Source organism: Carex rostrata, chromosome 1, assembly GCF_964058835.1.
Source record: "Carex rostrata chromosome 1, lpCarRost1.2, whole genome shotgun sequence".
Classification (NCBI taxonomy): domain Eukaryota; kingdom Viridiplantae; phylum Streptophyta; class Magnoliopsida; order Poales; family Cyperaceae; genus Carex; species Carex rostrata.
In genome coordinates, this window is record NC_135918.1 from 12,110,893 (window position 1) to 12,224,824 (window position 113,932).

The 113,932-nt window shown below is 34.0% G+C and overlaps 11 protein-coding genes and 1 pseudogene across 13 annotated transcripts; 4 read left to right on the top strand and 8 right to left on the bottom strand.

The window, feature by feature from the left end:
* The first annotated feature begins 1,703 nt into the window (after nt 1-1,703).
* LOC144558937 (histone H3.2) lies at nt 1,704-2,437 on the top strand. Its single transcript, XM_078307814.1, has one exon. The coding sequence runs from the start codon at nt 1,813-1,815 to the stop codon at nt 2,221-2,223; it is 411 nt and encodes a 136-aa protein (XP_078163940.1). The 5' UTR covers nt 1,704-1,812; the 3' UTR covers nt 2,224-2,437.
* A 3,258-nt stretch (nt 2,438-5,695) lies between these two features.
* On the bottom strand, nt 5,696-6,449 carry LOC144566404 (17.4 kDa class I heat shock protein-like). Its single transcript, XM_078316423.1, has one exon. The coding sequence runs from the start codon at nt 6,388-6,390 to the stop codon at nt 5,932-5,934; it is 459 nt and encodes a 152-aa protein (XP_078172549.1). The 5' UTR covers nt 6,391-6,449; the 3' UTR covers nt 5,696-5,931.
* Nucleotides 6,450-12,046: 5,597 nt separating this feature from the next.
* Nucleotides 12,047-12,622, bottom strand: LOC144566413 (18.1 kDa class I heat shock protein-like). The gene has a single exon (XM_078316432.1). The coding sequence runs from the start codon at nt 12,605-12,607 to the stop codon at nt 12,146-12,148; it is 462 nt and encodes a 153-aa protein (XP_078172558.1). The 5' UTR covers nt 12,608-12,622; the 3' UTR covers nt 12,047-12,145.
* A 1,598-nt stretch (nt 12,623-14,220) lies between these two features.
* LOC144558944 (uncharacterized) lies at nt 14,221-19,454 on the top strand. 2 transcript variants are annotated; one of them, XM_078307832.1, is made up of 9 exons: nt 14,221-14,372; nt 14,528-17,137; nt 17,570-17,696; nt 17,802-17,887; nt 18,017-18,258; nt 18,497-18,583; nt 18,666-18,765; nt 18,854-19,049; nt 19,140-19,454. In XM_078307832.1, exons 2-9 carry the CDS (start codon nt 14,549-14,551, stop codon nt 19,241-19,243), a joined length of 3,531 nt encoding a protein of 1,176 aa, XP_078163958.1. In that variant the 5' UTR covers nt 14,221-14,372; nt 14,528-14,548; the 3' UTR covers nt 19,244-19,454. The 2 variants fall into 2 exon arrangements, with proteins under 2 accessions (XP_078163958.1, XP_078163950.1); XM_078307824.1 differs by lacking the exon at nt 14,221-14,372 and having other exon boundaries at nt 14,383-17,137.
* Nucleotides 19,455-21,359: 1,905 nt separating this feature from the next.
* LOC144559393 (uncharacterized) lies at nt 21,360-30,820 on the bottom strand (annotated as a pseudogene). The gene is made up of 16 exons (XR_013513136.1): nt 30,601-30,820; nt 29,441-29,888; nt 29,069-29,194; nt 28,594-28,665; nt 28,214-28,336; nt 27,470-27,706; nt 26,923-27,033; nt 25,613-25,726; nt 25,369-25,479; nt 24,109-24,183; nt 23,648-23,754; nt 23,430-23,513; nt 23,252-23,342; nt 23,026-23,154; nt 22,134-22,315; nt 21,360-21,897 (listed from the first exon to the last, which is right to left on the bottom strand). The product of XR_013513136.1 is annotated as an uncharacterized LOC144559393 (transcript).
* A 7,999-nt stretch (nt 30,821-38,819) lies between these two features.
* On the bottom strand, nt 38,820-39,640 carry LOC144558958 (18.1 kDa class I heat shock protein-like). The gene has a single exon (XM_078307843.1). It carries the CDS (start codon nt 39,480-39,482, stop codon nt 39,003-39,005), a length of 480 nt encoding a protein of 159 aa, XP_078163969.1. The 5' UTR covers nt 39,483-39,640; the 3' UTR covers nt 38,820-39,002.
* A 3,561-nt stretch (nt 39,641-43,201) lies between these two features.
* On the top strand, nt 43,202-47,556 carry LOC144558967 (riboflavin biosynthesis protein PYRD, chloroplastic-like). The gene is made up of 5 exons (XM_078307856.1): nt 43,202-43,401; nt 44,772-44,817; nt 45,089-45,425; nt 46,345-46,643; nt 46,892-47,556. Exons 3-5 carry the CDS (start codon nt 45,141-45,143, stop codon nt 47,505-47,507), a joined length of 1,200 nt encoding a protein of 399 aa, XP_078163982.1. The 5' UTR covers nt 43,202-43,401; nt 44,772-44,817; nt 45,089-45,140; the 3' UTR covers nt 47,508-47,556.
* Nucleotides 47,557-62,436: 14,880 nt separating this feature from the next.
* On the bottom strand, nt 62,437-63,608 carry LOC144559481 (peroxidase 2-like). Its single transcript, XM_078308542.1, has 2 exons — nt 63,378-63,608; nt 62,437-63,198 (listed from the first exon to the last, which is right to left on the bottom strand). The coding sequence occupies exons 1-2, from the start codon at nt 63,597-63,599 to the stop codon at nt 62,437-62,439; spliced, it is 984 nt and encodes a 327-aa protein (XP_078164668.1). The 5' UTR covers nt 63,600-63,608.
* Nucleotides 63,609-76,114: 12,506 nt separating this feature from the next.
* On the bottom strand, nt 76,115-77,348 carry LOC144566423 (peroxidase 2-like). The gene is made up of 2 exons (XM_078316440.1): nt 77,118-77,348; nt 76,115-76,934 (listed from the first exon to the last, which is right to left on the bottom strand). Exons 1-2 carry the CDS (start codon nt 77,337-77,339, stop codon nt 76,173-76,175), a joined length of 984 nt encoding a protein of 327 aa, XP_078172566.1. The 5' UTR covers nt 77,340-77,348; the 3' UTR covers nt 76,115-76,172.
* Nucleotides 77,349-81,260: 3,912 nt separating this feature from the next.
* LOC144559559 (uncharacterized) lies at nt 81,261-81,914 on the top strand. Its single transcript, XM_078308653.1, has one exon. It carries the CDS (start codon nt 81,261-81,263, stop codon nt 81,912-81,914), a length of 654 nt encoding a protein of 217 aa, XP_078164779.1.
* Nucleotides 81,915-89,339: 7,425 nt separating this feature from the next.
* LOC144566434 (peroxidase 2-like) lies at nt 89,340-90,715 on the bottom strand. Its single transcript, XM_078316452.1, has 2 exons — nt 90,406-90,715; nt 89,340-90,225 (listed from the first exon to the last, which is right to left on the bottom strand). Exons 1-2 carry the CDS (start codon nt 90,625-90,627, stop codon nt 89,464-89,466), a joined length of 984 nt encoding a protein of 327 aa, XP_078172578.1. The 5' UTR covers nt 90,628-90,715; the 3' UTR covers nt 89,340-89,463.
* Nucleotides 90,716-103,206: 12,491 nt separating this feature from the next.
* Nucleotides 103,207-104,374, bottom strand: LOC144559642 (peroxidase 2-like). Its single transcript, XM_078308768.1, has 2 exons — nt 104,144-104,374; nt 103,207-103,968 (listed from the first exon to the last, which is right to left on the bottom strand). Exons 1-2 carry the CDS (start codon nt 104,363-104,365, stop codon nt 103,207-103,209), a joined length of 984 nt encoding a protein of 327 aa, XP_078164894.1. The 5' UTR covers nt 104,366-104,374.
* Nucleotides 104,375-113,932: the final 9,558 nt, after the last annotated feature.

Here is a 113,932-nt window from a genome sequence, read left to right on the forward strand (position 1 = left end):
AGAAAACTAATGCATAAACTATCGGTATAACTAGGGTTGCCAAAAAAATTGTAGTTCATAATACGATTGACTTCAATTCTAAAAATTTATAGTTCGCAATTAATTTGATTTGAAATTAGTTTGTTCTGAAACAAATCAAACTAGTTAAGTTCGAATCTTATTCAAACTCAAACTCAAACTCAAACTCAAACTAGGATAAATTCAATTCAGTTCGATTTGTTTGCAACCCTACTCACAAAGTTGAAATGTAAACTTTATTTTTCAAGGCCGTAAAAAATTTCAAAATGAATGACCGTTAGGTGATCCCTCCTCTTCCTAATTATCTACTCCATCTTTCATGGATATAAATTATTTAAAAAAAAAAGATCTATATTGTTCCTGTTCAAAATGTCGAAGACAAAAAACACACATAATTATATAATTACATTCTTTAGGGAGGGTTTCATATATATCACTAAAAATACTACAAAATTGCACATTTAACATCCTAAATTCTATAATTACATTTTAAACATAATTAATCTCAGTTTTTGATTAATTGAATATATATGCGAGTTATAAAAATTTAATATGATAAATACATAATTATAGAATTTGAGATGATAAATACGATATTTCATAATTTTTGAGTGATATATATATATATATATATATATATATATATATATATATATATATATATATATATATATATATATTGAAATTCTTCCTACTTTCTAAATTGAAAATGGTCATAATCGATCCAAGAGAAATTTGCTATGCAAAACTCTGATTCAAAGCTTAATAACTAAAAAAGAAAATCGGCAGGACTCAGGAGGCCCGGGGCACAAGTGTCGAGTCCAGCGCCGAGCCTGGACCTGGAGGCCTGAAGGCCCTGAATTCTGATCCAGTGCAATACCTAACCATGTAGAATGAGATCTGAGTCGTCCGTTTCAATCTGACACCAATCTCGAAACGGATCCCTTTAGTCGGTGACTCGGCTGGAGTACTAGAGAGAGAATAATGAATATAGAATCATTATAGATAGATTCTGGAGAGTCCGTATCCCCCCGAAAATATATCCTCTCCAATACCTGATAAGGGAATCTTTTACAATTACTAGATCTGAACCGTACTTTTTAACTTGGCACGAATCTCAAAGCCCAAAAATGGGGCCCCCTACAGTGACCCGAATCCCAAGCCGGTTGAGATTTAATCTCAAACCGTTAAGTAAGTCATCCTCTGCAATAATTGTGCAATACCTGAGAGGATACGGGTTCGTATCCCCCCCAGGTATCTGAGGTGCAATTAATAAAAATGGACGGACCAGATTAATTCCATTCAGGTTAAACTCAATCCGGTAGCTGTTGAGGCTAGGGGTCTGATTTGAGATTCGTGCCAAGTGAAATGAATGGTCCAGATTCACCACTTGCACCTCAGGTACCTGGGGTGATGAGGATTCGATTCTGGAGGCCTGAGGCCTCGAATAAAAGAAAGCAAACAAGTGGGTCCGGCTGTGTTTGGGGTGATCCTAATTGAGAACAACCAACCAATGAGCTAATGGCATTTAACACCCACGGATCGATACCAATCCTCAATCCCGCCGTTCGTTCATCCCAATCTAACGCTCCAAAAATCACCTACACAACAACCAAAAATTTCGTAATCTCTTCCCAATTTCGCAAAATTTGCCAATTCTCCTCTCTCCCGCGTTTTAACAAACAAAATCAATCTCTCTATTTAAATCCCCCATCTCCTCTTCTCAGTCTATCCCAACTCCAATCTATTCTCCTCCTTCACTCTACCTTCGTGTTCCTACTTTACCCTTCTGAAATGGCTCGTACAAAGCAAACCGCTCGTAAGTCCACCGGTGGCAAGGCCCCACGTAAGCAACTCGCCACCAAGGCCGCCCGCAAGTCGGCCCCTGCAACTGGTGGGGTCAAGAAGCCTCACCGCTTCAGGCCAGGCACAGTGGCACTTCGTGAGATCAGAAAGTACCAGAAGAGCACTGAGCTTCTGATCAGGAAGCTCCCCTTTCAGAGACTGGTAAGAGAGATAGCTCAGGACTTCAAAACCGATCTCAGGTTCCAGAGCTCTGCTGTAGCAGCGTTACAAGAGGCGGCTGAGGCGTATTTGGTTGGGTTGTTTGAAGATACGAATCTGTGTGCGATTCATGCAAAGAGGGTTACAATTATGCCCAAGGATATACAGCTTGCTCGTAGGATTCGTGGTGAGAGGGCTTAGTTAGTTAATTAGTTGGTTAATTGGCCTTGTTGATGACTACTTATGGTTTGTATTGTATGGGTTTTAGATTTCAAATTTCCGTTTATGATGTACAAGAAAATATTAGAGGTTTTGTATGAGCTATTGATTGATGGCTTAGTTAATCTTGTTAATCTATCTTCATCTGATGTTTAATGGTTTCAACAATTATATATGCAATAGATTTGTTATTAAAGTGGGATTATTCTAGTGGCAAGTGTTTGATGAAATGTCTCAAGAAATGGTGGCATTATTACAGGGGCAACTGTGTAATAAATTCAGAGGCAATGCTTTATGCTTGTACAACAAATGTTTAAATTCCAAAATATAATTCGGTATAAATTGGGAGTTTTAAGACCTGATGTATGATTTGCTTTCAATTCCTTTGCTTGACTAATTTTAAATCAAAAGATAAAAAAACTGAAAGGAAGTATAGGATGATATGATTTGCGTATTTTTTATAATTGGTAAATTTGGATATAAATATTTTTTTTTGAAATTTTGGCAGTGGCTGCCAAGAATTTTGGATATAAAGATACTTAAAGCGATTGGGGTTAATGGATTGCTTGACAAGGCGAGATAAATATAGTATTTTATTACAATGGGATAATTCTTTGCGGAGCCTAATTGCTGGTGTAAAGCCGTTTTAAGTATTTACAGTTGGTGGACAAGATATATTGTGCCAAAATGACTAGGCCAATTACCACTGAATGAATGTCTTGATATATTATTGTTTATTAATATTGTATTTGTCCTTTTTTGAGGGGCATTGATGGTATAAATTGTACATTTTTTTTAATAGATTTAAATTTGAAATTATAAGTCAAACTATCGATATTAACATTTTAAATTTATTTTGTAATATCAAGAGAGAAATAATGAAAAGAAATGAATCCGGTATTACACCAAACTTGATCTGTTAATTTAGGGACTCGACATTATGCAAAATGCCCCTGTCAAATAGTCTTAAAAAAAAGAGAGAATAATGCAAAATCAAATAAATCATTTTTATAAATACATCATCATTGAGAACTAGTCTTTGATCTAGTGGCAAAGGCACATAGTCTCTATGTGAGAGGTCATGAGTTCGAAACTCGGATGGAAAAAATCATTTGTTATAATAACAATGGTATTAAATAGTTGGGTGACTTGACCTCCAACCTTTACTAAAAAAAAGTGACCAATTAAAATACTGAACATTTCTCTTAAACATGATATTTGTGAGGTTACGGTGCTATGGGTTGCATAGAGGGCTACGGTGTTACGGCTACCTGAACATTTCTTTGAAATGAAAAATTCGACATCCGTATTTCCCGATTGGGCCAATCTCCCTCTGGCTGTGGTGTATTTGATTTCAGAAAAAGTGAAATCCATCACCGATTATGTTCGATTTCGTGCCGTTTGCTCTCCATGGCGCTTGGCATCACTTCCGAAGCCACGCCACCTCCCTTACCACCTCCCGTGGCTGATTATTCCGTACTTAGACCGCATAGAGGATGACGGGATCCGGCTGTTCTACGACCTATGGCAATCTAAGATGCACAAAATTCACCTCCCGGAGACTATTGGCAAGACGTGCTGCATCTCCTACCGTGGCTGGCTCCCACTTGTAGCCCCTAAAGGCACGGAGCTTTTCTTGCTAAACCCGGTAACCCAGGCTTGTGTTCAGCTCCCTTCGTTTACTACTCCGGTCGGACATATAAGGGACCAGGGGGTCATTCCGCCCTGCAAGTTCACTTCCTGTTTAATTCAATAATGGGAAATATGGTGATCACTAAGATCACTTTCTCGGCAGATCTGTCCGATCCTAATTGCATCATAATGGTGTTCTTTCCTAGTTCCCGAGGGATCTTCTTCTGTAAGGTCGGGGACTGTTGCTGGACAGAGGTCTTCCTTGATCTGCGTCCGAGTCCGGGGATGGTAGATGCGGCGTACAACAATGGAAGATTCTATTTGCTCCATAAGGGAGAAATTTCCATTTATGATAGAAACCCAAACAAGGTGCAGAGTATATACCTGAATTCATGTTTTTTTTGGAATGGAACTCTGGGCTCTGTATTGTTGCTGTCCATCACATTGAAGAAGGTGAGGAACCGGTGGGTGGTTGGAAGACTTATAAGCAAAAACGTGAGTTGTACCAGGTCCAAGAGCAGAGGATGGAGGTCAAACGGATTGCTGACACAAGCAACATTATTATTTTCAATGGAGAACACTTCCACTACCTGGTTGTATGTACTGATGACTGGGACTCACTTAGTGGGGATTGTATGTACAACGTGTTTGCATCATATGTTGGGATTGGGAATTATGAAAGTAAATTATGTTATAACATATATTTTGTCAAGCTGGATGGTGGTAGCCATAGGCTGGTGGTGCTTGGCCTTGCCCATAATCCGCGACCGTCCTCACTGGCTATGTGGTTTCAGCCTAGCTTTGTTTAACCATCAGGAAAGGACACTGTGGTTTGAGGAAATAGATCATTAGATGAGCACCTTGGAGTCGCTTGAGCTGCTTTGTTTCGGTGCTGTGATATTAGAATTTAGGCTAATTGTAGTGTCAGTGTTTTGCTTTTATGTATGTTATATGTTTAATATGGTATCATCACGAGTTATATATAACCTATGTTACTACTGAATGTTGGCGTTTATACTTTTGTGCTGTGCTCAATCTGGGATATTTTAGTCATTAATTAGCTTGGATTGTTGCCTCATGCTTTCAGTTCTGATGTATTGTTTGACCAGAAACCACCCATATTGTTGAGCATGTTTTTATTATTTTGTGCATGGATTAATTAGTGCCATACAAATTGCATCAGTATATCCGTATTATGTCTAAGAGACTTAACCTGCACTTCAAAAAGATTCATAATTTCGTTTTGCTTAAATCTTATATATTTTCGTTTGGTTAGCTTACTTGGTGGTTTAGCTAAATGGTGGAATAGCTATCTTGATTTGTCCTAGAGATTGATTTTCATTTAATCATCAGATTGGTGTTTAAATGGCCAAAGATTATCTTAAGATTATATTTTTTAGCTTGTAAAACCTAAATGAAATATTCCCAAGTATTGAGACAAGATTATCTGATTATGTCATATGCTCTCTAATTATCACTCTCAAGAAACTATTTAAGGATCTTAGATGCAAATTCAGGTCAGGTAGTGTATCAAAGTAGTGGTAGAAGACAGACAATAAATTATAGATATGCAAGTATATTAATTAGTTCATAATTACCTATTACGATGTTACAAACTCTTATATTCTAACATTCCATTCAGAATTTGGAGAAGTTTTCTAAAATCAACTAATCAAGCAATTTTACAATTGCATCTCGATTGATTGAATAAATTACATATAGCAAGTCCAAATACAAGTTTCCGACTCCGTCAATTTTATCATGCACCTTAAATGCATCACATAGATAAGAGTGAGATACGATTAGAGAATGGTAGATAAAATTTGATCACACAATTAAATTATAAGATAATTGGTAACTGCAAAAAGTAAACTTCAATGAATTAAAGAAAACAAAATGATTTATGAAATTCCACTGAGAAATTTATACATCAAACATAGCACAATTTTTTTTATCAAGTCAAACACAGCACATACACGCCATTACCAAAATTTACAAACACACAAATACTACACCTTCGTTCAATTAGTATCCAACTTATCATATACCAAAGCAAAATTAACCAGAAATCTCGATAGATTTGACTTCAGGTTTCTTGACCTCCTCCTTTGGCACAGTGACAGTCAACACTCCATTCTCCATGGCAGCCTTGATCTGATCCATCTTAGCATTCTCAGGCAGCCTGAAACGCCTCAAGAACTTCCCACTGCTCCGCTCGACATGGTGCCACATGTCAGTCTTCTCCTCGTTTTCTCTGCAGCGCTCCCCGCTGATCTGAAGCACGTTACCTTCTTCCACCTCCACCTTGATTTCTTCTTTCTTGATTCCTGGAAGATCCGCCTTAAACACGTGTGCCTCAGGTGTTTCTTTCCAGTCAATACGAGCCGTGGCGAAGGCGGCTGTGTCCGACGGTACGGAGAGGGAGGAAGAGGGGCGAGAGAAAGGGAAGCCATCGAATGGGTCCCATAGGTTGAGGGAGAATGGATCAAAGATGTTGCTCCTCCTGCTGATCGACATTGTTGTGCTTGTTTTTGTTTGATTAGAAGGTGAGAAGATAGCAGTCTAGTACTTGTGATGATTTGTGTTTGCTGAGGCGATCGATTATCTGTCCCCAGAATTTATAGTAGAATGGAATGTGGCTGTGTAGAAGGGTCTGATATTTTCTGGAAAGTTCGCAGGTCCTGAATGCAACGAACAACGGGGTAGAAGTAGAACTATGGGCTGATTTTTTCTGCCCATAGTTTTTTTTTTTTTTTTTTTTCACCTTAAAAAAAAAAAAAAACTATGGGCAGAGCTATTTTGACGTGAACAACGCACTTTCAATATAGAAATAGAAAACATATATGATTAGTGGGCTACGTGACGCAAAAATAGCTATGTTCATTGTTTTATCCTGAATATGATAATTCGAGTTGAGTCTGGAAGCAGCTAGTTCTTGTATTATCGATTTTTGGGCTTCCGGGTTGTCAATTGTTATTGCAAATTTGTAATTCGGCCTCCTGGCTGAAGTGGATTATATCATTATACGAGGGACGGATTACAAATTTTCATCACGCGAGATAAAAATAAATCTAAAATTCAGGAACTCCATGTTTTCATAGAGGATCATAAAATAAAGCTACAGTTAACAACTAGAAGTTCTAGAAGCAATGAGCATAGAAAGCAAGGATAAATATATAAAAAAGCTAATAATTTTGTTTAATAAAGTTTCCATGACACAAGAGTCATTGACTCTCTCTTTTTTTTTTTTTTGAAAAGCCATTGGGGGGGAACCATTTTTATTCTTCACTTTAATTTTAAAAAAAAAACTTTATGAGTAAATTGATGTTATCAATGTTCTAAAATAGATAGATAGCAACTTAATTTACTAATATAAGCTTGAATTATTTAATAATAAATTATAATTGAAACAAAAACAATGATTTCGTTCTTTAATTAACTAGTATAGGAAGTACAACTTAATAAAGGACATCAAACAATTTTTTTTTTTAGTTCTTTTGAAGAAGTTTAAATATAGTGTCCTTCTCTCTAAAAAAATTTAACAACTGAGGATGCATCAGGCACCATTTATTTTCTTTCCAAAAACTATGTGACATGGTGTATAGAAGTTATTAAGCAAGTTGTTATATATCAGATCTGATATATAACAACTTGCTTAATAACTTCTATACACCATGCAAATAACATTTTTAACAATTTAATAAAAAAAATTTGGTGTTACTTAGACGTGATTGTGCCTTGTTACACTGTAAATTGATATTTTCAGCACTAATGTGCAAGGAAAAATAGAAAAAAAGGAAGGGTCAGTATGGAAAGTGGCCAATTTGCTTCTAAATTCTAATTGGCTGCTTGCTTCTACCAATGTATTGGACCCAGTATTTGGTACTGAAACTGTCTCAGTATTGGACCTAACTGGTACAAAACCGAGCTCTCACTGTAATGCTTGCTTCTAAGTGTGTTCACTTTTTGAAACATTTGAGAACATCTATTTTGAGGAGAACACATGCCTTGAACAAATAAAACGATCAACAGCTCTCAAGTAATGAAGCAGCTGAATTCAGAGAACTATATTTGAATTTGTAGTATGGTCCATAAAATTTTGTAATATTTATATGTATTAATATGTTTTAGCCCTCTTTATAAAATAAAATTAAACTATATTTGATTTTTCAGCTCCTTATTTTTATTTTCTAGTTCCGTCCCTCAAAAAGAGCAAGGGAAGGGGAGAAGTCCCTGGTTGAAAGAGAAGCCATCGAATGGGTCCCACAGGTCGAGGGAGAATGCGTCAGTGATCAACATTGTTTTTTTTTTTTTTAAATCAAAGGCAGAGGATGCCTGATCAACATTGTTGTAAATGTAATTGTTGTTGTTTGCTTAATTAGAAGGTGAGAATGATAAGAGATCGATGATGAAACAAGTTTCTAGTAGTAGTGTAGTACATGACAAATCAATAATGTCATTAAAAAGCAATATAAATTGTTGATAATAATTTATTGTAAAATACTTAATTAAAAATATATAAAATATTGTATAAATTAATTTAATATAATAACAAAAAAGTTAAATGTATAGTTATATGTATAAATAATCAATTATCCTATGAGTTATAACAAGAGGTATGAAATATCTCTTATTCAAACTCTTGTCCGATAATCAAACGAGATTTTTTTTATTTCCCATACCTATAATTTAACGAAATTTTTTCTAATGCGTACCTACTTTATCGAATACAATATAAAAGAATTTTGTTAACATCCCTATATAGCTTTTTCTTTTAATAATGTAATCTTGTGCTCTCACGAGTAACATTTAATTCACGCAGGTACAAACTCACAATATAGTAATATTATAAAGAGTAGGGTTAAAATGCCCCATTATTTTTTGCCCCATCTCTATATCTTAATTTACAAAGTTCAAATAGTCGATCCGAACCGTTCATCTTGTTCTACATATTAAAATGTGCTTAGAGACCAAATTTTATATTTTTTGGAATTTTTTTACTGTTTTTTTAGATAGGTACAAAATCACTACATCTGGACCATAAAAAAACGGTGATTTTGTACCTATCTAAAAAAATAGTAAAAAAATTCCAAAAAATATAAAATTTGGTCTCTAAGCACATTTTAATATGTCGAACAAGATGAACGGTTCGGATCGACTATTTGAACTTTGTAAACGAAGATATAGAGATGGGGCATGGTTGGGGCAAAAAACAATGGGCATTTTAACCCTACTCTATTATAAATGGCATTTTAATTATCGCGTACAACGTGGTCAATTTTTCTCCTGTTCATAAAACCCCTTGCCTTGTTAACAAAATTTAAACAAGCTTAGAGCTAGGGGTGTCAATGGGTACGAGACGGGTAGGGTGGAACTATTTTCATACCCATACCCATTAAGAGTGATCTTACTCATATCCAATTCATACCCGTTAAAATTAGCGGATAACGAAATGGTAGTGGGCGAATAACGAATAATTCAAATATAATGGTTTTAAATTTTTTACAAATAAATCATAAAAACTTATCATGACATACATATCCAACAACAATTAATAATATAAAATTAAAATACAAATATGTAATCCATTCTAACTAATAGTTTTTATGAAGCAAAAAAAAAAAATCAAAATAACAAATTCAATTCGTTAACTAAATAACAAAACATTCAAATAAAAAAGTAAAATGTTTAGCATATATTCTTTCTTAAAATAAAATGCATACATTTTTATAGTATAATTTATTTTATATAATTACCCGTTATCCAATGGGTACGATATAACATTTACCCGTATCCATACCCGTTTATCTAATGAAAAAAATTTCTTACCCATATTCATACCCATACCCATACTCAATAAACTAACGAAAAAATAATCTTACCCATACCCGTCTTATCGAATACGATACAAACAGGTGTACACCCCTACTTAGAGCCACGTCCACGTGTTTATTTGATGGTGCGGGAATTTTTTGAGTAAAAATAACTTTTATGTTAAAAAATGGTAGACCAAATTTTATGAGATCATTCAGGGACCAAAGAGAAAAATTGCATGCCCGGGTAGAGCCGGTAGAGGTAGATCTAGGAATAAATTAACTGATCGAATAAAATATGACTGCTATGGATAATATCAACCATTCAGTGTGGGCCTAGTCCACAAATACAATCAAATCATTATCAAATAATTACCGTGTACATACAAATTAAATAAACATGTGGTTAAGTGTTTGGTGTGGAACTAAAGCAACTTGATTACGTGTGACGAAAGCTGATCCCGGCAACTAAATAATGGGCTCATGTCATGTAATTCACTAACTGCATATATTGATTCGCAGCATAATATGAGGTAAATTAATTCTCCCCGCCTCAGAAAATCCATGATCATTAACATTTCTTTATAATTCTTGGTATAAAACTATAAATCTAAGATAAAAAAAACACGTTTAGTTCATTAGTTCATGCATCTATGAAACTACTTGGTCAGTAACATGGGTGTGAGGTCTTATTTTATTTGAAATAAGCATTGGACCTTATTCAATTAGGTCAATTAAAAATGAACTTGACAGGCCTTGACCCTGTTTAGTTCAAACTTCTTGTGTCTGGGAGAAATGAAAACTATAATACAGCTAGCACACACGTGTGTGTGTATATATATATATATATACCTATCCTGCTTATAACTTGCTACCTAATTAAATCACCTCAATTGCATAATTTGCATTGCATTCATATATCTGTCATAATGGTTGTCGCTTATCCTTCTCTTGAGACCGGATATATATCTTGCCCTATACAAGGGCCAACACAGATGCCTATGCTGGACATTATCTCGGATGCGAGCCTTACCGTTCATGCGGGTAATGAACTTATATATATGTTACAGCTCTATCAGCAATTTTTTTTTTTCTGGCTTTTTTCCATCTAGTAAAAACTATATATGCGGTGGTGGAGCCACATAGAAGGAGAGTATATAATTCAAAAAACATCACTGAATTTTGTAGTACCTTAATTTACTTAATTGTCAAGCAAACTTTGAAGCTTACAACACTGGGGAAATTAAGATTCTCCTCTCCACTGTGTACAAATAGAGTATCTCTATTTTCATTCGTTTCTTTTGATAATTGCTGACGTTTCTTTTAATTAAGTTTTAAAATGAAAAGTTTGACATCCGTATTCCCTGATTGGGCCTATCTGCCAGTGGTGGTAGTGGTGCTGTTCTACGACCTATGACAATCCAACATGCACAAGATTCACCTCCCAGAGACCATCTGTAGAAGGTGTTGCGCCTCCTACCACGGCTGGCTCCTACTTGTGGCCCCTAAAGGTATGGAGTTTTAATTTCTTGTCGTGTCGAGCTCTCTCCGTTTACTACTCTGGTGAGACATATATGGGATCACAGGGTCCTCCCCCTCGCAAGGTTGACTTCCTGTTTAATTCGTTTGTGGGAAATTCTGTGATCACTTTCTTGGCGGATCTGGCAATCTCGGGTAAATCTTCTTCTGTCAGGTCAGGGACTGTTGCTGGACAGAGGTCGTCATTGATCTGCAGCCGAGTCCGGAGCGGGCAGATGTGGCGTACAACAATGGAAGGTTGTATTTGCTCCATGAGGGAGCAATTTCCACTAATATATTGGCCTGATCATGCCTCATGGTACGACACACCACCGCGAGGCGCAACATGGTTTTTTCCCAACAATATTTCTTTATTTTACAATTTTTTATAATTTCCCCACATTTTTTTGATATATTTTTTTTTACTTTCTAATAAACCAATTTAAAATATGTAAGTGACAAGGCCTTGTCAGTCGGGCATGGGATCGATTGATTAATCATATAATTACATATAGCAAGTTTGAAGAAGTTTTCACAATTACATCATGAATGAAAAATTATATACATATAGCCAGTTAAAAGACAGTTTTTGACTCCGTCGTTTTATCAAGCACCTTAATTGCATCAATAGATCGAGTGAGATACGAATATAGAATGGTACAGAATTAGCTTTCAATTTTAAGGAATTTGTTCACACAATTAATTACCTAATTATTAGAAGCTGCTAAAAGTAAACTCTAATGAATTACAAAAACCAAAATGATTTACGAAATTCACAGAGAAATTTATACATCAACCATAGTACAGACTACAGAGTACAGACTGTTCTTTCAAGTCAAGCACAACACAAACACCGCCATCAGCAAATTTTACAAACACACAGCAATTAAACTTTCGTTCAAGTATCCGCGCGACTTCACTTCTCATATACTAAAGCAAAATTAACCAGATATTTCGATAGATTTGACATCAGGTTTCTTGACATCCTCCTTTGGCACAGTGACAGTCAACACGCCGTTCTCCATAGCAGCCTTGATCTGATCCATCTTGGCATTCTCAGGCAGCCTGAAGCGCCTCAAGAACTTCCCACTGCTCCGCTCGACACGGTGCCACATGTCAGTCTTCTCCTCGTTTTCTCTGGAGCGCTCCCCGCTGATCTGAAGTACCTTACCTTCCTCCACCTCCACCTTGATCTCTTCTTTCTTGATTCCTGGAAGATCCGCCTTAAACACGTGTGCCTCAGGTGTTTCTTTCCAGTCAATACGAGCCATGGCGAAGACGGAGGTGTCAGACGGTACGGAGAAGAAGGAAGAGGGTAGAGAGAAAGGGAGAAGACTCTGGTTGAAAGGGAAGCCATCGAATGGGTCCGGATCAAAAATGTTGCTCTTCCTGCTGATCGACATTGTTGTACTTGTTTTTGTTTGATTAGAATGTGAGAAGAGATCAATGATCAAGCTTCCAGTAGACCAGCAGTAGTGTAATACTTGTGATGATTTGTTTTTACTGAAGGGCGCGATGCCTGTGCTGGTGAATTTATAAAGACAGGAGACTCGGGAGGAGGAGAAAGTTCGGCAGTAGATGAGTCTCACGCTTTCTAGAGAGTTCGAAAGTCCGGAACGCAGTAAAGAATGAGAAAAAATGTCAACATAGCTATTTTACTTCATGCAGCGCAGCGCATTCACAACAGAATTAAAATGTCACTGAATATGATTGTTGCGCTGCATGAAGAATAATCTGCTCTGTTAAAGTATTGACCCTGAATAATGATGGTTCGAGTTTAGTCTGGAAGCAGCTAGCTGTATCTTCAATTCTTGACATTGGGCTTTTCTCTTCTAAAACAGAATAGAAAAACACACTGGGCTTCCCGGTTTGTCAATTGTTATTGCGATTCGGACTTTGGGCTGCAGTGGATTGTAGCATTGTACTATCATCGGATTCAATAAGAATGAAAAATCTATAATTCATGAAGAATTCAACGGATTCAAGTTCCAAATCCAAGTTCTCATTCTACAAGGTACTTAGCGCTTGCATTTATTATCCTGATAAGAAACAGGCAAGATAGTTGTTCTAAAAAAATATTCATAATTTGGACCAGATAACGCTACAGCTGTCTTTTTTTTTAGGACGACATGGACAATAATGAATTTACAAGTTTAATTTATCTCAAAAATAAAATTTCAAGCTTAATTGCTTTAGTTATTGTGCGAATTTCATGTATACACCGCAAAAACTAGGAATGTTATGTATTTCTTCCACTTAAATTCATATCATCATACTTACTTTTCTTAATTGTAAAAGCTCAAAAATTTTACCCATTTTAATGTCTTTCTATTAAAACTCATTTTAAATTTATGAAGTACCCATTTTTATACTTTATTGAAAAAAATGTAGCATGTTTTAGAATAACGTCATTCTAATTTGACAGTTTTTGAGAGCAAATGAGTAATTTCTCCACTTCTGACGCTTACATGGTATATTATGCTTATGTAAGTATTAGAAGTTGAGAAATGACCTATTTGTCTTTGGAAACTGATCAAAAGACTAATATTTTTTTTTAAACATGCTACTAGTTTTTATTTTTTAATGAAGGGTAAATGAATATTTTATAAATTTAGAATGAGTTTTAACTTTTAATAGAAAAGACAATAAAATGGGTAAATTGTGATTTCTTGAAGTTTATAAGGATAAATATGATATTATGAAATTTTTTTTTTTAAAGATGCCAAAGCCCATTTCATTAATATGAAATTTGTTTTAAATGATATTATGAAATTTAGAGGGGAAAATACATAATTTTGAAGTTTTTGAGGGTATACGTGAAATTTCCTCATTTATTTTTTTTGAAAACTTGGTAGTAGCTACCAAATTTCGTGAGGGAGAATCGAACTCTCAATTTTTTGATATAACAACTTTAGAACATTTTTCTAGCTAATTGTGCTACCTCCCCTTTCTCGAAATTCCCCCATTTATATTTGACAAAATCTGATACATAAATCAAGTTTTCTTTCCTTAATGAGAAATTTAAGTCCAGTGACGGACTTCCCTAGGAGTGACCTTTACTTAGAGAAATATCAATGATAGAACGGAGAGAGAGAGAGAGATTGCCACAATGCGGTGAACACTGATCAAGAAGCACTGACCGTCTGACCCTAGTCGGCGATTTCTCAGGTGCGGTTTTGATGCTATCATTTTCATGTTTTATTGGTATTTAGCTTAATAAATCCTCCAATGTATCTTTTGGGTGCGACCCAAGCCACTTTGCTATCCCTCGTAATTAAATATAATTAAATATGACAAAATTTTCTTTTAATTCTCCAATGCAGGTTTATACTCTGGTTAAGAAAATGACATTACCAGATGAAAGTGTAAAAATGTGCTTGAAGGAAGAAGAGATAATGCGCATGCTATTTAAAGAAGAGTTGCAAGATTTACAAAGAGATGATTTTGACGGATCAGAAGAGGAAACTAAAATCTTTCAAGGATTTTTCTGCTACAATGGAGTAGAATCCTTGTCTGAGTCGGGTTACCTACCTGGTACTGGTACAGCAGAGTCCGGTCGACGCATATCCTGCCGCATAGTTGAGTCATCTGGACACGGCGACCTCTCTACTTACAGCGTTTGGTGTGTCTTGCCTTGTTCTGGACTGGAATCTCAAGATAATACTGGTAAACTACCGCTACCTGTACCAACCATGATAACTTCTGAACTTGAACCTAGTGCTGTGAATCCAACTAACGAAACAGAACTTACTGTACCTCTACCAACAACACCCCCTTCTACTATTCTTTGTTCAGGTACATTGGATATATCAAAAATAGAGAACTCATCCCTTACAGACCTCTGCACACATCTCTATGCACATGCAAACCGACTCTTGACCGACTTTGGGTACAAATTGGAGTTGCAAGGGAGAAAAGGTGACCCAGAAAGATTCAAGTACTTGTATCGACCGCCTAATGGTGGGCCTGCACTTTCTCATCTATCTGAAACTTGGGTTTCTTTAGGTAAATTATTACAATCATCATTAACGGGTTCAGCTTTGGACAAAACCCGTTTGCCTGGCCGGCAATGGTTCAATGTTAATGAATTTGCATCTGATTTGCAAAATACCTTGACTTATGTCGAAAAGTTGCTCCGAGATCCAGACTGTGGGTTGCCCTTATCAGATCAGTGGTTTCTACTAGACCCATTTATGGCCGTGGCTTCAATAGATCACAAAATTGAGGCTTGGAGGAAAGCTGTACCGGTACAGGCAGTACAGAGTACAACGAGTGTTCTTGAAGAAAATGATATTATGATTTTCAAAAGGAATGATGTTGCTGATCCACTAACCTATTCACGCCGTCGGTGTAAAAAGACTCTTCTACCCCAACTTGCACTGCAACCTGAACCATGGAAGACAAGGGATGGTGCAAAAATGCCCATAGTAGAAGGTCAAGTTGTTCCAACTGGAGGTATAATGACACTATCAGGCAAAAAGGATATAATAAGCCCAATTACAACTGAAGAGGGAGTACTGAGTGCCTCAGACTTGCACAAGGGTCCGTGTATAACTGGAGAGGAGGTGCGAAGCACTACCAGATTGCATGCAAGTACAGTTACAATTGAAGAGGAAATATCATGTGCTCCAGTCTTTCATGTAATTACAACTGGAGAGGAAGTGCAAGGTGCCACCGAGTTGCATGTAAGCCAAGTTACAAATGGAGAGGAACTACTGCATGCGGCAGACTTTAGTGTAACTCCAGTGACAGTTGGAGAAGAATTGACGTGTCCTGCAGAATTGCATGTGAATCCAGTGACCATTGGAGAAGAAGTGTATCCAGTTACACCACCTGATAACGTACCTGTCAAAGAGACACTAATTGTTAATCAAACATCTCAAACCATTATTCAGAGCTCCATCAACTCGACAATAGAACAAGTACCATTTAATACAGTAAAACCAGTTTCCGGCTATGATAACATACCAATCGGAGCCACATTCACAATAAAACCGGTATCTGGAAGCATGGTATCGCAGCAGCTTGAGTTAATTCTGTATCCATCTGACGTTCCTTTTCCTTTTGAATCATCGATTAGTGGAGTGAACCCAGTCCATCCAAGTTTTCAAGCAAGTATGTTTCAAGGATCTTTATCTTTTGACGCAAATAGTGGGTTTCAGAATCCAGAATATCCTGTTACTGTGGTTATGAATAAATTCCTTCAATCAAAATCAAAGAGAAAGCATAAATCCACCTCTGAGACCAAGGAAAATAAACCACGAAAGAGATCAAAGAAAAACGAGGAGAAGAGTGGATTTGACACAAAAACTGAAACCCGTAAGAGAAAAAGGCAGGGAAGAAAGCGGATGTGCCGGTTTCATGACCATGATCTCCTTATCTCAGCAATAATTACAAAGAAATACTTGAAGTACCCTAAAAAAGCCTCAAAAAAGAAGCCCATTCATTTGAAGCAGTCCACTGAGAAACCGGTTCAACTGGGTCAAATCAACTCTGACAACAAGAAGCATTTCACGCAAGGTGCAAGAACAATCTTAAGTCTGTTAATTAATACAGCCATGATATCTGCTAACAGGAAGATCCAATATCGAAATTATAAGGGCCAGAAAGTAAAAGAAGGGAAATTGACTAAACATGGTGTTTTGTGCCAGTGTTGTGATGAGAGTTTTACAATGTCAGGTTTTCAGATTCATGCAAGCAGTGAATCAGGGAACCCAGGTTTGAATTTGTTTCTTGGATCTGGTAAGCCGTATGTGATGTGTTTGTTCAACGCATGGTCAGTGGAGTACAAGGGGAGGAAAGAGAGAATGAGGATTACAGACGGAGATATTGAGAGGAATAATGATATGTGTGCACTATGCGGAGATGGTGGTGAGCTGGTGTGCTGTGACACCTGTCCTTCTAGCTTTCATGAGTCCTGCTTGCCTTCCCAGGTTATGTTTTGGAACTGGTTCAGGTTTTCTGGTGATGATGTACAATACGGAACAATCAGGTCTGGTAGTGGTACTGTACCATCAGATCAAATTAGTTTTGGCTACTTATGAGTACTTATATTACCTATCTGGTCTGATAAAGGTACAGGCATTGCCAAGTTTAGTACTGGTATGTATGATCAGTCAGGTTTTGTACTTGTACTAGTACCAGTTGCATTCATTTTGGTTTTAAATTGTTATATTCTGCTATTGCACAACTGTCTAGCTTCGGTACTTGGGTTGTGTGATATAATTACCTGTATATGTCCAAGTTTAGAGAGGCAACTGAACCTGTGGTATTCATGTAAAAACAACCAGAATTGATATGAAGTATAACCATGCTAAGTTTTAAGAATTGTTGATTTGATGAATTGGTTTTCATTTTATCTTCAGGAAATTCCAGAAGATTGTTGGCACTGTCCGAGTTGCAGATGCGGTGCTTGTGAACAGATGATTTGTAATTCATTGGAATTCTCCAGTTCCACTAATTACTTGCAGTGCTCCCAGTGTGAACGACGATGTAATCTCTCCCTCTCTCTCATTTCCCTCGCGTTTAAAATTGGAGTATAAAAACATGCTTTAAAGCCTTCAACTAATTTTAGTTTACTTAAATCTTATTTTACAGTTCATGAAAAATGCATGAAGGATAAGAATGCGATCAGGAGTGAATCACCACCAGGATCCTGGTTTTGTGGAAATCAGTGCCAACAGGTATTATCAAAATTGTTGAAGTTCTTTTCTTCTCTTTAAACTATGCTTGCCTACACCATTTTGTTATACTATTAATGTTTGACGTGGTTTATTTGTTTAATTTTTTGTGTAATTTTTGCAAACGATCAGGTCTACGTTTACATGCGGTCACAAGTTGGGTTGGCGAATAATATTGGGGATGGATTTTCTTTGAGCATACTAAGATGCGACCATGGCCAAACAAAAATATTTAATTCAGAGAAGTTGGTGCAGCTGGCCGAAAATAACATGAAGTTGGCACTTGCACTCAGAATAAATGAAGAATGTTTTTTCCCGATCTTAGATCACCGTACAGGCCTTGACCTCATCCCCCTTCTTCTTTATAATTGGAGGTCAGATCTCTCTCTCTCTCTCTCACACACACACACACACACACACACAAACATGCATAGCTATACAAATGTTGTTGTTTCTTTTTTTCTGCAAAATAATCTCCGTCCCTGCCATAAAAGAGCACCTTCACAAGAGACCATTGTTTTCATAAAATTCATTACTGAAGATCATGCACATTATGTGAGTTCTATCAATTGATCATTTGTCCGTGGTATATATTTTTCTTGGATTAATCAGGGTCAACATCTTAAGCTTGGACTACAAAGGTTTCTACACTGTGGTGCTGGAGAAAGATGAAAGAATCATCTCCGTGGCTTCCATCAGGTAAATTAAATGTCACAAATCACAATTGATCTTTTATTGGCTTTGTTATCATTATATTAATTCTACAATATGTATTTGTCAGGTTGCTTGGAACAACGGTAGCGGAGATGCCTCTCATTGCAACAAGCATTGAAAATCGCAAACAAGGGATGTGTCGGCGTCTCGTCTCTGCCATAGAGGAGGTTTATTACAACTTCTAATCTTTGCGCGCAGCTGTGAAATTATCTCATTTTGTTTCTTTAAATCATTCTTTTTTTCTGATTGAGGCAGCTGTTGAAGTTGCTAAAGGTTAAGATGCTGCTCTTGTGTGCAATACCAAGCCTCGTAGACACATGGACTTCCCGCTTCGGGTTTGTACCCATTGACAATGAAGATAAAGAGATGCTCTCTAAGCTCAGCTTGATCAATCTCCCAGATACTGTTTTACTGAAAAAAGACTTGACCACAATTTTAGTGGAACCACAAGGTGTGTGACTACAGTTTAATAAATGATCACCACTTTAAATGAAAAACTGTTACATCAGATGACATGATTTCTCTTTTCTTGGAACAATAGGAGATGGTTGCCACCATGCTTCATGGGGAAACGAGTTCTATGGAGCTGGGGAGGGAGAAGAAACCTTTCCATTGGATGAAATAACAAACCCTCTTGAATTATGAGAATAGTACAAAGGTTAAGTTTTGTGCAGATATATTGAACAAAAGTGAGCGTTTGTTCACCACTAGCTTTGACAATTGACCCGTTGGCCACGTACCTTTTTGTGTACAGTTTATAAATTACATATTAGCCAAACGTATATATATGTAGTACGTATGTATTGTCAGTGTATGTCCGTTGTAAATATGAACTTATAAATCTGGTTTAATATAAGGTCTGTTCTCTACTCTAGAATTAATTTAACTAGCATGTTATTTTTTTATTAAATTGTTTTCTGCAATATATTATATGACATTTTGCTTATTGACCCAATTAGATGATAACTGATCTACCCAATGAGGCCTCCTAGACTGACAGATCTCAATCCCTTGATTCATTAAATCTGACAAGCGGGAATACTGTGTCCTTGTCTCATTTATTTGTTTCGGCCCAATTTCGTTTTCTGGCAAAATATGTCTTTTAAAAATATTCGTACACTTTTGTATGACTTTGGGAATTTAATAATCCATCGAAGGTTGTGCAAACTACACCAATTAACTTTCTGCAAATCTTTTTATGGATAGTTAAATGATCTTAAATATATGAAATTTATATAATTTCATCTAAATTATGAAAATATTTTATACTGATTTGAATTTATATTTCGATAACACATCAGGGTAAAGGGATAAATAAGTAATACTTTTTCATGCGTCAACATCCTTTCATTGAACGAGACGCTTTGATAGAGCAAAGAATTACGAATGGAATGATTTTGCATATAGATTTCGTGGCACAAAAAAAAAAAAAAAAATCTATACAAGTCTCTTTTTTTGACGAGAAAGGTGAAGGATCTATACAAGTCTCTAGTGCGATTTTCTTCGGAAATGAAGGTACATACTCTTTATTTTTAAAAGCTTATGTTTATTATCGAAATTTCTGAAAATATGTTAATAACTATAAAATTGAGTGCTGAGAGAAAATATTATTTCTAAATATTTATTTTATCTTTTTACTTTCTCAATCAATTAATAAAAAAGTTAAGAAAAAAACTTTAATAAAGGAAAAAAGTATATTTGTATTTCTAACATCAACTCAAATAAAGGAAGATGCTTGTTGCTAAACTTATCTGACCTTAAAAAAAAGTCGAAGTTCAATTTTAACCAATTGCAGCAAAAGGCTTCTTAATTTAACCAATTCAATCTTCAACTAGTACGTGAAGGGCATTAATTAACCAATTAAAATGCTAAGAAATAACATACAATCTAATAATTTTAATTTAAGGATTTTAGAAATTAAAAGATAAAAAAATTTCACTTATGTGTTGAATTAAAAAAAAATAAGATGGATAGCTTACCATCTTCTGAGCTTTTGGTCAAGAATTTGTAAGTAGCGACAGATTTTGTGTCTAATCAACCTCTTTATCTTGCTCTCTTGTTTGAAGTATGAGTTTTTAAATTTACTTGAGTCGAGAATTGTCAGCATAGATGAAAATCGCACAATTTGATTTCACAGCAAGTTTCTCTCCGATTGATTCTTCGATTTGATTTATTTCCATTTTTTATGTGAGTGCAAGTTGAAGAGATTAAGAAGAAAGTAGATATAATTTTGTAATTAAACAGAATTTAAGCTCTGCTGCCACTAGAATCTTTTTTACCCTTTCAAATAAATCAACAATTTCTTCCATGTGCATAGTAATTAAGTCGATTTTGCTTTATTCACTGGCTTTCACAAATAACTAGGATTGTGACAAAAGGAATGAAATCATCTCGGATTGGAAGTGAAGGAAATGGTCGTTCCAATATAATTCTCAACAAATAGAGCTACAATCCCAATACCAGCAAATTCCATGGTTGGCTGGTACATGCATTGACATAAATTCAATAACCTCGGCTGATGATTGCAATTCACCTTCACAGAGAGACTATAACAACTAATCCAATATGTAAAACTAACTAGTTTTGATTTCCCTTTAGCTATTCATTCAAATAGTTTCAAGTTATTTTAAATGCCAAAAATAAACTAACTACAAATTGAAAGGAGGAATAAAAATCACCAGAGTTGGTTGCAGCAAACCTCCGCATCCTATTACCTGTTCAATCCCACAAATTACTCCCACAAAATTCCTCAATCCAAGGAGAGACAAACACAATCTAATTACCATCCAAATAACAATAATTACACTCCCTGTATTGATTTTCATTCAAAAATTAATTAGCACAAGCAGTATTCTCTATTACAAACTGCAAAGCACCAAAAAGACCACCAAGTAAAGGACTACTGTAATAACAACTATAGTAATGCAAGTACATTTATTCATCTAACAGGCTCCAAAAGTTAGTTAATTAAAACATGCCCCTACAAAAATAACTATCGACATTAACAATAGAGAGAGTTCACAGAAGGTCGAATCTTGGCTGGCATATGCAGATTAAAGGCTTGCTTAGGTGTTATAGACATCTTATTCAAAGAATATTCTACGTCTTCACCTTCTCCATCACTATTATTGTAATCGTCATCATAGTGTTCTTTAAAGCTGCTGATTGGATCAGAGGATATTCTTGGTGCATCAAGTTCCTGAAGTTCTTCATCTTCATATTCATCATCGTCTTCCTCACTATTACAGTAGCTGTATGTTGTCGCCCTTGACCAATACACAAAATTTGGCCTAATGAACCTGCCCAATATAATGTGATAAAAGCAAACTGATGAGGCACCATTTAGATTTAGCTAAGTAGGGATGGCTCTTATACTAAACTAAAAAAGAATCCAATTTTTAGCAACTTTGCATTAAGAAATTTAGACATTTCTAAAGGGACATGCCTTGATATGAGGAACAAGAAAATTAACTATGATATGAATAAATTAAAAGATAACTACGATAATATGTTTTGAACTATGAAAGAAACAAACCTCTCAGATTCCTTTAATAAATAGGGGTCGAACGGAAAGAAAATATCCAATCGTTGAGTCCCCCCAAAGGCCTTGGACAACACGGAGTCAATGGCATTTTCATCGATAGTAAATGATGCCTGAAACAGGCGAACTACTTTTGCCTGTTGTCGAAACTCCTGAACTATTGAAGGCAAGCACACCTAGTACAGACAACATGGGGCAAAAGTGTAACAAATCTAATGATTCTGTTAATGATCAACAACATATAGATCAAAAGGTACTGTGATCTCAAAATTTCTAGGTAATAGAAAATGCATACTTCATAAAATGCTGACAATTCCAATCTCAACCCCAATAAAGGACTCCTTATATAGAAGAGGTGGAAGGGGCAATATATGGGGCAGGTTACGCGAACGTTGCAAATTACAAATTCTAGTTTAGAGCTTATAAAAGCTTAAGAATTTGTTTTGTTTAGGATTTAGAAACCTCTTCCCCTCCCTCCATTCCCCTACCCAAGTAAAACTTGAACTGCTAAGCCAAATGAAGGGGCTTGGACAAAACCACTCATCCAATTCTCACAGAACTTCTATCCACACTGCAGAAGGCCTCAAAGGTCCCACTTTCTTTTTTAAGCCCAAACAAAACAAAAAAAATAAATCAAACAATTTTAATTTCAGTTTAAAGGTGTCATATGCTGGCTTTGAAAAGGGCAGGATTAAAGCCGATATAACCTCAGAGGTAATTAAAAAATTTTAAACTTGGTTTTTAACAACTGGGTAACAATTTGCAAACAAAAAGCTAGTACCTCTACAGTCCAACAAAAACAAATGAATCAATCTGGCATTGCATGCAAATAACAAATGTGCAGGTGTTATTGGAAAAGGATTAAAAATAATAAAAATCAAAATACCTTGAGAGGATCCAACTGATTACAAAGAATAGAGCCCAAGGGAAGATCAAAGAGAAAGGACTTGGCAGGTAATTTACTAGGTACATCCATCAGCTCTCTCATTCTAAAGCAGAGTATATACATCACTGCCTACTCCCACAACCACAATAAAACAACAGCAATAATTTCAGAAAAAAGGAGCCTTAGCTGAGAAATAATGTTCAAGAAATAAAAGGTGCACTTTTACCTGACAAGCAGAGTAATAGATTTGATGGGCTGCTGGATTGAATATTCTCTCCCAGATTGGATTGCAATAATCGGAACACCAATTAACTAGTCTGTATTTCGATGTTTTTCATTAGATGATTATACAAATAAAGAGATATCAATGTTACAAAAAGAAAGACAAAAAAAATTGAAATAACCTTGTTAAATTGCTAGCAACTATTGACGAAGAGATGAACTTAGCTCGTGAGAGGTAGCTTGCCAGGTATGAAACAGCACTCATCCTGCACCAACAAAGGAGATTTAGAAAGTATACAGTTCTTATTTCTAGATATCTTGTGCTTGGGGCAGAATTGAGATGGCATCATATTACAGAGAATTGAGTTGACTGGTTCAAATTACAATTCCATTTACATACCTCGAGATTGGATCCTCAGATGTTGAAAAGAAAATCTTAGCAAGGTCATTGGCAAAATTGTGGCCCCAGATCTCAGGATCCAGTGAACATGCATAAAACATCACAAACTGCACCCAATAACCAATCCAAATCAAAAGCTGTTTGATATAACAATACAAAGGCTAAGGCTAGCAATTGAGATAATCAAGATCATGCTCAATTTAAACCAACCCACTGGGTCAGTGGCAAATAGAAGTTGGTATTTCTTGTTCCATTGGCAGGCCAGGTCAGTTCAGGACTTGACAAAAACCAAGTTTAACAAGTACCCAACATATATATAGAACTCACTACCAATGTTTTATTATTTGAGAAATTAAGAAAAAGCAGTTAAGTTGGTTGACTTGACCAAAGAAGACCAGACCAACTGCAAATATATAATGGTTTATCCTCCCAAGGAAAGAACAGAATAAGTGCATCAGAACCTGAGTGAACTTGGATTTATGAAGCTTCAGCACTGAAGTCCGGAATATGTCCATAAACATTTTATAATCCTGCATCTGGTAAATAATAAATCAATCTAACAAGTACAAAAAAGTAATCAGATTTTTACCAGTCGGTTCTGGTATTGCACAAACCAGTTTTCTAGGGCGAGCAACTACGGCCATGTTAGTTCAGGAATAAAAAGTTGTCTAGGCATAAGTTTGTGCTATGTTGCAAAATTTCACCATGTTTGGTCGTTTGAATGTTGACTTACATTCAACTAATTGAAATACATAAGACTAGCTTGACATTAAATGTTTAGTTTGATGATGGAAATGGCTAACTACTAAGCTTACACCTATGGGCATGTAATAATTGCAATAGAGTGATAAATCTCATGACACATTGTTATTGTGTGCTAAGTGCACATGAAAATGCAAAATATATAGATAAATACCTTTACGGCTATATAAAAGTAAATAGTCTAATCAGCAATTTACTATACAACACCAGGTCAACACCATAACGCATTTCAGTTGAATAATTACTAAATTTAACAATGATTAGAATAAACAATTATTTTTTGTATTAGTTTTGGTCCAGTCCATCATCTATTAATATCAATTTTGATCAATATTTGAAATATGATGGAAAAATAATCCAATATTTGAAGTGATAATTTTCTAGTCCAACACTATACACAGGTGGGGTGTAACTTATTCCACTATAGGTGGCGTAAGATGATATGTATTCCAGTTGTAAAAGTATATTTTAAAAGATTTAAGAGTACATAATAATTCTTTTTGCAATAGTTTGCTTGACATCGATTAGCCAGCCAATTAGCTATTAATTTTAGTTTTAACAATTATTTGAAAAATGACCAGAAAATTATATTGACATTTCATTTCACAGATAAATATGCCTTAACCTAAATACAAAAATGGGGCATATCTGGTGCCGCTGTTTCTAATTTATGTCATCATTTCTATCCCTTCTGCCAAGTTATGCAATGCATATTTACCATGTTTGGGAGCAAAGCACAAGTGAGAAATTTGGGATATGCCACACTTATGCCTCGACCAAACATGGGCTAAAACACCAACTTATAATCAGACACAACAAGTAAATATATTAGTGAAATAATTAAAAAAGGAAATACAACTTACAAATATTTGTGATATGTCAACCCGGTTCTAGATGTTTGAGGTGGTATGCTAACTAAAAATTGTGTTTATATGGAGAAGTTTAAGAAAGAAAAATACCGTTAACAAGCGGCCGTTTTTAACACGTCATTTTTGATGCTCACAGACAACCACCATCAAGCCATCCAACTTCTCCACAAAGGCACTATTGTTATTAAACGGAGCACCAACCTATAGAATGCATAAAAAGGATATAAGTAGTAGCTTATAGATATATCCAATAATAAACTTGAATACAGTACACAAACTCTACAAAGATAGACGAAACATGTAAAAGAAAAATAATTTTCCAGATCTTCAACACCTTTGAATCATCTTCAGCAATTTGCAGGCAATGACTATCAAGATCTTCACATTCCATGTCAAAAATACCTATGGTTTGATCTTCTTGAAGTACATCATTCCAAGTTATATTTACCTTTCAAAACAAAAATGATGTTACTTCTTGGTTCATGATGATCAGTCAACACAAAAATGAATGTAAGAACAAGCTTTTATCTTATTTAAAACCAGCAAGGAGATCAAGAACCTCAGCAAGTACAAATAAAAGAAAGAAGAGTTCAAATGCCTTCACTTTTGGTGCCACCACTATGGCTCAAATTTAAAAATTTAATATCTCAAAAACCATAATCATATACCAAATTAAAAGTTCATATGTGATCTGTATAACTTTTCTACGCACATACAGAATAACGATATTTCGACTTTGTTTTGATTGGAACCAAGAGTTTGTAGAAAATCTACTAATGCTGACAATTTCTAGACATTGATTTTTCAAAATCTTGGTTCTGATCAAAACAGAGTTGAAATGCCACAAGTTTTTAAACGCACGTAGAGAAAGTAATATATTTGTTATTTAGTGGTTTTATTTGTTATTAAGGATTAACATTTTTGTTATTAAGGATTCAAATGCTGGTGGCATTATGCAGGCAATTGGACACTTCTCGAATAGAAAACTGATGGAGGATTAGGACAAATTTCCACGATTGTTTGTAATGCAAAGCAGATTTCAAGTACATATAATTTGGTTAAATTTAATGTAAGGTTACCAAACTAGACCCCAAATTGCTCAAGGAATTCAATTTGCAACCCCTGCTTCCAAGATATTGAAATTTTACTTTGTTCAAATCAAATTAATCAAATAAGTAAACAAACTGAATATTGTCCTCATTTCTTTAACCTGATGAGAAATGAGAGGATGGAGAAGCATAAAAGAGAAGAGCAACCAAAATCAGATGTGGGAGATGTGAGGTGATGGACATGAGAGCAGGAGAGAGGGATAAAATATAACTAAAGAAAGAATCTCTAATATTTGCCTGTTTAATGAAGGGGACGTGTTCATGGAGGATGATGTATTAAGGGAAAAATCAAAGCACAGGGACAACAACAACAACAACCAAGCCTTTAGTCCCAAACAAGTTGGGGTAAGCGACAAATGAAACCCGCAAATCAAAGCACAGTGATTTGTGAAAGATATATTGAAGTAGAGTGACCAATTTCGTGGCTCAGGTTATAGTTCTGTACCTACAGGGAAACTACAGAAGTAATTTTGCATCATGCAGATGTTTTTCATAGAAGATGCAAACAATTTATTATGGAGAGCCAGAAACTTACATCCAAATCAGAGAGTAAATTGATGACCTTTGAAACTACAGTGACACTGAGGACGTTTCCTATTTCCTCTCTCTGTAAGCCCAGCATGCACTCAACATAGGCAATCATTTTCTGCATAACAGAATTACTTTATTCCATTAGAAACAATAAAAAATACAAAGGTGTCGGACCACCCATCCTCCAACCAACATACACAGAAGCACACACCTTGAGTGCACACATACACGATAAAGTTGATTAAGTTATTCTCATTAAACTAAAAGTCAGAACTGGATAAAATGCTTTGCACACAAACCCCAACTGAACCTCAATTAACTTCTAATTGTCCACCGAAACCCTTGATTGCTCAGTGAACCCTCAACTAAATCGAATTTTGCCATCAATAACCCTCAATCAGTCAATTGGCGACTCTGTTGCCCCAGTTAACTCCGAATTTGTGCATAATTCAATTTATTCCAACTTAAGCCTCAACATTAACCTCAAGTGCAAATTTGCAATTAACCACAAAAGGTGAATGCAAATTAGTGATGAGAGTAAAAGAACTAACAGCCTTCGAGTCAAAAGGCCGTGGCATGGTCTTATCAAGGACATCAGATAATTTGAAGGCCACCCGAGGAACATTTTGGAAAATATATTGCAAACATGTATGCAATTCTTGGTGAATCTCTCTCTTCCTAATAACCCATTTAGGCTGATCCAGCCACCTCAGCACCCTCTCAGGCGGTACAAAGTTGCTCACAAGCATGTGCAAGCACCCCTCCAGGTACTTGTCCGGCACCGCTGCCTGTTACAGACAATAGTCAAATATCGGACACAAAGAAACAACAATTCTAAACATTAGTGCAGCATGAAACGTCAGGTAAATGTAAATAGAATGGAAGGGTATTTTCCTTTTCTTGCACTTCTGCTCAAAGAAACTAAATAATTTGTCCATGAGCAACTTTTAATGTTCTTAACTCCAGAACAGAAGCATACATCTTGTGCGCAAGCTTTTAGTATGCCAGAGGTAAATAAAAAATTTTAACAAATCAACGAGCTGGTCTGGCGTTACCGGATGCATATTTAATGCTGACAAACCAGAAGAGCCAAAAGTTCACAGACAAAAATGGAAAATAAGAATTGACCCACTAATGAACTGATCTGGTGTCATCTGGTTCATATTCTAATTGGTGTCTTGCAGAATCATTGATAATGTACCAGTCAAGAACTGACTAGCACTAGGCTTATACCAGTCCCTGCAGCCACCTAGAATTACTATTTGGTGGCTGAACTTGTTCGATTGGGACTTTACCAGACGGTGATACCCAAGGTTAAATGATGTCACCATGCATGAATAACATACCAAGGTACTAATCAACTCCAATAAAGCAGTCCTTGTATTAAATCCAAAGAACCATATGCGCATTTCGAATACCTACAAAGTAAATCAACTTCAGTTTAGGATAAAATGAATTGCTTTAAATTTCACTTCAAGTTAGAAGTATCAAGTATCAATCATAACCCTCCATATGCATAACAGATAGCAAGACTAATTGATACCTAACCATTTCTTTACATGAATGATATAAAAATAAGGATTCTTCGAGTACATTTTCTCACATGCTTTGCATAATTATCAACAATATTCTGACGAAAAGTAGAGTGCATAAGAAAGTTTCCAAAATCTTTTACATTTCTAAGAAGCGCTCCATGGCATGAGATATCAATTCTTGACACAGCTTGAGCAATCGCCTTCAATGCTGTCTGCAAAATTTGAAAAAAAAAGAAAGAATTAAATGATACTGTAAGGGACAGTTGTTATTGAAATATAGCCTTATGCTCTACAAGGCAGGTCAGTTAGTTACTCGTTACTCAACTTTGCACAGTTAAGCATCAATTGCATTTAAATCGGTAAGCTTGCACAAATAGTATATAGATCAGTACTACGAGTACGTGCCATTATAACAGTTGTTATTGAAATATAGCCTTATGCTCTACAAGGCAGGTCAGTTAGTTACTCGTTACTCAACTTTGCACAGTTAAGCATCAATTGCATTTAAATCCGTAAGCTTGCACAAATAGTATATAGATCAGTACTACGAGTATGTACCATTATACGCTGGACCCAACTGGAGCCACAAAAAGACTAGATAAAATAAAACAATACCGTAAGCAAGGCCTCCTCATCAGGTCCAAATCTGGCAGAGGGGTCCACAATATGTAGCAAGTAGTTGTACTGCTCTTCGTCATTGGCGTATTGATCTTTGTCATTGGCATCTGCGTGGTTGTGTGCCTACATAATCAAAAGAAATGTCAATACATAGCAAGTTAAATCAATATACATGAGAAAAATGAACTCGATAATAACAGGAAAAAAGATAATAAAAAATTGTACATATAGTGAAATAACGTAGAGCCCAATTATCTCGGTGCACACTTCACTAAGCTTATCCCCAATAAACTGAAAACGATAACAAGCAATACCACAAGCTGTTGTTTGTTCCCAAAATTTAACAGGAACTTTGAAGTAAAAACTTACCATGCGAACAGAGTCAAGCACATAATGAACGGAAGAAAAGGCCTCGGAGTCGCTAACATATCCCTCCTCTCCGGCCACCTCGTGTTCGACCATATGCTCACCTGTCACCTTGCCCATCTGTTCTCTCTAGAGATCCTCTGCCCCTTTCTCTTCACAATTAGCACTAAACGAAAGATGTCACTCGGAGCAAAGAGAGAAAAAATAGGGTACAATAATTGGAGTCCGAAGAGGAGAGAATATGGCGTGGCCAAGAGAGTCGAAGGAAAGGAGAGAATGGGGAGGCAATTTTGGATTTTAAAGTTCACCAAATCCTCGAGACCGACACGACAGCATTTCTATCTGGTGGGAAAATGACAGCAATTATATTGAACACTTAATTGTGGGGTCCAATAATTGGAGCCCGAAGAGGAGGAGAGAATTGAGCTAGGGCCTCTCTGAGTTTGCTTTCCTGTTTTATAATACATTAATATGTCATTAAGTATTTAAATATATAAAAACATATATTACATTATAGACAGTTTGCTAAGCAATTAGACTAATAATTATACTTGCATATTATAAAAGTATATTTTACAATAGCCATTAGCCAATAGTATTAGAAGGCATGTACAATCTTAAATAATTAACCTACTCATTCCAATTGCCAAAATGCCAAATCATCAACAAAACCTTTTAGATAACAAGACAGATTTATATTTTTGGCTTTGTTACTCACAAATATTATAGAGGACAAATAATACTAAAGAAATAAGTAATAGCAATATTCTTACAAATAATTGATATATGTGAGATTCTGGAGCTCATCTGGAAGAGTACCTACCAGTCTACCACTTCCAATGCATACACTCTCATGTTTTAATTCAAAGAGCCAGAACAAATAGATTAAATACTAAGGACACATCTTGCGATTTTATTTGTAGGGTCAATAGACAATAGACCGAAAAATGGCCAACAAATAACAACACAGTACATAGTACATACACAACAAGACTGGACTGCCATAGAACAACGGAAAGGAAAAGAAAAGGGAGCAAGGTCAAGCAAATATTTTCTTAAATTACAAAATTCATATGGATTTATTTCAATGTGTAGTTCTTGATAAATGTTCGTCTAGCAGTGCCAAAAAAAGAGAAATTAACAAGTATTAGATAAGCAAGCACCTGAACCTCTAACCTCTTGCTTGAATTCGCCTAGCGACGATGACGACGCGGGATCGGTTCAGATGCGAGGAAGATTGAGACTTGAGAGATTCGGGCGTGAGGGGGGTGGGTCTCTTGCCGTCTGGGACTGGCCTCGAGGTGGCGCGACTGCGCGAGCGACGGAGGTAGGAGGGCGTAGCGCTAGTCGCCAAGAGGGGAGAGGAGGAGAAAAAGAGTTAAACTGCTAAACCCCAGGTATGTTTTAGGGGACATTTGATTGCAAAATAAGACAAGAATAGGCTAGAATAACTATTTTAGAATAATTATTTTATTATTTGTTTTATTAAAATAGTCAAATTTAATTTTTTTTTAATAATAACTATTTTATTATTTGTTTTATTAAAATAGTCAAATTTAAATTTTTTGTAATTTATTTTATTAAAATAATCAAATTTAAGTTTTTATAAGAATAGATTATTTTAATAAGACAAAAGAGTTGAATTTACTATTTTAACTATTTAACTTCCTCCAAACAAATAAAAAGCTATTCCGAATAGCTTATTCTTACTCTAACATATCCTAGATCTCAACATCCAATTAAACCTATATCTGACGGGGAAATAAATCTGTTATGATTCTAAAAGAATCGCACGACCTGTGATTTCAAATCCACTATTTCATTTTTTGAAATGCACAAATCTCAAAAACACTTATTTTTATGCACGAATCTTCAAATAGATGAATAGATAGATCTCCATTCTTATATTATGCACGTAGATGTCCTAATCCGTCAATGGCTATGATTGAAATATGAAATTTCGAATTTAATATCAGCCTTCCAATCAAATAATTTGTCTTATTTTGATTAAATGTATCTTTTTTATGTGTAGAAGTCTAAATTTAGTTAGAAGCATACTCGCCACACATACTGCCACACTATCTGTTACAATTAAAATTAAATATAGAAGAGAAAATCAATTTATTAATTTCCTTATTTATCCTCTCCAGCTACTTTTCATTCCTCATTTCCTTATTTATCCTCTCGAGCTATCTCACATTATTTATTTCCTTATTTAAAAAATCATAATGGATGATCAATTTATTTTTAACAATATCAAATGCTAACATCTTTTAAAAATATTTTATCAACATTTGATATCTTATCAAATTATTTGATATCTCCAAATTTAATATATTACTCAATTTAAGCTATAGAGAATCTTCTTACAATTTTACTTCTTCAATTTTAATAGAATGAAATATTATTTTTTATTAGTATGTTCAGGTTGATTTTTAGTTTTCATTGTTAATTATATGGAGAACATATGTTGAGGAAGGATTTTAGTAACATTAACTATAATTAGTGCCACAAAATAGAGCAACTAATTTATTAATACGAATTCACTTTAACTAAATTTTTTTGTCATTTTGGCTTTTGCCTATGGGATGTATATATTTGTACAAGTCATTTGTCTTTTTTTTTTTTATCAAATCTTTTTGCGTGCATCAAAGTTTGAAATTCAAATTGTAAATCAAACTCTTAATCTTCTTCATTTTATAATATATTTCTGCTGCAACACACAGACACAATACTAGTTTAAAATAATAGAGTTATGTGATTTTAAAGAATCACAGCAGATTTGTATCCATCCAACAGTCCATACACATCAGTTTATTAATAGATTGAGATTGTTCCGTTCAAATTAGGCCTACTTCTATTTAGGGAAAATTACTGGTGTGTCTATCTAAACTTTTGAAATAGCCAATTTCTCCATCAAATTACAGTAATATCCAATATCCTCGTACAAATTTTACATTCTTTCTTCTATACCCTTTATTTTATTTTTTATTTAATTATATTAAAAATCTAAATGACCATTATATCCTTTATTTAAACAGAGGTGTCAAGTACTTTTAATTTTTGTTCTTCTTCCTACGCTATTGTTCTATTTTACGCTATCAATCTCTCTCTAAGTGCAAATCACCGAAAGCTATCCCCGTGCCGCCCCTCCTCCGACGACCCCCTCATCTCACGTATCGAAGCCATCTCACTCACTAACGCCTCTACATCTCACGCGCACAAAAATCCTCCGACTCGGCATCTTTGGTATGCTTGGTTGAGTAATTGATATTGTTTCATCCATTTTTATTGGTTTCTCAACTCTTATTGGTGCCAATAGATAATTTCTATATCTCAATTCTCAAAAGCTGCTCATTGCAATACTGAAACAATTTCCAAACTAAGCATACCAATTTTAACAAAAGGGGAGTGCTATTTTCAGTCAAGTTATTACAATATTGAGCTGGAGAGAAACTTTTATTACCAAATACCTATTTTACCCTTCCTCTCTTTTCATTATCTACTTTAATTAATACAAAATTAATAAGGAAATAATTAATAAAGGAAAGAACCTCCATATTATCTCTTTTCCCAAAAACAATTAATAAAGGAAACTTGTATTCTCTTATGAACAAATTAATGAGACGAAATGATAAGGTTGGAATCATCTGTCATGGAGCAAACATGAAAAAATTAATCCGAATGCTATCTATGCTGGAGTTACTTCACAATCATGACAAGTGATTGATAGAAAACTATAATGATATCTTGGATTTCCTGACACCTAAAGAGCTCATACACAGTTGTCCAAAAAAGAATGATAGAAAATTAATCCGATTTGAAAAAAAAATGTTCAGAAAAGAACCATAAACATATACAAAATCTATAGTTCATACACAGTTGTGCTCATATAATTGACACTTATTATAAGCTTCTTTGCTTGAACCATATCAATGATGAAATTCCTTAAATATATAAAAAAACAAATATAATCCAGAACAACATTTATAGGGAATACAAGTTTTCTTTATGAATTGTTTTTGGGAAGAGAGAGAATATGGAGAAATCTTTCCTTTATTAATTATTTTCTTATTAATTTTGTATTAATTAAAGTAGATAATGAAGAGAGAGAAGATGGGTAAAATAGATATTTGATAATGAAAGTTTCTCTCACCGCTCAATATTGTAATAACTTGGTTGAAAATAGCACTCCCCTTAACAAAACCACCTGTAAATGGTTCATTGAGGTAGAACTTATAAGATCGGTGGTAACTTCAAAACTGCTTCTAGAATATGGGCATATACACAGAAATCCAGCAAACTCAGTTGTCACAGTTCCCTTGCCGGCGAACATTTCACACTCAGACCACCTCGCACACGGAATCTGCTCACTCCTCTCATGCTCAAGATACTTGGATCCCGTACATGTATTTTCTTTCTTTAGCTTGGAGGGGTAATACATTGTACTTGTTTGTACTAGAGAATGCAAGAGATTTGAATTGGCACTGGTACCAGTTGGTAATAGAGTTGTTAGATATGTTGGTAAACTGTTACTATCTAATTATGGGCTGAACTGTGAAAATCAGATGTGTTGGTAGTTGGTACTGGATTTTAGTACTTAATTCTGGCACTTGTTTTATGTATTTCTTTTGACATGTATTAGATGTTCATGCATTAGTTGTCTTGTGAAATGGATCTTTAGCTCAAATATTTGGGCAGTCTCTCTGAATCTTTGGGGGGTGTTGGTTCGAATCCATCAAGATCCTTAATAATATATAATTTGAAAAAAAATGAGTTAAAATAATTATTTTCATTCTCTCCTCCTGTATTGCCCTCCAAATCAGCCGAATCCTGGTCTCTGCATTAACTCACGGATTGAGTTAATCTTCCGAACTTTCGATTAAAATCTTTTTATGAGGTTGTGCAATCTAGACCAATTAACTTTCTGCAAATCTTTTTTATGGATAGTTAAATGATTCTTAAATAGATCAAATTTATATAATTTCATCTAAATTATGAAAATATTTTATAATGATTTGAATTTATATTCGGGCAATACATCCTTTTAATTGATTGTGTATAGTACCCAAAATAATCTCTCAGGAAGTCTCTAGTACGATTTGCTTCGGAAATGAGGGTACCTACTCCCAAGTTTTAAAAGCTTGTTTGATTGATTTTCATTTAACCTTCAGATTGAAGTTAAATGGTCAAAGATTAATTATTTCGCAACATAACATTTAGCTTGTAAAACACAAATGAAATGTTCCAGTAAGTATATATTGGGACAAGATCATGTCATATGCTCTCTTATTTTATTATCTTTCTCAAGAAACTATTACTATAATCTTAATTAGATGCAAACTCTGCAAACTCACTATAGGTTAGGTAGTATATCCTAAGTGATAAAAGATATTAACAATAAATTATGGATATGCAAGCATATTAATTATTTAATAATAACCTATTACGATATTACGTACTTTTATATTATAAGATTGCATTCTGAATTTGGAGAAGTTTAATCAAGCAATTTCACAATTGCATTACGAACTTACGATTGAATAAATTATATACATATAACAAGTTCAAATAATACAAGTTTTTGATTTCGTCACTTTATCAAGTACCTTTAATATGCACCAAATAGATCCGAGTGTGATGCAATAGAGAATGGTACACCATTAATTAGCTTTCATTCCTTAAGTAATTTTATAACACAATTAATTACCTAATAATTGAAAGCTGCTAAAAGTAAACTTTAATGAATTACAAAAATTAAAATGATCAAAGATGATTAAGAATCTTTGTTTTGAAAGTATTCCAGAATTCTCAACTTCTGTTCTTTTAGTTTTAGCTTATATCTTTTGTTATTCACAAATTTAAAAAGAAAATACATAAATAACAGAAAGAATAGGGACCTGGTTCAAGTTTTTGTACTTTGACAGTTGCAGTTCTTGTCTTCGTTTGGCAAAACTAAACTTCTATGAGCTGATCCTTGATGTGCTAATTTTGATAATTGTGCCAAGTTTAATGAAACATATTTTCATGTTAATCTGAAGGATAAGCTTTCATTAACCAGTTCTTAATTCAATGTACCAGTTTGCACACACTCTTTGCTTTGTACCAGTCCAAACCAACACTATACCGAGACCATGCCACTACAAACAGTGAGCATAGAAAAATGAATGTGTTGCTGTGATGAAGATTAAAAATAGCCCATCTTAATAAAAGACTCATAAATCCCTTCCATATTCAATTTTTTTGGAACTGTTACACCACTACTTGTAAATAATCACCCAATGTGTCTATTTTATGTTATCAGTGAATCAAAGGATATGAATCGATCATAAAAAAGGGGGTAACAAAAGAATCAACTGGTACTAGGTATTACCAAAAAAATGTGATTATTTACCTTCTTTAGAATAGAAATAAATCTCTATTTGTTTGCAATTAGATCTTTAATCTTTTTGTGCTATTGGAACAAACAACAAAATAGATGTACCTCTGCCTCATTCCCTATGCAATATTTAGGTCTCCTGTTACATACACATCGGTTGACTATCCAAGATTGAACTTTTCTTATTGATAAAATAGAAAAGAAACTACAAAATTGGAAGGGTAGTCTATTGTCAATAGGAAGGCGATTGATCTTACTAAATTCAGTCTTATCATCTGTTCCCCTTTATTTTTTGTCCATATATAAGATTCCAGATACTATCATTCAAAAAATTGATCGAATCTGTAGTAGATTTTTATGGCAAAGTAATAATAATGGAAAAAAGAAATACTACTTGATAAGTTGGCAAAGAGCTTGCTTTGCCAAAGAGTTTGGAGGGTTAGAGATTTTAGATTTAAAACAAATGAATATAGCTTTGTTTATGAAATGGTGGTGGAAATTCAAAGATCCTCTATATAGTAGTTCTTGGAAAGATATGATTCTCCACAAATACAATATTCCTTCGATACATAAATCTGAATTTTGGGCTAATATACTAAAATTACAATCTCTAGGCCAAATAAGTGTGTCATATGAATTTGGAATAACCACACAAGTACTGTCTTGGTCTGATATTTGGTATAAAAACAGTCCTCTGTCTTCCAGGTTTTCTTTTCTTTTTAATATCTACACTAATCCTAATATTCCCTTGCAAACCGTCATTAATTCTCGAGGAGCATTACAGTTTCGTAGATCTTTGGATGAAGTTCAATATACATAATGGTTAGAAATTCTTAGTCAATTATTTTATACTCATTTGCAGGACAGCCTCAGCTGGAGATGGGAAACCAGTGGCCATTTTTCAGTCAAATCCTTATATAAACTGCTTAATTTTAGAGGAATTACTCCCAAAAATGTAATGTTATGGTGGAAGATCCCTATACCTCTTAAGATTAGGATATTCATGTGGCTCGCACACAAAAATAGAATACTGACCACTGACAATTTAACTAAAAAGGAATGAAAGGGAAATGATATCTGTCAATTTTGCAAACAACCTGAATCGGTCAACCATCTTTTTGTGACCTGCCATTTCACCAAACAGATCTGATTCTATCTAGGATCCTGTCAAGACATTAGTATTGGGTGGTCTAAATTTGCGGACATCATTAAATTTGTTAACCAATTGCCCAAAAATCATAGAGTAGCTTTCCTCTTAGTTTTTAGTGCGGTATGCTGGACACTTTGGAAGTATATAAATGACTTATGTTTTGCACATGGTAAAGAAAAAACACTTAGACAAATTATCCTACTAATCATTTCTCTTGTTCATTATTGGTCAGGAAAAGTGAAGAAGTCGATCTCAGAAGCAACTGCTAGATGGTTGCTAGATGACCTAGATGTTCTTCCCTTATCTACTTGACATCCAGATGAGGAGGCTGTTGCTCCAGGCGAAGAGGAAGAAATAGGGCTACCAATAGTCCCTTATGAAGTGACAGTCACTGTGCCAAAGGAGGAGGTCAAGAAACCTGATGTTAAATCAATCCAGATGAGGAGGCTGCTGCTCTCTTAATTACTACTATTATCTCTCTTTTTTTTGGGTTTCTGTTACTATCTTAGATGCAAACTCTGTAAACTGATTATAGGTTAGGTTAGGTAGTATCCTTAGTAGTAGAAGATATTACAATAAATTATAGATATGGAACTATGTTAATCAGTTAATAATTAACTATAACATATATACACTTCTATATTCTAAGATTCCATCCGATGTTTAATCAAGCAATTTCACAAAATTGCATCACGATTGAATAAATTATATACATATAACAAGTTCAAATAAGTTTTTGACTCCGTCATTTTATCGAGCACCTTAAACGCAACAAATAGATCGAGTGAAGATACAATTTGAGAGAATGGCACACCATTAATTAGCTTCCAATTTTAGGGAATTTGATCACACAATTAATCACCAAGTAATTGAAGTAATTGAAAGCTGCTAAAAGTAAACTCTAATGGATTACCAAAAAAAAAAAAAAGGGGAGTGCTATTTTAAGGTCAACAATTGTAATATTGAGAGCTAAGATAAAGTTTTCTCTCTGAATACCTATTTTACCCTTAGACTCATCTCTTTTACATCTATCTCATTAATTGAGATTAATAAAGAAAATGATTAATAAGGAAGTTACATGAGCTGTTCCTTCAATTGATAGTTTTTTTAGTGAAATTGTTTCGTTGGTTTCTTTCCTTTATTATTTCATTTTAGAATGAAATCTTTTGCTAATCTCAGTTAATGGAAACAAGATCTTGTTGATTTTTTTTATATGTCATTTAATAAAAATTCTAATAATAATTATTTCAAATTTAATTTTGAATTAGCGTCAGGATTCATAGAAAATAAATGTATTGTTACTTTTTTCTTTATTTGCAAATTACTGACGTTTTCATTTAGAATAATCTGATCATTTATTATTATAAAAAATATATATCATATATAAGGATATTGTGTAGAGTGTACACGGATTGGATACAAATGGATAGTAATCGAATTGTATGTGTATCTGTTATAATTTATCTGATATAGAGCAAAATAATTTCATTCTCAAATAACCCGATTTTGTACTCCCGCCGGCACTCGTTGAGTAGATAAAGCATTCAACTGGCATGTTTCCTTAGTCTTGTTGTAGTATTCAGCGTAGGTAATTAAGTTTAGGCGACCAAAAGAATTTCATTTTCAAAAAGATAATAAAAGAAATAAATAAAAAAGAACCAACAAAAGGATATCACTCAAAATAAATTTTAATTGGCCGTGGAACTTCCTTATTAACCATTTCCTTTATAAACTTTATTAATTAATGAGACAGATGTAAGAGAGAGGAGTTAAAGGGTAAAGTAGGTATTTAGAGAGAAAATTTTTTCTCAGCTCTCAATATTACAATTGTTGACCTCAAAATAGCACTCTCCAAAAAAAAAATGATTCACGAAATTCCACTGACAAATTTATACATCAACCATAGCACAGACTTCTTTTCAAGTCAAACACAGCACAAACACAGCCATTAACAAATTTTACATAGACACAGCAATTACAACTTCATTCAAGTATCCGAATTCTGAAGACTTCACTTCTCATATACTAAAGCAAAACTAACCAGAAATCTTGATTGATTTAACATCAGGTTTCTTGACCTCCTCCTTTGGCACAGTGACAGTCAACACTCCGTTCTCCATGGCAGCCTTGATCTGGTCCATCTTAGCATTCTCAGGCAGCCTGAAACGCCTCAAGAACTTCCCACTGCTGAGCTCGACGCGGTGCCACGTGTTAGTCTTCTCCTCGTTTTCTCTGGAGCGTTCCCCGCTGATCTGAAGTACGTTACCTTCCTCCACCTCTACCTTGATCTCTTCTTTCTTAATTCCTGGAAGATCCGCCTTAAACACGTGTGCTTCAGGTGTTTCTTTCCAGTAGATGTGAGCCGTGGCAAAGGCGGAGGTGTCGGACGGGAGGGAGAGGGAGGAAGAAGGGCGAGAAAAGGGAAGGAGACTCTGGTTGAAAGGGAAGCCATCGAATGGGTCCCACAGATCGAGGGATAATGGATCGAAGATGTTGCTCCTCCTGGTGATCGACATTCTTGTGATTGTTGTTCTTTGATTAGAAGGTGAGAACTGAGAAGAGATCGATGATGAAGCTTCTTGTAGTAGTGGAAATGTGGAATACTTGTGCTGATTTGTTTTTGCTGAGGCGAGCGATGCCTGTGCTGGTCAATTTATAAAGATTGGGGACTGGGAAGGAGGAGAAAGGAACGAGACTGTAGATGGGTCTGATTCTTTCCAGAAAGTTCGCAGGTCCGGAATGCAACGAATAATTGTTAAAGATTTTAACAGAGCAAATTTGACATCATACGAGGATCAATTTTATAAACCATAAATAGAAAAACAATTTTTAGGAAATCAGTATGATTGTTTTTTTTTTTTTGAAAAATCACAAAGACCGAGTGGAGCATTCGGTCTCCACTTTTTTTTTTCTCCAGACCGAATGCTCCACTCGGTCTCACCATTTTTTTCAATTTTTCACAGATTCGGCCACATAAGATCCGAATAATCCTTTTATGTATATGTATAGAGAGTGACTTGAAATTTTAAAATTCAAAAAGTCGATCCGAACCGTTCATCTTGTTTTCCATATTAATATGTGCTTGGAGACCAAATTTTACATTTTTCTGAATTTTTTTACTATTTATTAAGCTACTTTGAAAATTTTTGATCCAACGGTGGCTGCTAATTTTACTGTTTTGTTAAGCCACCGTTGGATCAACAATTTTCAAAGTGACTTAATAAATAGTAAAAAATTTCAGAAAAATGTAAAATTTGGTTTCCAAGCACATATTAATATGGAAAACAAGATGAACGGTTCGGATCGACTTTTTGGATTTTGAAATTTCAAGTCACTCTCTATACATATACATAAAACATATGCCACACCGTTTGCCGCACGGAAAAGTTGAAAAAAGAGTGAGACCGAGTGGAGTATTCGGTCTGGAGAAAAAAAAAAGTGGAGACCGAATGCTCCACTCGGTCTTTGTGATTTTTCAAAAAAAAAAAAACAATCATGCTGATTCCCTAAAAATTATTTTTCTATTTATGATTTATAAAAAAATTCCATCATACAACGTACAGACTGTAGAATCAAAACTCCCCTGTTAAATCTCTACCCTGAATACTGATGGTTCGATTCTAGTCTCGATTCTCGAAGCAGCTAGCTGTATCCTGATTCCTGAATTATTTACATTGGGCTTCCCGGGTCGTCAATTATTATTACAATTCGGGCTTTGGGCTGTGTATTGGACTAGCATCGGATTCAATCAGGATGAAAAATCTAAATTCATGAAAGTTTCAACGGTTTAAAGTTTCAAATTCAAGTTCTCGTTTTACAATATACTTTTTTTTTTAAAATTCATTGAATCGTTATAAACCGGTTTAATGGGCCGGTTTTTGATAAAAAAGCGAGTAGCTCGGTTTAAAAACCCGGTTTTTATGCTAGTTTACTTTTGTACAACTTTTTTCTTGCATTAAATATGAGACAGAAGTAAGAAATTGTATTGGCTAGCTTCTCACATCCGTACACCATCACATGTAAAGTCAGTAAAGTAAATGCTATGCTAAATTTTATTCTATGAAATATACACATAAGTTATCAAAATATTAGATATTCTAAGAGAACAAATTATGTATATATGACTATAACGTCTCCATGAGGCAAGCTGTGCTTAAATCAAACTATATATATTTTTGTGTTTAATTCTCTTCAAAGTAATAATGATCACTATTTTATTTTTATTCTAATTTTCATTATTTTTGTTGAAGTTTTATATTTTTATTAAGATATAATTTATTATTTTTACAAATTATCAAATAAAATAGAAGCTTTATCCATCTTAAAAACATTCACTCTTTTTTAATAAAATAAGTATTATTACTTTATTTAAATGTTAAAATTTGAAATATATTTATAAATACTTTTTTATATTATTTAATATGTATGTATGAAACAAATATTATATTAAATATATGATTATTTTATAATAAGTTTCATATCTCATATACGTAGGTATATAAATAAACCAGCAATTGAACCGGTTGAACCATCGGTTCGACCAGTAAACCGTTAACCCGAAGCTTTACCGAGTTGATGTCCGGTCTGGTTCTGATAACATTGGCTGGGATACTACCTGATAAAAAAGAAAATTGTAATAAACTTTAGTGTATCAGAAAAAAAAGGTAATAAATCTAATATTATTTATGTATTAAATATATACTTAATTATCATGAGAAAACGAACCTACAAGCTTTGGGTGTCACAGGATCAAGTTACCAATCAATTTCAATTGCATAATAAAATGAAATCAATAATTAATGGAAAAAAGTGAAGCAGAGCTCTCGATATCTCTACATTACCCCAATTTTTGAGTTTAGATTTATGACCGTCCGATAAAATCCTATCAATCCGACTCGATTTAAAAATTACGGACCCCAATAATTAATCGGACGGTTCGGATTCGTTCCTTTGGGTTATTACAGACTAGGGCTGTAAATGAGCCGAGTTTGAGCGAGTTACCCCCAACTCGAACTCGGCTCGTTTAATAAACGAGCGAGCCAACTCGAGTTGAGATGATAATAACGAGTTGTAGAGCCAACTCGAACTCAGCTCGTTATCAACTCGAGTTGGCTCACAACTCGTTTAACCAGTGATAGTATTACAACACAAGTTCAAACTTAGCTCGTTATCAACTCGAGTTGGCTCACAACTCGTTTAACCAGTGATAGTGTTACAACACAAGTTCAAACATATTTTACACGAATCTCAAAGCACAAATAACAGTCTAGAGATTCGGGTTTGATTATTTTGAAATTTATTGTGACCAATACTGTGTAACTTTAGTCTTTATGTAACTCGAGTTATAAATGAGCAAGTTGGGGCCAACTCGAACTCAGCTCATTTATTAAATGAGTTGGCCAACTCGAGTTGTAAATGAGTCGAGTTAAACGAGCTGTAAATGAGCGAGTTACGAGTTCGAGCTTTTTTGTCCAGCCCTATTACAGACGATACAAATTTCTCTCTCCTCTTTGTACCTTCTGAATTCGTATCCTCTGTGATATCTCAAATTCTTTCTACACATATCTCAAAGGATACGGACTCTCGACCTTGCCATTTCATTATCGCCGAGTTTTAGGTGTCTAGAGAGAGACGGACAGAGAGCAGTAGGCGAGCGAGCTAGGTGATACATTGGGCGCGGAACTCGCACCGACTGTTTTTAAAATATATGCAATTATTTTCAAAATAAATAAGTCGGAAGGGAGGAGCATAACCCTCTGATTTTAGAGTATGACTGAGCTATGCATGAGGGGTTCTAGCCAGATCGCTGGTGCCCCCGGGTTTATCACTCATGTCAGATCACAGCTGCGCCTCCCGCTTTTCCCTCGGTGACGAAAGTAGCATACTGCAGGGGTACCTGAAATTTTTTTTTTTTTTTAATGGACCCAGTTCTAAAATGAGTTTGTCTAATCTGAAAATAAAACATGCCTACCCCTGGCCCAGGAATTCGTATCCTCTGAGATATCTCAAACTTTGAGTGACTTTATGGAATATCCCAACCGTTTAAATACATTCCGCACGAATCTCAAAGCACACAAATACTGACCCCCTACATCACCCCCGAATAGGCACCGGACACGTCGGTCACGCAAAAGTTGAGATATCTCAGAGGATACGCACTCCTGGCCCAGCCCACTACCTTCTAACTTACATTCCAAAATAAATTCCAGTATCCCACCTGCTAGCCAAACTAAATCCAAAGCGACAGAGGTGCAGCGCAGAGAGGAGAATCTGAGGCTAGAAAATCACTGATTCAGACGAGGTCGTGCCTCGGAGGAGAAAAAGAGACGGCCGGAGGAGATCGCAAAGGAGATTCTCGGAGTGCGCGGATCCCTGCTGTGCCCGTGCCGTCGTGCGCTCGTGCGTCTGCATTGTTTGCTCGCCTCACAGCCACTGGTACGATACCAATTTCTTAAACATGTTTTTAGTATAAGTAAAGTGCTTCAAGTCTTCAACCAAAATTCGACCAAATCATCAGATAAATTCAAATGAAGAAGAAATTGAAGACATAAAGAACAGTTTAGTCAAAGAGCATAATACCCAATTTCTAATGCTAATGCTAATGCTGACGAGAAAAGATAAATTGGACGGCATATAATCTACTTCTTTCTCTCTTAAAACTTAATAAAGAACCATTTTCTTTTGGTACACATCATAATTTGTCATGATTGAATGAAATTGGGGCAAAGGTTTACAATGAAATTTTTTGACCTTCTTTACCATTAATTTCCCTCAGATTCAATAGCGCCAAATTTAAATATCACCTCTAACTCTCAAGAAGATGCAATTTCATGGAAATGGGGTTAAACTGGCGATTGCAGTTCTAAATCGATTTGTCGAGTTTTAATGGAGGGAGGAAGGGCATTATGGCCTTTTAAGTCGATTTGGAATGCAAAAGTACCACCTACAGTGAGAGTGCTTGGGTATTTTCTCCTAAACGATTAGATTCTGACAAGCTTAGTTTTGCAAAAGAAGGCACATCAATTAGGCAGCGTGGTTCAATTCAAAACGTAGAATGGATGAATCAGATACTGTCTGTTTGTTGGGGATTATGGCACCAACAATTTTTTTTTTTACAGGGTTAAAAGGGTCAGATCAGAGGTTTTAGGTATGATAATTATTCAAGAGGGAGAATTTCTCGTGGTTTAGATTTGTTGAAATAACAATTGTGTAGGGGGCTTGTTGTAATTTTCCTTTTTACATGTACTCTTGACAGCCACCGTTAAAGATTTCAATTTTTACATGTACTCTTCCATATATATTTGCCTACCCCTAACATAATTCCTGGCTTCGCCACTGGCTACAACCTAAAAGCGCACAACTTTCAGTAGATAGAGCATCAATGTGAGTATCCGCTAGTTGAACCGCATCCAGTAAACGACCTCTACATGTCTCTAGAGATAGAGATTCAGATATGAATCGTTGCTACCATCAATTCCAACTGTAGCAACAAAAATCCTTACTAAATACAATCTCATAAAAAAAGGATGGGTAGGAGATGTTGGATGTCAATTTTGTGGGTGGCCAGTTATTTATTTATTTATTTTTATTCTGAATTAGTGTGATTTTTGAACTGGATGCTGATGGGTCTTGTGCTTCGATTGGAAATTGTAGCTAAATTTCTTCTGATGGGCCAGTTAAGCAATTTCTTCATAAACATGGATTTTGTGAATTAAATCTTGATTTAGGATGAGTTCCTTTCTGAGAAGAGAGACTTAATGTTTTATAGAGGCTTAATTTGAGTTATATTTCATCCATTCCTGCAGATTTTGCTTAGTTGGACCTGTTTTGTCAGCTGCAAATTAGTTTTAGGTATGTTCCTGTTGACCAAAGCTTAAATCTTCTGAATATTAAACTCTTAATGAATAATTGTATTGAGAAAATAACTTTTGTTTGCACAGGTATTCATCTATAACTAGCAATCCTAATCAGAAAAGGAATTACCACATATTGTCACTTCAAAACCTAATTTTTGCTTTGCAATGCATATGACTATTCTAATTACAATAAATATTGCTTCAAGGGTACGTTCAGAAAATTTCAGTGAAACATTCTAATTGACAGTTTTTTGCTTTGTGAGTAGCTTGGGTGGATTTCAAGGACAAGCTAACTGGCTTCATATCGATACCTAACCCATGTCTATCTTGTCTTCTCTCATCCCGATTTCCCCTTCTATTAAACCATTCTTGAAAAACCCTCACCACGGCAAGTTAATTGCGGCAAAGATTCCTGTTCGTCGATTTTTTATCCGTTGTGAGGCGATGCGCGACGATGGGTTCTACATGCGGCACTGTGTGGAGCTTGCCAGGTCAGCACTTGGGCACACCAGTCCCAACCCCATGGTCGGGTGCGTGATTGTGCGAGATGGTGAAATTGTAGGGGAAGGTTTCCATCCCAAGGCCGGACAACCTCATGGTGAAGTAATATTCTCACCATTCTCTCTTATACCCTTTATTTTTTTGTGTATTTAGTTGTTCAGTAATAAATCTTTAGTAATTCCTGAAATTCAGTTTGTTATGCTACTGATGCGAGCAGAAATGTGAAAGGTTGAGTAAAGGTTGTCTTACTATTAGGCTTAATTGCACACGTGAGGGCATGCTGGAGATAAATTGGATTTAATTGGAAGATATTCCATTAATTGCTAGGATAGCCAAGGTTACGGTTTGACTAAAGATGTTTGCTTAATTTAACTTCCACTGGTCAATTAGCCCACAGTTGGTCCTATTCGTTTCCACTTTGCTACAGTTGTGCAATTAAATCCAAATAGCTCCAAGAAAAGGATATGTCAATGTTGGTCAATTTTTTGGCCTAACATAGTGCTGATTGCCAGTGTTCAGGGGTGAAACCCGAAAATTGAGATAGGGGAGCTGGATAAATGTGTTCAGCAATTTTATTTATGAGGGGAGCTAATAATATAATTTTTTGTAAAAATTAAAATTTTTGAAGGGCAAAACTGAAATATTCAATTTATAGTGGGTGTTTAGCACCCCTTTCCCTCTATTTACTTTTTGCCACTGTCAGTGCTGTACTTTCCAGTATATACACCTGAATGTACCTTTTGATGCATATGCACACTTTGGTTAAAAGATCACTGTTTCTGCTGGTTGGTAAGAAAAATAGGCAGTTTTTTTTTTTTTTTTTTGCAAAACATTATATCACTTTGGTAAAATTGAATAGAGAATAGGAATATTGAAACAGTACACTGCCAGAAGACATATTAATTCTGTGGCATGACTGGCCTGAGATTTAAGGGTTGTCCAGCTTTCCTTTATTCATATGCAGTGATACCCAATTGAAAAACATATAATGAGCACCGATTTAATAAATTCATAAATTTAGGTTTTTGCTCTGCGGGATGCTGGGGACTTAGCTGAGGGTGCAACTGCTTATGTCAGCCTTGAGCCGTGCAACCATTTTGGGCGGACCCCACCTTGCACAGAGGCCCTTATCAGGGCAAGAGTAAAACGGGTTGTGGTTGGCTTGACCGACCCAAACCCAATTGTGAACTCCAAAGGGATTGAAAGGCTTCGGCAAGAGGGAATTGAAGTTATAACTGGTGTGGAAGAAAATTTATGCAGGAAATTGAACGAGTTTTTCATCCATAGGATGCTTACTGGGAAGCCATTTGTCACTCTGAGGTACATTTTTTTTTGAAATCTTTTTATGGCAATCACACTTTAAAAAATGATTATGTGTTTCTGAGACCACTTCCAACATTTATACTATTGTACAAGTCACAGAACTATTAAATGAATCTTGTAAATCTTACCCAAAATTATGTCATGAAAAGATGACCAATTTTTCCAATTTGCTGAGTAAATCAAATTTTTGGCTATTAAATGTATTGTTCAACATGAAATGTGGAACTCCCTGATTTGTTATACAGGTATAGCCTCTCTGCCAATGGACAGGTGGCAGACCAAATTGGAGAAGGGGCATCTGAATCAGGTGGCTATTATTCAAAGTTACTACAAGAATACGATGGGGTTATTCTCTCTAGCAATCTTGTAGAAACTTTAGGGTTTCCCAAATCAAAAGAAATTGGTGCCAATCAACCCGTCTACATAGTTATAGCACAGGACGGGAACCCTCCATTGATGTTAAAATCTTTAAGCGAAGATATTGCAGCAAATGTAGTTGTCTTAGCAAATAAATCTGTACCAATCGAAGCAAACTTTGAAGTAGAGATGGTGGTAATGGAGGACTTGAGCTTGAATTCTGTTCTTGATTATTGTTTAAATAGGGGTTTATCTGGGGTTCTTGTGGATTTTAGAGAGGATGGTGGTGGTATTAGGAGCCTTTTGAGGAACTTTTATGAGAGCAATTTGTTAAATAAGGTAATTATGGAGGTGTTACCGATTTGGAGCTCGGGTGAAGCACATTTAGGTTTAGAAGTTGAGTCAAAAAATCTGAGATTGAAAGATTTGAAAAATCTGAGATTGAAGGATTTGGAGTCTAGAGTCATTAATGGAAGTGTTGTGATGGAAGGATACTTTTGTTAGGTATTGAGCAGTTTGGAAAATATTTCACCTTTATTTTGGTTTTATTTTATTAGTATGATACTTCATGACTATTATTGATCCCTAAATTGTAATGTGTTTTCAAAGTTTTAAAACTCGTACTCAATATACTAAAAGAATGGAAATTTGACCCATTGTCTAAGGAAAAATAATATTAATGTTACAAACACAAAAGGTCTTTATACTTGGTGCATTTAATTGGATTACAAAGAAATCAAGAATATCTGCCTATTAAACAAACTTAACAGCTTCTCTATGAATCAAGAATGTCGCACACTTAAGTTAGTTCAACAATCTAAAATAGTTTCAAGGAATTGTGTTATCCTTATCCCAGTTAAAGAGTTCTCTCTTGCTTTATTTTTTGTTTTCATTTATTAAAACAGTATGGCACTGTTTATACATTTTTCTTATTTAAATTATACTGTTGAATTTACAAAAAAAAAAAAAAACACACACACACATACAAAAATGGAAAAATTGAGTTAAACGTCTATTCAACTTCTCTTTAGACTGCCAATTGAGACAAGATTCATGATTCAGATTTATTGTTTGAACTTTTTGATTTCTAATATTTAAAAAAGTTCATGAAAATTTGTGGCCGCAGAAATCCTTCTCTTTCATTTTTTAGGAAATTAAGTACTGCCCTAAACAACAAAGTGCAATCTTATGATATGATGCACATCTACGGAGTGTCGAAGTATGAAACAAAGTGCAATCTTATGATATGATGCACATCTACGGCCGAAATTTTTAAATATAGCATAATCCAAAAAATAATAAACCAAAACACTATTTTTCGGCCAAAATTATAAAAATGACATGGCCGCTTCTAGGAAAAGCGGGCACCTTTTTGGTGGCCACATCTAGAGAAAGCGGCCAATATTTTGGGCCGCTTTTATGGGATGCGGGCACGGTTGCTTCTAGGGGATGCGGCCACCCTGGCCGCTTCTAGCGGATGCGGTCCAAACCGACATTTCTATAAAATCCCATTTTCTGGAAAGAGAGTTCATTTCACGGGTCGTTTTCACAGCTGAACTGTAAGTTTTTTCTTTTCTTTCTTTTTTCAAATTTTTTTTTTGAATATTTGTAATTAATTTAGTTAATTTGTAATTTTAGGTTTTCTTATATACTCAGACCAAAATGGCTGTAATGGTATCAGTTTACACTGGTGGTGAGGTTCTAACAGGCCCTAATGGGGTTTATTATAGTATCAGACCTGTTTCTGTGATACCGGTAGTACCGGGTATTGATTTGTTGGTTCTGAAATCAATTATTTCTCAAAACATGGGATTGAATCAGGATCGATATGACCTTGATATTCAGGCCAAAATTAGCATGCCCACTGGTTCAGGACAAACCTGGTTCCAATTATTTCCTGTTCAGAATGATGGAGTCTGGCAGGTACTGTACAACCAGACCATTAGTTTTTCTGGGGGTGGATATAAGGTAATTGAACTCTATGTGGAGATTAACCGAGCCCAGCGTCCCAACCCCCTTGCGAGATTAATCCGGAGTGCTACTCGGGGTAATACGTCAAGCTCCTCAAGTCCAGTGTCCCCTTTCCAGATTGACATGCCTGAGAGTAGTAATACCCCAGTTCAGGAGGGCCGACGGTCTACTAGTCGGCCTTCCTGTCGGTCCCAAACCCCTTTGCAGATTGACATGCCTGAGAGTGGTCAAGCCCCAGTTCAGGAGGGCCAACGGTCTACTAGTCGGCCCTCCCGTCGGTCCCGACCCCAACCTGGCCAAATTGCTAGTACTAGTCAGACCGCTCATTGGGGTCAGCCTTGTGATCCGGATGAAACCGAGGAGACGGTGGATCCGAAAATACAAGAGGTAGAGGAAAATTGGGGGAATGTTGATCTTGCTTGCATGAGCGATCGAAGTGACCAAGAAGATACTAGGCCTGTGCTTGGGCAGCCCAAAAAATTCAAGGTTGATAAAGGGTTTCGGATAATGGGTCGCGGAGTTCAGCACCCGATTGCAGCTTTCAATGACCTATTAGGATTTCAGGAAGCAGATGTGGGGTTGTTTGGTAGACATGCAGAATTTGAGAATGAATTGTCAGAGGGGCAATGCTATAATTCAAAGGAGGAAATGAAAGCTGCAATTTACAAGTTTCACATTCTTTGTAATAAAGAGATTGAAAATAGGCACATCGACAAACAACGCCTTAGGTTCAAGTGCAGGGACCCCAGATGTGGTTGGTACATATTAGCAAGGGCCACTGGTTTTGGTACACAATGGAAAGTATCCAGGTGCCCAACAAAACATGTTTGTTATACGGATGCCACAAGAATAGATCATGCACAGTTGACGACTGGTATGGTTGCCGATTGCATCACCGCGCACATGAGAAATGACGTGGATTTGAGTATCAATGCTGTCAGAATCGCGATTGCACAAACGTACAACGGCCAGGTACCTGCGTACAATAAATTATGGCGTGGAAGGAAGTTGGCAATTGCCCGTCAATTTGGTAGTTGGGAGGGGTCATACGTACTTATAGTCCCGTTGTTGGAGGCAATTAAGCGAAAAAACCCAGGTATTATATTATTTATTTTCTTTCAACAACATTGAAAACAAAAAATGTGGAACTTGTTAATTTGTTTTATTGACATGTACACTGTTTGATGTGACCTCATATCCAACTGGTGAGCCTGGACCTTACAGGTACTTTTATAGGGCGGCTTGGGCATTTGGATCGTGCATAGAGGCTTTTCAACACCTGAGACCTGTCATCACTGTTGATGCATGTTTCTTATCAGACCGGTACAAAGGTAATAAAATTCGAAATTGATATGTCATTTTATTTATTCAAATGTAGTCGAAATTGATATGTTATTTTTTTAGTTACTTTTTTTTTATGGTTTAATACAGGTAAAATGTTGATTGCAACCGGGTAGGATGCAGAAAATCAGCTCCTTCCGTTGGCATTTTCTTTGGTAGATACGGAGAATTTTGAAGACTGTGCATGGTTCATGCAATGGTTAAGGCGCAATGTAGTTCGCTCCAGGTTTGTGTGTGTCATCACTGACAGGGGCAAGGGAATAAAAAATGTGTTTAGACATGATGATCTGGGATGGAATGAGGAAGACGAGGATGAGTGCGTTCACCGTCTTTGTGCTACTCATATAGCAGAAAACATGAAGAAGAACCATTGCAATGACCAAGCAATCAAGTACTTCAGGATATGTGTGGCGAAGAGGAAGATGAGGAGATATGAGCAAGGAATGCAAGCAATGGGAGATGTATGTGACCGTGCTTTGAATTGGTTGGACGGTGTGGGTAAGTATCTGGATCAAGATGAGAATGAGTGTCCAAAACCATGGAAGATATTTCAAGCGCTGGATGGGGGTTACCGTTGGGGAATTATGACTACAAACGGGTCCGAGTCGCTCAATAATGTCTTCAGGTCATCTCGTAGGTTGCCGGTAGTAGCAATAATTGAGGACACATTTTACAAATGTTAGCAATGGTTTGCTCAAAGGAGGGCAAAAGCGCAATTTGAAGCAAGCCAGGGTCAACAGTTCTCGTGTCGTGTGCACAAGGTATTTTATATTCATGAAATTATTTTATTTTCTTAATTGTAAATTATTATATTTTCATTCAATTATTTAAATACATTAATATCATCAATTTTTTCGTAGTTGATTAACAAACGGTGCGGGAGGTCACAATCTATGACAACGCTCGGTGGATTTGGCAACTGGAACGAGTTTGAGGTAACATCCACACAAGAGAAAGTTAATGCATACATGTCTGATGCTTCTGGCCGGTTTACCAAGGCCAATTACAAATACACGGTGGTAATCACGGATGATAACACGGTTACATGCACATGCCAGAAGCCGCAATTAACCAGAATACCGTGTTCTCATGTTTTGGCAGTGTGCCGTCTCCGAGGCATCGACCCTGGCAGTTTCGTACATTACTACTACCACATCCAGACACTGATCAACACATGGATCGGTGAATGGCATGTGTATGACAATTAGTCTGATTGGCCGCAAAACGAAGGCCCAACCCTTGTTCCAAATGACAAAAATATTATTCTGGGTCGAAGGCAAGTCAATAGGATTCCGATGTGGCTTGATTTACTGCATAATAGAAGGAGAGGACATCAGGCTCGCCGAGATACACAAGAACAACAAAACAGAGCTGCTCGAGATGCACGAGGTAGTTAACTCATATTTTTAAATTAAATTGCAGCTTTAAAAAAAAACTAATAATAACAATATATTTTTGTTTGCCAATTTTCAGGTTGAGAGAGAGGCAAGCAATATATTTTATCTAGTAATCAATTTTATGTTGTGATTGCATTGCTTGTTTGTTGTAATAGTTTTAAGAATTTTATTTAGTAGTACTTATATGGAATATTTATTTAGGCGTATCTTAATCTAATATTTCAAATAAAATTTCGGCTTCCAAATTAAACACCATACACAGTCTACAAATATTGAAAACAAAAAATAAAAAAAAATAAAAAATTAAATAGCCCGGGTGGCCGCATCCCCTAGAAGCGGCCGTGCCCGCATCCCATAGAAGCGGCCGTGCCCGCATCCCATAGAAGCGACCCAAAATATTGGCCGCTTTCTCTAGATGCGGCCACCAAAAAGGTGCCCGCTTTTCCTAGATGCGGCCATGTCATTTTTATAATTTTGGCCGAAAAATGGTGTTTTGGTTTATTATTTTTTGGATTATGTTATATTTAAAAATTTCGGCATCTACGGAGTGTCGAAGTATGAAGACCTATCTTGGAGACTCATATTAAGAGATGAACCAAAATGGTTTATAGTCATCTAATCTACATTAATTTCTTGTCTTATCCGTAGTTGAAAAGAATCAGAAGCTCTTTTTTTCCATAAATTTCAGAATATTTTCAATTTGTTAGTGTTTCTAGTAATTCAACTAACAATATTTATAAAATGGCAACCGAGATTTATCCTTCAACATATATTGTTTGTATTAATGGGAAATTTTTTATTTTGTTATGCTAAAATTGTTAAAAAAAAGAAGTGATAAGATAATGGAGGAAATTGATTTAATATAAATAACTGCTACTCTAAAATAAATAGCATCAAGCGACATTGCTATTTGCTTCTAAGCACCTATTCATTCAAACAAAATTTCAGTTGTTCATTTAGTAAATCTTAGTCACTCATCAAAATTATATCTTAGTCACCATCAAGCGACATTGCTATTTTTTATGGGAATAACTGATAACTGAGATTCAATTGATTGGGTAGTGTCTACATGGCGTACACGAGAAAAATGTCATCTGTTCGTAATGCTGAGGGTCACATTTGTTATAGCATTTTTTTTGGCAAATTGGAAGCTAAAAATATTGAGCCTGTTATGCTGGATTATTACCAGATGTGTTGGATTTAATAAAGGGTACGCCCATTATGGGAAACTAAAAACCCGACCCGTTATGAATAGATGCGAACCCATTATGAAAAGGTGCATTGGTTTTATATAAACCATCCATACCTGTCTCTCTCTCACTTTAATAATCAGAAAAACGTATGAATAGTAACAGCCAAAATTAGAGAGAAAAGATAGAGAGCACCAAGAAGCACTCTGTTAAGGATTGAAGGTTTTAGGTCGTGGAAAACGCAGGGCTTCTGGCTTCGGCTTGTGATTCCTTGCAGAACCAGTGATACTGCTTCACTCGCAAGATCCGCTTCCGCACGAAGATTAACGGAGTATTTTGTAAGTTCTATCCGTTAATTTACATTGGTATCAGAGCTTTTATAGCATGTATTCTGGTTTTAATATATAACACGGATTGTTCCGAAAATTCGCCTAATTTGAAATTATAAAATTATTTTTTTCGAAATTATTTTTCTGAAAATTTTGTATAGAAATTTTCAGATTTTTTTTTGAGAATTTCCGAAAATTAATTTCATGTTTTAGGAAAAACGAAATAATTTGAAATTATAATTTTTTTTAAAAATTATAACGAATTTTCAGATTTAATTTACAATTATTTTTTTTTGTAAATTTGATCAATTTAAATACGAATTTTATTTTTTAAAAAACGTATTTAATTGTATTCACTGTTTTTGGAGATTTTTTAAATGTATCTTTCGGAGATGCATTGCAAAACAGTGATGTTGTATAGTGGAAATGGGAGATGCAAAGCAAAACCATGCATTTTTAGTTGTTTATGGATCTTATACAACTGGTTGGACAATTTTTTGGTCCAAATGAATCACAACCGTCAAAAGAACCATTTTTTCTCAAGAATTTTGCTGGGGCTAGAACCCATGTCTATTGGGTGGGAGCCAAGTACCCTAACCACTATGCTAGAACAACTTTCTTGTTACCATCTTGATTCTATATATTATATATACTACAAAACAGTTTTTTCTTTGAAACTGAAATTCTTGTTTATATATATTATATATATTATATAATTTTTCTATTAGCCATAAATTTTTTTTATGGCAGTACGGATGTTTATCAAGGTTTATACAATTTTTTTTTTATAATTTTAAATTATATATTAAATGTATAATTTTCAGTGGGAGTTTTGCACAGTGAATAATTAATGGTAATAAAATTTATAGAATTAAATGATGATTGTGAAACTTAGTGATCTTTCGATTTTAATCTATAAGTATTATTATTATTAAATTATTTCACAGTTGTTGTAAAACTAGAATTGTTATGCTAGGTATTAAATAATTTGTATTAAGCCATCAGAATTGTGATATGTCCTAACTTAGTTTAATTGTAAATTCTTAGTGAAATGACATCTGCATCTAGGAATATTGTGGCAGAACTCAATAAGGGTGAAAAACTGAATGACGATAATTATGAAATTTGGGCCATGAAAATTCAGTATGTCTTGGAAGAACAAGAGGTTCTTTCGGTCCTGGATCATATTCTAACCGAACCAGAAAAAGGTACAACTGCAAAGCACATTGCTGATAGTGCTGCATATGAGTCCTGGAAAAAGAAGAACTCCATTGCTCATATTACGTTGCTGAGCAGTATGGATAATGATGTGATGCGTGAGTTTAGGCAACATGAGATTGCAAAAGAGATGTGGCTTGCTTTGAAGCAGAAGTTTGGTGGAACTTCTGTTACAAAACTGAGACAACTCACCATCAAGTTTGACACTTACAAGAAACGTCCTAATCATAGCATGCGGCAACATCTCAGGGAGATGTCAAATATGATTAGTGAGTTGAAGGACGCTGGCCATGTTTTGACTGAAGAGCAACAACTTCAAGCAGTGATTCGTTCACTTCCTCATACTTGGGAACACATGAAGGTGAATCTGACCCACAATGAGAGTATTAAAACTCTCAACGATGCAGCAAGGCATCTGGAACTTGAGGAAGATCGTATTGAGGCATCCAAGCCTCAAGAAACTGAATCTGCTGTGCATTTGGCTGGTTCAAGTTCTCATGGAGGGCAAGGCCAGAAGCGTAAGTCAAATTTTGGTCACAAGGGCAAACAAGAGAAAAAGCATAAGGGGCAGGATCGTGGCAAGGGAAATGCTTCTCAGAATTTTAAGAAGCATAATAAAGCCAAGATCAAGTGTTTCAATTGTGGCAAGAAGGGTCACTATGCTCGTGAATGCAAAGAGCCCCGCAAGGTACAAATTATAGAAAAACTTTCATATTTTTCATATGTTTCCAGTTCTGTTTTTATTGCTGATTCTTATCCTTTGTGGACTGTAGACTCAGGGGCAACAGACCATGTAGCCAAAGACTGTGATTTGTTTGTGGATTTTCGTCGAATTCCGCAAGGTTCAAAATGGCTTTATGTAGGAAACAACTCTCGTGTACCAGTCAAGGGTATAGGCACATGCAAGTTGGATATGCGTGATGGTCGAACCCTCCTCTTACATGATGTTCTCTTTGCACCTGACATTCGACGAAATCTTGTATCTGTAGTAGTTCTTCTTAGATTTGGATTTACTTTGAACATGTGTGGTACTAGTATTAAGTTGTATCTGGATGATGTGTGTTATGGTTATGGATATGTATCGAATGGTTTTATTATTCTGGATGTTATTAATGTGATGACTTCTTATAATACCCATTTTTCTTTATTTACATCATATGCTGATGAAAATGTTGATGTGAATGTATGGCACATGAGATTAGGCCATATTGGACAACAACGAATGGATAGATTAGCCAAGGAAGGCATGTTAGGCCAAATTGAAAGGGTTAGTCTACCAACATGTGAAAATTGTTTAAAAGGAAAAATGGCAAGAAAACCATTTGGAACAGGAACCAAATCTGAATTTCCATTGCAGTTAATTCATTCTGACATTTGAGGACCAATGAATGTGAGGGCACGACATGGAGGTTACTTTATCACCTTCATTGATGATTATACGCGATATGGTCATGTCTATTTGATATCTCATAAATCTGACGCTCTTGCTTGTTTCACGAAATTTATAACTTTATGTGAAAATCAATTAGACAGAAAGGTTAAGGCCTTAAGAACGGATCGCGGTCGCGAATATTTGTCTGATGAGTTCAAACAAATGTGCGAAGAAGAAGGAATACTAAGGCAACTAACCATGCCATATACTCCACAGCAAAACGGAGTGGCTGAAAGGAGAAATCAGACTCTTTTGGAAATGGTTAGGTCAATGATGGCTCAAGCAAATCTGCCAATTAATTTTTGGGGTGATGCATTATTGACTGCTGCCTATATTCTAAATCGTGTACCTTCTAAATCTGTTTCTTCAACTCCTTACGAACTTTGGACTAATAGAAAACCAGATCTTAGTAATATGAGACCTTGGGGATGCACTGCTTTTGTTCATGATTCGTCTCATCAACATGGTAAATTGGGTCCACGAGGTAAAAAGAGTATATTTATACGATACTCTGAATATTCCAAAGGTTATGTGTTCATTGGTGAACAATCGAGTGGGAGTGTAACATAATTTGAGTCCCGAGATGTCATTTTCTTGGAAAACGAATTTCCAAGAAAGGGTGAGATAGGTCAAGAATTTTCTCTATATGAAGTAGAGGAGGAGCAAGATGATTTGATTGTTGCAAATCGTTTGGTGCATATTCCTGAACCTCCAACAGTATCTCATCCAAGTGGGAGCAAGTCTGTAGATGATGCTGAGCCAAGTTCAGCACAATCACAAATTAGGCATAGCAATCGTGCTAGAGTCCCTAAACGTCATTTTCCAATCGAAAATGAATCTTACATGATTGTCATGCAAGATGAAGAAGAGCCAAGAAATATTCGAGAGGCTCTCACTTGTCCTGCTAAAGAGAAATGGATGAAAGCAATGGAAGAAGAAATGGAGTCAATGAGATCAAATAGTGTTTGGGAATTAGTTGATCTCCCTGAAGGACGCAAGGCAATTGGGAAAAAATGGGTTCTCAAGATTAAACATCTAGCTGACGGCTCAATTGAGAGGTATAAGGCACGTCTTGTTGCTAAGGGGTATACACAGCAAGAAGGGATAGACTACGAAGAGACTTTCTCTCCTGTTGTAAGATTTACTTCCATACGATTGATACTAGCTATGGTTGCCAGTTTAGATTTGGAATTGCATCAAATGGATGTTAAAACTGCGTTTCTAAATGGCAATCTGGAAGAAGAGATATATATGGAACAACCTGTCGGTTTTGTTGCCGAAGGACAAGAGCACAAAGTGTGCAAATTGTTGAGATCCATTTATGGTCTCAAGCAATCTTCTAGACAATGGAACATTCGGTTTCATCAAGCAATCATATCATTTGATTTCGAAATGATTGATGAAGACCATTGTGTGTATGTCAAAAGGTCAAAAGAAAAATTTGTGATTCTATCGCTTTATGTGGATGACATATTGTTGGCTAGTAACAATAAAGAGTATGTACAAATCATTAAAGAATGGTTATCCTCCAATTTTGATATGAAGGATATGGGTGAAGCAGCATACATTCTTGGAGTGAAGATTGAAAGAAATCGTTCCAAGAAGATGTTAGCTCTATCACAAGAGCATTACATCAAGAAAGTACTTGAGAAATTTCATATGCAAGACTGTAAATCCATTGATACTCCTATAGCAAAAGGCGAAGGTCTTAGTTTAAGAATGTGTCCAAAGACTCCAGATGAAAAAGCACAAATGGAAAAAGTTCCTTACTCAAGTGCTGTTGGCAGCCTCATGTATGCTATGATGTGTACTAGGCTGGATATTAGTTTCGCCGTTGGGATGGTGAGCAGATATCAAGCCAATCCAGGACAGTCCCATTGGAAAGCAGTAAAAAGAATACTTAGATATCTGAAAGGTACTGCAGATTATTCATTGTGTTTTCAAGGAGAAAATCTGCAACTCATGGGTTACGCAGATGCTGATTGGGGAGGAGATTTAGATGAAAGAAAATCTACCTCAGGCTATGTTTTCTTACTTAGTAATGGAGCTATCTCTTGGAGTAGTAAGAAATAGAGTTGCATATCCTTATCCACAATGGAAGCTGAATTTGTAGCATTTTCAGCAGCAGTACAAGAAGCAGTTTGGCTTAAAAGATTTTTGAATCACTTGGGTTTCGGTGATAATGAAACTAACTCAGTGTTGGTATACAGCGATAGCCAAGCAGCAATCGCTTATACAAAAGATCCCAAGTATCACTCAAAGACCAAACACATTGATACTAAGTATAACTTCGTTAGAGACATGGTGGCGAGAAAGCAAGTTTGCATGCAGTACATATCTACACACAAAATGGTGGCAGATCCTTTTACAAAGGCAATACCTAGAGATGTGTTTATTGGACATGTGAAATCTCTAGGGTTACGTAGATTGTAGTTATATTTTTGATTGAACATTATATATTATGTATATTTATATTTGTGGGATAAATGCAATGAATGCTATTTTCTTATTCATTTATGTGATAATTGTTACAAATTATTTAATACCAATATATTTAGCATAACACATGAGATATAAAATGAAAGGTATGTCAGACAGTTGATTGGCCTTCTCACACAGGCAATCGCTTCTATGTCTTGGTAGGACATAGAAATAAGATTGATTTTAAGCTAGACATGATACAAAATGTGAGAGCAAGTGCTTAAAATATACATCGCCTTGATAGAGAATCAAGATGAGGTCATATGAATATATTATTATAACCGAAGGTGAAATACCCACTATTCACCTTAACTGTCTTATGCCAAGTGGGAGTCCTGTTATTGAATTTATATGATAAGTAGAGTTGTGGACTCAAGTTAGATATTATGTATATCTGAACTATCACTTGTACGGTATTGGATTTTAAATTAGACATACGCTCCATAAGAAATGGAGAATAATACCGTAACATATGTTTCATACCATATGTGCAATTGACCAACAGGGTAACAGAATATATGATCTCTTCTTCTTTGTTGTGTGAGACCCGCGAGATCAAAAGGATCTCATAGTACTCTTCGATTTTTTACTAAATACTTGAAGTTTCTTTTCAATTAGTTATTTTCGAATGTTACTAATGATCATGTATGATGCGATCTAATGGAACATATCTGAATAGCAAATTGATTTGGAATTAAGAGATTCTAGATAAAAGAAAAAGATCATTTGAGTGTTACATTAAGTTATATTCACTGGTGCACCAATTATGTTTATGTAACATAATTGTGAATATATAAGTATGGTTGTATCAATAATTAAAAGAGATCCTGTAATACTTAAAAATGTAACTTGATGATCTGGGGTACTGCATATTTACTCTACTTAGATGTTGTTATACATACCTAACAGTTGGATAACAACATAGACTCTCAAATTAAGATATGCTGGTCACGGCCTATTTCCTTGTATGAATTTTAACAGAGATTAGAGATTACGTTCTCTTAGTTTATAACGGGTATCCCATTTTGTGCGAGTGGGAGATGTTGGATTTAATAAAGGGTACGCCCATTATGGGAAACTAAAAACCCGACCCGTTATGAATAGATGCGAACCCATTATGAAAATGTGCATTGGTTTTATATAAACCATCCATACCTGTCTCTCTCTCACTCTAATAATCAGAAAAACGTATGAATAGTAACAGCCAAAATTAGAGAGAAAAGATAGAGAGCACCAAGAAGCACTCTGTTAAGGATTGAAGGTTTTAGGTCGTGGAAAATGCAGGGCTTCCGGCTTCGGCTTGTGATTCCTTGCAGAACCAGTGATACTGCTTCACTCGCAAGATCCGCTTCCGCACGAAGATTAACGGAGTATTTTGTAAGTTCTATCCGTTAATTTACAAGATGCACCTGGTTCGGTTGCCCCCGGATATGTGATTTCAGCCAACTCTTGTTTAGCCACCAGTTGAAAAATATAGTCTTTGTATTTTATTTATGCATTTAAAGATATGTAATATATAGATATTAGTACGAGTTTAAAAAAAAATTATATTACTTTTGAATGTTGGTTTTTATTCTTTTGGGATGTGTGTATGGAATGTTTTAGAGTAGTTTTTTTTTAAGGTTAGCCTGAGCTAACGATTTCATTAATAAGAAAAAGTATCTGTACAACACCACACACACCAGCACCTATACATGAACTAAATTATATAGTAAATAAAATTGCCAACATTACACAGTACCAGCCCGCATAATCTCTCCTATGCCCACCTGTTACAATCTTATAATTGCAAACATTGTTGAATTTGATAGAGCGTATCATATATTAGTGGAATCACATTTCTCTTCTCACCCGAGAAGCGCCTTCTATTTCTTTCCTTCCAAATTGCCCAGCATCTATGTGCCCAGGCCGTATCCCATATTCTCTTCTCCTCTTTTGAATGATTTAGAGTTGTTAGTTAAATTGGATTGTGCGTGGAACAACTCAGTTAATCTTGTTAATATGTTTGCATCTGATTTTAATGGTGTTTTTATTGAAATTTCAACAATTATGCTCTGCAGTAGATTTGTTATTAAAGTGACATTGTGATTGGGGTGAGTGTTTGACAGAATGGCTTAAGAACAAATTGTTCTGTTGCAAATACGATACTAATTAAGGTTCTTTTTTTAAGTAATTTCATTGTATATGTCTAAATTTTTAATATATTGAGCTATATAATCATCTCCAATTTTTTCTAGAACCCACATTTTAAATCATAATCCAACTTATATAGTCTTCATCTTGCAAATTCCTCACTAAAAATAGCCTTGTCTAAAACCTTTTTGCCAAAAGATTCCTTAATAATAAGTTTAAGTACACTTCAAAATGGACCCGTATGAGGGTTGTAAACTTGTAATTATTATTGTTGAAAACAATAGATTAAAATGACTCATTAATTATAGATAATTAATGTTGTAAGCAATTAAGGGTATATAAGAAATTAACCCATACAGAAATCCAGTGAAATTAAAATAGTCATTAAATTTTTTTTTGAATGTCCAATTGAGTATCAAATTAAAGGTTGTCAAGTCTAGTTTTCTATAGAGCTAGCCTGATATTCTCAAAATCAGAGTTCAGATGTGAAATCTAGCTTGCTTAATAATGTAATGTGTATCCAGTTCGACAATTTGAAAATAATTTATATGAGTATATTTTTAAAAAAACCTTTTATTACCATGTGTTTTGGTGTCCAAACCAAATAAACTATCTGGAAAACACCGAAAGTTTTATTAATATTAAAAAAAGTTTCAAAATTTAACAATTTGCATATGTTTTCGGATTATTTTCGATTTTGTCAAATCCGAAAAATAATTCTTCGGATCCAGACTTACTATCTGAAGAATAATTCTCCACATTCCGAAGTTCACTTTCTAGAGAATTATTCTCCGGATTCGAGTTTTTTTTAATTAAACAGAAATGTTATGATTTTTTTATTGAAATATTAGAAATATTTTATATATTTCTTTGAAAATAGATGAAATACTATATAATTTGATTTAGTAAAAAAATTGCGACAAATAACTCGGATCAACATTTTTCAAGACATAATTTTTACAGCTGTAAGAAAAATAAAAATATTTCTTTGTGTGTCACTGGAAAAAAAATAAAAATATTTTGGATCTGAGTTATTGTTCCCGGTTCAAACGTCAATTCTTAGTAAATAAAGAAAATATTGTGGTCATTCTAGTACATTTAAATTCTAATATATTGTGTTCATTTTGAAAAACAAAATTGATGAGAAATCTTTTCATCTGACAAAATTCAGAGAAAATTATTACTTTTTCGAAAAATATAAGGATCACAATATTTTTTGTATTTACCTAGAAGTGACTTCTGAACCGGTATCAATAACTAATTAAGCTTCATAATATTTTTATTTTTTTCAATAACACAAAAAGAAATATTTTAATTTTTCTTACAGCCGAAAAGAAAATGCTGATCCAAATGATTTGTCGTAGTCTTTCTAATAAATCAAATTATATATTATTCCATCAATTTTCAAAGAAATATATGAAAAAATTCTAATATATCAATACAAAAAAATAAATAAATCATAACATTTTCTATTTAATAAAAAAACAAATTCATAGAATAATTTTCCGGAAATTAAGAAGACCTGGATCCAGAGAATAATTAATTCTTCAAATTGGGCGGATTTCGTATTTTTCCGAATTTGGGTTTGGTGTAGAATGTGAAATTATATATATATTTTTTAATATTAATAAAAGTTTCGGCGGAAAACACATGATTGAGATTTAGATATTGTTCTGACCTGTCAAGTAATTATTATGTTTATAATTAGATAAATAATTTGGAATGGCTGAGAGTACAATTAAACCTAAAATAATGGGTGTCTCATTAAGGGGCACAACTTCATTAAGGCTTCAGGGTAACTAAATTTTAAGTGTTTGTTGCTAATGTCACACTGTAACAATACAATTAATAGAAATGAATGGAATAACCGGTACATAATAAAAGCAAAAATAGAAGGAAATAAAAGCAATGCATTTTAAACCAGATAACTACATAACATTCTCAGTTGACGAAACGACATGTGGGCCCCCTGACTTCGCCCGGTGGCCCCGTGAGCACCTCAATGTTTCCCATTTTCACCATCGCGTTTATGAAATCTTGCTTAAACGTCTCAGGATCCTTAGTGTAGGTATCTACCTGTTTTCTGGTTTCAGTGCTGGTAAGCAAGCTCCAGTCGGAGAAGAAAAGCGCAGTTAGCGATTCAACATTTTTGTAGTACTGTACATCTAGTTTATCCTGCGTCACAAAGTCCTGTGGAACGTCACCATCATTGATTGCATTGTTGGGATCGGGACAAAGTTTTCTCAAAGAGGCGCCAAAGGTTTGGTTCATGGTGCTGTCAATGGTGGGGTAGAGGCGGCTGGTAAAGGAGGAGCAATGCGATCTTCCGATTGAGTGGGCCCCAGAAAGAGCGACCATGTCGGAAGTGCTGAGCCCCTTCGTTGCAAAGCCGGCCTCAAGTTGTGTGAGATTGAAAAAGGATGGGGGAAGATTTTGCAATGCCTCGGCACTGTTGGAAACCCTACCGTCGAGCCTACCTGTCGGGATTTTGTAGGAGATATTACCTAGGATGTAAGAGGCATCACGGGCAGCCAATGCTATGATATCAGCACATGAAACGACTCCTTTACACTCCTTTTCTACCTCAGCCTTGGCTGCGTCGATCACTTCAAAGCCTCGGAGGCTCGGGTTGTTTGGAATGGCAAGCTTTTCTGGTTGAGGGTTTGCTTGAGTTGGGTCCAGGAGGACTGAAGCATCACAACCCTAGCGAGTGAAGAAGAATATATATGTTGTTATGTGACTTATGTCGTCATTCGCGTAATTAATACATTCATGCAGTAATTCTTTAATTTCAATTAAATAATGTTCTTAAAAGTTAAAACAATGATGCATCTTCCCTGACAAAACAGTACTGGAAATAAATATAGAAGCAATAATATTACCCTGACAAAACAGTCATGAAAGTACATGCGGATGAGACCAGCGCCTAAACCGGGATTTTTTTTAACATAAGTTCCGACAGTGCTCTTCACAATTGACTCCGCCCTTTTACATTTGCTCTTGTAATACCCGACCTTAAGAGATGCTTCCGATGCTGGAAGCAGGAGGTGAAATGCTGTAGCAAATATAAGGCATGTGATCAAAATGGAAATCTTGCTTTCCATTTTAATTAGTTTCAGCTATATATCAAAGAATTTATGACAAAGTATATATTGACTGGATGGTTGAAAGAGAGTTAAGGAGAGCTGATGAGGAAGAATTGAGGAGATATGTTGAGTATTTATAGACAAGGTGTTGTGGAAAGATGCATGATTTTAATAGTTCTACGTTCTAACTACTTGAGTATATATGAGCATATATAATTATATATATTACTTTAATAGTTCTAGGTTCTAACCACTTGTCTTACTTCCAGGTTCTTTCGAAACAATATGATTCAATTATCAGCATCTTCCAAGTTCTAAGATATATATGACTCGAACAAACAATACTGAGTCTGAAAAATTATCGACCGATTGATCGGATTTGACAGCTGATAAGTAAAATTGCTCACCGACTCTGACTAGCCGACAGACTAAAATCGACCTTAATTGCAATTAAGGAAAAATTGGTTATTTGCCACTTTAAAATTTTAAAATTTGAAAAATACCACCCAAAATTAGAAATTATTCTAATGTTACTCTAAACTTAGTTAATTTTTAATTTTGCCACTCCAAATAATTAATGACCAAAATACCTTCCCCATCTCTTTTCCCTCTATCTTTCTTTGAATTTTGTTTGATTGTTGATAAAATTTGTTGCCTTCGATGTCAGATTGTGTCTCTTTTGCTGGATAAGGGAGCCGAGGTGAACTCAAGGAATTACTGTGGTCAGGTGTGTTTTGCCTAACCTTGAATCCTCTATGATTTTGCTAATTTTGATACTTCTTCATTTGAAATTTTAGCACAAATTGCAGTTCAAAATTGATCTCAGTTAACTGATCCTTTATTTCTCTCAACTTATCAACCGGTAAAGATTGATCCTTCATTTGAAATTTTAGCACAAATTGAGTGGAATGACAGCTCTTCACTTTGCAGCACATGAAGGCCACCGACTTTGTACCAAGTGTTACCTTGGAAGACGGCTCTTTGCGTACTGATTCTGGAGATGCCGATCGAAACAACCCCAACAGAGAACAGAGCAGCCCCAGCTCCTCCCTTGCGAGGGTATTTTAGTCATTAATTATTTTGAGTGGCAAAATTAAAAATTAATTAAGTTTAGAGTGGCATTAGGATGATTTCTAATTTTGGGGTGGCATTTTTCAAATTTTAAAGTTTTGGAGTAGGGCTGCTAATGAGCCGAGTTAGCTCGAGTTATGGATAACTCGAATTCAACTCGCAAGATAGTGAGTCAAGTTGAGAATACTGAGCCGAGCTGGCTCGTTGACTCGAATTCAACTCGCGAGTAACTCTAGTTGGCTCGTGACTCGTGAGTCAACTCGTTTAAGGTGTTGAAATGTTGAACATTTGAATTGATAATGGTTGTTATGTAATAATATGAGAAGTAAATATTGAATTAACAAACAATCCACAACGAAATGTTCAAATGAAATGAGTTGGGTCAACTTGGATCAGTCACATTTAGTCGGAAAAATGAAATAGGTTGAAAGTTACGGAGGAAATAATTAATCAAACGAGTCACAAGTTGTAACGAGTGAGTTGAGTCCAACTCGAACTCAACTCATTTAATTCACGAATTACTCAACTCGAGTCAGACTAACTCGAATTTTAAATAAACGAGTTGTTAACGAGTTCATTACCGAGATGAGTTCAAGTCGCAAGCTTTTTATACAACCCTATTTTGAAGTGGAAAATAACCAATTTTCCCTACAATTAATAATGTATAAATTAGCATGCCAGAATGCCGCTTTTCTTACCAGGAAAATGGAGACCTGCGAGTAATTGACTGAGGCCATGACATGACATAGATAGAGTGATGTAAAATTTATTGTAAATATTTTTTCTATTATTTATTAAAATGTTGGTTGCTACCAAACTTTAAAAAAAAACACTGTATAAATTAAAGTTATGTTTATAAATTTCATAATTTAAGGAGGACATGAATTACCCATGATACAAGACATTATCACAAATCATTTTTATGATTTCTTTTCTAAGTAATAAACAAGGCTCAGAAATCTCTCACCATATGATGTCGACTAGATTTGAATCTAAAACCTCTTAAATGTAAATGTACGTACGTAACACCTTACTGCTTAAAGTGCAAGTTATTAGATTTGAGCCATGTTTATGAGTTTTAATATAAATTTTATATTATTTCATAACATCACATAGCAGTTAAAGTGATAGCGGAAAATTTATAAATACAACCGAGATAGTAAAAAAAAATTAAGAAGAAATATTTATTAATAAATTAGTAAACAATACAAGATATATATTTTGTTGGAGTCAATCAATCAATAAAAACTCTCTCTCTATATATAGAAGTTTGCAAAATATGGTAAAACAACAGCAAGATTTAATTGGATTCGATCATTACTATGCATGATATTCTTTCTTCTAATTAGCCTTTTTAAATGTATCTTGCCAAAGCTGATCATGTTTTCCTTATTTAATATCGTCATGAATAGCTGCACCATAGAGCGATTCAATGTCCTAAAAGAATCAAATGTGTATGCCAATTTTTCAGTGTTCAATAATAAAATAATTAAACTTTAAGTTAACCACAAAATCTCAACAATCAGCTTTCTTGTACATTAAGAGAAATTCATACTATTATGAATGTAAAACTAAGAGTTCATTGCAGGTTCTGGTTTTATAATGAAACTGTTAAATAATATTCAGCACATTTTTTTTTTTTTTTTTTTTTGAGGTTGGAATTGTTAATTGTTACAAAGTCGCCCAGTTGTATCCCAGTTATGACATGTTCGTTTACAAATAAAGAATTATTGAAGTTGGTAGCTACTTTGGTGGCACAATATTCAAATAAATATCCTTAAAATTCTTTCATTAGCTCATGACAATTGATGAATTATTAAACCTGCAATGATGAGAGTAAAGTCATCTAGAACATGCGCTGCAAGCACTTAATTATTTTGGAAACGAACATTCTTATGCATATGCAACAAACAGAATGATTGACTTCAAATGCATTTTGGTTTTTTTTTTTTTTTTCTTTCTGAATTCTCGTTCTAAGGCACGTTCGACTTCCTTGTAATGCGCAGTGGCCAGTGGATGAATGAACCGCTCATTGCAAGATTTTTGGTGAACATAACTCTGTTTCGATACGTGTAGTGGGTCAAGTTGATGAACCAAAAGGAAAATAAGAATAGTACACGTCTGAACAAAAATTGTCGCAGAATAACAAGAAGAACATCATGCAAAAAATGGTATATGATTTGAATTCGCATCTATCTCATATTTTGCGTGACTTTTCAGAAAATCTCAGCCTTTCAAATACGTTCTACACGAATCTCAAAGCTCAAATAATATTGGCCCCTACGGTATCCCCGAATAGGCACTGGACACGTCGGTCACGCAAAATATGAGACATATTTTGTAGTGGGTCAAAACATATCTCCATTCTATTATTAAGCACGTTGGGTGTCCGATCCGCCAACGGCCACGATTAAAAGGTGAAACTTCGGATTTAATCTCAGCCATTCAATTACATAATTTGTCTTCTTTTGATTAAATGCATATGTTTTATGTATAAAAGTCTAAATTTAGTTAAAAACATATCCACCACATGTGCTGTCACACGATACGTTACAATTAAAATTGAACAAATTCTGAAATTTAGCGATATATTTATCTGTTTCCTTATTTCTTTGTTTCCATATTTCTCCTCTTCAATTGAGAAGACTCCACCTTTCATTTTCTTATTTCTTTGTTTCCTTCTTCTTCGTTTCTCTTTCTTTGTTTCTATATATATTGGTGTGGGCAATTTAGAATATATTTCCAATATATAATATATCAATGTGTGCGTGTGTATATATATATTCTATAAATTTGAAACAAAGAAAAATATAAATTGGAACGTGTGTGTAAATATATATTTCTCTTATAATATGTGTGTGTATATATATATCCTATACATACTCACGATAACACTTTTTATTTATGTTTTTTGATATCATATTATATATTGATATTGAATTGTTGTATGATATTTAATATTAGATTCGAATCGAGCTATTATTTGATACTATTGGTACTTAAAAATAAAGAATCATCACATCATCAAATTGTTATCAGAGGTCACGATTAAAGTTAATTAAAAATACATAATCATATAAATTTTCTATTAACATGTGTTTTAATTTTTAAATAGTTATTAGTTTTATTAATATATTTGTTTTTTATAATATGTCCTGTTGCAACGCACCGGTATGATACTAGTTTTGTGTTAAGAGCGTTCTATAGAAGAGGATACGAGAGATAACCGATTTGATCGATCGATTCATGTTTACATCACAAGACTAAATTTTGAGAAAAGATGAATCAGGAGAGGTGAATTTTATATACAATTATTTAAATTTTATAACCCTCATATCGAAATGAGAGAATATAGATAAACTCTTTGGACTCCCCAGTCTCCTTTTCCACCTTTACATACCCCTAGGGGTGTTCATTGGGTCCGGTTTATTCGGTTTTGATCTGAACCGAATTAGTTCGGATCAAACGGTTTGGTTTTTTGGTTTAATTATTTGGTTCGGTTTTCTTTTTAAAACCGAATTAGAACTTCGGTTTGGTTCGGTTTGAAATTTTTTAAAACCAAAATAACCGAACCGACCGAACTTTTATATATTATGAATTTGATCCGAACCATCTCGGTTTATTTCTTAATCAATTGCTTTAAATACTTCGGTTTATTTCTTAATATCTTAATTTATTTCTTAATACTCCGGTTTATTTATTAATATACTTCGGTTTATTATATATCAATTGTTTGAAATAAACAAATTAATATATCTCGGTTTGAACCGAACAAACTGAAATAAAACTTTGGTTCGGTTCAGTTGCAATTCAGTTCAATTCGGTTATATTTTTAAAACCGAATTATAACTTTAATTAGTTTGCCGAAAACTGAACCGAATTGATTAACACTCCTATGAGCTGCTACACAATCATCACGAGAAAATAAGGACAGATTGCCCCTTTGGGAATTGGGACAATTCATCCCCGAAATTTTTATTAATAATAAATTATTTAAATAAATATCGATAATAGATAATAGAGAACGGATTTGAGTTTAATTTTTCGAAATATAGAAAAAACGTGATAGTTTATAACGTTCTCTGGACGTTATAGGCTATTACGGTCAGAAACAGTCTATTTCGAACAAACCTTATTTTGACATGAAATAACACTCTTTTGACCAGGAACTGACATTATTTTAGTATGACCTGGCACGATTTTAAGACGTGATAATCTATAACGATCAGAGGATAACTATCATGTTTTCTCTATATTTCAAAAAAACTTAGATTCGTCTTCGATTATCAATATTTAATTAATTAATTTACTATTAATAAAAATTTTGGCAATTCATCCTAGTGTCTAAATAAACTTGACTCTCATTTAAGAGTTCCGAACGGATATAATGATTCGCGGGCCATGAATTATTGCTTTTTTTCAATATTTTGTCGTTAGTGTATGAACCGAATGCATTGAACAAAGAATATTTTACGTAAAAAAAAAATCAATTGAAAGAGTTGGCTTCTATAGGATATTTTTTGCCCATTTCATAAATAGTAACATACATAATTAGTGTTAAGTATTAAAGTCCATGGATCCTTAATATTGCATCTGCAAAATCTGGGGTTTATCTGGGGTTCTTGTGGATTTTAGAGAGGATGATGGTGGTATTAGGAGCCTTTTGAGGAACTTTTATGAGAGCAATTTGTTAAATAAGGTAATTATGGAGGTGTTACCGATTCGGAGCTCGGGTGAAGCACATTTAGGTTTAGAAGTTGAGTCAAAAAATCTGAGATTGAAAGATTTGGAGTCTAGAGTCATTAATGGAAGTGTTGTGATGGAAGGATACTTTTGTTAGGTATTGAGCAGTTTGGAAAATATTTCACCTTTATTTTGGTTTTATTTTATTTGTATGATACTTCATGACTATTATTGATCCCTAAATTGTAATGTGTTTTCAAAGTTTTAAAACTCGTACTCAATATACAAAAAGAATGGAAATTTGACCCATTGTCTAAGGAGAAATAATATTAATGCTACAAACACAAAAGGTCTTTATACTTGGTACATTTAATTGGATTACAAAGAAATCAAGAATATCTGCCTATTAAACAAGCTTAACAGCTGCTTCTATGAATCAAGAATGTCGCACACTTAAGTTAGTTCAACAATCCAAAATAGTTTCAAGGAATTGTGTTATCCTTATCCCAGTTAAAGAGTTCTCTCTTGCTTTATTTTTTGTTTTCATTTATTAAAACAGTATGGCACTGTTTATATAATTTTCTTATTTAAATTATACTGTTGAATTTACAAAAAAAAAAAAAAAACACACACACACACACACATACAAAAATGGAAAAATTGAGTTAAACGTCTATTCAACTTCTCTTTAGACTGCCAATTGAGACAAGATATTCATGATTCAGATTTATTGTTTGAACTTTTTGATTTCTAATATTTAAAAAAGTTCATGAAAATTTGTGGCCGTAGAAATCCTTCTCTTTCATTTTTTTAGGAAATTAAGTACTGCCCTAAACAACAAACAAAGTGCAATCTTATGATATGATGCACATCTACGGAGTGTCGAAGTATGAAGACCTATCTTGGAGACTCATATTAAGAGATGAACCAAAATTGTTTATAGTCATCTAATCTACATTAATTTCTTGTCTTATCCGTAGTTGAAAAGAATCACAAGCTCTTTTTTCCATAAATTTCAGAATATTTTCAATTTGTTAGTGTTACTAGTAATTCAACTAACAATATTTATAAAATGGCAACCGAGATTTATCCTTCAACATATATTGTTTGTATTAATGGGAAAATTTTTATTTTGTTATGCTAAAATTATTAAAAAAAAAGTGATAAGATAATGGAGGAAATTGATTTAATATTAATCTCTGCTACTGTATTTTTTGAAAAGTAGTGGTAATACCACCGATTTTATTGAAATCAAACATATTTTGATATGGTACCCAAATTAGGTACCATAATCAAATATGAAAAGGTCTACAACAATAAAGTGTTAATAGCAAAAGATATAAAACATACAAGAAACAACCAACACAGTAATAGAAAATACACCAAACAATAATAGATCACCAAAACAAAAGCTAAACAGTTAGTATAAGAAAAGACTACTAATCATAATCCAGTAAGTCTTCATCCGTCAATTCTTCTCCAGACATTTGACCTGGAGGGCTGCCAGTTCCAGAAACCTGGGTTGACTCCTCCTCCTCCTCCAGTATCTGATCTGGGAGGTCCTTAACATCATATGGAAGCATTAGATTTAATTTCAAAAACGAGTTTTCAGATCTAGATTTACACTAAAAAGTAGCTAACGAAATTATCTTAAAACCTAATGATTTAGCGGAAATGGGATTAGTATCATCATTGAAAATAACTCTATTTCTTTCTAACCATACAGTCCATAAGATAGCTCCCCTTAGCAATTCTACAAGTAATCTATCCTTCAAGGGAATAGAAACATCAAGTAACCATAGATCATCTAAAGAATTACAATTAAAGGTAAAAGAATTGTGGGATGCAATCCAATTCCAGATCAATCGTACATATGAACAATGTATAAATAAATGTTCAGTACTCTCATGTTGGTCACAAAATGCACAAGTAAGATCCCCTGGCCAACCTTTAGTTGTTAAGTTAACCTTAGTTAGAATTTTATCTCGTCGGACCAGCCAAATAAAGATTTTGATTTTTAAAGGGATGTGAGATTTCCAAATGGTATCATATTCAGAATTTGTTATACCTCCATACTCTAACCATTTATAAAAAGAATGAACAGTGAAGTGATCATTTTGTGATCACCATCTCTGTATCAATCTATCATCTAAATTAGGAGACAAAGTAAAATGTTGAAATCTAACTTGCAAAGCATTCCATTATACTAAGTAAATACCCGTAAGTTGTCTCTTGAAAGACAATTGTAAGAAGGAGTTATCAAAAACATCTGCCACAGAAATAAATCTATTATAAACAATCGAAAACAAATTTGGATATAGATGTTGCAAGGCATGTTCAGTAAACCAACGATCGAGCCAAAAAGCAGTTGTTCTACCATTACCTATTTCTTTATTAAGACCTAAATTAATTACAATATGATCTTTTAGAATAGATTTCCAAAAATGAGAACATACAGAAGGGGCAGTTCTGAAACCGTATTTACATTGAAGAATATCTTTCCATATACCAGTAACAGAATTGTCATGGAATCTTATCAGCCATTTGGCTAGAAGAGCCTTATTCATATTTTTCAAGTCTAAGATACCGAGACCACCTTGATCCTTACCGTTACATACTATATTTCATGCTACCAAAAAATATTTTTTCCTAGTAGAATTACCCCCATGCCATAAAAATTTCCTTCTAATCTTATCTACTTTATGCCTAATTTTTGTTGGTAATCTATAAATAGACATCCAATATAGAGGAACAACTGACAAAACTGAATTTAAAAGAGTAACTCGCCCCCCTAAAGATAATAAAGACCCTTTCCAACTTTAAAGTCTCTTTTCAATTTTATCAATTAAAATTTGCCAATCTATATCCGTAAGAGACTTGTTGTTTATTGGAACACCTAAATAAGTAAGTGGAAGATTAACTACTTTACATCCTAACACAGAAGATAACTCATCACATTCTGATAAAGATAAATTGAGAGGAAACATTTCACTTTTCTCAAAATTAATCTTAAGACCTGAAACATTCTCAAAAGCTAAAAAAAGCCATTTAACATAATTCAAGATGTCCTTATCAGCTTTAAGGAACAACAAAGTGTCATCTGCAAAGTGTAAATTCAAAATATTACCAAAATTCGGAAAGTTTTCTAAGCCCTCAATATATCCCCCTACTTTTGCCCTATGTAAAATTTTATTCAAAACATCCGTAACTAGAATAAAGAGGAAAGTGGATAGTGGGTCACTCTGTCTAACCCCCCGTTTACAAGAAAAATAAGGACCTAAAGTACCATTTAAGTTAACACATGTTCATTCAAACAAAATTTCAGTCGTTCATTCAGTAAATCTTAGTCACTCATCAAAATTATATCTTAGTCACCATCAAGCGACATTGCTATTTTTTATGGGAATAACAAACATTACCTGGCTGTCTGTACATACTGATAACTGAGATTCAATTGATTGGGTAGTGTCTACATGGCGTACACGAGAAAAATGTCATCTGTGAGTAATGATGAGGGTCACATTTGTTATAACATTTTTTTTGGCAAATTAGAAGCTAAAAATATTGAGCCGGTTATGCTTGATTATTACCAGATGCACCTGGTTCGATTGCCCCCGGATATGTGATTTCAGCCAACTCTTGTTTAGCCACCAGTTGAAAAATATAGTCTTTGTATTTTATTTATGCTTTTAAAGATATGTAATACATAGATATTAGTACGAGTTAAAAAAAAATTATATTACTTTTGAATGTTGGTTTTTATTCTTTTGGGATGTGTGTATGGAATGTTTTAGAGTTATTTTTTTATAAGGTTAGCCTGAGCTAACGATTTCATTAATAAGAAAAAGTATCTGTACAACACCACACACACCAGCACCTATACATGAACTAAATTATATGGTAAATAAAATTGCCAACATTACACAGTACCAGGCCGCATAATCTCTCCTATATATGGCCAGTACCTGTTACAATCTTATAATTGCAAACATTGTTGAATTTGATAGAGCGTATCATATATTAGTGGAATCACATTTCTCCTCACCCGAGAAGCGCCTTCTATTTTTTTCCTTCGAAATTGCCCAGCATCTATGTGCCCAGGCCGTATCCCATACTCTCTTCTCCTCTTTTGAATGACTTAGAGTTGTTAGTTAAATTGGATTGTGCGTGGAACAACTCAGTTAATCTTGTTTGCATCTATGTTTGCATCTGATTTTAATGGTGTTTTAATTTATTGAAATTTCAACAATTATGCTCTGCAGTAGATTTGTTATTAAAGTGACATTGTGATTGGGGTGAGTGTTTGACAGAATGGCTTAAGAACAAATTGTTCTGTTGCAAATACGATACTAATTAAGGTTATTTTTTTAAGTAATTTCATTGTATATGTCTAAATTTTTAATTTATTGAGCTATATAATCATCTCCCATTTTTCCTAGAACCCACATTTTAAATCATAATCCAACTTGTATAGTCTTCATCTTGCAAATTCCTCACCAAAAATAGCCTTGTCTAAAACCTTTTTGCCAAAAGATTCCTTAATAATAAGTTTTAGTACACTTCAAAATGGACCCTTGTGAGGGTTGTAAAATTGTAATTGTTATATTCTTTAAAAACATAGATTTCGCCTCAAAGGGATCCCAGTGTGCTCCAAAAGCATTGATTTATGTTGCAAGTCCAAAAGATTTGTCAATCTAACAATTGCTAGAGCCAGCTTCCATAATTAACCAAAAACTAAAAGGCCTCCTTTCCATATACAAAGCCCATATATTGCCCGCAATTGAAAATTCAAAGCCCATATAGATTCGTGTTAGACTAAAAAAATGGTTCAGATTTCATTTTCTTGTCTCCTTCAATTTTTTTCCACTTCATCTGTGGCACCTAGTGTATCTAACTATTTAGTTTTAATATGAAAACAAGATAGATGGAGATATTTGCCATTCTTGTCACTTGTTGCCTCTCCTAGACGATCGGAAAGAGGAACTTGCCCGCAATATCCTCGTGCAGAGGCGCCTACCTGGATGAAAGACTGTCCTGGGCCCGTAGTGTTCTTTTGGTGGAGCTCGTCGAATAGATGCAACTGCCGGGCCATCACACTCATCAGGCGGACGTTGGCTGGGTTCCACAGGCCCCGGAGGAATTCCGCGAGGTGTGCCTCCATCTTAATTTCGTATATTAAAACTAAATGTGAGAGTATTATTATTGAAAACAATAGATTAAAATGACTCATTAATTATAGATAATTAATGTTGTAAGCAATTAAGGGTATATAAGAAATTAACCCATACAGAAATCCAGTGAAATTAAAATAGTCATTAAATTTTTTTACGAATGTCCAATTGAGTATCAAATTAAAGGTTGTCAAGTCTAGTTTACTATAGAGCCAGCCTGATATTCTCAAAATCAGAGTTCAGATGTGAAGTCTAGCTTGCTTAATAATGTAATGTGTATCCAGTTCGACAATTTGAAAATAATTTATATGAGTATATTTTTAAAAAATCCTTTTATTACCATGTGTTTTGGTGTCCAAACCAAATAAACTATCTGGAAAACACCGAAAGTTTTATTAATATTAAAAAAAGTTTCAAAATTTAACAATTTCCATATGTTTTCGGATTATTTTCGATTTTGTCAAATCCGAAAAATAATTCTTCGGATCCAGACTTACTTTCTGAAAAATAATTCTCCACATCCAGAAGTTCACTTTCTAGAGAATTATTCTCCGGATTCGAGTTTTTTTTAATTAAATAGAAATGTTATGATTTTTTATTGAAATATTAGAAATATTTTATATATTTCTTTGAAAATAGATGAAATACTATATAATTTGATTTAGTAGAAAAATTGCGACAAATAACTCGGATCAACATTTTTTAAGACATAATTTTTATAGCTGTAAGAAAAATAAAAATATTTCTTTGTGTGTCATTGGAAAAAAAATAAAAATATTTTGGATCTGAGTTATTGTTCCCGGTTCAAAAGTCACTTCTTAGTAAATAAAGAAAATATTGTGGTCATTCTAGTACATTTAAATTCTAATATATTGTGTTCATTTTGAAAAACAAAATTGATGAGAAATCTTTTCATCTGACAAAATTCAGAGAAAATTATTACTTTTTCGAAAAATATAAGGATCACAATATTTTTTGTATTTACCTAGAAGTGATTTCTGAACTGGTATCAATAACTAATTAAGCTTCATAATATTTTTATTTTATTCAATAACACACAAAGAAATATTTTAATTTTTCTTACAGCCGAAAAGAAAATGCTGATCCAAATGATTTGTCGTAGTCTTTCTAATAAATCAAATTATATATTATTCCATCCATTTTCAAAGAATATATGAAAAAATTATAATATATCAATACAAAAAATAAATAAATCATAATATTTTCTATTTAATAAAAAAACAAATTCGTAGAATAATTTTCCGGAAAGAAGACCTGGATCCAGAGAATAATTCTTCAAATTGGGCGGATTTCGTATTTTTCCGAATTTGGATTTGGTGTAGAATGTGAAATTAATAAAAGTTTCGGCGGAAAACACATGATTGAGATTTAGATATTGTTCTGACCTGTCAAGTAATTATTATGTTTATAATTAGATAAATAATTTGGAATGGCTGAGAGTACAATTAAACCTAAAATAATGGGTGTCTCATTAAGGGGCACAACTTCATTAAGGCTTCAGGGTAACTAAATTTTAAGTGTTTGTTGGTAATGTCACACTGTAACAATACAATAGAAATGAATGGAATAACCGGTACATAATAAAAGCAAAAATAGAAAGAAATAAAAGCATTGACATTTTAAACCAGATAACTACATAACATTCTCAGTTGACGAAACGACATGTGGGCCCCCTGACTTCGCCCGGTGGCCCCGTGAGCACCTCAATGTTTCCCATTTTCACCATCGCGTTTATGAAATCTTGCTTGAACGTCTCAGGCTCCTTAGTGTAGGTATCTACCTGTTTTCTGGTTTCAGTGCTGGTAAGCAAGCTCCAGTCGGAGAAGAAAAGCGCAGTTAGCGATTCAACATTTTTGTAGTACTGTACATCTAGTTTATCCTGCGTCACAAAGTCCTGTGGAACGTCACCATCATTGATTGCATTGTTGGGATCGGGACAAAGTTTTATCAAAGAGGCGCCAAAGGTTTGGTTCATGGTGCTGTCAATGGTGGGGTAGAGGCGGCTGCTAAAGGAGGAGCAATGCGATCTTCCGATTGAGTGGGCCCCAGAAAGAGCGACCATGTCGGAAGTGCTGAGCCCCTTCGTTGCAAAGCTGGCCTCAAGTTGTGTGAGATTGAAAAAGGATGGGGGAAGATTTTGCAATGCCTCGGCACTGTTGGAAACCCTACCGTCGAGCCTACCTGTCGGGATTTTGTAGGAGATATTACCTAGGATGTAAGAGGCATCACGGGCAGCCAATGCTATGATATCAGCACATGAAACGACTCCTTTACACTCCTTTTCTACCTCAGCCTTGGCTGCGTCGATCACTTCAAAGCCTCGGAGGCTCGGGTTGTTTGGAATGGCAAGCTTTTCTGGTTGGGGGTTTGCTTGAGTTGGGTCCAGGAGGACTGAAGCATCACAACCCTAGTGAGTGAAGAAGAATATGTTGTTATGTGACTTATGTCGTCATTCGCGTAATTAATACATTAATTCATGCAGTAATTCTTTAATTTCAATTAAATAATGTTCTTAAAAGTTAAAACAATGATCGATGCATCTTCCCTGACAAAACAGTACTGGAAATAAATATAGAAGCAATAATATTACCCTGACAAAACAGTCATGAAAGTACATGCGGATGAGACCAGCGCCTAAACCGGGATTTTTTTTAACATAAGTTCCGACAGTGCTCTTCACAATTGACTCCGCCCTTTTACATTTGCTCTTGTAATACCCGACCTTAAGAGATGCTTCCGATGCTGGAAGCAGGAGCTGAAATGCTGTAGCAAATATAAGGCATGTGATCAAAATGGAAATCTTGCTTTCCATTTTAATTAGTTTCAGCTATATATCAAAGAATTTATGACAAAGTATATATTGACTGGATGGTTGAAAGAGAGTTAAGGAGAGCTGATGAGGAAGAATTGAGGAGATATGTTGAGTATTTATAGACAAGGTGTTGTGGAAAGATGCATGATTTTAATAGTTCTACGTTCTAACTACTTGAGTATATATGAGCATATATAATTATATATATTACTTTAATAGTTTAGGTTCTAACCACTTGTCTAACTTCCAGGTTCTTTCGAAACAATATGATTCAATTATCAGCATCTTCCAAGTTCTAAGATATATATGACTCGAACAAACAATACTGAGTCTGAAAAAATATCGACCGATTGATCGGATTTGACTAGCCGACAGACTCGAATTCAACTCGCGAGCAACTCGAGTTGGCTCGTGACTCGTGAGTCAACTCGCTTAAGGTGTTGAAATGTTGAACATTTGAATTGATAATGATTGTTATGTAATAATATGAGAAGTAAATATTGAATTAACAAACAATCCACAACGAAATGATCAAATGAAATTAGTTGGGTCAACTTGGATCAGTCACATTTAGTCGGAAAAATGAAATAGGCTGAAAGTTACGGAGGAAATAATTAATCAAACGAGTCACAAGTTGTAACGAGTGAGTTGAGTCCAACTCGAACTCAACTTATTTAATTCACGAATTACTCAACTCGAGTCAGACTAACTCGAATTTTAAATGAACGAGTTGTTAACGAGTTCATTACCGAGCTGAGTTCGAGTCGCGAGCTTTTTATACAACCCTATTTTGGAGTGGAAAATAACCAATTTTCCCTACAATTAATAATGTATAAATTAGCATGCCAGAATGCCGCTTTTCTTACCAGGAAAATGGAGACTGACTGAGGCCATGACATGATATAGATAGAGTGATGTAAAATTTATTGTAAACAACTTTTGTATTATTTATTAAAATGTTGGTTGCTACCAAACTTTAAAAAAAAACACTGTATAAATTAAAGTTGTGCTTATAAATTTCATAATTTAAGGGGGACATGAATTACAAATGATACAAGACATTATCACAAATCATTTTTATGATTTCTTTTCTAAGTAATAACTAATAAACAAGGCTCAGAAATCTCTCACCATATTATGTCGACTAGATTTGAATCTAAAACCTCTTAAATGTAAATTAATGTACGTACGTAACACCTTACTGCTTAAAGTGCAAGTTAGATTTGAGCCATGCTTATGAGTTTTAATATAAATTTTATATTATTTCATAACATCACATAGCAGTTAAAGTGATAGCGGAAAATTTATAAATACAACCGAGATAGTAAAAAAAAATTAAGAAGAAATATTTATTAATAAATTAGTAAACAATACAAGATATATATTTTGTTGGAGCCAATCAATTAATCAATAAAAACTCTCTCTATATATAGAAGTTTGCAAAATATGGTAAAACAACAGCAAGATTTAATTGGATTCGATCATTACTATGCATGATATTCTTTCTTCTAATTAGCCTTTTTAAATGTATCTTGCCAAAGCTGATCATGTTTTCCTTATTTAATATCGTCATGAATAGCTGCACCATAGAGCGATTCAATGTCCTAAAAGAATCAAATGTGTATGCCAATTTTTCAGTGTTCAATAATAAAATAATTAAACTTAGTTAACCACAAAATCTCAACAATCAGCTTTCTTGTACATTAAGAGAAATTCATACTATTATGAATGTAAAACTAAGAGTTCATTGCAGGTTCTGGTTTTATAATGAAACTGTTAAATAATATTCAGCACATTTTTTTTTTTTGGAGGTTGGAATTGTTAATTGTTACAAAGTCACCCAGTTGTATCCGAGTTATGACATGTTCGTTTACAAATAAAGAATTATCGAAGTTGGTAGCTACTTTGGTGGCACAATATTCAAACAAATATCCTTAAAATTCTTTCATTAGCTCATGACAATTGATGAATTATTAAGCCTGCAATAATTAATGGGAGTAAAGTCATCTAGAACATGCGCTGCAAGCACTTAATTATTTTGGAAACGAACATTCTTATGCATATGCAACAAACAGAATGATTGACTTCAAATGCATTTTGTTTTTTTTTTCTTTCTTTCTGAATTCTCGTTCTAAGGCACGTGCGACTTCCTTGTAATGCGCAGTGGCCGGTGGATGAATGAACCGCTCATTGCAAGATTTTTGGTGAACATAACTCTGTTTCGATACGTGTAGTGGGCCAAGTTGATGAACCAAAAGGAAAATAAGAATAGTACACGTCTGAACAAAAATTGTCGCAGAATAACAAGAAGAACATCATGCAAAAAATGGTATATGATTTGAATTCGCATCTATCTCATATTTTGCGTGACTTTTCAGAAAATCTCAGCCTTTCAAATACGTTCTACACGAATCTCAAAGCTCAAATAATACTGGCCCCTACGGTATAACCGAATAGGCACTGGACACGTCGGTCACGCAAAATATGAGACATATTTTGTAGTGGGTCAAAACATATCTCCATTCTATTATTAAGCATGTTGGGTGTCCGATCCGTCAACGGCTACGATTGAAAGGTAAAACTTCGGATTTAATCTCAGCCCTTCAATTACATAATTTGTCTTCTTTTGATTAAATGCATCTTTTTTATGTATAAAAGTCTAAATTTAGTTAAAAACATACCCACCACATGTGCTGTCACACGATACGTTACAATTAAAATTGAACAAATTCTGAAATTTAGCGATATATTTATCTGTTTTCTTATTTCTTTGTTTCCATATTTCTCCTCTTCAATTGAGAAGACTTCACCTTTCATTTTCTTATTTCTTTGTTTCTCTTTCTTTGTTTCTGTACATATTGGTGTGGGCAATTTAGAATATATTTCAAATATAGAATATATCAATGTGTGCGTGTATATATATATTCTATAAATTGGAAACAAAGAAGAATATAAATTGAAACGTGTGTGTGAATATATATTTCTCTTATAATATGTGTGTGTACATACTCACGATAACACTTTTTATTTATGTTTTTTGTAATCATATTATATATTGATATTTAATTGTTGTATGATATTTAATATTAGATTCGAATCGAGCTATTATTTGATATCATTGGTACTTAAAAATAAAAAATCATCACATCATCAAATTGTTATCATAGATCACGATTAAAGTTAATTAAAAATACAAAATCATATAAATTTTCTATTAACATGTGTTTTAATTTTTAGATAATTATTTTTTTCATTAATATATTTGTTTCTTATAATATGATGTTGCAACGCACCGATATGATACTAGTTTTGTGTTAAGAGCGTTCTATAGAAGAGGATACGAGAGATAACCGATTTGATCGATCGATTCATGTTTACATCACAAGACTAAATTTTGAGAAAAGATGAATCAGGAGAGGTGAATTTTATATACAATTATTTAAATTTTATAACCCTCATATCGAAATGAGAGAATATAGATAAACTCTTTGGACTCCCCAGTCTCCTTTTCCACCTTTACATATCCCTAGGGGTGTTCATTGGGTCCGGTTTATTCGGTTTTGATCCGAACCGAATTAGTTCGGATCAAATGGTTTGGTTTGGTTTTCTTTTTAAAACCGAATTAGAACTTCGGTTTGATTCGGTTTGAAATTTTTTAAAACCAAAATAATCGAACCGACCAAACTTTTATATATTATGAATTTGATACGAACCATCTCGGTTTATTTCTTAATCAATTGCTTTAAATACTACGGTTTATTTCTTAATATCTTAATTTATTTCTTAATACTCCGGTTTATTTATTAATATACTTCGGTTTATTATATATCAATTGTTTGAAATAAACAAATTAATATATCTCGGTTTGAACCGACCAAACAGGAGGTGTTGCCAAATACAAATTTTGATCATAGCCCGGTTATGTACACAGCAACTACATCTTTCAAAAAAACAAAGATTTTCAGATTCAAAAACCTATGGCTGAAATCAGAAGAATTCATCAATTTCATGAACCAGGTATGGATCACACTACCACCAGTAGTGACACCAACACAATTGCATAATAAGTTAGAAAAGGTTAAATCCGAGATTACAAAATGGACAAGGGCACGGATTGGAAATGTCAAAAGGCAAATAGGGGTATGCAGGGATTTCATAGGATGGCTAGATAAAGTCGAGGAGAGAAGAATATCAACACAGTTAGAAAGAAAGACAAAGGCTTTAGTGAAACGGAGATACACCACTTTGGCGGTGTATGAAGAGGAGTTATGGAAACAAAGAGCTAAAACCAAGTGGGATTTAGATGGAGACAACAACACTGCATATTTTCATGCATATGCGACTTCCTCACAGAGACAAAAAATAGTGGGAGAGATAGAACACAATGGAAGAATGCATAAGGACCAACAAAGCAAAGCTCAGATTTTTCGCGAATTCTACATAAATTTGATGGGAAAGGAAGAAGAGGGATTCCAGAACATAGATTGGCAGCAACTATACCCAATTCAACATGACTTAGCAAACATAGCAACTCCCATCACACAAGAAGAAATTGCACAGGTCATTCAAGAATAGCCTAACAACAAATCCCCGGGCCCCGAGGGTCTGACCGGTGAATTCTATAAAACCTTTGCACCTATGATCATTCCAGATTTATTGGCTGTTTTCACCTTGGTCTCCTCCACGAATCAACCATTAGAACACCTAAACTCCTCACTAATAGTACTTCTGCCGAAAACAAACAACCCCAAGAAACCAACAGATTTTCGACCTATAAGCCTACTACACGGATGCCAAAAGATTTTTTCTAAAATCTTGGCGAATAGGCTTCAAGGACAGATAGATAGACTACTACACCAATCACAAACAGGATTCGTGAAGGGAAGACAAATTTCAGAAGGATTCATTTATGCGAGAGAGACACTGCAATTTGCAAGAAAAGCCAAGTTACCACTTGCAATTTTCAAAGCCGACATCCATAAGGCTTTCGATACAATCAATTGGAACTTCTTGCTAAAGGTAATGGAAGCTATGGGTTTCTCCCCACAATGGCTACTCTGGATTAAAAATTTGGCACTACAGGGATGCTCACAAATAATTCTCAACGGTCTAATTGGAAAGAAAATAATTCTAAAAAGAGGGGTGCGGCAAGGGGACCCACTTTCTCCTCTATTATTCATCATAGCTATGGATTTCCTACCGAGATGAATGCAAAAATTAAGCAGCACAGGAGCTCTCAGAATGCCATTCAACTCCATGGAAGCATGCTTGTTATATGCCGATGATGCCCTATTTTTCATAAAACCCGAAGTGCAACAGATTCAAGTGCTCAACTTGATCCTAAAAACCTTCCAGGAAATTTCGGGCCTAAAGGTAAATATGGATAAATCTGAATTGGTGGGGATGAATGTGCAAGAAAGAAACCTAGAAACCCTAATTACAAGCCTAGGGTGCAAAAAAGGAACTTGGCCTCTCAAGTATCTAGGTTTGCCACTAACAGAGGCAGCAATGCCATGAGCAACATACAAAGTATTAATTTTGAAAATAGAGCAACGCCTTTTGGGTTGGGAAGCAAAGTTTCTCTCATTAGCAGGAAGGATCGTTTTGATCAATGCGGTTCTAACAGCCATACCAATCTACTTCATGTCAGTTTTTCAGTTGCCGCAATGGGTTATAGAAGAAATTGACCGTATTAGACGGAATTTTCTATGGCATGGGGCAAAGCAAGATCAAAGAAAGATTCATCTAGCAAATTGGGAGATGATTTGCATTCCCAGAAAATTGGGTGGTTTAGGAATCATTAATCTCAGTTTTTTCAACACGGCCCTTTTGATGAAATGGTTATGGCAATGGCATAAACCGAAACAAAAAATTTGGAAAACGATATTTGCTACCATATACTGCCAACAGGGACCAATGGCACTATATGAATCAGCTTTTTTCTCAAGGCATTTGAAAAAGGCACAATCTTTGAGTGAAAGCACATTTTTGAGAATACCAGTACAGGGCACAAACATCAGATTCTGGAAAGAGGATTGGGGGCACGGGATACTCAGAGATATGCTTCATATACTATTTACCTTCGCGCTAAACCAAGATTGCACAGTTAAGGAAGTTATTGGCACAAGGGATATGACCACATTATTCAAACCAATAACTTCAGATGAAGGAAACCAACAACTGTCACAATTGCAACAATTGAGGCAGCTGCTTTGCCAGCAAATTGCCTCAACACAGGAGGTAATAGATGAAATAGCTTGGAAACCTCAAAACCATGGTATTTTTTTCTGTCAAAACAGCCTACTTTAGATTAAGTGACAGCCCTAGGATTGGTTCAAATGTGTGGAAAATATGGAAAATTAGAATCCCACCCCGCTTTAAAATCTTTGCATGGTTACTCTATCATAATAAAATCCTCACAGCCAACAACCTTCAATCAAGAGGATTCATACTGGTGGGAATGTGTTACTTGTGTAGAAAGAGTGGGGAGTCGACAAGGCATCTCTTCAATGAATGCCAGAGGGGAACATCCATAACCAGAGGAGCAATGCAAATTATGGAGATTAATCAAAGAGATAGAAATTGGGATTTTATTGAAGATATGGTAGATGCCGCAATATCAAGGAAAACCAGGGAAATAATCATAATTTCAAACTTCATGATATGGCATGAGAGATGCAATCGGATTTTCAACGATAAAATCAAAACGGAGGAACAACTGATACAAGACATATTGCAACAGTGGAAAACATCACAAGCACCAAGAGATGATGGTAGAAGACTCAGAGATAATGGCTAATTAGAATTATTGTAACTAGCCTAATTTTGCTTATTGCTTGCATTACATTTTTTTTCCTATTTAAGCATTTTCTTTTTCTTTTTATGTTTTTATTTTCCATCTTTACCCCTGTACGCAGCACAAGGTTTCCAATCCCGAAAACCTAAAACCTTTGTAACCGATTATGGTTAATTTAAATGAGGGCGTGACCCTTATTGTTTCTCAAAAAAAAAAAACACTCCTATGAGCTGCTACACAATCATCATGAGTTTGCCTAAAACTGAACCGAATTGATTAACACTCCTACGAGCTGCTACACAATCATCACGAGAAAATAAGGACAGATTGCCCCTTTGGGAATTGGGACAATTCATCCCCGAAATTTTTATTAATAATAAATTATTTAAATAAATATTGATAATAGATAATAGAGAACGGATTTGAGTTTAATTTTTCGAAATATAGGAAAAACGTGATAGTTTATAACGTTATCTGGACGTTATAGACTATTACGGTCAGAAATAGTCTATTTCGAACAAACCTTATTTTGACATGAAATAACACTCTTTTGACCAAGAACTGACATTATTTTGGTATGACCTGGCACGGTTTTAAGCCGTGATAGTCTATAACGTTCAGAGGATAACTATCATGTTTTCCCTATATTTAAAAAAAACTTAGATTCGTCTTCTATTATCAATATTTAATTAATTAATTTACTATTAATAAAAATTTTGGCAATTCATCCTAGTGTGTCTAAATAAACTTGACTCTCATTTAAGAGTTCCGAACGGATATAATGATTCGCGGGCCATGAATTATTGCTTTTTTTTTCAATATTTTGTCGTTAGTGTATGAACCGAATGCATTGAAAAAAGAATATTTTACGTAAAAAAAAAATCAATTGAAAGAGTTGGCTTCTATAGGATATTTTTTGCCCATTTCATAAATAGTAACATACATAATTAGTGTTAAGTATTAAAGTCCATGGATCCTTAATATTGCATCTGCAAAATCTGGGGTTTATCTGGGGTTCTTGTGGATTTTAGAGAGGATGATGGTGGTATTAGGAGCCTTTTGAGGAACTTTTATGAGAGCAATTTGTTAAATAAGGTAATTATGGAGGTGTTACCGATTCGGAGCTCGGGTGAAGCACATTTAGGTTTAGAAGTTGAGTCAAAAAATCTGAGATTGAAAGATTTGGAGTCTAGAGTCATTAATGGAAGTGTTGTGATGGAAGGATACTTTTGTTAGGTATTGAGCAGTTTGGAAAATATTTCACCTTTATTTTGGTTTTATTTTATTTGTATGATACTTCATGACTATTATTGATCCCTAAATTGTAATGTGTTTTCAAAGTTTTAAAACTCGTACTCAATATACAAAAAGAATGGAAATTTGACCCATTGTCTAAGGAGAAATAATATTAATGCTACAAACACAAAAGGTCTTTATACTTGGTACATTTAATTGGATTACAAAGAAATCAAGAATATCTGCCTATTAAACAAGCTTAACAGCTGCTTCTATGAATCAAGAATGTCGCACACTTAAGTTAGTTCAACAATCCACAATAGTTTCAAGGAATTGTGTTATCCTTATCCCAGTTAAAGAGTTCTCTCTTGCTTTATTTTTTGTTTTCATTTATTAAATTATACTGTTGAATTTACAAAAGAAAACACACACACACACACACACACACACACACACACACATACAAAAATGGAAAAATTGAGTTAAACGTCTATTCAACTTCCCTTTAGACTGCCAATTGAGACAAGATTCATGATTCAGATTTATTGTTTGAACTTTTTAATTTCTAATATTTAAAAAAGTTCATGAAAATTTGTGGCCGTAGAAATCCTTCTCTTTCATTTTTTTGGGAAATTAAGTACTGCCCTAAACAACAAAGTGCAATCTTATGATATGATGCACATCTACGGAGTGTCGAAGTATGAAGACCTATCTTGGAGACTCATATAAAGAGATGAACCAAAATTGTTTATAGTCATCTAATCTATATTAATTTCTTGTCTTATCCGTAGTTGAAAAGAATCACAAGCGCTTTTTTCCATAAATTTCAGAATATTTTCAATTTGTTAGTGTTACTAGTAATTCAACTAACAATATTTATAAAATGGCAACCGAGATTTATCCTTCAACATATATTGTTTGTATTAATGGGAAAAAAAAATATTTTGTTATGCTAAAATTGTTAAAAAAAAAAGTGATAAGATAATGGAGGAAATTGATTTAGTATAAATCACTGCTACTCTAAATAGCATGCTATTTTTTTTTTTGCTTCTAAGCACCTATTCATTCAAACAAAATTTCAGTCGTTCATTCAGTAAATCTTAGTCACTATAACAAACATTACCTGGCTGTCTGTACATACTGATAACTGAGATTCAATTGATTGGGTAGTGTCTACATGGCGTACACGAGAAAAATGTCATATGTTCGTAATGATGAGGGTCACATTTGTTATAACATTTTTTTTGGCAAATTGGAAGCTCAAAATATTGAGCCGGTTATGCTTGATTATTACCAGATGCACCTGGTTCGGTTGCCCCCGGATATTTGATTTCAGCCAACTCTTGTTTAGCCACCAGTTGAAAAATATAGTCTTTGTAAACATTGTTGAATTTGATAGAGCGTATCATATATTAGTGGAATCACATTTCTCTTCTCACCCGAGAAGCGCCTTCTATTTCTTTCCTTCCAAATTGCCCAGCATCTATGTGCCCAGGCCGTAATCCCATATTCTCTTCTCCTCTTTTGAATGATTTAGAGTTGTTAGTTAAATTGGATTGTGCGTGGAACAACTCAGTTAATCTTGTTTGCATCTATGTTTGCATCTGATTTTAATGGTGTTTTTATTGAAATTTCAACAATTATGCTCTTCAGTAGATTTGTTATTAAAGTGACATTGTGATTGGGGTGAGTGTTTGACAGAATGGCTTAAGAACAAATTGTTCTGTTGCAAATACGATACTAATTAAGGTTATTTTTTTAAGTAATTTCATTGTATATGTCTAAATTTTTAATTTATTGAGCTATATAATCATCTCCCATTTTTCCTAGAACCCACATTTTAAATCATAATCCAACTTGTATAGTCTTCATCTTGCAAATTCCTCACCAAAAATAGCCTTGTCTAAAACCTTTTTGCCAAAAGATTCCTTAATAATAAGTTTTAGTACACTTCAAAATGGACCCTTATGAGGGTTGTAAACTTGTAATTGTTATATTCTTTAAAAACATAGATTTCGCCTCAAAGGGATCCCAGTGTGCTCCAAAAGCATTGATTTCTGTTGCAAATCCAAAAGATTTGTCAATCTAACAATTGCTAGAGCCAGCTTCCATAATTAACCGAAAACTAAAAGGCCTCCTTTCCATATACAAAGCCCATATATTGCCCGCAATTGAAAATTCAAACCCAATTGAATTATAGAGGCCCGCTATAGAGGAACTTGCCCGCAATATCCTCGTGCAGAGGCGCCTACCTGGATGAAAGACTGTCCTGGGCCCGTAGTGTTCTTTTGGCGGAGCTCGTCGAATAGATGCAACTGCCGGGCCATCACACTCATCAGGCGGACGTTAGCTGGGTTCCACAGGCCCCGGAGGAATTCCGCGAGGTGTGCCTCCATCTTAATTTCGTATATTAAAACTAAATGTGAGAGTATTATTATTGAAAACAATAGATTAAAATGACTCATTAATTATAGATAATTAATGTTGTAAGCAATTAAGGGTATATAAGAAATTAACCCATACAGAAATCCAGTGAAATTAAAATAGTCATTAAATTTTTTTACGAATGTCCAATTGAGTATCAAATTAAAGGTTGTCAAGTCTAGTTTTCTATAGAGCCAGCCTGATATTCTCAAAATCAGAGTTCAGATGTGAAGTCTAGCTTGCTTAATAATGTAATGTGTATCCAGTTCGACAATTTGAAAATAATTTATATGAGTATATTTAAAAAAAAATCCTTTTATTACCATGTGTTTTGGTGTCCAAACCAAATAAACTATCTAGAAAACACTGAAAGTTTTATTAATATTAAAAAAAGTTTCAAAATTTAACAATTTGCATATGTTTTCGGATTATTTTCGATTTTGTCAAATCTGAAAAATAATTCTTCGGATCCAGACTTACTTTCTGAAGAATAATTCTCCACATCCAGAAGTTCACTTTCTAGAGAATTATTCTCCGGATTGGAGTTTTTTTTAATTAAACATAAATGTTATGATTTTTTTATTGAAATATTAGAAATATTTTATATATTTCTTTGAAAATAGATGAAATACTATATAACTTGATTTAGTAGAAAAATTGCGACAAATAACTCGGATCAACATTTTTCAAGACATAATTTTTACAGCTGTAAGAAAAATTAAAATATTTCTTTGTCTGTCATTGGAAAAAAAAAATATATATTTTGGATCTGAGTTATTGTTCCCGGTTCAAAAGTCACTTCTTAGTAAATAAAGAAAATATTGTGGTCATTCTAGTACATTTAAATTCTAATATATTGTGTTCATTTTGAAAAACAAAATTGATGAGAAATCTTTTCATCTGACAAAATTCAGAGAAAATTATTACTTTTTTGAAAAATATAAGGATCACAATATTTTTTGTATTTACCTAGAAGTGACTTCTAAACCGGTATCAATAACTAATTAAGCTTCATAATATTTTTTTTTTCGATAACACACAAAGAAATATTTTAATTTTTCTTACAGCCGAAAAGAAAATGCTGATCCAAATGATTTGTTGTAGTCTTTCTAATAAATCAAATTATATATTATTCCATCCATTTTCAAAGAATATATGAAAAAAATTCTAATATATCAATACAAAAAATAAATAAATCATAACATTTTCTATTTAATAAAAAGACAAATTCGTAGAATAATTTTTCGGAAAGAAGACCTGAATCCAGAGAATAATTCTTCAAATTGGGCGGATTTCGTATTTTTCCGAATTTGGATTTGGTGCAGAATGTGAAATTATATATATATTTTTTAATATTAATAAAAGTTTCGGCGGAAAACACATGATTGAGATTTAGATATTGTTCTGACCTGTCAAGTAATTTTTATGTTTATAATTAGATATATAATTTGGAAGGGCTGAGAGTACAATTAAACCTAAAATAATGGGTGTCTCATTAAGGGGCACAACTTCATTAAGGCTTCAGGGTAACTAAATTTTAAGTGTTTGTTGGTAATGTCACACTGTAACAATACAATAGAAATGAATGGAATAACCGGTACATAATAAAAGCAAAAATAGAAAGAAATAAAAGCAATGCATTTTAAACCAGATAACTACATAACATTCTCAGTTGACGAAACGACATGTGGGCCCCCTGACTTCGCCCGGTGGCCCCGTGAGCACCTCAATGTTTCCCATTTTCACCATTGCGTTTATGAAATCTTGCTTAAACGTCTCAGGCTCCTTAGTGTAGGTATCTACCTGTTTTCTGGTTTCAGTGCTGGTAAGCAAGCTCCAGTCGGAGAAAAAAAGCGCAGTTAGCGATTCAACATTTTTGTAGTACTGTACATCTAGTTTATCCTGCGTCACAAAGTCCTGTGGAACGTCACCATCATTGATTGCATTGTTGGGATCGGGACAAAGTTTTCTCAAAGAGGCGCCAAAGGTTTGGTTCATGGTGCTGTCAATGGTGGGGTAGAGGCGGCTGGTAAAGGAGGAGCAATGCGATCTTCCGATTGAGTGGGCCCCAGAAAGAGCGACCATGTCGGAAGTGCTGAGCCCCTTCGTTGCAAAGCTGGCCTCAAGTTGTGTGAGATTGAAAAAGGATGGGGGAAGATTTTGCAATGCCTCGGCACTGTTGGAAACCCTACCGTCGAGCCTACCTGTCGGGATTTTGTAGGAGATATTACCTAGGATGTAAGAGGCATCACGGGCAGCCAATGCTATGATATCAGCACATGAAACGACTCCTTTACACTCCTTTTCTACCTCAGCCTTGGCTGCGTCGATCACTTCAAAGCCTCGGAGGCTCGGGTTGTTTGGAATGGCAAGCTTTTCTGGTTGAGGGTTTGCTTGAGTTGGGTCCAGGAGGACTGAAGCATCACAACCCTAGTGAGTGAAGAAGAATATGTTGTTATGTGACTTATGTCGTCATTCGCGTAATTAATACATTAATTCATGCAGTAATTCTTTAATTTCAATTAAATAATGTTCTTAAAAGTTACAATGATCGATGCATCTTCCCTGACAAAACAGTACTGGAAATAAATATAGAAGCAATAATATTACCCTGACAAAACAGTCATGAAAGTACATGCGGATGAGACCAGCGCCTAAACCGGGATTTTTTTTAACATAAGTTCCGACAGTGCTCTTCACAATTGACTCCGCCCTTTTACATTTGCTCTTGTAATACCCGACCTTAAGAGATGCTTCCGATGCTGGAAGCAGGAGGTGAAATGCTGTAGCAAATATAAGGCATGTGATCAAAATGGAAATCTTGCTTTCCATTTTAATTAGTTTCAGCTATATATCAAAGAATTTATGACAAAGTATATATTGACTGGATGGTTGAAAGAGAGTTAAGGAGAGCTGATGAGGAAGAATTGAGGAGATATGTTGAGTATTTATAGACAAGGTGTTGTGGAAAGATGCATGATTTTAATAGTTCTACGTTCTAACTACTTGAGTATATATGAGCATATATAATTATATATATTACTTTAATAGTTCTAGGTTCTAACCACTTGTCTTACTTCCAGGTTCTTTCGAAACAATATGATTCAATTATCAGCATCTTCCAAGTTCTAAGATATATATGACTCGAACAAACAATACTGAGTCTGAAAAAATATCGACCGTTTGATCGGATTTGACAGCTGATCATAATTTCCTTATTTAATATCGTCATGAATAGCTGCACCATAGAGCGATTCAATGTCCTAAAAGAATCAAATGTGTATGCCAATTTTTCAGTGTTCAATAATAAAATAATTAAACTTTAAGTTAACCACAAAATCTCAACAATCAGCTTGTACATTAAGAGAAATTCATACTAATATGAATGTAAAACTAAGAGTTCATTGCAGGTTCTGGTTTGTAATTTGAAAGGAATAAATACTGCACCATAATTAATTACAATGAAACTGTTAAATAATATTCAGCACATTTTTTTTAGGTTGGAATTGTTAATTGTTACAAAGTCGCCCAATCCCACTTGTATCCGAGTTATGACATGTTCGTTTACAAATAAAGAATTATTGAAGTTGGTAGCTACTTTGGTGGCACAATATTCAAAGAAATATCCTTAAAATTCTTTCATTAGCTCATGACAATTGATGAATTATTAAACCTGCAATGATGAGAGTAAAGTCATCTAGAACATGCGCTGCAACCACTTAATTATTTTGGAAACGAACATTCTTATGCATATGCAACAAACAGAATGATTGACTTCAATTGCATTTTGTTTTGTTTTTTTTTCTTTCTGAATTCTCGTTCTAAGGCACGTTCGACTTCCTTGTAATGCGCATTGGCCAGTGGATGAATGAACCGCTCATTGCAAGATTTTTGTAGTGGGTCCAAGTTGATGAACCAAAAGGAAAATAAGAATAGTACACGGTTATCTGAACAAAAATTGTCGCAGAATAACAAGAAGAACATCATGCAAAAGATGGTATATGATTTGAATTCGCATCTATCTCATATTTTGCGTGACTTTTCAGAAAATCTCAGCCTTTCAAATACGTTCTACATGAATCTCAAAGCTCAGATAATACTGGCCCCTACGGTATCCCCGAATAGGCACTGGACACGTCGGTCACGCAAAATATGAGACATATTTTGTAGTGGGTCAAAACATATCTCCATTCTATTATTAAGCACGTTGGGTGTCCGATCCGTCAACGGCTACAATTGAAAGGTGAAACTTCGGATTTAATCTCAGCCCTTCAATTACATAATTTGTCTTCTTTTGATTAAATTCATATGTTTTATGTATAAAAGTCTAAATTTAGTTAAAAACATACCCGCCACATGTGCTGCCACACGATACGTTACAATTAAAATTGAATAAATTCTGAAATTTAGCGATATATTTATCTGTTTCCTTATTTCTTTGTTTCCATATTTCTCCTCTTCAATTGAGAAGACTCCACCTTTCATTTTCTTATTTCTTTGTTTCCTTCTTCTTCGTTTCTCTTTCTTTGTTTCTATACATATTGGTGTGGGCAATTTAGAATATATTTCCAATATAGAATATATCAATGTGTGCGTGTGTATATATATATTTTATAAATTGAAAACAAAGAAGAATATATATTGGAACGTGTGTGTGAATATATATTTCTCTTATAATATGTGTGTGTATATATATATCCTATACATACTCACGATAACACTTTTTATTTATGTTTTTTGATATCATATTATATATTGATATTGAATTGTTGTATGATATTTAATATTGAATTCGAATCGAGCTATTATTTGATACTATTAATACTTAAAAATAAAGAATCATCACATCATCAAATTGTTATCAGAGGTCACGATTAAAGTTAATTAAAAATACATAATTATATAAATTTTCTATTAACATGTGTTTTAATTTTTAAATAGTTATTAGTTTTATTAATATATTAGTTTTTTATAATATGTCCTGTTGCAACGCACCGGTATGATACTAATTTTGTGTTAAGAGCGTTCTATAGAAGAGGATACGAGAGATAACCGATTTGATCGATCGATTCATGTTTACATCACAAGACTAAATTTTCAGAAAAGATGAATCAGGAGAGGTGAATTTTATATACAATTATTTAAATTTTATAACCCTCATATCGAAATGAGAGAATATAGATAAACTCTTTGGACTCCCCAGTCTCCTTTTTCACCTTTACATACCCATAGGGGTGTTCATTGGGTCCGGTTTATTCGGTTTTGATCTGAACCGAATTAGTTCGGATCAAACGGTTTGGTTTTTTGGTTTAATGATTTGGTTCAGTTTTCTTTTTAAAACCGAATTAGAACTTCGGTTTGGTTCGGTTTGAAATTTTTTAAAACCAAAATAACCGAACCGACCGAACTTTTATATATTATGAATTTGATCCGAACCATCTCGGTTTATTTCTTAATCAATTGCTTTAAATACTTCGGTTTATTTCTTAATATCTTAATTTATTTATTAATACTCCGGTTTATTTATTAATATACTTCGGTTTATTATATATCAATTGTTTGAAATAAACAAATTAATATATCTCGGTTTGAACTGAACAAACTGAAATAAAACTTTGGTTCGGTTCAGTTGCAATTCAGTTCAATTCGGTTATATTTTTAAAACCGAATTATAACTTTAGTTTGCCGAAAACTGAACCGAATTGATTAACACTCCTATGAGCTGCTACACAATCATCACGAGAAAATAAGGACAGATTGCCCCTTTGGGAATTGGGACAATTCATCCCCGAAATTTTTATTAATAATAAATTATTTAAATAAATATCGATAATAGATAATAGAGAACGGATTTGAGTTTAATTTTTCGAAATATAGAAAAAACGTGATAGTTTATAACGTTCTCTGGACGTTATAGGCTATTACGGTCAGAAACAGTCTATTTCGAACAAACCTTATTTTGACATGAAATAACACTCTTTTGACCAGGAACTGACATTATTTTGGTATGACCTGGCACGATTTTAAGCCGTGATAGTCTATAACGTTCAGAGGATAACTATCATGTTTTTCCTATATTTCAAAAAAACATAGATTCGTCTTCTATTATCAATATTTAATTAATTAATTTACTATTAATAAAAATTTTGGCAATTCATCCTAGTGTGTCTAAATAAACTTGACTCTCATTTAAGAGTTCCGAACGGATATAATGATTCGCGGGCCATGAATTATTGCTTTTTTTCAATATTTTGTCGTTAGTGTATGAACCGAATGCATTGAACAAAGAATATTTTACGTAAAAAAAAAATCAATTGAAAGAGTTGGCTTCTATAGGATATTTTTTGCCCATTTCATAAATAGTAACATACATAATTAGTGTTAAGTATTAAAGTCCATGGTTCCTTAATATTGCATCTGCAAAATCTGGGGTTTATCTGGGGTTCTTGTGGATTTTAGAGAGGATGATGGTGGTATTAGGAGCCTTTTGAGGAACTTTTATGAGAGCAATTTGTTAAATAAGGTAATTATGGAGGTGTTACCGATTTGGAGCTCAGGTGAAGCACATTTAGGTTTAGAAGTTGAGTCAAAAAATCTGAGATTGAAAGATTTGGAGTCTAGAGTCATTGATGGAAGTGTTGTGATGGAAGGATACTTTTGTTAGGTATTGAGCAGTTTGGAAAATATTTCACCTTTATTTTGGTTTTATTTTATTTGTATGATACTTCATGACTATTATTGATCCCTAAATTGTAATGTGTTTTCAAAGTTTTAAAACTCGTACTCAATATACTAAAAGAATGGAAATTTGATCCATTGTCTAAGGAAAAATAATATTAATGCTACAAACACAAAAGGTCTTTATACTTGGTACATTTAATTGGATTACAAAGAAATCAAGAATATCTGCCTATTAAACAAACTTAACAGCTGCTCTATGAATCAAGAATGTCGCACACTTATGTTAGTTCAACAATCCAAAATAGTTTCAAGGAATTGTGTTATCCTTATCCCAGTTAAAGAGTTCTCTTGCTTTATTTTTTGTTTTCATTTATTAAAACAGTATGGCACTGTTTATATATTTTTCTTATTTAAATTATACTGTTGAATTTACAAAAAAAAAAAAAAATACACACACACACATACAAAAATGGAAAAATTGAGTTAAACGTGTATTCAACTTCTCTTTAGACTGCCAATTGAGACAAGATATTCATGATTCAGATTTATTGTTTGAACTTTTTGATTTCTAATATTTAAAAAAGTTCATGAAAATTTGTGGCCGTAGAAATCCTTCTCTTTCATTTTTTTTAGGAAATTAAGTACTGCCGTAAACAACAAACAAAGTGCAATCTTATGATATGATGCACATCTACGGAGTGTCGAAGTATGAAGACCTATCTTGGAGACTCATATTAAGAGATGAACCAAAATTGTTTATAGTCATCTAATCTACATTAATTTCTTGTCTTATCCGTAGTTGAAAAGAATGACAAGCTCTTTTTTCCATAAATTTCAGAATATTTTCAATTTGTTAGTGTTACTAGTAATTCAACTAACAATATTTATAAAATGGCAACCGAGATTTATCCTTCAACATATATTGTTTGTATTAATGGGAAAATTTTTATTTTGTTATGCTAAAATTATTTTAAAAAAAAGTGATAAGATAATGGAGGAAATTGATTTAATATTAATCTCTGCTACTCTATTTTTTGAAAAGTAGTGGTAATACCACCGATTTCATTGAAATAAAACATATTTTGATATGGTACCCAAATTAGGTACCATAATCAAATATGAAAAGGTCTACAACAATAAAGTGTCCATAACAAAAGTTAGAAAACATACAAGAAACAACCAACACAGTAATAGAAAATACACCAAACAATAACAGATCACCAAAACAAAAGCTAAACAGTTAGTATAAGAAAAGACTACTAATCATAATCCAGTAAGTCTTCATCTGTCAATTCTTCTCCAGACATTTGACCTGGAGGGCTGCTAGTTCCAGAAACCTGGGTTGACTCCTCTTCCTCATCCAGTATCTGAACTGGGAGGTCCTTAACATCATATGGAAGCATTAGACTTAATTTCAAATACGAGTTTTCAGATCTAGATTTACACCAAAAAGTAGCTAACGAAATTATCTTAAAACCTAATGATTTAGCGGAAATGGGATTAGTATCATCATTGAAAATAACTCTATTTCTTTCTAACCATACAGTCCATAAGATAACTCCCCTTAGCAATTCTACAAGTAATCTATCCTTCAAGGGAATAGAAGCATCAAGTAACCATAGATCATCTAAAGAATTACAATTAAAGGTAAAAGAATTGTGGGATGCAATCCAATTCCAGATCAATCGTACATATGAACAATGTATAAATAAATGTTCAGTACTCTCATGTTGGTCACAAAATGCACAAGTAAGATTCCCTGGCCAACCTTTAGTTGCTAAGTTAACCTTAGTTAGAATTTTATCTTGTCGGACCAGCCAAAGAAAGATTTTGATTTTTCAAGGGATGTGAGATTTTCAAATGGTATCATATTCAGAATTTGGTATACCTCCATACTCTAACCATTTATAAAAAGAATGAACAGTGAAGTGATCATCTTGTGATCACCATCTCCATATCAATCTATCATCTAAATTAGGAGACAAAATAAAATGTTGAAATCTAACTTGCAAAGCATTCCATTATACTAAGTAAATACCCGTAAGTTGTCTCTTGAAAGACAATTGTAAGAAGGAGCTATCAAAAACATCTGCCACAGAAATAAATTATTATAAACAATCGAAAACAAATTTGGATATAGATGTTGCAAGGCATGTTCAATAAACCAACGATCGAGCCAAAAAGCAGTTGTTCTACCATTACCTATTTCTTTATTAAGACCTAAATTAATTACAACATGATCTTTTAGAATATATTTCCAAAAAGGAGAACATACAGAAGGGGCAGTTCTGAAACCGTATTTACATTGAAGAATATCTTTCCATATACCAGTAACAGAATTGTCATGGAATCTTATCAGTCATTTGGCTAGAAGAGCCTTATTCATATTTTTCAAGTCTAAGATACCGAGACCACCTTGATCCTTACCCTTACATACTATATTCCATGCTACCAAAGAATATTTTTTCCTAGTAGAATTACCCCCATGCCATAAAAATTTCCTTCTAATCTTATCTATTTTATGCCTAATTTTTGCTGGTAATCTATAAATAGACATCCAATATAGAGGAACAACTGACAAAACTGAATTTAAAAGAGTAACTCGTCCCCCTAAAGATAATAAAGACCATTTCCAACTTTAAAGTCTCTTTTCAATTTTATCAATTAAAATTTGCCAATCTATATCCGTAAGAGACTTGTTGTTTATTGGAACACCTAAATAAGTAAGTGGAAGATTAACTACTTTACATCCTAACACAGAAGATAACTCATCACATTCTGATAAAGATAAATTGAGAGGAAACATTTCACTTTTCTCAAAATTAATCTTAAGACCTGAAACATTCTCAAAAGCTAAAAGAAGTCATTTAACATAATTCAAGATGTCCTTATCAGCTTTAAGGAACAACAAAGTGTCATCTGCAAAGTGTAAAGTCAAAATATTACCAAAATTCGGAAAGTTTCCTAAGCCCTCAATATATCCCCCTACTTTTGCCCTATGTAAAATTTTATTCAAAACATCCGTAACTAGAATAAAGAGGAAAGTGGATAGTGGGTCACTCTGTCTAACCCCCCGTTTACAAGAAAAATAAGGACCTAAAGTACCATTTAAGTTAACACATGTTCTACTGTCTTCTAAAAATCTCTGCTACTCTAAATAGCAAGCTAATTTTTTTTGCTTCTAAGCACCTATTCATTCAAACAAAATTTCAGTCGTTCATTCAGTAAATCTTAGTCACTCATCAAAATTATATCTTAGTCACCATCAAGCGACATTGCTATTTTTTATGGGAATAACAAACATTACCTGGCTGTCTGTACATACTGATAACTGAGATTCAATTGATTGGGTAGTGTCTACATGGCGTACACGAGAAAAATGTCATATGTTCGTAATGATGAGGGTCACATTTGTTATAACATTTTTTTTGGCAAATTGGAAGCTCAAAATATTGAGCCGGTTATGCTTGATTATTACCAGATGCACCTGGTTCGGTTGCCCCCGGATATTTGATTTCAGCCAACTCTTGTTTAGCCACCAGTTGAAAAATATAGTCTTTGTAAACATTGTTGAATTTGATAGAGCGTATCATATATTAGTGGAATCACATTTCTCTTCTCACCCGAGAAGCGCCTTCTATTTCTTTCCTTCCAAATTGCCCAGCATCTATGTGCCCAGGCCGTAATCCCATATTCTCTTCTCCTCTTTTGAATGATTTAGAGTTGTTAGTTAAATTGGATTGTGCGTGGAACAACTCAGTTAATCTTGTTTGCATCTATGTTTGCATCTGATTTTAATGGTGTTTTTATTGAAATTTCAACAATTATGCTCTTCAGTAGATTTGTTATTAAAGTGACATTGTGATTGGGGTGAGTGTTTGACAGAATGGCTTAAGAACAAATTGTTCTGTTGCAAATACGATACTAATTAAGGTTATTTTTTTAAGTAATTTCATTGTATATGTCTAAATTTTTAATTTATTGAGCTATATAATCATCTCCCATTTTTCCTAGAACCCACATTTTAAATCATAATCCAACTTGTATAGTCTTCATCTTGCAAATTCCTCACCAAAAATAGCCTTGTCTAAAACCTTTTTGCCAAAAGATTCCTTAATAATAAGTTTTAGTACACTTCAAAATGGACCCTTATGAGGGTTGTAAACTTGTAATTGTTATATTCTTTAAAAACATAGATTTCGCCTCAAAGGGATCCCAGTGTGCTCCAAAAGCATTGATTTCTGTTGCAAATCCAAAAGATTTGTCAATCTAACAATTGCTAGAGCCAGCTTCCATAATTAACCGAAAACTAAAAGGCCTCCTTTCCATATACAAAGCCCATATATTGCCCGCAATTGAAAATTCAAACCCAATTGAATTATAGAGGCCCGCTATAGATTCGTGTTAGACTAAAAATATGGTTCAGATTTCATTTTCTTCTGTCTCCTTCAATATTTTTTCACTTCATCTGTGGCACCTAGTGTATCTAACTATTTAGTTTTAATATGAAAACAAGATAGATGGAGATGTTTGTCATTCTTGTCACTTGTTGCCTCTCCTAGACGATCGGAAAGTGGAACTTGCCCGCAATGTCCTCTTGCAGAGGCGCCTACCTGGATGAAAGACTGTCCTGGGCCCGTAGTGTTCTTTTGGTGGAGCTCGTCGAATAGATGCAACTGCCGGGCCATCACACTATCAGGAGGACGTTAGCTGGGTTCCACAGGCCCCGGAGGAATTCCGCGAGGTGCGCCTCCATCTTAATTTCGTATATTAAAACTAAATGTGAGAGTATTATTATTGAAAAAAATAGATTAAAATGACTCATTAATTATAGATAATTAATTTTGTAAGCAATTAAGGGCATATAAGAAATTAACCCATACGGAAATCCAGTGAAATTAAAATAGTCAGTAAATTTTTTTATGAATGCCCAATTGAGTATCAAATTAAAGGTTGTCAAGTCTAGTTTTCTATAGAGCTAGCCTGATATTATCAAAATCAGAGTTCAGATGTGAAGTCTAGCTTGCTTAATTGCTTAATAATGTAATGTGTATCCAGTTCGACAATTTGAAAATAATTTATATGAGTATATTTTTAAAAAATCCTTTTATTACCATGTGTTTTGGTGTCCAAACCAAATAAACTATATGGAAAACACCGAAAGTTTTATTAATATTAAAAAAAGTTTCAAAATTTAACAATTTGCATATGTTTTCGGATTATTTTTTAATTTTGTCAAATCCGAAAAATAATTCTTCGGATCCAGACTTACTTTCTGAAGAATAATTCTCCACATCCAGAATTTCACTTTCTAGAGAATTATTCTCCGGATTCGAGTTTTTTTTAATTAAACAGAAATGTTATCATTTTTTTATTGAAATATTAGAAATCACTACTACAAAAATGGTCATTGTACACTGCACATTGTACACGGATTTGATAATTTTACCTAAAAACCGTGGATAAATTGTAATTTTTTGGAAGCCCGAAATATCTGTGGGATCTCTACACGGATGTTTATTAAAGAATCAGTGTAGAAAGCCTTGAGAGTGCTACACGGACGTTTATTAGGAACTGTACACGGATTATTATTTAAATAACAGTGTAGAAAGCCTTGAGAGAGCTACACGGATATTTATTAAAGAACCGTGTAGAAAGGTGAAAATTGTACACGGTTTTTTGTTTAAATAACAGTATAGAAAGCCTTGAGAGAGCTACACGGATTTTTTACTTAAAAATCCATGTAGAAAGGTTATTCTAGGGTTTTGATTATATAAAAGACCTTCTCCTTCCAGCAGCGCCGTTTTGATCAATTAATACTCTCTCTCTCCTTCCAGCAGTGTCATTTTGATTTCTGTGCACAAGGAGCTAGGATCTGAGATCTTTCAAGTTAATTTGTATTTCTCCTCTCTATCTTGCTAAGCTTAGTCATGTATATATATATATATATATATATATTTCTCTTTTCTGTTACTAGCTTATTATTGCTTATTTAGGTCAATTATTAATTAATGCATGCATGCTTGATTTGTTAAGATAATGTAAATAATTAGTGTAATGTGGACCATTTTTTTAAAGTGAGAAGTAAAGAAAACGCCTAAGGTCTCCATCATCAGATCTGAGGAAAACCGTTGAAGATCAGTACTAATGCTTCCGCCTAAAGATGTCTGCACTTCAGAATTGTAAGATTTAAATTACTTTGCTATTTTATTTTGAATTTACAGATTCTGGATTGCTTGTGTCTTTTTAATTGCAAAATACGTCATGAATTATTAAGACTATCATTTGGTATCAGAGCCATCGTAAATTCATATAAGATGCAATATTTTTTTTTTACGAAATTGATTTTCAATGGTTCGTATAAAAGCTAGACATATTCAACTAATTTTATATATAAATATTTTCAAATAATTTTGGATGAAAATTTTAAAGGAGAATTTTTATTCCCTATTATGTATGCACATATATGTTGATCAATGGATTCTTATTGGAGATGCAATATGTTGGTGACCTTTAACCAAGAGGCATCATGTCATGGATCACATGGGAGCTCCTTTTTTGATATGTTGGATCTAATACGCCTTAGTTTGTATGAAATTTCGGTCCAAATTAGATCATAACCAAGAGTTTTGGCAATTTGAGCCCAACTTTTAGATATAACTTTTAGGCAATTTCGGTCCAAACTTGATCATGTGGTTACTAAGTGGTAAGGATATAACTTTTATACAAACATTGTATTGGATCCTAAGGAGTATATGTTATGTTTTATCACATGAGATTGCATGTACAAAAGACTTTGTATATATATATGTTGCATGAATTGTAATCTTCTACCTTTTCTTGTTACTAACTAATACCAAATTATAATTGTAGTATGGACCAAAACAAAAGTGTTACACCAAGGAGTAGATCGACGATGTCAGATGTATGTGGACAAGACGGTTTCAATTTAAATTTTGTAATGCTCAATATGGATTTGTATAATTTTGTATATTTTAGTGTACATAAATTATTTATAGTGTTGTATAGTTTTGGAATTATGAGTTTAAAAGACCTCTGTTTAATGTTTCTCTGTTTTGAAATTCTAATTTTAAATGGCTAACAAAATTGGAAGCTAGCCACCAAAAAAAAAAAAAAAATGGGAAAAAAAGGACAATTCTACACGGACATTTAACTAAAGTCCGTGTAGAAAGGTATTTAAACATTAAAAAAAAATTGGAAAAAAAAAATAATTCTACACGGACATTTAACTAAAGTCCGTGTAGAAAGGTATTTAAACATAAAAAAAAAAAAAGAGAGCTACACGGGCATTTAGGTAAATATCCGTGTAGAAAGAGTAATCGTACACGGACATTTAGCTAAATGTCCGTGTAGAAAGAGTAATCATACACGGCTGTTTATGTAATAATCCGTGTAGCTCGGTTATTATGAGAGCGACGCTGGCAAGCGTTTGTACACGGTTGTTTATGTAATAATCCGTGTAGCTCTTGATAATCGCACACGGGTAAATATCCGTGTGTAAATATTCAAGGATTTCTACACCCTCACAGTCCACACGGCAGGAAATTTGTATAGCTCTCCTGTTTATGTCCGTGTACAATCACTTATTCTGTAGTAGTGAATATTTTATATATTTTTTTGAAAATAGATGAAATACTATATAATTTGATTTAGTAGAAAAATTGGGACAAATAACTCGGATCAACATTTTTCAAGACATAATTTTTACAGCTGTAAGAAAAATTCAAATATTTCTTTGTGTGTCATTGGAAAAAAAATAAAAATATTTTGGATCTGAGTTATTGTTCCCGGTTCAAAAGTCACTTCTTAGTAAATAAAGAAAATATTGTGGTCATTCTAGTGCATTTAAATTCTAATATATTGTGTTCATTTTGAAAAACAAAATTGATGAGAAATATTTTCATCTGACAAAATTCAGAGAAAATTATTACTTTTTCGAAAAATATAAGGATCACAATATTTTTTGTATTTACCTAGAAGTGACTTCTGAACCGGTATCAATAACTAATTAAGCTTCATAATATTTTTATTTTTTTCAATGACACACAAAGAAATATTTTTATTTTTTTCAATGACACACAAAGAAATATTTTAATTTTTCTTACAGCCGAAAAGAAAATGCTAATCCAAATGATTTGTCGTAGTCTTTCTAATAAATCAAATTATATATTATTCCATCCATTTTCAAAGAATATATGAAAAAATTCTAATAAATCAATACAAAAAATAAATAAATCATAACATTTTCTATTTAATAAAAAAACAAATTCGTAGAATAATTTTTCGGAAAGAAGTCCTGGATCCAGAGAATAATTCTTCAAATTGGGTGGATTTCGTATTTTTCCGAATTTGGATTTGGTGTAGAATGTGAAATTATATATATATATTTTTAATATTAATAAAAGTTTCGGCGGAAAACACATGATTGAGATTTAGATATTGTTCTGACCTGTCAAGTAATTATTATGTTTATAATTAGATAAATAATTTGGAATGGCTGAGAGTACAATTAAACCTAAAATAATTGGTGTCTCATTAAGGGGCACAACTTCATTAAGGCTTCAGGGTAACTAAATTTTAAGTGTTTGTTGGTAATGTCACACTGTAACAATACAATAGAAATGAATGGAATAACCGGTACATAATAAAAGCAAAAATAGAAAGAAATAAAAGCAATGCATTTTAAACCAGATAACTACATAACATTGATCAGTTGACGAAACGACATGTGGGCCCCCTGACTTCGCCCGGTGGCCCCGTGAGCACCTCAATGTTTCCCATTTTCACCATCGCGTTTAAGAAATCTTGCTTAAACGTCTCAGGCTCCTTAGTGTAGGTATCTACCTGTTTTTTGGTTTCAGTGCTGGTAAGCAAGCTCCAGTCGGAGAAGAAAAGCGCAGTTAGCGATTCAACATTTCTGTAGTACTGTACATCTAGTTTATCCTGCGTCACAAAGTCCTGTGGAACGTCACCATCATTGATTGCATTGTTGGGATCGGGACAAAGTTTTCTCAAAGAGGCGCCAAAGGTTTGGTTCATGGTGCTGTCAATGGTGGGGTAGAGGCGGCTGGTAAAGGAGGAGCAATGCGATCTTCCGATTGAGTGGGCCCCAGAAAGAGCGACCATGTCGGAAGCGGTGAGCCCCTTCGTTGCAAAGCTGGCCTCAAGTTGTGTGAGATTGAAAAAGGATGGGGGAAGATTTTGCAATGCCTCGGCACTGTTGGAAACCCTACCGTCGAGCCTACCTGTCGGGATTTTGTAGGAGATATTACCTAGGATGTAAGAGGCATCACGGGCAGCCAATGCTATGATATCAGCACATGAAACGACTCCTTTACACTCCTTTTCTACCTCAGCCTTGGCTGCGTCGATCACTTCAAAGCCTCGGAGGCTCGGGTTGTTTGGAATGGCAAGCTTTTCTGGTTGAGGGTTTGCTTGAGTTGGGTCCAGGAGGACTGAAGCATCACAACCCTAGCGAGTGAAGAAGAATATGTTGTTATGTGACTTATGTCGTCATTCGCGTAATTAATACATTCATGCAGTAATTCTTTAATCTCAATTAAATAATGTTCTTAAAAGTTAAAACAATGATGCATCTTCCCTGACAAAACAGTACTGGAAATAAATATAGAAGCAATAATATTACCCTGACAAAACAGTCATGAAAGTACATGCGGATGAGACCAGCGCCTAAACCGGGATTTTTTTTAACATAAGTTCCGACAGTGCTCTTCACAATTGACTCCGCCCTTTTACATTTGCTCTTGTAATACCCGACCTTAAGAGATGCTTCCGATGCTGGAAGCAGGAGGTGAAATGCTGTAGCAAATATAAGGCATGTGATCAAAATGGAAATCTTGCTTTCCATTTTAATTAGTTTCAGCTATATATCAAAGAATTTATGACAAAGTATATATTGACTGGATGGTTGAAAGAGAGTTAAGGAGAGCTGATGAGGAAGAATTGAGGAGATATGTTGAGTATTTATAGACAAGGTGTTGTGGAAAGATGCATGATTTTAATAGTTCTACGTTCTAACTACTTGAGTATATATGAGCATATATAATTATATATATTACTTTAATAGTTCTAGGTTCTAACCACTTGTCTTACTTCCTGGTTCTTTCGAAACAATATGATTCAATTATCAGCATCTTCCAGGTTCTAAGATATATATGACTCGAACAAACAATACTGAGTCTGAAAAATTATCGACCGATTGATCGGATTTGACAGCTGATAAGTAAAATTGCTCACCGACTCTGACTAGCCGACAGACTAAAATCGACCTTAATTGCAATTAAGGAAAAATTGGTTATTTGCCACTTTAAAATTTTAAAATTTGAAAAATGCCACCCAAAATTAGAAATCATTCTAATGTTACTCTAAACTTAGTTAATTTTTAATTTTGCCACTCCAAATAATTAATGACCAAAATACCTTCCCCATCTCTTTTCCCTCTATCTTTCTTTGAATTTTGTTTGATTGTTGATAAAATTTGTTGCTTCTGTGTCAGATTGTGTCTCTTTTACTGGATAAGGGAGCCGAGGTGAACTCAAGGAATTACTGTGGTCAGGTGTGTTTTGCCTAACCTTGAATCCTCTATGATTTTGCTAATTTTGATACTTCTTCATTTGAAATTTTAGCACAAATTGCAGTTCAAAATTGATCTGAGTGAACTGATCCTTTATTTCTCTTAACTTATCAACTGGTAAAGATTGATCCTTCATTTGAAATTTTAGCACAAATTGAGTGGAATGACAGCTCTTCACTTTGCAGCACATTAAGGCCACCGACTTTGTACCGAGTGTTACCTTGGAAGACGGCTCTTTGCGTACTGATTCTGGAGATGCCGATTGAAACAACCCCAACAGAGAACAGAGCAACCCCAACTCCTCCCTTGCGAGGGTATTTTAGTTATTAATTATTTTGAGTGACAAAATTAAAAATTAACTAAGTTTAGAGTAGCATTAGGATGATTTCTAATTTTGGGGTGGCATTTTTCAAATTTTAAAGTTTTGGAGTAGGGCTGCTAACGAGCCGAGTTAGCTCGAGTTATGGATAACTCGAATTCAACTCGCAAGATAGTGAGTCGAGTTGACTCGAGTTGAGAATACTGAGCCGAGCTGGCTCGTTGACTCGAATTCAACTCGCGAGTAACTCGAGTTGGCTCGTGACTCGTGAGTCAACTCGTTTAAGGTGTTGAAATGTTGAACATTTGAATTGATAATTGTTGTTATGTAATAATATGAGAAGTAAATATTGAATTAACAAACAATCCACAACGAAATTATCAAATGAAATGAGTTGGATCAACTTGGATCAGTCACATTTAGTCGAAAAAATGAAATAGGTTGAAAGTTACGGAGGAAATAATTAATCAAACGAGTCACAAGTTGTAATGAGCGAGTTGAGTCCAACTCGAACTCAACTCATTTAACTCACAAATTACTCAACTCGAGTCAGACTAACTCGAATTTTAAATGAACGAGTTGTTAATGAGTTCATTACCGAGCTGAGTTCGAGTAGCTCACGAGTCGCGAGTTTTTTATACAACCCTATTTTGGAGTGGAAAATAACCAATTTTCCCTACAATTAATAATTAATAATGTATAAATTAGCATGCCAGAATGCCGCTTTTCTTACCAGGAAAATGTAGACCTGGGAGTAATTGACTGAGGCCATGACATGATATAGATAGAGTGATGTAAAATTTATTGTAAACAACTTTTCTATTATTTATTAAAATGTTGGTTGCTACCAAACTTTAAAAAAAAACACTGTATAAATTAAAGTTGTGCTTATAAATTTCATAATTTAAGGAGGACATGAATTACAAATGATACAAGACATTATCACAAATCATTTTTATGATTTCTTTTTTAAGTAATAAACTTTAAGTTAACCACAAAATCTCAACAATCAGCTTTCTTGTACATTAAGAGAAATTCATACTATTATGAATGTAAAACTAAGAGTTCATTGCAGGTTCTGGTTTTATAATGAAACTGTTAAATAATATTCAGCACATTTTTTTTTTTTTTGAGGTTGGAATTGTTAATTGTTACAAAGTCGCCCAGTTGTATCCCAGTTATGACATGTTCGTTTACAAATAAAGAATTATTGAAGTTGGTAGCTACTTTGGTGGCACAATATTCAAACAAATATCCTTAAAATTCTTTCATTAGCTCATGACAATTGATGAATTATTAAACCTGCAATAATTAATGAGAGTAAAGTCATCTAGAACATGCGCTGCAAGCACTTAATTATTTTGGAAACGAACATTCTTATGCATATGCAACAGCAACAAACAGAATGATTGACTTCAAATGCATTTTGGTTTTCTTTTTTTCTTTCTGAATTCTCGTTCCAAGGCACGTTCGACTTCCTTGTAATGCGCAGTGGCCAGTGGATGAATGAACCGCTCATTGCAAGATTTTTGGTGAACATAACTCTGTTTAGATACGTGTAGTGGGTCCAAGTTGATGAATTAAAAGGAAAATAAGAATGCTACACGGTTATCTGAACAAAAATTGTCGCAGAATAACAAGAAGATCAGATCATGCAAAAAATGGTATATGAGTCAGGTAACTTAATGATTCTCTGTGTTATTTAGTATATGAAACATATTTTGTAGTGGGTCAAAACATATTTTGTGTTAAGAGCGTTCTATAGAAGAGGAAACACAAGAAAAGAGAAGAGGATAAGAGAGAGAACCGATTTAATCGATCGATTCATGTTTAGATCACAATACTAAATTTTGAGAAAAGATGAATCAGGGGGAGGTGAATTTCATACATAATTATTTAAATTTTATGACTCTCATATCGAAATGAGAGAATATCGATAAACTCTTTGGACTCCCCTGTCTCCTTTTCTACCTTTACATATCCCTGTTTTTAGGAATTCACATCCTATCCAATACCTGATAAGGGAATCTTTTACGATTACTAGATCTGAACCGTTATTTTTAACTTGGCACGAATCTCAAAGCCCAAAAATACTGCCCTCTATGGTGACTTGAATCCCAAACCGACTAAGATTTAATCTCAAATCATAAAGTGAGAGTAATTCTCTGCAATACCTGAGTGGATACGAACTCTGTTTTTTAGGATATATGAAATGAGCTCCTACACAATCATCACGAGAAAATAAGGACAGATTGCCCCTTTGGGAATTGGGACTTTATCCTGTTGTTTCTAAATAAATTTGATTCTCATTTAAGATTATGTTTGGATGGAAATTAGAATAGTAAATGAGAATAGAAAAAAAAATAGTGACCTTCAAATTAGTATAAAAATAGTGCTATTTGGATTAGTAAAAATATTGTTTGGAAATGACTAATTAAACTTCTAAAAAGGTTCCAATGGTCATGTAAGAGAGAGGGGAATGCCCTTTTGTGGAGGTGGCAAAGTGGCGGTCTATACTCGGCAAAATCATTGTATCAGGTCATAGTCTCTGGAGGAAAAACAAGGTGGCCGTTCCCTGAAATTTGGACTGCCAAGGTACCACAAACCGTAAAGGTATTCCTTTATTTGTTCTTGCAAGATCGGATCCTGACGAGGGAAGTGATGGAGAGAAGAAACATTCAGTGCCAGAAGGAGTGCCCTCTAAGTTCGGACTGTTCATTGGAAACCTCAACCCATCTATTTTTTCAGCGCCAGTACGCAACTGCAGTATGGATGAAAATAAAGAGAGCAACAGGGGTAAATTTGCTAGTTAGGAAAGAAGAGGTAATAGAAACATGGATTGAGTCAATGGCAAGATTAAAAGCAAGGGGGACAAAGAGCTATACCATAGGATACCTTTGGTTCATGTGTGCATGCTGGTATATATGGTTACAGCGCAGCAAACTGGTGTTCTCAAGGAAACTGATGCCACATGATATAGTTGGGGAGAGGGTAATACATACTGGATGGATGTGGTTTAGGTTTTGTTGAACAACGACTCAATTTCATAGGTTCTGAATAACAATGATGTGAATGTAAGTAGTATACCTGACATGGTCAGGAGCATGTAAATAAGTTTTTGTTTCAATAAAATTTTATGGTTGGCAGCTTCTGCCATCCCCTCAAAAAAAAAATATTGCTTGGATTGTATATTTGGATAGTAAATAGCTGTCACCGATAAAGAATTAGCATAGCAAAATCATCAAATTTTATCAAATTTTGTTTGTATCATTGTGTTAATTTAATAATATAATTAAAATAATATATATAATAACTGTATTGTATTCTAGATTTTTTTTAAATTGTCATACCGTTGTATCCGTATCGTATCTAATACAATATCCGTACCTAAATCCATGCAACATAGTCTATAACGTAAATATTATTACATAAATGCACAGGTGTGAATACTTTCCATATTTTGTATTAATACAATCAAGCACCAAATAGAGTAATTTGTAAAAAATATTAAATCAAGAGGTATAAATACTTTCAATACTTGAAATTAATACTTTCATACATCATCCAGTGCAATACGAAAATAAAAATAAAAATTTCATAGATTATGTTAGTTACTAACACTTGACATATGAAATATTTACATTTGCATGACGATGTATAAATACTTGTAATACTTAATATTAATATTTTTAGACGTCATCCAGTACCATATGGAAAAAAAAATTGATAAAATATATTAGGTACAAACACTTCAGACATGAATTATTTACACTTACATAAGGTATGAATTGCACAACATGGTATGAATACTTGTTTGACGAGGTATGAATACTTACACGACAAGGTATTCACGACACGACAATGTATTCACGACACGACAATGTATTCTATGTAATTTTCTCTTTCAAATGAGATCCATGATGACGTACTTTCGGATATATGAACACTTACATGATGAGATATGAATACTTGCATGACGGACAATCCGAAAGTACGTCATCATGGATCTCATTTGAAAGAAAAAATTACATATAATACATTCATGGTTTTAGATTTGCAAATTTCCTCACAGATCGTCAAAAATATTGGCGAGATTGAACGGAGAAAAAAAAATTCACCTCTAAAAACGTGTAAAAGATGAGGGTGTGATGTGTCCAATTTTTTTTTCGAATACTTGATATATTATATACTAACACTTGCGTATATAGATATCCGTATTTGCGCTTGTCAGTTGTAGAATCTATCAAATATTAGGTGGTCCTCAAGTAATTAATAATATCCAGTTAATAAGCGGTACCCACAGATAATTATTAACTCGGGGATGAATGAAGGAAATTAATTGAGGGATAGTTAGTCGATCCTAAATTTATAACAAGTTAAAGGAAGCGGGCTGGATTTGCAAGAAATCACTCTAGCTAGCAGCCATATAAGGCCGGGACTAAAATGAATTAAAAGGTAAAACAAAGCTAAACATAAATTATTTTCTCTTTAGGCTTTCACTAACTCAACCTCATTCGTAATTAATGCGTTGAAAATCTGTGTTTTCATACTATAAGACATCCTTCCACTCAGTATGGTACCCACATACATAATTAACATTTAACTTCAGACATACAATACTTGAGCAAATTCTTAATAACAAAAATAATATTTCAAAATTGCCAAAAAAAATAGTGAAATATTATAAATACAAATTTTTCAAATTCAAAAAACGTGGGAGTCTCTTCTGCTCTTTTTCCAGTAATTTGTAAACTTAATGTTTTTTATTTTTAGAATAATATAACTTGATTTAAGATTTCATATGTATTATATTGTTTATTAACTTAGTTATTGAATCAATTTTCTCCATTATCTTATATCTATTTTTTTATTATTCAGCATAATTGCATTGAAATATCACATGAATACAAATAATCTACATTCGAGGATAAACCACAATTACTATTTTACTTGTATTGGTTTTAATATCATTAACTAAATGAAAATATTTTTAGATTAGAGCAAATATGAGAATGTGATTATTTTTAAACTGTGGATATAAGATTTTTAGAAAATATAAATGAGATGACTATAAGCCATTTTGGTTCTACTATCACTAATAAGGTGTGAGTCAAAAGTTCTTCATACTCCGTAGATGCACATCATACCATATATAAGAAGAGGAGGGATCACTTACAACATCTTATAACAATTCGGTTTTATGATTTTTAAAGACTAAACAATCGATCCAACCCGTTCAACATGATATCTATATTTAAAATGTACTTGGAGATCAAATTTTACATTTTTCTGAATTTTTTACTATATATTAAGTATTTTACAAAACTGTTGTTTTTAAATAAATTTGGACCACTGAAAAACAACAGTTTTGTAAATTTTTTAATAAATAGTAACAAGAATCAACAAAATATAAAATTTGTTTTCCAAACATATTTTAATATAGATATCATGTTGAACAGTTTGAATTAGTTGTTTGAATTTTAAAAATCGCAAAACTAAATTGTTGTAAAATATTGTAACTTACAAATGTTGTAAGTGGATATCCCTCCTCATATAAGAATGCACTTTGCAGTTTGTATGACACTAATATCTTAAAAAATGAAAACAAAAGAGGAGGATTCCTATGGCCACAAATTGTCACGAAACTTTTTAAATATTAAAAATTGTAAAGTTCAAAAAATAAATATATTGAATCATTAACTTTGTTTTTTTTGTCTCGATTGTTAGTTTAAGAAGTTGAATAAAAAATTTAAATCAAATTTTCTTTTGTAATTTAAATAAAAAAAAAGAGATGTCATCTAACAAAAGTTTATCTTGAGTATTTTCACAACGCCATATATCACACAATGCTTTGGTACGAAGAGGGGTAATCAAATTTTAGATCCTGTTTGCTCTTATGTAAAATACTTCTTATCTTCCAAGTACACAGTATTTGTTTAGAAAATGATTGGTATATTGGTATTCATGCACTAGAATTTCATCCAATTTATGGAGGCTCAAGCCCAGTACAATTATGGGCTGTATATGGGCCTTGTATTTCGAGAAGCAATCCAATCAATGCTTCACGAACATATTTCTCTGTGAAATTTGTGTTTGTATTTTAGTGAAACTAATAAACATTGCAAGTTTGCAACTGGTGAATACCTTGTCCAGCAAGTCATGTGCACATGGCTCATAACGTAGGTTTGTTGTGTAACTAATTTACTAGTAGTTTAGTACAGAAATATTTTTAATCAATTGGTTCATCCAGGATATGATAAATATGCATATCTCTGAAAGAGGGTCAACTCTATTAAAAAAAAGTTTGTTTGTTTACTTCTCAAAATTAATTTGTTGGTCCGATAACGCGTGGAATGAACGAGGCTATATATATCAATTATATGTTATAAAATAGAGAACGATTGCCAGGGAGGCCCAAACATGAATACAAATTGTTTGCTAGCTGTACATATTAGGCTAGGATAAGGATATTGAAAGTTCATGGAGTATTTTATCATTTTAAATTTAGTGCAGTAATAAATTCAGTTTATATTAAATTATTAATTCATGTACATATACTTTTTTATAGTAGCGTTAGGCGTGGTATCATTATTTTTACTTTTTTTTTTTTTTTTATAATACGTCGACTGTCACGATTATTCAATGATATGATGCACATGCATTTAATATGTTTTCCTATAATCAATTCACCTCCAATTTCTATAAGTAGCAATATCATTTTCTTTAGTAAACTTTAGTGAAAATGAAGTTAAATGTTAATTGTCAATATAACTTTTAATAGATTGCTAATTTTTTTTTGGAATTGAATAAAATAAAGTAGTTTATAATGTTTATAGATTTTCAACAATATAATAAAATATTTCCATGTTATAATATCTTTAAAAACCTTGAGATATGAGAAGATATTAAAAGAATGAATATATCATAATATTTTTTTTTATATAAAATTAGCTTTTAAAGAAAGAAAATCATGTAATTATGTATAAGAGAATTTTTTTTAACAAATAATTTATAAAGCTAACTTTTAAGGAAATAAATGCTATAATAAAATATGAGAAAAAAAGCTTTAAATTAAAGAAAATAATTAATCAAAGATAAAATTGTTATATATTATAATAAAATACTTAGATAATATTGTGTTAATAAAAAGACTAATTAATAGTGTTGATATCATAATTACCTATATATTATAAGGGATTAGGTTTTGTCCAAAGGGCTTCGGACAAAGCCTCATTCAAAGTCAAGCTTATATGTCTGATTTGTATTGAAATTTGTATAAATATATTTAAAACTTAATAAATTTAAATAACTCATTGAATCTAATGTTTATACAAATTTTGATATAGATCAGACGTTTTATGTAAATTTTGGATGAGATTTTGTCCAAAGACATTTGGACAAAACTCTCACCCATATTATAAAGCTTTTAGCAGATTTTGCAGATGCAATATTAAGGATCTATGGACTTTAATACTTAACACTAATTATGTATGTTACTATTTATGAAATGGGCAAAAAATATCCTATAGAAGCCAACTCTTTCAATTGATTTTTTTTTTACGTAAAATATTCTTTGTTCAATGCATTCGGTTCATACACTAACGACAAAATATTGAAAAAAGCAATAATTCATGGCCCGCGAATCATTATATCCGTTCGGAACTCTTAAATGAGAGTCAAGTTTATTTAGACACACTAGGATGAATTGCCAAAATTTTTATTAATAGTAAATTAATTAATTAAATATTGATAATAGAGGCTAATTTTTTTTTTGAAATATAGGGAAAACATGATAGTTATCCTCTGAACGTTATAGACTATCACGGCTTAAAACAGTGCCAGGTCATACCAAAACAATGTCAGTTCCTGGTCAAAATAAGGTTTGTTCGAAATAGACTGTTTTTGACCGTAATAGTCTATAACGTCTAGAGGACATTATAAACTATCACGTTTTTCCTATATTTCGAAAAATTAAACTCAAATCTGTTCTCTATTATCGATATTTATTTAAATAATTTATTATTAATAAAAATTTCGGGGATGAATTGTCCCAATTCCCAAAGGGGCAATCTGTCCTTATTTTCTCGTGATGATTGTGTAGCAGCTCATAGGAGTGTTAATCGATTCGGTTCAGTTTTAGGCAAACTAAAGTTATAATTCGGTTTTAAAAATATAACCGAATTGCAACTGAACCGAACCAAAGTTTTATTTCAATTTGTTCGGTCCAAACCGAGATATATTAATTTGTTTATTTCAAACAATTGATTTATAATAAACCGAAGTATATTAATAAATAAATCGGAGTATTAAGAAATAAATTAAGATATTAAGAAATAAACCAAAGTATTTAAAGCAATTGATTAAGAAATAAACCGAGACGGTTCGGATCAAATTCATAATATATAAAAGTTCGGTCGGTTCAGTTATTTTGGTTTAAAAAAATTTCAAACCGAAGTTCTAATTCGGTTTTAAAAAGAAAACCGAACCAAATCATTAAACCAAAAAACCAAACCGTTTGATCC

What these genes read in the sequence shown, in the direction of transcription:
- LOC144558937 (XM_078307814.1), top strand. Translation starts at nt 1,813, where the DNA reads ATGGCTCGTACAAAGCAAACCGCTCGTAAGTCCACCGGTGGCAAGGCC.
- LOC144566404 (XM_078316423.1), bottom strand. Translation starts at nt 6,390, where the DNA reads ATGTCGATCAGCAGGAGGAGCAACATCTTTGATCCATTCTCCCTCAAC.
- LOC144566413 (XM_078316432.1), bottom strand. Translation starts at nt 12,607, where the DNA reads ATGTCGATCAGCAGGAAGAGCAACATTTTTGATCCGGACCCATTCGAT.
- LOC144558944 (XM_078307824.1), top strand. Translation starts at nt 14,495, where the DNA reads ATGACAAAATTTTCTTTTAATTCTCCAATGCAGGTTTATACTCTGGTT. An exon ending in AGTCCTGCTTGCCTTCCCAG is followed by an intron (nt 17,138 to 17,569) that starts GTTATGTTTTGG and finishes TTTTATCTTCAG; the next exon opens with GAAATTCCAGAAGATTGTTG. An exon ending in ATCTCCGTGGCTTCCATCAG is followed by an intron (nt 18,584 to 18,665) that starts GTAAATTAAATG and finishes TGTATTTGTCAG; the next exon opens with GTTGCTTGGAACAACGGTAG.
- LOC144558958 (XM_078307843.1), bottom strand. Translation starts at nt 39,482, where the DNA reads ATGTCGATCACCAGGAGGAGCAACATCTTCGATCCATTATCCCTCGAT.
- LOC144558967 (XM_078307856.1), top strand. Translation starts at nt 45,141, where the DNA reads ATGTCTATCTTGTCTTCTCTCATCCCGATTTCCCCTTCTATTAAACCA. An exon ending in CCGGACAACCTCATGGTGAA is followed by an intron (nt 45,426 to 46,344) that starts GTAATATTCTCA and finishes TCATAAATTTAG; the next exon opens with GTTTTTGCTCTGCGGGATGC. An exon ending in AAGCCATTTGTCACTCTGAG is followed by an intron (nt 46,644 to 46,891) that starts GTACATTTTTTT and finishes TTTGTTATACAG; the next exon opens with GTATAGCCTCTCTGCCAATG.
- LOC144559481 (XM_078308542.1), bottom strand. Translation starts at nt 63,599, where the DNA reads ATGGAAAGCAAGATTTCCATTTTGATCACATGCCTTATATTTGCTACA. An exon ending in TTCATGACTGTTTTGTCAGG is followed by an intron (nt 63,199 to 63,377) that starts GTAATATTATTG and finishes TTCACTCGCTAG; the next exon opens with GGTTGTGATGCTTCAGTCCT.
- LOC144566423 (XM_078316440.1), bottom strand. Translation starts at nt 77,339, where the DNA reads ATGGAAAGCAAGATTTCCATTTTGATCACATGCCTTATATTTGCTACA. An exon ending in TTCATGACTGTTTTGTCAGG is followed by an intron (nt 76,935 to 77,117) that starts GTAATATTATTG and finishes TTCACTCACTAG; the next exon opens with GGTTGTGATGCTTCAGTCCT.
- LOC144559559 (XM_078308653.1), top strand. Translation starts at nt 81,261, where the DNA reads ATGTACACAGCAACTACATCTTTCAAAAAAACAAAGATTTTCAGATTC.
- LOC144566434 (XM_078316452.1), bottom strand. Translation starts at nt 90,627, where the DNA reads ATGGAAAGCAAGATTTCCATTTTGATCACATGCCTTATATTTGCTACA. An exon ending in TTCATGACTGTTTTGTCAGG is followed by an intron (nt 90,226 to 90,405) that starts GTAATATTATTG and finishes TTCACTCACTAG; the next exon opens with GGTTGTGATGCTTCAGTCCT.
- LOC144559642 (XM_078308768.1), bottom strand. Translation starts at nt 104,365, where the DNA reads ATGGAAAGCAAGATTTCCATTTTGATCACATGCCTTATATTTGCTACA. An exon ending in TTCATGACTGTTTTGTCAGG is followed by an intron (nt 103,969 to 104,143) that starts GTAATATTATTG and finishes TTCACTCGCTAG; the next exon opens with GGTTGTGATGCTTCAGTCCT.